This window comes from Temnothorax americanus, unplaced genomic scaffold (assembly GCF_048541705.1).
Source record: "Temnothorax americanus isolate GAGA-0224 unplaced genomic scaffold, ASM4854170v1 Scaffold30, whole genome shotgun sequence".
Lineage (NCBI taxonomy): Eukaryota > Metazoa > Arthropoda > Insecta > Hymenoptera > Formicidae > Temnothorax > Temnothorax americanus.
This window is the reverse complement of record NW_027509443.1, coordinates 2,347,713-2,474,371: the sequence shown is the minus strand read 5'-3', so window position 1 is coordinate 2,474,371 and position 126,659 is coordinate 2,347,713. Positions and strand designations below refer to the sequence as shown.

At 40.2% G+C, this 126,659-nt stretch overlaps 8 protein-coding genes and 1 long non-coding RNA gene across 21 annotated transcripts; 5 read left to right on the top strand and 4 right to left on the bottom strand.

Moving 5' to 3' along the window:
- The first annotated feature begins 11,089 nt into the window (after window positions 1–11,089).
- Window positions 11,090–13,914, top strand: LOC143900798 (uncharacterized). 2 transcript variants are annotated; one of them, XM_077412517.1, is made up of 2 exons: window positions 11,090–11,602; window positions 12,099–13,914. In XM_077412517.1, exons 1-2 carry the CDS (start codon window positions 11,321–11,323, stop codon window positions 13,116–13,118), a joined length of 1,302 nt encoding a protein of 433 aa, XP_077268643.1. In that variant the 5' UTR covers window positions 11,090–11,320; the 3' UTR covers window positions 13,119–13,914. The 2 variants fall into 2 exon arrangements, with proteins under 2 accessions (XP_077268643.1, XP_077268644.1); XM_077412518.1 differs by having other exon boundaries at window positions 11,092–11,536.
- A 336-nt stretch (window positions 13,915–14,250) lies between these two features.
- LOC143900799 (uncharacterized) lies at window positions 14,251–17,435 on the top strand. Its single transcript, XM_077412519.1, has 5 exons — window positions 14,251–14,952; window positions 15,354–15,502; window positions 15,764–15,950; window positions 16,242–16,391; window positions 16,585–17,435. The coding sequence occupies exons 2-5, from the start codon at window positions 15,358–15,360 to the stop codon at window positions 17,006–17,008; spliced, it is 906 nt and encodes a 301-aa protein (XP_077268645.1). The 5' UTR covers window positions 14,251–14,952; window positions 15,354–15,357; the 3' UTR covers window positions 17,009–17,435.
- Window positions 17,436–19,441: 2,006 nt separating this feature from the next.
- On the top strand, window positions 19,442–24,228 carry Pic (DNA damage-binding protein pic). The gene is made up of 5 exons (XM_077412516.1): window positions 19,442–19,617; window positions 19,695–19,843; window positions 20,262–22,987; window positions 23,260–23,656; window positions 23,951–24,228. Exons 1-5 carry the CDS (start codon window positions 19,548–19,550, stop codon window positions 24,032–24,034), a joined length of 3,426 nt encoding a protein of 1,141 aa, XP_077268642.1. The 5' UTR covers window positions 19,442–19,547; the 3' UTR covers window positions 24,035–24,228.
- A 236-nt stretch (window positions 24,229–24,464) lies between these two features.
- On the bottom strand, window positions 24,465–25,863 carry LOC143900800 (ADP-ribosylation factor-like protein 16). The gene is made up of 2 exons (XM_077412520.1): window positions 24,873–25,863; window positions 24,465–24,785 (listed from the first exon to the last, which is right to left on the bottom strand). Exons 1-2 carry the CDS (start codon window positions 25,077–25,079, stop codon window positions 24,465–24,467), a joined length of 528 nt encoding a protein of 175 aa, XP_077268646.1. The 5' UTR covers window positions 25,080–25,863.
- Window positions 25,864–26,243: 380 nt separating this feature from the next.
- On the bottom strand, window positions 26,244–41,721 carry LOC143900794 (uncharacterized). 2 transcript variants are annotated; one of them, XM_077412505.1, is made up of 9 exons: window positions 41,260–41,721; window positions 29,513–41,162; window positions 28,950–29,392; window positions 28,675–28,881; window positions 28,486–28,605; window positions 28,040–28,301; window positions 27,850–27,962; window positions 27,689–27,760; window positions 26,244–27,452 (listed from the first exon to the last, which is right to left on the bottom strand). In XM_077412505.1, the coding sequence occupies exons 2-9, from the start codon at window positions 40,782–40,784 to the stop codon at window positions 27,381–27,383; spliced, it is 12,561 nt and encodes a 4,186-aa protein (XP_077268631.1). In that variant the 5' UTR covers window positions 40,785–41,162; window positions 41,260–41,721; the 3' UTR covers window positions 26,244–27,380. The 2 variants fall into 2 exon arrangements, with proteins under 2 accessions (XP_077268631.1, XP_077268630.1); XM_077412504.1 differs by having other exon boundaries at window positions 28,950–41,162.
- Window positions 41,722–43,136: 1,415 nt separating this feature from the next.
- On the bottom strand, window positions 43,137–59,012 carry LOC143900795 (putative Rho GTPase-activating protein CG5521). 10 transcript variants are annotated; one of them, XR_013257878.1, is made up of 30 exons: window positions 58,716–59,011; window positions 57,054–57,164; window positions 56,806–56,823; window positions 56,422–56,593; window positions 55,992–56,349; window positions 55,612–55,889; window positions 55,248–55,542; window positions 54,792–55,159; window positions 54,486–54,708; window positions 54,203–54,410; window positions 53,994–54,125; window positions 53,370–53,606; window positions 52,651–52,841; window positions 52,434–52,532; window positions 52,086–52,370; window positions 51,882–52,007; window positions 51,638–51,805; window positions 51,227–51,283; window positions 50,792–50,902; window positions 50,557–50,715; window positions 50,297–50,476; window positions 49,855–50,218; window positions 49,595–49,743; window positions 49,320–49,495; window positions 48,757–49,216; window positions 48,404–48,690; window positions 48,195–48,331; window positions 46,837–47,015; window positions 46,461–46,481; window positions 46,034–46,137 (listed from the first exon to the last, which is right to left on the bottom strand). XR_013257878.1 is itself a non-coding variant. In XM_077412509.1 (29 exons), the coding sequence occupies exons 1-29, from the start codon at window positions 58,819–58,821 to the stop codon at window positions 45,977–45,979; spliced, it is 5,715 nt and encodes a 1,904-aa protein (XP_077268635.1). In that variant the 5' UTR covers window positions 58,822–59,011; the 3' UTR covers window positions 43,137–45,976. The 10 variants fall into 10 exon arrangements, 9 of the variants coding, with proteins under 9 accessions (XP_077268635.1, XP_077268634.1, XP_077268632.1 ...); XM_077412509.1 differs by lacking the exon at window positions 46,461–46,481 and having other exon boundaries at window positions 43,137–46,137; window positions 46,890–46,988; XM_077412508.1 differs by lacking the exon at window positions 46,461–46,481 and having other exon boundaries at window positions 43,137–46,137; window positions 46,890–47,015; window positions 53,370–53,588.
- LOC143900802 (uncharacterized) lies at window positions 47,022–48,860 on the top strand. Its single transcript, XR_013257879.1, has 2 exons — window positions 47,022–48,239; window positions 48,565–48,860. It is a non-coding gene; the product is annotated as an uncharacterized LOC143900802 (long non-coding RNA).
- A 176-nt stretch (window positions 59,013–59,188) lies between the features above and the next one.
- Window positions 59,189–62,536, top strand: LOC143900801 (uncharacterized). Its single transcript, XM_077412521.1, has 3 exons — window positions 59,189–60,542; window positions 61,324–61,504; window positions 61,571–62,536. The coding sequence occupies exons 1-3, from the start codon at window positions 60,410–60,412 to the stop codon at window positions 61,743–61,745; spliced, it is 489 nt and encodes a 162-aa protein (XP_077268647.1). The 5' UTR covers window positions 59,189–60,409; the 3' UTR covers window positions 61,746–62,536.
- Window positions 62,537–84,405: 21,869 nt separating this feature from the next.
- Window positions 84,406–119,202, bottom strand: So (SIX homeobox 1 protein sine oculis). 2 transcript variants are annotated; one of them, XM_077412496.1, is made up of 5 exons: window positions 118,779–119,202; window positions 112,341–112,623; window positions 110,800–111,034; window positions 89,361–89,817; window positions 84,406–88,998 (listed from the first exon to the last, which is right to left on the bottom strand). In XM_077412496.1, exons 1-5 carry the CDS (start codon window positions 119,100–119,102, stop codon window positions 88,714–88,716), a joined length of 1,584 nt encoding a protein of 527 aa, XP_077268622.1. In that variant the 5' UTR covers window positions 119,103–119,202; the 3' UTR covers window positions 84,406–88,713. The 2 variants fall into 2 exon arrangements, with proteins under 2 accessions (XP_077268622.1, XP_077268623.1); XM_077412497.1 differs by having other exon boundaries at window positions 112,341–112,602.
- Window positions 119,203–126,659: the final 7,457 nt, after the last annotated feature.

Sequence of the window (126,659 nt, the reverse complement as noted above, 5' to 3'; positions counted from 1 at the left end):
TTGCCTGTTGTCTGGCATTGTGCAAGGGGCTTAACCAATCTAAACATCCCATTACAAATAATGTAATAAAAATAAGATGTTTTGATTGGTCGCGTTAGGGCCCGGTCTACAATGGCTGTCGAAGTCGGAGTCGTAAGAAATTGACCAATCACAATCTATTATTCTCCTTGCGGCCGAAAAATAATGAATGGTCAATTGATTGGTCAATTCTTACGACTCCGACTTCCGACATCCATTGTAGAACCGGGCTTATCCGTCGCGACCAATCAAAACATCCCATTTTGATCCCGTCACAAGTAATGTAATAAAATGGGATGTGTTGATTGGTTAACTTGTGATGACGCGACGCGTGACGCGCTCAGTGATAACTCGGCCTTAGTGCCCATCTACAATGACTACAATAGGTGTTTTAAGCCCTAAGGGTGCCTCCCCATGCAAAACGGAATCTTGGAATCATTCTGATTGGTTAATCCCATAAGGCTATTGGTTAGCCTCCGTAAAAGCTCTAAACAGATACCATCACGCATGCGCATAGTTATGGTAGCATGCGCATGCGCTGCCGAGCCATAGTTACAATAGGCGGCCGATACTGAAATGTTTAATTTGTTATTTTTTCAATAAAATGCAATAAATCATTAAAATTATGATGGAGCAATAAGGAGCAATAAAGAAGCAATCATTCTATGCCCTATAAAGTTGCATAGAGTTATTATAAATATGTTTTTCAATAAAAATTAGAAATTTTTCGTTTTTATTAAATATCTCAAAAAATAATAATCTTAAAAGGGGAGCAATTGTCGATTCTGAGGGAGCAATTAGGGAGCAATCGTTTGAGCTATAGTAAATTAAAAAATATGAACTTGCAGCGCCAACTTATTTCCGGTAATATGCCGATCGACCGCTGATCTCGGCCCGTGGTTGATAACATTGATAACGGCCAATGCGGAAGGTTATTCTTGCTCTTTGTAGCCGAGCTTTCCGCATCTCTCGTCTTTCCTTTCTCCCCTTCTGTGCTCCCCCCCCTCCCACTATACATCTTATATCTAGGTCTACTTCATTTTAAGCGCGAGACTCGCGAGAGAAGTATAGCGTGGCACAGCCACGAGGAGCACGCGATTGTCCTAACTCAGCAAACACCGATATACATAATAATTATAAGTCGTAATTAATTTAACGAATTGTAACAAGCAATGTATTAGATGTTTAGTTTTAATTCCTTCGAATCCTTTTGCGAATTGCAACTATGGCCGAGTTTCGATATATTCACATATACATATATAGTATACGTGACGTAAACTATATAGATTTTCAGTACTGGTAGTGAGTATCGAAACGCAGCCAAAGTAACGGAAATGTAATATAACATTATATATGTATGTTATGCATCGATCAAAAAGGGTCTATAACTTCGACATTAATAAATAGATATATAACACCCGTTTAATTACGTGTTAAATCGATCGCACATACAGCTAGACAATAGAAACAGCTGGGAATAAAGACCAGGCAACAGAAATAACCGTACGTTTCAATAACTTACCAAAAACTGTGTATCAACGCAATATGGAATATAAAATAAAGCATAGGCAATAGAAATAGAATTTCCGACGCGTATGGATTTCTGTTTTCTATTGTGTCTGTAAGTACCTAACTCTAATCACAGTTCTTCAGTTTTTATTATAATAAGTTGAAATGGGGCTATTTCTGTTGCCTGTCTTATTGCTTTTTATTTGTTTCTATTGTCTGTATGCTTTGTATTGTGTTCAGACCTTTACCTATATATCATATATTACGCAGCAGTTATATTCTGCGCGTTTGCTGGGAATCATCCCCCGATCCCGGGCATCCCGAGTGTTCAAGGATACGCGGGGACGCGGCTGCGAGAGAGCCAGCGCGGTCGTTACGTCGCACGTATGCGCACGCGTAACAAAGCCGGCGTGCGTTACAAAACGCACGTACGCACGCACGCACGGCACGCCACGCCACGCCACGCCACGCGCCACGCATTTCTGTGCGCGCGTATAAATATCAACATATCGTCGCGACACGCCGAATCAGATCCATTCGAATGCCGGCGCGGTCGCGCGGTCGCACGGAGCCTCCTGCCAAGGTCGGTAGCGACGCGTCATTTACCGACCTTGCCTCCTGCCTGGCCTCCGCGCACCTCTATTAAGCTGGACCCCCCACGGCCCCCACCAGCGCAAATCAAGTTCGCACTAGGTCAAAAATTTAGTGCTATTTAGGTGCTAATTAAGTGCCCTAGTCCGAATTTTGGTGCTCGAACCGCGCGTACCTATAGCACCACGGGATTCCTGCTCCGGAACGCTGCGCGACGCGTGCATCCCGTGCACGTGCATCGATTCGCGTGCCCGGAGAATTCTACTTGATTCTACTCGAGGGCCTCTTGTCATGGCTGCGAGAGAGCCGGGATGAGGAGCGTTTGCGCCGAGACCGGGACGACGGGATGGATTGTCGATCCTCCCGCGATCCCGAGGGACTCTCGGCGATACGATCATCAATACCGAAATGTCGCTCGCGCTCTCGATTCGACTCGGCTTTCGACTCGACTCGTTCGCACACCAAAGCCCTATTCTGTAACTCTAACGACAGTGTCGGTATCGTTATATCGTCATTGCGCAGCTTTTTTTCCATATAGTGTACCTGCGCAACGACAACGTAACGATATCGACACTGTCGTTACGAGTTACAGAATAGCGTTGATCGACGCTAGTCCTGGTTAATTCAATCCCCCTACTTTCCCCTCCCACCCCTCCAGCTTCCCTGCCTTGTATATCGCGTGGCGCGGAGACCGATATAACTTCGGTAGAGTTATATCGGTAGTCGAGATATCTATGGGACAGGCATGAGTGCGAAAGTAAACTCTAAATACGTTTGTTTGCGACGATTTTGGGATATTTGGGACATTATTTATGAATAAACTTTATTGTCTTTTTTCATATAAATAAAGAGAAGTTTCATATTAATATTTACTTCTTTTAGAACCACTATTTCCAACGTCTGTTAACTTCTAGCGACCGTTGACTATTGAAATATCCAACTTCTATTGGCTAGTCTGAAAAATTGACGGTCGGTTAGGAGTTAACAAACGTTGGAAATAGTGGCCCTTTAAGGTAAAACGGCCCAGTTACAGGCACTGTCCTAGTTTCCGGCACCGACGGTACATTTATATTTGTAATAAATAAAGTTTTCGTCAAATATTAAAAAATTACAAGCAAATTAAAGAGCGTTTTTTACTATTGATTATTGCATAAACACTTTTTTTTTAAATGTTTCGTACTTAAATTACCGACAGTGAATGGGGCGACTCGCGCGTTTCAGTGGCTCCCGAAGGGCATTCCTAGGTGACACACCTTAGTGGTAGCGAACGTCAAACTGCTGATTTTTAGTATTATGTAAGTATTAAAACGTCATAATGGTTATATGAACATGTTCAGCACGAATCACATTATCGATTAGATAAGTAATAGTTTATCTGTATGTTAGTTTTTCCCTTAAATTCCCGATGCCAAGAAGTGCGTCACGTAATGAAGGTTATGTTTCACTTTTTGGCACAGAGTTTGTAATATGTTGCATCATCAATTTTGCTTTATTATTCTAGAAATTGAGGTAGATTTATTGATACTTGTAACTCGAAAATTTATGATAAAAAACATGTTTTATGAAAAAAATAATTCTAATGAATTTTTATGAAATTTGTTTGAAATTTATTAATTATTCAACACATTTTGACACTTCACGCTACAGATAAAGTTTGTTTTCTGTGTTTTATTTTCACCTGTCTTATTTTTTGTATTTTAATGTAATATATAAAAAATCTGTTGTAACAGAGTAAGCACAGATAGAGAAAAAAGTGATGGAGACTTTGGACTCTTCGAAGGTAGCTAATTTATCTCATATATCTTATATTATATGTAGTTTTTGCATAGAGGTTGACAAAATATAATACCTACAAGAGAGCTAATTAGTAATTAAACATTGATTATTACAGCTAAAATTATACGCAGGACAATTTAAGTAACTGTGACGTCTCGAAGTGCCGAAAATTGGGCCCGTTGGTGCCATTAAGTGCGGCAGAGCACTTCGATAGTGCCAAAAACGCCGGCAGTAACGAGCATTATAAAAATAATTATTTATTTATTAGAACTGAATGATTTAACTAAAAATATAGGTGAATCTTACTCAGAAAGCTTTAATGCACGTGTTAAAATAGTTTGTTTGGGGTTTAACAATATATCGCGTTCGTAAATAATAGAAAATCAGGGCCGCTGCTATAAAGGTGCCTATAACTGGGCCGTTTACCTTACTCATTTTATATATTGATTAGATGAAAAATGAACAAAAAAGAGCATATCGGGATAGATCCAATTCCACCTTTCTAGATACGTTCTGAAAAACAACCTTGCCTATTAGAGGGTTAATACATTGGCCTGATTGAAATCATATGTCGATATCAATCTCTCCCGGCTCGCAACGGCTGAAGCGGCTTTTGGCACGAGACAAAAGCGGACGATACATAAGTATCCGTCCGTTTCAGGAACAGGCGCGGAATCCACGCGTGAAATTTCAGATCTGCCTCTCTCGTGGAAGGAAGTGCTGCAACGGAATGGGTTCGATTCCTTCTATATGACTTTCGCGGAGATCCCTCTTCTCTCCAAATAAGACGCACAAATGTGAGCTGTAGTCCACACCGTGTCGTTCGTTCTGTTACACTCTCGCATGCGCGCCGTCGACGCGGTGCCTATACCCCATATGTAAGTGTATCGCATTTGCGCCGAGCGACAAGCAACCACAAGCATCATACATACATATTACACACATACATACGATACGCACGCATACCGAGAGAACGAAAAGTAGGTTCCGAGTGAAGATAGCGCATAGAACAGGCGCACACGGATGAACGGGCGTGAATGTGTGCGCGAATCACGATCGTGCGCGGCGAAGGATGACGACTTCAGGCCACACAGCACACGCGATTTGACATCGGCCATCAGGCATAGCGCACGTATACAACTATACACGGGCGGGGGGGGGGGTCGTAATGCCCTTACACGTGAATTTAGGCGTTTATCAAAGCGTACATACATACATACATACATACATACATACATACATACATACATACATACATGTGGCATGAGTGTATGTATGTACATGTGTACGTGCATAAATTCACGTGTTAAAACATTATATTACCTCGACCTCGCTACCTCGCATATAAAGAAAGAAGAAAAAGAAGAAGGGAGATACCTACGGGACACCTGAAATATATAATAACTCTAAAGATCAATCCAGACAAACTTGCATAGGTGCATAAGCATCCATATCTAAAAAAGGCATGTAAAGTCGATACTCGAATCTTATCGAAGTTTATTGTTGTCGCTTTTCCGCGATGCCGATTGGTTCTCTCGCTACGCTTACTTCATGAGCAGCTGTTATCGTATATTTTGACAGTTGTGTGTAATGTTAAAGCTTAATAACGCGCGCGAAGCGCGCGTCTGTGGTGTCTAGTATACATAAAAAAATGGATTGGTCCATATACATGTGCATAAGGAAATAGACCAATCCATTTCTTTATGTATATGCTTATGCACCTATGCAAGTTTGTCTGGATTGACCTTAAACGCCGTTTCTTAATTCCGTCCGGGACACACTCTATAGGGTCAGTTTCACCAAGGTCGGTTAACCTTCAGGGTCATGTTCCAAAACTCACTCTAGTTAACTAAAATTCTATAGTGTACGTGACGTAAACTATAGATTTTAGTTACCCAGAGTGAGTTTTGGAACATGACCCAGTTAAACTCACTCTTCGTCTCTTTCTAAGGAAGCAGTTAGAAAAGGAAGAAGAGTGAGTTTAACCGAGAGTTATAGTTAACCGACGTTGATGAAATTGGCCCTAACGCGCTTATTATATGCGTTTACGCGAATTACAGGGCCAATCCAGATAAATTTGTACAGCTGCATATAACCATATGCATAAAGAAAATGATCCAATCACATTTTACGCGCGTCCATACAATAGCAATGCGATTATTGCGATTGGATCATTTTCTTTATGCATATGGTTATGCAGCTATGCAAGTTCGTCCGGATAGGCCCTACACGCAATGCTCCTTGACACACGCGAGAACGTGAACGTGGTTACTTATTACATACATAGCGTTTTGCGCGCGCGGGTCAGTCTAAAGAATCGTCGATATAAATTAACTGTTTTCACACGCCGCTCTCTCTTTCTCTCTCTCTCTCTCTCTCTCTCTCTCTCTCTCTCTCTCTCTCTCTCTCTCTCTCTCTCTCTCTCTCTCTCTCGCGAGACTTTGTTGCATGTACATATACGCTACGATTATACCGTCGAATCTGTGTGTGTGACGGCCTTTAAGGCCACGCCGTAACGCATACGAGTAATAACCTGACACGAAGGAGAGAAAGAGAGAGGGGGGAGGGGAAGAGAGATCACACATACGCACGCAACGTACGAATAGTTTTAGGTTACAGCGAGATGTTCGGAGTTAGGACAAACGATTTTTTTTTCTCCTTTTTGGATATATAGCGCTCAGGCCGAACGTTTTATCGGTCGAGGCTCTATCACGCTCGAGGTGCTTATGTAAATTAATGCGCGGCGCGACGGGGTTTCTTTCTCTCTCTTTCTCTCGTAAGTACTCGTGGAGCGTTTCTCTGCACGTCGAGCATCTCTCGCTCTTTTTGTTTGCCCTTCCGCGGCGTCGGCGTCAGTGATAGCGCGCGGGCGCGCGCTTACGCGCGAGTGAGAGTGAAGTTGGTTAAATACCCCCTCGTGCCCTCGTGCCATGTCCTTCGACCCCCTTTTTCCCATTCGTCCGCCGTCCCCCTCCTAACCCCTTCGCCCTGGACTGCGTTCGGAAACGTCACCCGGGTACACACGGGTATACCCCCTTCTCCTTCTAACTCGCTAAAGATAGAAAGAGAAAGGAGTACACTTGTGTGCACTCGGGTGACGTTTCCGAACGCAGCCCTGAGCGTGGAATGGCATCCACGCGCGTTTAGGGACGAAAGAACGAAAAACAAAAGGAAACGAAAAAAAGAAGAGGAAACAAAGGAAAACCAGAGCCATAAGGACGGGACGTATGGACTCCCCCACGTGGCGAACTCCCCGTAGTCCCCGTATTTATAGTTCTCCGCGCGTTCACGTACATTGCACCCGTGGCGGAATTGCATATTGGCTATCGGCGATGCGTAAGGTGCGTGCGTGCGCGCGCGCGCGCGCACGTGTGTGTGTGTGTGCGCGCGTGCGCGCGCGCGCGCGCCTTGTAACGGGTGTACGTAATGCTCGATCGCACGCATCGTTACGCACGTACGCTAAAATAAACGAATATATGTACTAACTGCGAGGAGACGGAGAGAGGAAAAAAGAGAGGAAAGGGCGAGGTAGAAAGAAAGAGGTTTGCTACGTGCGATCGTCGCGGGGACCACATCGCTCTTACTCCTCTCCTACCTCCTACCACGCTTGACGAGGCTCTTGCGATTTGGCTTTCTTAATCTCTTCGGATCTTCGAGGATTACACTCGAGCTTCGGTTTCTTCTCTTCCTTCCCCTCGCCTTCTCCCAAGTATAGCACATACACGTTTCAGAAATATTTTATAAGCGTTTTTCCGAAACGTTTTATAACCGATTTCTAGAAACGTTGTTTCTCATGAGTAAAAATGTCCATTCGAAAAACGTTCGATGGAACGTTTCTTTTCCGATAAAATAACATTTAAAAAACTATTATAGAAACATTTTAATGATAAAGACATTTTAGATAAAGACATTTAAAATTTCTACTTTTCACGTCTTTTGAACGTGTTTATGACGTCTTTGAGACATGCGTGAAAATGTTCTAGAAGCTTTACGCACATACCATCTATGACGTTTATTCTTTTTCGAAGAAATTTCTGAACTGGTGCACATTCGTGCAATAAGTTAAAGTGAAACAAAAATGGGCTTACGCACAAAGATTGTCGTAAACGGTTACGACAATCTTTGTGCTCTGGCCCTATATACTTGTCTCACTCTAACTTAATTGCATTACTGATGTGTGCACCAGTTCAGGAAGTTCTTCAAAACGGAACACACGTATAAATGTTCTTTCAATGGCCACGTTCAGCAGAACGTTTATTTTGCAACTGTTGGAAGTTTTCTATGCTCAGATTTGTCCGATGACAAATAGATTAAGACTATAGGTAGAATAAAATTAATTTAAGTAAATAAGTGGATATATGTGCATGGTGCATGGGTAAAATAATTTATTTTGTGCAATAATTAGTGCAATATAAACTTAAATGTTTCAAAAAAGGCTATTAAAGCTATTAGATATATGTATAGATAAAACAAATTATAATTTAGAAAGGAAAAATTTAACAAATATAGGTATTTTTGTTAATTGTAGAAACGTAAAAAATACGTTTCTTAAGTCATTGTTTCAAAAACATTTTTGTTCAAACGTTTCCTTGGACTCTTCCCCCTCGCGATGGATGATCCTCCGGCGTTATCCCGGTGGCGCCTCGCGATATTTGTGTTTGTCTTTAAATTAAGCAACATCGTCGACGATAACAACAGACAAATCGATGTCGCGTCGCTCAATTGGAGAAAGTACATGGTACATCGTGTTCATTATGGTTGTTGCGAAAGAGAAAAAGCAAGGGGGGAGAGAGAGAGAGAGAGAGAGAGAGAGAGAGAGAGAGAGAGAGAGAGAGAGAGAGAGAGAGAGAGAGAGAGAGAGAGAATCCTCGCGCTGCAATTCGCAGCTGTCATTCTCGACAAGTAATTTTATTTTTTTTCCCTTTAGAGGCGCGGGTCTACGGAGGAGTGCAACGACCTACAGCGTGAAATTGTAATTTGTAATGAAGGATGTATATGTATGTATGTATTATACGCTCGCGCTGGCACATTGCGAAAGTTACGTGTTTTTTCCTCCCGAGGAGTCGATCGCGATCACAATGCGATTGGGTAGCGCGACAGATACATCGACATAAGCCGGCGTCGTTGCCACGGATGCAACGCGCGCTTCCGTTTAACGAACGATTCTGCTTGCTAACGAACGTTCTTTTACCCTCGCTGGCCAATTAGTGGCTCGCCGAGCCACCGCCGAGTATGATGGAAATTCAAGCGCGCGCGCGCGCGCGCGCGAGAGAGAGAGAGAGAGAGAGAGAGAGAGAGAGAGAGAGAGAGAGAGAGAGAGAGAGAGAGAGAGGAGAGGAGACAGAGAAAGAGATGAAAATGTCTCGAGCACGGATTATTGTTTGGCGGTCTTATGTAACGGCGGCACGTAATTTTGTAAACGGCACATTTCCGCGCTTACACAATTATGAAAGAATGTTCGCTATGAGTATTTGAATCTTGTATCCCTCCTCCCTCCCTCCCTCTCTCCCTCTCTATCTATCTATCTATTTATCTATAATTTGTCTATCTATTGATCTCCCTCCTCCTCCTTTTCTTTTTTTCAAAATCGAAGAATTTAATCATTCTATCATACATAAATATATTATATAATTATACATATACATCACATAATACATTATACATAAATTTATTATATAATTCTTAACTGTGAAATTTTACGTTAAGTAATAATTGTATTGTAATATTAAGTTACAAAGTTTTTATTTATTTAATTAACCGTAAATAATTAATATAAAATCTATTAAATAATCTTAGATTATATTTTCACTCTCTTGTTGATTTCTTCTATTATAGGAAACGATGGAATATTATCAAAAATGTAAAATATATAAGTGCAGACTGAAGGCAGACCAATTGTTTACGACGGCTTACGTCATACGCGAGGGAACTAATTTTCATGATCATGAATAACGATCGGAGATCATCGTCGAAAAAAGATACACGCTTTCCGCGTTTGTGCGCGCAAGGACGACGAGGCGATGCGCACTTTATACCTTTCGGTGTGCGCGGATGGTGCTGGGTACATACATAATAAGATTTCAGCAGGCTCGTGGAGATTGTGAAACCAAAACCAATTCGTCATGCCTACTGTTGTAAGGCATATTTTTATCTCTCTTTCAATTGAAACCGTTTTGCGGTTGTTCGTGGCGGACGGTTTTGTCGATTGGATCTCGACGCTGGCAGATGACCCGGAGAAACGATAGCCGGATCTGTCAAAAGCAGACCTTGCAAAATCTCTGCCACCGAATTTCGTCGCTATACGGAATTTTCATGCCAGCGTGAATGTAACGCAATTCGTTAACGGAATGCGGATATGGTGTAGCGTCTGCAGCTGTGCGGAAATCGTGTTAAATCTGCCGTGGCGTAACCGAAACGTTTAAATACAGTATGTGGCCGTTTAAATAAATGGCTATATTACGAGGATGACGGACTCCGGTTGGCTGAATCCGCTGTTAAATTAGAGACCGCGTCGGCAGGTTTTACTGGCGGAATACGCGACGAATGTGCGGACGCGGTTGATGCCGCAACATTTTATCCGAATCTACTAGTATACTGTTAACATTTTGCTCACTGGGGGGGGGGGGATCTCTACTTTCGAGTATCTCCCATAATGCGATTTCTACTTTCATAACGACGAAAATACGACCGGCAAGACGCATATCATCATCTTCTCGGGGGAGAAGCGTGATAAATAAATCGCGATAAATCGAGTGTGACCGACACCCGACACGGGGAACTAAAAAGGATTCAGTTTCGCAGGCCCAATTAGCGGAAAAATACAATAGAACAATGAAATGATTTATGACGCGGGGTCGCGAGGAGTCAGATCCTGCCGCGAGATCATCCGCCATCCGCCCTACGTTACCGTTTTCGGTTTCTATTTTCGTTCCTACGATCGTCAGTAACCGCGATCGTTTATAGTAATTACGGAAGTAATTCGCGTATGCGAATTATATTAATTACATTTATGCGCAACGTCGCGTCGATTGCGGACTGCGCTGCGCGCTGCGCTGCTGCGTAGCGCGCGCCGCGCGATCCAGCAGGAGACCTGCAGAGATCTGCAGAGATCGAAGCAACATGCGTGGCGCGAGAGAAGGCGCTGACGCGGATCGCGGATTCGGAGGAACGGAACGCGATGGCGCAAGAGTGGGCCGCGGTAGGTAGTCGGGGGTAGGGACCGTACGTCAGCGTGTCGCTGCCGCTGCCTCGCTATCGTACGTAAAATCACGGACGAATCAAACATGGCGAATCCGTCGCTGTTTACGGTACGAGCATACGGTTACTAGTGCCGCGACGGCTGGTGCCAGTACGCGAGAGTGACTCTACGGTGTAGGTGCGTGATCGTGCCATCGCGTATTAACGGATCCGGGTACGAATCGCGGATATGGAGCTGCACAGGGCGGTTACGGCGACGAAGAAAGCGTCGGGCGGTGGCGGCGGCGGCGGCGGCGATGGCGGTGCCGATGATGGAGTACGCGACGCGAAGGGCGTAGAGGATGGGCCAACGCCTGCGACGTCATCGCCTCCGGTCGCCAAGCGAGTGCCGCGATCTGTCGGCGAGAGCGCGGAGCGGGGCGACGATTGCCCTGACGGAGGCAATGTAAGCCCCAGTCGATCAATAAGTGACGATAATATTTTTAAAACCCCTGGTTTATTCGCCGACAAGGTACTGTTCAAAGATGGACAATTTTGTAGAAGTTTGTATGATTTGTTAAAATTTAAACGACTGGAAATTAGCTAGATTTCAATCGGATCAGTTAAATTTAAATATTTAGTTGTATATATATAATATATAATATTAATTATATATTAGAAGAGTTAGAAAAAATGTAGTCTATATGATGTTATTGCGTTATAAATATGCATGCATAATTATAAAAGATCATGAATTTAATGCTGCCTTGTCAGCTAATTATTTATAGATATTTCTGTCGGTGATAAATTTTAATTTAGACAGGTCGATAATGTTGATGCTCTTCAATTACCTTCGGGCCCCGGGGCCCATGATAGCTACAAAAATCTACCCATGTGGTTGACGATCCTCATTAATTTCAGTGGTTTTTCTACGCTTGTAAAATAGATTATAAACGTATATAAAATTGCAATTGTTATGCAAACGTATATCGAATTTACTTAACAGCATGTATTTTGTTATTTTGCAGGACCTAAGGAAGGCCTTTTTAAGCACCTTAGGAAGATTGGAAAGCGGTAGCGGCAGCGGCGATCAGGACGGCGGTCAGCATGAGGACGGAACGGACATCGCGGCGAAGAAGAGAAAAACTCGACGTGGTAAACCCAAGAAGAAATTGAAGCCGTACTCGAAGCAACTGTCTTATCCGCAGCAATTGCGGAGCAGGTGCATCGGCAGGATGATCGCCAAGACTAGCAGGCAACCACCGGCCTTATATAACACCACGCAATTTCTTATGGCCGATCACAGCGATCTGCCCGATCTCGAGCAGAAGTTATCGAAAGCCGCGTCACTGGAAGTACCTGCTATGTTTCAAAAGCCACCGGCGCCATCGCGCACTCGCGACTCCAGCTTCAGCGTAGATTCCGACGAGGATTATTTTTACTCGTCGCCGGAGGACGAGGAGGAATTTTTAACGAAGGAATTCTCAACCGCGTATGAAGCTGTTCACGAGGAGCGATTGAGCACGCTGACGAAGATGGAATTGATACAAGAATACAGGCACTTAGAGGCCAAGATGGATTCGTTGACGAAAAGATTACGTAACAAGGGCATTCATCAAATGGAGGAAAGGGATTCGGAGAATAAAAATGTGTCCACTACGGATTCCGAGATGGCGAAGAAATTGAAGCTGTGCCAACAGCGAATCGACGATCTGCTGCAGCAGAATGAGCAGCTGAGGCGGGAGAACGAGTTGTTGCGTACCGAGAAGAGATTACGAGCGAGCAGCTCCGAATCTAGTGTCGACAGTGAAAGCGACAGCGACAGTTCTAGCAATAGCAACCAAAGTGGATGTAGTTGCTCTCTCTCGAGTCCAGTAACATCTCCTAAGCATACTTATAAACCTAGATTAGATAATAATGTAAGAACAGATAACAAAAGCGATAGCTGCGATACTAGCCAAAGTGGAAGTCCCAGAACATCTATAACACCTACTAATTTCTCTAACGGTCACATAATTCTGAATGAAACCGGTAGTTTACCTACGTAAATTTCAAAATTGCTTCTCGGTACGTATCGGTATGATATTACGTTCGATATTATAAAAAGTTCTCACGGTAAGGCAGGCTGCATCCATTCGATATATCGATGCAACGTTTAAATAAAGCAGATTCTTCAGTCGATTTTGTTGGGATCGAACAACATTTGACCTTTCTTCTAATATCTGCTAAATCTTGTTAGACTATCGTTTAATATCCCGTTACTATTTGCTGGTCCATTCTTCTTTCCCTTAAGACTGTATATATCCATACAGTCACATGCGTGGATACATAATAAATGTATAACAATATAAATGTAGGATTAATGTTCCATAGGAGAACTGCTCGCATCTGTTTGTGCTATTTTGTTATCTGCTTGGCAAAATATTTACCATACCTATCATGTATTTGCTTCTATCTCCTGTTTACTCTTCTAGTACCGTATACAACGGAATTTGTTTTTCAGCCTGATTTATTTTTTTCTCCTTTCGCGTACTGCCAGTTATAAGAGTTTGTTTTTATGTTTGCAAATAAACGGTCTACAGACCATCAACTAACGCAGACCTATGTATATATATATACGCATGGGTGAAGTGCGATTCTTTTAGACCCATCAGAAGTATTATGTATAAAATGTAATATTATCAAATGTGATGACCTATATTGTAGAAGGTTGAAAATCTTTGTACAATTGTATAGTTTTAGTCAGTAAGACGAAATGTTAGTTTATGGTCTGAAAATGTAAGATACGCAAAAAGTGTGTTTTTCGCATTCCCAATTTTTAATAAATTTTATGTTTTGCTCCGACGTGTATGTTTCAATTATAAACAATGTGTTTAGGACTAGTTTTTTTTTCAATGATTTATATAAATGTCCATTTTTTCCCTGATTCCTAGAATATTTTTTCACGCGCGAGTGCGCGCGTACATAAGTTATTTTTACTTAAAACTTGAAATATTTTCTTAACGGAAACAGAATTGATTTTTTTTTTAATCTTCAGATTTAGAAACTATTCTGATATCATCGAAATTGAGGTTCTTTTATTTCTCTTTTTTCTTTTGTTAGATTTCCGTTTCTATGTAATCTAAAAAAAATCTACTTTACTTAAAATTAAAACAAATATAACTTAAATGGTTAAATACTATAGTTTAAAATCTTTGGTTTTGGAATCTTCATTCAATCTTGGCTTTCATCAAAAAAACAGGATCTATTAAAGATCGACAATCGTGTAGAAATTCGCGTGATGAAAAATTTTAGAAAAAAAAAAATTAGGAAAAGAATTTAGTGACTTTGTGGTAATATATAAATTGCGTCGTAGATATATGTATTCCTATTTACAGAGTATCAGTATGAATTATGAATTTAAAATAGCGTGAAGAAATATTCAGATATTTATACTGATAATCGATAATATTGAAATATTCTTCAATTATCTCTAGACCTCTAAAGGCCTGTGTCCACGATACTAGAACTTGGTCCAAGTTCTCGGACCGAGGAAAAGTTACTGAAACTTGGATCGTGGTCATCGTCATCGTGGATACACCCTCATGATGTAAATATAAAGGTGTACCAGTCCCGTGGATGCGCAGTCGTCCTAAATAATGGCCAATCAGAAATGCCCAGAAATGTTCAAATCCAATATGGCTGCTGTCATAAAGAAGACAAGTAATAAACACGCGTAAGGAAGAGCCAAACATTAAACGTTTGGAAATAATCGTATTTATAAATCGCGGAATTAACGAGTAAATTATATTAGCGTCGGCGGAAAGAGCGAAAGCAAGAATATATTCTAATCCCGCACGGTTTAACCGTCTCTTGTGTTTAGCTATTCATTTAAAACATAGTGTAAGTATAATTTTTATAAAGACAACACAATAACGGCCACCGCACAATCAAAAACATAAGCAATAGGGAATAGATATTAGAGATAAAGAATAAGGATTTTATTTTTTGACTTTTGAAAGTAATTTTTTTTCCAATTTTCCAGGTTAGATTATACGTAGTGTGTATGTACAAGCTGTGAAACCCATTGTTTATATATTTTATTTTGCGTTGATCTGTCCCTTATGACTCATTCCTTCTTCCTAATTACTAATATCTGTTCCCTGTTTCTTATATTTTCGATTTTGCGGCGGCCTTAAGTATCAAAAGCTTCTCTGTCAGACGATGCTGCTTATATTGTCTGTCAGTATAAGCTCTAGTCTCATTCTCTGTCTTTATAATTATATATATTTTCTTTTTGTTAGCACAATGCCAAGTTGTTACATTCAAAATTGCACCAATCGTACGGTGACAAAAAATATAAAATTTTTTCAATTTCCAAAAGAACCAGTTGTTCTCCAGCAATGGCTAAAAGCTTGTAAAAAAAATGAGGGAAAAATAAAAACTAATTCTGGTAAATTAATATAATTTATATTTATATTTATATTTTATAATAACATAAAATATAACATAAATTCCAAAGAGTTCATTATAGTTGACAACTTATTAATTAAGAGTTACTATAACATAATAACATTAATAACTAAACTTAACTTTATAACATTATATATATTATTTTACATTATTTTTCTTATTTTATATATTTTTTTAATTTTTTATTATTATTTTTTAATTTATTTCTTATTTTATATTATTATATAAAATATAATTTTAGCAACGGTATGTAGTGTTCATTTTGATGAGAGATGTTTTGAAATGGTTTGGACAAAGCCGCGACAAAAAAATATACCTGCTAAGCAGATATTACGATTAAAGAAAGGTTCCATCCCTGCAAAATTTTTGAACTTGGAAAAGAAGCCAAAAAGAACATGTGAAAATAATGATAAAAGAATAAAAACTTTGTAAGTGTTTTCTTTATAGGAAGACATTCACAGGGTATCTGAATAACCATATTACCTCGTGTATAGGTAGAGCAAGTGAAAAGTCCTTTATCATTTTGCGATTTTTGTAATAATTATTGAGAGAAATTAATTTAAAAAGATCGGCCAATTCTCTTCGGTTTCACTTGCTGTACCTGCATAAGAGAGGTGATACGATTATTGTTGGACACTCTGTAGAAAGAAAAAAAAATATACAATATATATAAATAAATAAATAAAAAAGAAGATAAAGAAAGTACTTTTGTTTTTTAGAGTACGTACAGGTATACCAACCTATGGCGAACTTGTGCAATATGTGCAAGAAAAGCAGCATATATGTCCAGAGCAAATAATTCATGTAAATAAAAATATTCGTGAAGATGAACATATTTTGCTTTCGGATGTTGTATCAAAAGAAACCAAGTATGCAGTACAATTTAATTTACATTTGTCTCTTATCGTTCATTACTATCTATATTATATTAATATATTTGTCTTTTATAATCAATTTTAAAGTAATTTACACATTTTTTAATTATATTTTAAATATATAAATATAATTAGTATTAAATGTGTTATTAGTATTATTATTAAGATATAATTGTATTTTTTACAGAAATGAAGAAATTGGTCATAAGCAAAATGTTTCAGTACAAATGTTATTGGAACAGCTGAAAAAATCTGAAGAGGAAAAGAAAAAGTTATTAACAGAAAACGCTCAGTTAGTAGAACAAAACAAGAAATTAAATATACATTTTGAATCATTAGAAAAGAATATGCAACAAGAATCTAATATTGCACAAATGGAAATAAATAAGCTAAAAGAATCTCTAAAAACAACTACAGATGCTTTACATAAATTTTTTACTTCTGGGCAAATCAAAATTTTAATTTCACCGAATGCGAATTCTCGAATAAGATGGTCATCTGAAGATATTACTTCTGCAATTGCATTACGATCATTAAGTCCCAAAGCTTACCGATTTTTAAGAAATGTTAAGAGATTACCATTACCATCTATATCAACCTTGCAGAATTAGTGTGCAACATTTAATGTGCAGCCCGGTATTTTAAAAGATGTATTTAAAATCATGGAGGATAAAGGACATAACCTTAGTATAACAGAAAAATTAACAGTATTATCATTCGACGAGTTATATATTTCTAATAAAGTGGATTTGGAAAGAAAGGAACAACAGATTTACGGACCTTATAAAACCTGCCAATTCATTATGGCTAGAGGTTTATTTAATAAATGGAAACAACCCATTTTTATTTCAATTTCGATCAAGCAATGACTCCGAACATTTTACTTACAGTGCTACAGATGTTGCATCAAATTGAGTACATTGTTGTAGCTGTCACGTGTGACATGGGTTCCATTAATGTAAGATTATGGAATGAATTAAATGTTGGAATAAACGTTCCTAATAATTCTAAAAAGAAAAAGATTGAGGACATCAACAAGGAGTGTTTTATTACTCATCCTGCGGACAATTCATTAAAAGTCTTTTTTTGCGGATGTCCCGCATTTAATAAAATTAGCACGAAACAATTTCTTTGACTCTGGATTTCATGTAGAGGGACATATTCTTAATAAGGATTGCTTAGAAGAATTATTAATGCTCAACTCAAAAGAATTGAAATTAGCACATAAAATAAGTAGAGCGCATCTAGATGTTAAGGGAACACAAAGACAAAATGTTAGAATGGCGTCTCAAGTTTTTTCTAATTTGAATGCAATGGCCATACAGTGGTATGGAGAAAACGGATTATTAAAGTCTAAACAATGGAAAGAGACAGCTGATATACTAAAATTATTTAACAATTGGTTCGATATTTTTAATAGTCAAAATAAATATGGACACCATAATGGTTTAAATGCGTATGGAATAAATTTAGATCAACTAAATAAAACAATCAATAGTATGACAGAGTTTATTAAAGAAATGAGAGTGGGACAAAGATCTGCATTACTACAATTCCAAAAAGGCATTTTATTATCCAATAAATCTTTAATAGAGATGTTCTTATATATCCAAAAGCTATATTCATCCGAGACGCTTCCAATAGAATATATAATTACACGCAGACTGAATCAGGACGTATTAGAAAATTTATTTGCGTATTTAAGAATGATGGGCGGAGGACATGACCATCCAACACCAGTGGAATTGCAAAACCGGCTCAAGTGGTATATCCTAGGAAAACATTCTGCATCCGCAATTACCCGAAAAGAAAATACTGAAGGAGATAGCAGTTGTACACATTTAATAGATGTTGAGGATACACGCTGTAATAATTTGAACACTCCAAAATGCTCACAGTTTCTAATAGATGAAAATGAAGTTATGATAAAGGAGAGGAAGAAGAAAAAGAAGAAATATTTATGGACACTTCAAAAGTAGCTAAGATTTTTACACATGAAATAGAAGAATCAGTTAATAATACTAAAGAAATAGTTGATAGCGAAGGTATGAATTAATATCTTTTTGTCTGTGAAATTATTGTATATTATAATTATCATTTTTTTATTATTTTTTTCCATCGTTTGCAGTGAATTAATGAATTAGGTGACCTATGCAACAAATACAGATTTCAAATATATAGATTAATTATATTTAAAACCTGTATTGTATACGCGGTAATATTAACCCCATAGATAATTATGGTTAAATAGATAAAAATTGATCGTCTTATATATAAATTTATTTAATATTTATGTTTACAGCATTATAAATGTAAGCAGTTATATAATCCTATCTACAAGAATTAAGATTACTGGAAACTTTTGAAAATATTACAGCTCGTGAAAATATAGAAAAAAATGCACTTTTATATATATCTGGATACGTTGCACATAGATTTAGAAATACCTATCCTGAATTGGGTGTTCCTACAAAAAGCATTCCTCAACTCTCCAATGATTGGCTATCTTTTTTCTCCAGAGGCAATTGTATTTATCCAAGTATCAGTTTTCTAGAAGCTGCTCAAATAATGAATCATGAATTTGAAAAATTTCATGGCAATTTCTTCAATCTGGAATCTAAAATATTTTGTAAATTAACAGACATTGTTTGTAAACAAATTAATTATAAGTTTCCCCAAAAAGTTATTGCGTGCTTGGTTCGAACTAGGACATATATCAGATTGCGAAACATAAATAATGAAATTGTGTTAAATAATCAGAAAAAAAATAAATAAAAAAATGTATAAAATGAGTAATAAGAAGCAAAAACTATAAATAAACATTATTAAATCATCTTTCCTCTTTTTCTCTCTAACGTGAAGAAAAAAAAGATAAAAAGTGGACGGTGCAACAAGTTCAGCTAAAAAGAACAGACCTAATGTTTAACGACGCGCGTAGAAGAACAACGCGTGCAATGAGTGTCGGGTTTAACGGCGCCCCGGGCGCCCTGTGCGTTGTAAAGGGACCTAAACAATGTCTGAAGTGTGACCAACTTCATGGCGCGATAAATTGAAAAGCACGGGTAAGCTGAGCACTCCGGCCGAGAGCCTGAGAGGATCCGTGGTTGTGGTTGTGTTGGAAAGTGTTTATCAGCTGCCAGGCAATATATTATGAAAGCAATGTCCCATCATTACGTGGTGACGGCACATAAACCAACGGCTGTCACTGCCTGCGTGACCGGTAAGTGATTAAATTCGCGAGATCGCACGGCGGAGCTGCGCCGCGGTATAATCGCTTTGTTGTTGCGCTTTTCCAAGGTAATTTCACCTCACCGACGGACTTGAATCTGATCCTGGCCAAGAATGTACGTTTGGAGATATACCTCGTGACGCCGGAGGGCCTGCGGCCCCTGAAGGAGGTCGGGATCTACGGCAAGATAGCCGTCATCAAATTCTTCAGACCGCCGGTAAGGTTATTTCCATACTAAGGTCTGTTTCTTCAAAGAGTCGTGTTTACACTCTCGTCATGGCAGTCACTGACTGGCGGTTACGTTTACGTTTCGCCAATTAATTCTCAAAAAAAAAAAACTCTACAGTGCTCTAGTGACTTGCGTGAATTAAACTTTTGATACAAATATATATTTTTAGAACATTAGTATAATATACATGTAAGGCAGACATTGTAAATAAATATTTTTTTAAGAGAAGCTGTGCTAAAGTATCATTAGTAAAGATGCATAAAATCTATATGAAATATGTAAAATCTGTGAGAACGTATGTAAATATTGCAGGGCTGAGGCATTATATTAAGACGTTATGTCAAATATTGATTTAACTGAGATTAAGTTGCGCAGTAATATTTACAAAATTTTTATTTTCCAACAGCATGAGAAGAAGGATCTACTGTTTCTATTAACCACGCGTTATAATGCGATGATCTTGGAATGTATCGGCGAGGGAGAGGATATAGAGATTATAACAAAAGCTCACGGGAATGTGGCGGATCGTATTGGGAAGGCTTCGGAGACTGGGATTAAAGCTGTCATTGACCCAAAAGCACGAGTAATCGGTCTCAGATTGTACGATGGCCTCTTCAAAATTATACCCTTAGACAAGGATAATCCAGAGTTAAAAGCGTCTTCAATCCGTATGGACGAGCAGCAAGTGCAAGATGTCAATTTTCTCCACGGATGTGCTAATCCTACCTTAATTCTCATTCATCAGGATATCAATGGTAGACACGTAAAAACGCACGAGATTAACTTGAGAGATAAAGAATTTGCCAAGATACCATGGAGGCAGGATAATGTGGAGCGAGAGGCTATGATGGTCATTCCCGTACCTTCTCCCATTTGTGGCGCAATCATAATAGGACAGGAGAGTATTTTGTATCACGATGGTACTACATACGTCGCGGTGGTACCGCCAATTATAAAGCAGAGCACCATTACTTGCTACGCCAAGGTAGATAATCAAGGACTGAGGTATCTATTAGGAGATATGGCTGGTCATTTATTTATGTTATTTTTGGAGCAAGAAAAGAAACCTGATGGAACGATGGTAGTGAAGGACTTGAAAGTCGAATTGTTGGGTGAAATCAGTATACCAGAATGTATAACTTATTTGGACAATGGCGTAATATATGTCGGTAGTCGCCTGGGTGATTCTCAATTGATCAAATTAATTACAAAGGCAGATGAGAATGGATCCTATTGCGTACCTATGGAGACATTCACGAATCTGGCGCCTATCGTCGACATGGCTGTGGTAGACTTGGAAAGACAGGGCCAAGGGCAGATGGTCACGTGCTCGGGTGCCTTCAAGGAAGGCTCTCTCAGAATTATCAGAAATGGTATAGGCATACAGGAACACGCGAGTATCGATCTACCAGGGATTAAAGGCATGTGGGCACTAAAGGTTGGCGGTTCACAATATGACAACACACTGGTACTGTCGTTCGTCGGACAGACTAGGATTTTAACTTTAAATGGCGAGGAAGTCGAGGAGACGGATATCCCGGGTTTCGTCTCGGATGAGCAAACGTTTCATACGGGTAACGTTACTGACGATTTGTTCATCCAAATAACTCCGATCTCTGTTAGATTGATCTCGTACGAGAGTAAATTAGTCGTCTCCGAGTGGGAGCCGCAAAACAAAAGGACCATCAGTGTGGTAGCTTGCAATGGCACGCAAGTCCTTTGCGCAACGGGAAATGATCTGTTCTACATAGAGATATCATGTAATCAGATTGTATCCAAGGGATTCGTCACCCTGCAATACGAGGTGGCGTGCCTGGACATTTCCCCTCTGGACGGCGTCAACGAGGCCAAGATTGCAGCTGTTGGACTCTGGACGGACATATCTGTTCGGATCTTGACTCTGCCCAATCTAGAGCAGATCAATAAAGAGCTTCTCGGGGGCGAGATTATACCTAGGTCCATCTTAATGACCTGTTTCGAGGGTAACACATATTTACTTTGCGCACTAGGCGACGGCAGCATGTACTATTTTATCCTACAGCGACAAAGCGGGGTGCTCTCGGACAAAAAAAAGGTCACCTTAGGCACACAACCTACTGTTCTCAGGACCTTCCGATCTCTCTCCACGACGAATGTGTTCGCGTGCTCGGACAGGCCCACTGTTATTTATTCCTCGAATCACAAGCTTGTTTTCAGCAATGTCAATCTCAAAGAGGTGAACCACATGTGCTCCTTGAACGCGGAATCTTATAGCGACAGTTTGGCACTGGCGACCGACAGTACCGTTACCATCGGTACAATTGACGAGATCCAAAAGCTGCACATAAGAACGGTTCCGCTTGGGGAGTCTCCAAGGAGAATCGCTTATCAGGAAAGTTCACAGACCTTCGGCGTGATCACAATGCGGGTTGACGTACAGGAGAGCAGCGGAGTGAGCATCGTCAGGCATTCCGCGTCTACCCAGGCGGCGTCCACCTCCAGTAGCAGCCACGTCGCCTCGCATAACAAACCCAGCGGACACACGGCCAATGAGATTGGCCAGGAGATCGAGGTGCACAATCTTCTTATCATCGATCAGCATACTTTCGAAGTTTTGCACGCGCATACCCTGATGGCCACCGAGTACGCGTTATCATTGATCTCGACAAGACTGGGCGAGGATCCGACCTCTTACTTCGTGGTTGGGACCGCGTTTATAAATCCCGACGAGACTGAGCCCAAGATGGGCAGGATACTGCTGTATCACTGGAGCGATGGCAAGTTCACTCAGGTCGCGGAAAAGGAGATCAAGGGCTCGTGTTATTCCTTGGTCGAATTTAATGGAAAGCTCCTGGCGAGCATCAACAGTACCGTGCGACTGTTCGAGTGGACCGCGGAGAAGGAGCTCAGATTGGAGTGCAGCCACTTTAACAATATTATAGCGCTATATTTGAAAACTAAAGGCGACTTTGTTTTAGTGGGGGATCTAATGAGATCCCTCACTTTACTTCAATATAAGACTATGGAAGGCAGCTTTGAGGAAATAGCCAGAGACTACAATCCTAATTGGATGACTGCCATCGAGATATTAGACGATGATACTTTTTTGGGCGCCGAAAATTGCTTCAATCTCTTCGTATGTCAAAAGGACAGGTATGCTTTGCCGGTAGATTTATACAGATTTATACGTTTTTTATTGAAATATGGTTTCCCCGAACAAACTACCATTGTCACTTATTCTTTCGCATTCGCAACCATTAATTTTTTAATCAACCTCTTGTAAACCGAGGCATATATGGGATGAGAGTCAGGATCGAACTTGGGACCCGTCGACTGCGAGTCGACCGCTTTCACGCGGAACTACGCGTCATTCCTATTTGTATGTTATTAATAATGCAATTTTAAATAACAATGGTTCTTTCCAGCGCCGCGACGTCGGAAGATGAGAGGCAGCAAATGCAAGAAGTAGGCCAGTTTCATCTAGGCGACATGGTCAACGTTTTCCGGCACGGCTCGTTGGTGATGCAGAATTTGGGAGAATCAAGCACGCCGACCCAGGGTTGCGTATTATTCGGCACTGTGAGCGGCGCGATCGGACTGGTGACGCAAATACCATTTACGTTTTACGAATTTCTGCGCAACATGGAGGACAAGCTGAACACCGTGATAAAGAGCGTGGGCAAAATAGAGCACAATTTTTGGAGAAGTTTTAATACAGAATTGAAGATTGAGCAGTGCGAGGGATTCGTAGACGGCGATCTGATAGAAAGTTTCCTCGATCTGAACAGCGAAAAGATGGCAGAAGTTGCAACGGGTCTTATGGTAATTCGATCGCGTATCCTCTTAATTTATATACAGGGTGAGATGTGTCTAAATTGAGAAATTTTTATATCTTGACAAGAAAGCATTTAAAAAATGTTCCAGACGAAAATTATATCGTCTGAAAGGGGGTAACTAATGGTAAAATCAATTTTTTCAAAAATAATTTTCGTCTGAAACATTTTTTTAATGCTTTCTTGTCAAGATATTAAAATGTCCCAATTTAGACACCTCGCCCTGTATATAAGCATGAATTAATTTTTCCTAAATCTCTTAATGCGCTATATTTTTCCACAGATCGATGATGGCAGCGGCATGAAAAAGGAAGCGACGGTAGACGATCTTGTAAAAACAGTGGAGGATCTTACAAGGATACATTAAATGTTGTATAAGTAAACGATATTTTAAATTCATGGAATGTATCTATAAAAATATTAGAAGGTATATATAGAAGATTCAAGCGGTGATTTAAGCGGGAGCGCGAATGTTTATACAGTTACTTTATACAGTTACGTAAATTTTTTCTTATCTTTCGGCTTCATTCTATAAAATTGTTTTCTCTGCTTTTTTTTTTTTTAACATATCTGAGAATTGTGTGAGAGTTTATTTCGTTAGCATCCGTTGCAGTATTTTTTAGAATCCACTGTATGACGTAGAAGTAATGTTACAACAACATTCGTTAATGATTGTTTTTCAAGGGATGCTCCAAGATTTGTAGAGTAATATCTTTATATCTTTGTAAGATCGAGTGTAAATAAAAAGGATGATGCATTTTGAGGTAACGTTCTCTACGTGCGACGTCAATCGTCGCCTATTTATTAGCCTTTAGCGTGGCACGCAGCGTTTCCGGATCGAACAGCCAGCTGCGTAAGCTCTCTATCCCCTGGCCCGTCATACCACTGGTTTCCAACACGGTGATCTTCTGCGTCACCTCCTTTTGTAAACGCGCGTATTGCAGCATCAGCAGAGCTTCGTTTCTCATCTGACGATATGAAACATCCATTTTGTTCAAGATGAGCGCGACCTTCGCGTTCCGTAATCGCGGCTCCACGAGGAAAGAATAAAGCAGCACGCCCGCGGCACTTATTTGGCAAAGATTACTGGTATCCACCACGTAGATTATTTTATGGATCTAACAACGAATGAACGAAAGAAATGCAATATATGCTTTTAATTGTATCGTGCGTTTATTAAGTTGAGATTTTGTTTTACACAGTACCTTATCAAAATAATGCTTCCATATCGGTGCCATATTACCGCCTATCTCTTTAATCACCATATCGAATTCGCCAGTATCATTTTTTACAGTATATATATTTATTCCATTGGTAGGCACAGTATGAGTCGCATCGTCGATTTCGTCTCCTTGGAGACTTTTCATTAGGAGAGTTTTGCCCGATTTGAATGGTCCAAGGCAGAGACACATTTTTTTCTGTACTCAAAATTCTATTAACTGTTGTTAACTTTATATTAATTTTAAGACGCGTCTATGAATCGCTCAATTAATAGACGCGCGCGTCTGCAGTTCTCGGAGACTTATAGGGGACAACAACAGATGAATATTGATTTAACAGATTCGACGCCAGAACATACCTCTACGAACGATTGAAATAAAACGCGTAATTAAAGCATATAGTTGTAAAACTTGTTTATAGTTGCAAACTTCAATAATAAAAAGAAATCGTTTAATCACGATATTCTATTAAAACTTTCTATTTAAATAGCACTGGTCGAAAGTCAACTATAGTATCTTAAAATCTAATAATCTATATATTACTTATATCAACTTCAAAGTTCAGTTATTTCTTTCTTATTTTACGAGTATAATCAATAACGCAATCAAACATCTTAATTGAAAACACAATTATCATAGCCTATGACTTCAGGAAAATATCGCGATATAAAAAAATTCCTATATGTGTGTACGTATGTATGAGTGAATGAGTATGGATGTGTAAATTTATTGTAAATTAATTATTTTTACATTTACACAATATGTGGATATATATATCATATACACTTTTCTAAATATGAAAAATATATTGCGATTGCTTTTAGGATTTTGTTTTTATTGCAAGTTTTAACAAAATTAAAAATTTCTCTATTTACCCTAAGAAGAAAAGAAAACTCAAATTTCTTTACACTGTCCTATTCGAGAACTTTGCAAAATCACTATTTAAGAGTATTGGCAGTATTCCTATAACAATGTACATTCATTAATTTTTGCAGACAAATAACACATCTACGATTTTTATAACTACATATAGTAATTGTTGCATACATAAATTTACATACAATTGTTACATATATAATAATAAATATAATAATTGTATGTGTTTATAATAATAGTGAATTGTAAATGTATCAGCTTATTATAAGTTTAGAATTTATTAAATGTAACGTTTTCTTACTTGTACCTTTTTTACATAACATAAAACATACATATTTTTTTACATCATAAAACATACACATTGTCCATTCTTTGATTAATTTTATATTAATCTTCTGATAAGATTATATATGGCTTGTTATACATTTTGGTATAGATCATTATTTACATTTGCTAATGTCTATTGCAATAAAATAGAAATTAAAGGATGATAGAGTATATTTGTTTCCATTGAAAACACACGACAAAGCAAATATATAATAAAGCATGATATTGGCATCAATATAAACACGATCTTTTTAAGGACATATAGCTTCCTTGGAACAGACGACAAATCTTCGCTAAATACCAACAAGGAACAAGAGCATTGTTTAACAAAGAGTTCATATAAATCATTGAATGCCATGTATTTTGCGTGATTCTCAACCATGTGTATACCAGTCTCAATTTTTAAATAGCTCAAAACGTTGACATGCGCTGACATAAAATTTGCATTTATGCCTACATACATATATTAAATGTCCCAACATTTTCGGATGATTACAAAGTTATGAAAACTTTTCTAATCTGTTTGTGTGTGCAAAGCATAAAATAACTTTCATTGTTGCATTAATTCAGTCTAAATTCTTTACAACTGTACACTTTACATATTACAGATATGTAAGCATATAATGATAACAAATAATTTTGGCGCCAGTACTTCCTCACTAAAAACGGTTCTTACCATCGTATAGTACGTAATTATAAATATATTGTCCTTCTTATAGCAAAACCATGAATGTGCAAATTTTTACTTTTTAACTAAAGAAGTGGGATAAATGTCTCTTATTATTCCTAACTGTATGCCAAAACCTTGGAATAATGATAAATGTATACATAAATTTCAATTTTAATTTAAAAAATCTCGAGTTACAATTATCGAGTCAAAATAATAGATATTACATTTTACATTCAATTATAAATTTCCAAAATTTATCGAATCGCTCATGATATTAGCATAAGAGGAACGATATATCACATAGTACTGTAATTATAAATATCTTATTTAGCATCTTGTGCTTTCCAGCATTTACTTATCAAACATATGATATAAATAAAAGCGATTTGCGAAGAATAAGAATGTAGTATTATAACGCTATTTATAGTGAGAAAATTCGAAAATGTTCGACATTTTAGTACAATTCTGATATATGTTATTAAGTTATTACTTCGGTGTCGTGTTAACTGCTTTACACATTTATATATCATAATATTATTCGATCGCTGAGTTGTTAGCTGATCGTTTCTCCAATTAATTATTTTTAAAGTAGAGAATTCTTGAACGTGCAACAACATTGTTTAAAGTAAGGCACGCACTTGAGTCGGCATTTCCCACGAATGCAAACGCTTGTCTTTACTTCCCGCTATAATCTGAAAGATAATAAAATTTAAAAGTCCGATCAGTATTTATTAGTATCAATATGTTATTTTATTTCACATTTTTAACTAAATACTCAAAAATAAATTAATTAAGAAAATATTTATTGACATTTCATGAAAAAATATACTTTAAAGGAAAAAAAATACACAATATACAAATTTAAAGAAAGCTATTAGGGAAAAATTGTTAGGGGGAAAAAATAGAAATTTGCATATTGAATACGTACCTTATTATTTACAACCTCTATACTTAATAACATATTCCCTGGGCCATGTATGCTACATACTAATTTGTGATTCTGTAAAGAAATTTAATTGAATACGAATAATGCAAATATATTGTAATAAACTGATTATATGACTTCAGATACGAGCATGTAACACTCACGTTTATATTAAAAACATAAATATTGCCGTCGTAACAGCCTGCGAAGAGTAGATGCTTATAAAGACGCATACACACAATACCAACACCAGCATCATATTGAATTGCTTGTTCACCTGTCTGCAATTATATTTTAAGAATTATTATACAATTCAATTTCTATTTCGAAACAGTTTAGAAAAGCTATCGTTACTTGCCGTGAAATCGAAAACGTTTATGGATCTGCTGCTTGTACCACAATAGATCAAATTATTATGACGCAATAAACTGTAAACCGTGTGATTCTTCTGGCCGCTAATCGTACGGAGAAACAAGCCATTCAGTGCATCGCGTATAGCTATCGGTTGGTTTCGAGATGCTACAATAAGGATTTTTCGCGGGCCTTCATTTGTCGCTTTAAGCGCAAGTACAGACTTATCCGAAAATGAGATAGTACTTCCTTTAGTGACACTAGTCTGCAAATAAATTTGTACTTATGTGTATGTGTATATATATATAAAAACAAATTATATAAATATTAGTTAAAAAATTTTTTATATATGGATAAAACTCAATCTTTTTTTCTCTCTCTTAATATAAATTACTATATCCATATTGAGAATATGTACATCAATGTAGTTTAAATAAAAAAAAACTTACCTTGATTTGAAAACGCGAGACATGTCCAGATTTAGTTCCAATAAAGATTATTCCCCATGCTTGATCCATACACTGGATCGGACTGTTTATTTGCGCCGGATTCTTTATCAATTCGCCACTCTGCAAAGAGGCAGTTTTTTAAATTAGTTTTTCAATAAAATTGCGCGTCTAAACCGCTAAAAATCTTACCGTTATATCGTAACAACGCAAGGTGCCATCCAAGGAACCAGAATACATAAGCTCTTTGTTAACTCCTGTGATATCTGACTTACAGATATACAGACATGTAACCGCGGATTTGTGACCTTTATAGATATTCAGTATCGAATTAGACGTCTGACTGTATCTGTATATTTTACTGTCTTCGCTTGCTGCTAGGAAAGAATTCTCAAAAACCTAAAAACAATATATAAATTATATTTAGCTCGTTTTATACAGAGTATAATCGTCTATCGAATTGCTACCTTGATGTCTAAAATAGGCCCTTTGTGGACCGTGTACTGCATTTTCGCTGATTCCTCGCCGTCGATCTCTGGTGCTTGTGAAACAGATTCTTGAGTGAGATCTTTGTCGCTACTCTCCTTGATCGGCTTCGCTTCTAAGATTTCGACCTCGGGTGTTGCTTTGTCGCAGGACTTTTCCGGGAAAAAGAAACTTTTGCTAGAAGCTGCAATGGAAATTACTGTATTTTGATTGCTCGTGGTATGCTGCGTAGACGATGAGTCACTCGGTGCACAAGGATTGACGGCAATTATTCCAAGTCTGTCCAGAACCTCGGGTTTGACATATTTAAGGAGAGCGGGCTTACAGTCGACCAATCTCACTTTGCAGTTTTTTATTTGCTCCTCCGTGTGCTGTTTCCTCTTCTTCGCGTTTGCCACGGTGCTGTTATTCGAAGCTGTGGATTCTGTAATCATGTCGGAGTGTTTAGCCAGACTTACGATCTTCTTTTTAGACTTAGCTTTTCGGCTAATAACTTTTCGCCTAATAACATTTTGCACTTTCCGTGCCATGCGATTCTTCCTACCATTGCTCGTGACTTTTTCATCGGGCATTGCCCACGTAGGAGATTTGCTTCTGCTTCGCGTTGTGAAATTTCTCTCGTGAAGAACGCTCGAATCTCGTTCGCTGCCGTTCGAATCAGCATCGACTTCCTTTACCCTGCTAGACCTGACAGTCTCACTGGAGTTTCTGACACTCCTCCGAACCGGCGCTGAGTTGTCGTGCTTGCGACGAAGCTTCTTACTCGGTTCTCCGCTCTTCGCGGTTGCTTTATCGAACAAGATGGTAGAAGTCGACGTGTGTTCCAGACTGGACTGTTCGATGGACGTTTCGTTGAATTCTTCCGATCTTTCGCTCGTTAGATCAATTAAAACGTAACTGCCATTGCTTTGATCGTGATCCAGGATTTTCTCAAATGCTGACTTGTTCTCGGGATTACTTTTCTCCTCTTCTTCGGCGGCTGCATTCTCCATGCTTTGACAATCTTGTTTCAAAGCAATCGCGTCGTTCGAGAGCTGCTCGGATTCGGCATCCGATTTTTTCTGCTTTGTATCTGTTTTTTCTCCGGTAGACTCTGAGACACTCGAGTCATGAGTATCTCTTGTTGCTATCTTATCGTTCCGGTTAGATGCGACGCTGCCGCCTGATTCCTCGTTCTCACTAATATCGGAGTATCCGGACTTCGCATTGTTCAATTGCGGTACAGATTGTGGTGCATTACTTACGCTGTCGACCGTCTCTTCTCTTTCATCAGCGTCCACTGCGGATTCATCCTTCGTTTCGCCTTTCTCATCCTTCTTGTTTTCCTCCACGATCAAATTAACGGCTTGCGAGCTATCTCGTAAACTCTTATCCTTCTCCTCCGATCTCTCAGGGTTGGCCGAAAGTATATTTGTTGTAGAATCAACCAGACCAGTGCCCACGACAGCGCCCTCCGTGTCATTAAATTTCTGCGACAGTTCCAGGCTGAAATCATCTTTTATTAAAATTTTAGGCACGGATACTTTAATGTCAAAGCTGCGCGACGTGATATTATTGGAATCTTTCGAACGGTCACGCTCGCAGTCTAAAGAATGGTTCTCTATTAGAGTTTCTTCAGGGGTGATGCTACTGTCCGGTTCCATCCTGTTACGTTCGTCGTGGAAAGGAATCTTGTCCTGGCTCACGGCTTTAAAAACGTGATTCGATCCGTCCGCACCAGGCACGTCGTTACTGTCCTGCCGCAACGCGACCTCCTCTACGTTTTCCTTCTCTCGACAGGGCCAATCCGAATTGGCGTTCGCTTCAGCATCGACGTAAAATTGATTATCAGACTGCAATACAGGGGTGACGTTGGACGTCGCTGGAATGTCCTCAGAAGCAGGCGCCTCCAATTGAGGCTCATAAAGACTTTCCTTGTTTTCCACCACAGCGTTTATCATCTCATCCACGCTCTTCAGTATGTTCGGATCGACGACGAGATCCGTGTCTTCCTTCCTCTGGCTGAGCGAGTCGATCAAATCTCGCTTTTGTCGCAGCTTCCTGATGTACAACTTGGACAGAGGCAGCTCCTCCTCCTCCATCGTCAGGTTGTTAACCGTCCTCAGGAAGTTATCCAGCTGCTGCTTCTTCTTCTTACGCACTTCCGCTTTAATCTTCCGCACTTCCGCTTTCATCTTCCGCGACCTGGCCAGTTCCTTCTTGAGCGTCTCGTCCAGCAAAACGAGACCCGTCGCCTTCCTGTTCTCGTGTATCTCCGACGCGGTGTTCTGCACCAGAGAATTCCACGTGCTGTCGTCAGAATATATAGACAAACGCTCCGGCGTGCTGTGCACCTGCTTGCTCGACGGTTGAGAATTCGCCTTCGCTGCTTCCGCCTTCGCCGCTTCGTCTGGTGGTGAAATAACGTTTCGTTTATCGATATCAAAATATTTTGCGCGTTCGGTCTCGCCTTTAGCAAGATCCTGCAAATCTGAACGATCGTCCGCATTTTTATCCGCTGTGCTTTTATCTGAACAGATCGCACGCTTCAAATCGATATCACAAGCAGATTCCTCCTTGTCGGATTTCCCAGTGATTTTCTCCTCTCGCGCCTCATGATCTACCGCAGCGTTCGATTCGGGTTTCTGAATGACATCTTCAGATAGTACGGCGTCAACCGTACTATCCTCCACTTTTCTACTCACGGAAGTTGAAGTCTGCTGTTCTGTCATCTCGTCAAGGTCTTCCTCCTCCTCCTTCGCCTCGTCTTCCCTCCCCTCTTCCTCCCGTCGGATTGTCTGCTCCAGTCGCGGCTTTTTCTTCCACCGAATCACAGGCATTTTCGTCTTCTGGTGCACTGGCGTGTAACTGAAAAGCTCATCATCCTCCAAATTACGAGATGAGATTCTCTTTCTCTCCTTAAGCGACGGTCTCGACGAAGGCGCGTTTTTGGTTTGTTTGGTACGACTTATTTCACTGTTCTGCGATATTAACGTTGACGGTAATTGAGGTTGGCCGGCAACAGTATCGTCTTCCCTCGTCCTCAGTATTACGCTGCTGTTCGTCACAGAATCTTCAGTCGGCGAGATATCATTCCGTAATATCTCGTGCAACTTTAGCTTCTCGTTCGCTAGCTTACGCATCTCGAGATCGATTTCCAGCATTCTAGCCAGAATAGCTTCCCTCGTGGTACCGGCGAGCCTTCCGGATTGCCTCATTTTCTTGAGTCTCTTCACCAAGCTGGTTTTGCTCGACGTTTCTTTAGATCGACACTTCATCTGTCGTTTGTCTTTCAACTTGTGCAAAATTGTACCATTGTGTTTCCTCTGACTTTCGTAGGCTCTCTCGTTTATTTTCTCAGAATTTTGCTGTCGTCTCTTTTCCAACAGTTTATCTAACTCCTTCATCTTTCTCAATTCCACAACCGGATTGCGCAGCATACCGCTGTGAAGACGTTTCTCGATGTTACCGGAAGGCGATGTTACGGACTTACCGTCGTGGTTAACGTCGATGTCTTTGTAAACTGGCCGGTCACACGAGCCGTTTTGCGTCGACGATATTGCGTTTACGTTTACAAAATTCTGCGCGGTCGTGTCATTGGGAGTCTCTGGCGCATGCGTATTTACATTGTTTTGTCCGTCTATGTTCCAAGCCGATGTTCGGTAATTCAGACGCGCCTCGCTCATCCGTTGCGTCTTATCTATCTCAATTGTCACTTTTTTAGTTTCCGTCGGTACATCGTTCGGAGATTTGAAAAAAACATTCGTCGCTTCCTTCAAGGCGGCTTTCGTCCGGATATTCAGTGGTCTCGATACTCTCGACGTGCCGGTCGGCGATTGTTCCGCCGACGCCTCCGCGAGCGAATCATTGTCCGACGACGATATGTGCTTCAAGTCGAGTTTACAATCCTCCGGTTTCGATAAATCGGCGCGGGGCGTAATCTGCGTAATCATCGTCGTTTCCGGAATGACCGCAGGCGTGACGTTGTACGGCGGGCTTTCTTCCCGAACGGGAAAGTGCACGCACTCGTCGTCCTTGTTGTCGAACGTTGCGGTGCCTTGTAAACGATCGTCCAAGTCCAGGAACATGTCGTTATCTAGATGCTCGTCGGAATCGAAGCCCGGCAATTTGTCGCAAGGCGCCTTTTCCGCGGATATATTTGCCTCTAGATATATGTGATTGTCGAGATGATCGACGCCATGGCTGTCCGGCAGTCTCAACGCGTCGTCCGATATCGTCGTCTCTAACGCGTCGGATAAACTAGGATCGGTTGTCGTTTTGAGCTTGCTTGCCAAATCTTTCGTTCGAGCTTCGCCCGGACTAATTTCTTCCTCGTTAATAAACATGGATTCTTTAATCACTAATCCCGCGCACGATGCGTATCCCTCTTTGGTCATTAACGGTCTGTCCGTCTCGCCGCCTTCATCGATATCATCGTTGTCCTCGTCGCGTAACGCGGCCGTGACTATCTCGCTCGAGGATTTTCTTACGCGTCCTTCTCCACTTTCATCCGTCGCCGCCAAGTCGGATTTATCTCTCTTCTCGCTCGTCGTGCATTCCTTATCCGCAGCAAGTAAAACGTTATCGAAAGTGATACCAAAATTCTCACTGGCACCGACATTCGCGTCGTTAGCGTAATCAGTACCGGTTTCCAGCGTTTCGTAATCCCGTCGCCCTTCGATCTTCACGCCGCCCTTGCAACCGGCGATACGCGTCGCGTAATTTACGTTACAATCATCGAGTAATATCCTGTCCTTATTGGCGTTGACCTCGTCAAATTGGTTGAATATGTTAGGCTGCTCAAAATCTATCATGGTTTCCTGAAGAAAGCCTTTGAACGGACTACCTACGCTGTCGAGAGAGGTAGTACCTTGCTGTTCCTCAAAGTTTTTATTTGAAGCTGATGGTCCAAGGATTTTCTTAACCCGAGATTTGTCCTCCGTCGCACTCGCAGATTTGTACGTATCTGGTACATTAAATTCCATATTATCCTCTTTACTATCGTTAGTTTTAATATTTATTAACAGCTGATCTTCCTTACTTCGTCTATCTTCCTTGTCGATGCTATCCGATCGAGACATCGCTTCCAGTTTGGAAATGCCGCTTGTATCACGATTAATTGTGCTCTCCGCTAGATCTCGATTTTCATTCGATTTTTTCATCTGACTTTGGTCCGCATAATTCAACGAAAGCTCCGTATCTTTCGCTGCATCGGCTTCTTGAATCTTAGACGTAGAGGAATCCTTCTTGTTTATCTTTACAATTGAAGTTTTATTTTCGGCAACTTCCAGGGCAATTTTCGAAGCTGTCGACGCATCGAGTTCGGGAACGGCATTACAAATTTTTCTTGCGCTTCGATCTTTTTTATTTGCAATCTCAGTACTTGCTATGTTCTTCGTACGTTTTACATATCGAGTTTCTTTATCTCGCGTTGTCTTAGAAGAATGTTTACGCGTATCAACGTCAATATTACTTACAGTTTTTTCAGCGTTTTCTCGTTTAACAACATTGAAGTTCGAGGAACGTTCTTTCGGTTTAATATCACGCGGTAATTCATCAGCATTGTTGTCAGTGTTCCCCGAGGAAATTGTTGACGGTTCCGTTTTTGTGTTGCTATCATTTACCTTACTTTCGCGAGAATCTATCGATTGTATTCGTTCAGTTTTTATTTTGTTTATATTATTACCGGTATTATCGATATTCTTTTCTTGAGCCACCTCTTCTGCCCTCGTCGTCGTGTTTTCCAAAGGAAAATGTACTTTCGTCGAAACTAGACCAACAGACTTCGACGCTGCCGCAGACTTCTTTTTCGCCTTTTGTTCCATCGCCAATTCCTTTTTCAGCTTCAGCTCCTTGCTGCCTTCCGATCGAATATTCTTAAATCGTTTAGAATCAGACGAAACTTTGCTTTGTGATTTATTATCTGCTACGCTCTCTTTAATCTCTGCGAGTTTCCTGGATCTTGGTGTTATTATTTTAGATGTTACCACAACGTTGGATATTACTTTGATATTGCTAGCAGCCGGCGATGCTTTAGCTTTTGATTTATTCTGATTAATTTTTTTAACACCGCTATCGCCGTCGACGATATGATTTGAATTTTTTTCTTCAGGACGTCTCGGTGCTAATTCTGCAATCGTAGATTCCTTCGTCATTGGTTTCTCTCTTTGCCCAATATTTTTTCCCGACGTTGATTGCGCCGTGTCGTCTTTATTATTCGTTGCGCACGGAACAGCTAATCTTGAAACTAATCGCGGATCTAGAATGGGGCCGCTGTATGTTGATATGAACGTAGATTTGTTTATTGCAACTTCCGGCTCTGTGGCTTTCGGTGTAAGCGTATTTTTCCGCGTCGATATCGCGGGATTTTCTGCGGGCCTCTTCGGTTCAGATTTTTCATTCATGCGACGTTCTTTAGCGCGCTCGTAATATGTCTTTATGTCGATCTTTTTGCTGGCACCTTGCTTCGGAGTCACAGTACTCACAGGCGAGACACCCGATACCGACGACGCTGATGTAGCGACCGTTGACACTCCTGATACATCGTTATCACTAGCTGAGATTTCATTAGCGTCTTTTATTTTGGTAGCTAATTCGGCCAAGGTGCGTGGCGTCTCATTCAGTTGTAATCTTGCACTTTTACTAGCTCCTTCGCATGATACGTGCACGGTATTATTGTTTTGACTTGTAAAACTGTCAGCGGCCGATGAAACAACTTTATCCTGATTACAATCGACGTCAGCTGTTCGACAGGCTCTATTCAAATCCTCCGTGCATTCCGAGAAATTCGCCAGAGCAAGCGTGCTCCAATCTTCCGGTATGCAAGTGAATACATTCAGGGGAACCTTGTTGTCATTCATATCGGATGTTTCTGGCATTTGCTTCAATTGCGCCTTGGTCTTCGGTTGTGTCGGGGAGGCTGTCGGCAGTCTGTCTTCCGCGTATAGTTGCGTGGGATTGACAATCGCCAGCGGAATTTCATGTGCCAAGGGAGATTCCAACTTGTTCTGCGACGCAGAGAGTAAATACGCCGCTTTATTTTCCATGACGAGACTCGAGGCACTTGCAAATTCAGCGTTCTCGATGATCGCTTCTTGGCCGATGTCCAGTTCCTCTTTAACAATTACTTCTTGCGTGATCTGATTTTCTACGATCTCCTTCTTAATTTCGCTCTCCGTCAGCAATTTATCGGCATCGGCCTCTTCCTCATCATCTTTTTCCGAGGAGGAATCGGAGGAGCTCGTCATTTTCTTGTTTTGCCTCTTCCTTCTCATACGTGCTTTCCTCCGCTTTCGGCTTTTACGATTCTTCCGCGACTTTCGCGACTTCCGCTCCCGCTCAATCTCGGCATTCACCTCGTCTCTTATCGCTTCGTTCAACGACATTTTCTTGGCTACCTTCTCATTCTCTTTTATCACCCTCAATAGTTTTGCAACATTTGCGTTATCGGTGCTGCTACTGCTGTTGCTACTAGTGCTGCTACTGCTACTGCTGTTGCTGCTGTTACTGTTACTGTTGGTATCGATAATATGTTCTAAATATCCTGTACTATGTCCTCTATCGTCGCTATGTCGTCTAGATTTTTTATGCTTATCCTTCTCCAAAGATCTGTGTCTTGTGTTTGACGGGTGCTTTGAAGATTCGGACGAATAACGACGTCGCGGGTAAAATTTCCTACCGCGTAAATTTCCTCTACTTGATAATTTTTTGTTATTAACAGCGATCCTTTTTGTGCAAAAAGAAGGTGTCGGGTTCATCTGCGTTTCGAGAAGCGTATCTCGCGTTTCGAGAAGCGTATCTCGCATTTCGAGAAGCGTATCTCGCGTTTCGAGAAGCATCGTTCCGCTTTCCGTTGTTCCGTATCTCGCTTCCCATTCTTCTTTGGTAAGATTTCTGTACGCGTGCGGGTCTTCCTGTTCCTTCCTCTTCCACCTATCGCACTTCTCGTCCCAGCGCGGGCAATTCTCCAGTCTGTATGCTGTATCATCTTCCAAGAGCGCTTCTCTCTCCACGCTCCTCTCCATCGCGCCGACATCGAATTTCTTTGCGTTTTGTTGCGCCATACTGAAACGCTTGCGTTCTTTTACTGCCGCAGGGATTTGATTTTTCTTCGTTACTTCTGAAAATATATCATCTAAATCATGTTGCAAAGTTAACAAGTTACTACTAATAGGATCATTATCTACGATAGTGTTACAAGTGTCATCTTTCAATTTAAGATCGTTACTCTTAACATTATGCACTTGTACACACGCGGTCATTAATGCCTTCTCATCCGATCGCGTGTGTACGTCCTTGTTATATGACATTTTTGTTGTATGGCCTTTGTTTCTTACACATTCCTGACCAACATCATTCGACGTTGTTGTTTTATTTGCGCACTCTGTAGCATGGGTAACAGAACTCAACACATAATTCGTATTTTCCGAGTGACATTGGCTACTCGAAGCTGTTGCGGACTCAGCGTGATTGTCTGGTTGCACATCCAATTGCAGCACTTCATTTAAATGATGAATAAACTCTGTAGGCAGATCCGTAACGGACACAATAGCGTCGGTATCCAACATCGCGTTCAACTGCTTCATAAATTCCTGCTGATCGTACATTTTCATCTTTTCATCCTCTGCTTGTCTCATCTCTAAGGATAACGTAGACTTTTTTTCCTTGACTAGACGCTTCATTATAATATTAAACTTTCGAAGACTAGTGTTATTCACCATGTTGTAGATATCGTTCGTACTCATCTTTAAAAATCGGCTGATGATCTTGTTCTTCCACGAAGTTTCCATATTAGAATTCTCGTTCTTTTCTATACAACTTCTTGATTTTTGCGCGTTGACCTTCGAATAAAGTGAAACGTTAGAAGATTGAGATATTTCCGTGTGAATATCCTTTTGTGGCTTTTTATGAGGCAATGTAGCAGCCTGGTTTCCAATTGATTCGAATAATATTGTGCTTTTAAAATTATTTTCATTTCTCTTCAAATTCTTCTCCCCTTCTTTACTCTCTTTACTCTCTCTACGCCTTAATGTATTCTTCTTCGTTACCGAAGGTACTGCACGAGTTTTTTCTGATTCCACAGAATGCGTCATCCCGTTTCTCTTCTCGATATTTTCTTGGCGCGCTGTCTTAGTATTTATCATTTTCGTTTTATTATTCAAGTTAAATACTACTTTAGGACGATCTTGCTCCATCATTAGTTCGACGTCCTTAGATTTCGCATTTGCATCTTGTATCGTTTCTTCTGATGATAGATGGTCTGCTGTACTTTGCTCTTCAGGTACTATTTTCTTCTTGCTACATGTGTTATCTTCTTTTATCTTTTTCTTACTAGTTTTGGCTCTTGGCTTACCTGGAGGCAGGGCTATAGACTCTACATCGCTAACAGGATTAACTGAGACACTGCTTTTGGAACTTGATTTGGAACTTGATTTGGAACTTTCATCTGTCTTTCCTGTTATATTTGTCATTTCTTTCGCAAATTTCATAGCTTTCTGCATGTCATCCAAAACATCGTCTTTGTTCACGCTGTAAGATAAATCAGGGGAGGAAGAGAGTTCTGGTAGGGAAGATGGAGATACATAAGTAGGAGGCGTCGCATGCATTTGAGGTAATATTGGCAGAACATGCGTATTGATGCCAGATTGACTGTTCAACGGCATAGGAAATATTGGAGAAAAATTTACCGAGTCAATGTGAGGCGGCAGAAAGACATTATTTTGGTTGGACATTTCTAACGGTAACTGTTGAAGCATAAATCCACCATGTGTATTTAAGCCCGTATGAACATCTATATTTGTATAAACGGCAGGCATTGGATTTTGAGCGTTACTCCATGCAGGATTTGCGTCTTCATGAGGTATTGTTGATCCGAGTAAACATTTTATATTTGGCGGTGGGGCTGTAGGATCGAATAATGGTGGTAAATCGGGTGGTATTGAATATGGAGGCAAGATACGTGGTGGTTGGTCTTGTTTCAATAATATCGGTGGTGGAGTAGTAGGATCAAAATCAACGGGTAACACCTGCTCAGTATGCGGAGACAGGTTTGGTGGACTATGGAAAGAATTTTCCTGCACTTTTGACAATTGGTTATCTAATGCGACATTATTTGCTGACACATCAGCTAACGCTGGTTGTATCAACGCACTGTTACTACCGTTTGAATTTTCTGCATGAACGTGAAAATTTAAGACATTTTCTTGAACTTCTAAATTCGTGAAAAACTCTTCGTTTTGCGGTCTCTCTTCGTTTTCCTTCAGCAAAATATTCTGATCTACTGAATCAATTGGAAATGACATAGTCGGTAAATTCAATGTTTCAGACTCTTCTTGTCCCTTCGTAGCATCTGTGGGATCTCCGATTTCTGTAGCATCCATGGGATATTCTCTGATTTCTGTAGCATCCGTGAGATATTCTCCGATTTCTGTAGCATCCGTGGGATATTCTCCGACTTTTGTAGCATCCGTGGGATATTCTCTGATTTCTGTACCATCCGTGGGATATTCTCCGATTTCTGTAGCATCCGTGGGATATTCTCTGATTTCTGTACCATCTGTGGGATATTCTCCGATTTCTGTAGCATCCGTGGGATATTCTACGATTTCTGTAGCATCCGTGGGATATTCTACGATTTCTGTAGCATCCGTGGGATATTCTCTGATTTCTGTAGCATCCGTGGGATATTTTCCGATTTCTGCAGCATCCGTGGGATATTCTCTGATTTCTGTAGCATCCGTGGGATATTCTCCGATTTCTGCAGCATCCGTGGGATATTCTCCGATTTCTGTAGCATCCGTGGGATATTCTCCGATTTCTGTAGCATCCGTGGGATATTCTCCGATTTCTGTAGCATTCGTGGGATATTCTCCGATTTCTTGCAAAGTATCCTGTTGCTGGTCGTCTTGATCTTGTAAAATAATAGCCGGAGATACACCATATTGATACTGAATGTCCGATTGCAATAATTTAATATTGTTATCTCCATGTAAATTCGATTGTTCCAAAATATTGGAATTATCAATTTGCTCTTGGAGCTCCCAATTATCAGTTTCCATACACGCATTATCATCTGGTACATTTTCCAGATTTGTCATTTGATCGCTAGGTATCACTAGATGAGATCCATTTTCATTTTCTTCTAATATTACATCATTATTTGTATTATTCGTAATATTAAATACATCCGTAGCATGCTGCGCGTCATCAAGATTAGCGTTATCAGGATTTATTTTTCCAATATCCTTTAGATCATTGTACGTCAGTTTGAGCTCAGATGATTTGTACCCGACTACGACAGGGATACGATTTTCTATACAATCATCTTCGACGGGATCAATCGGCACGTCTTCGCTCCAAACATCCGTCGTCTTGCTGCTAAAAGAAAAAAGTTTCTGCTTCAAACGATCCGCCGTTTCGGTTATCTTCTGCTGCCGCTCCTCCTCGGAACCGAGCAGAGGCAGCTGTGGTGCAGTTCCATCTTGATCGGTCTGCAGACTACACGACGCCAGGTCGATGTCCTCGTCATAATCCAGATGTACGGGCAGTATATTGGGAGTGGGGAATCGAACGTCGAAGGTGAACCTTCTCCTACCGTCCGATCCCGATCTAAACGGCGGAGCGCCCCGCAACGGGTGGGACTGGAAAAACATGTTGTTCGGCTGCCAGGGCACGCCGAACTGCGCGGGATGTCCCGGTCTCGGTGGGCCCGCATGACGGAAGGGCGGCCGTGGGAATCGGGGCCTGCCAAAGCGACGCGCGCCCCGGGCGCCCCGCGCACCCCGCGCAACGCGCGGTGGCCTGAAGCCCCTTCCGTGGCCGAAGTTGCTGTAACTCATTATCCGCACTCTTTATCCTAACACCTCGGTATCGTCTCGACAAATCGCTCGCGCGAATACAGGCTAGCACCGTGCAATCTTTGGTAACTTAACATGCCGCAGCACCGTGCATCTCTCCGCCTCAGGAGCATGCACACTTATTGCACCGCTCCGCTCCGTCTCTCCAGATTCACGAAATCACGACTCGTCTCTCACGTGGACTCGCGCGCACCCGGGATGCCAAGGATCATCGTGTTTTCCCGTCAGCTAGCGCTCCAGCGGTTCCAGCTCGCTCCAGTTGACGAGACGCCGCGCGACCGACATCCCGACCTAACCTCTCTCACGCCGCCAAGGGTCCGGCTGACGTTCGCCGGCGGGGCCGCGTTCGACCGCGAGGCACTGCAAAGAAACACGTGCGATTAGACAGCGGTGGGGAACGCCGCGAGGGCCGCGACAGCTTAGACGCGTGTCACTGTCGCGCGACGACGAGACAAACCTCAGCGGCGGGGACTCCACGCGACGCGTCCGTGTCAAACGATCAGATGTTTCGCGCTCCTCGCGCTCCGGTGTGCGTCTCGATCCTTCTCTCGTTCTCACCTCTCCCTTTCCCACTCCCTCGAAGCGCCACGAGCTCTCTCTCTCTCTCTCTTCCGACTCCCCGGCGATGCTGTTATTTCCGTCGCGCGGTGGATCCCGCGCGCTCGGGACTCGGACGTCGTTCCCCTCGGCGTCGCAGTCCCCAGTCCCTCCTCCGGACGATCGCGGGTCTCGGCTTACCCCTCGCCGTTTTACGTTGCACGCACACGGAACACGAGCACCTGCGAAATGTCGTCGTCACACCCGACACCCGACGGAGATCGCACCGTCCAACACCGTCGTTGTTGACCGTCGTCGTCGTCGCCGACGTCGCCGTACACTGCGCGTACACAAAGTACACATGCGCGCCGCTATCGCGGTCGACTCGCCGATAGGCTCGCTACGCAATTTGATTACGCATTCGTGTACAGGGGCGGCGGGGCAGAAGGGGGAAAGTAGAGAAAAAAGAGAAAATTAAACAGTCACCTTAGCTGTCTTCCGATAATGTCCGATATTCACTGTCAGTACTAAAATCTATGGTATACGTGACGTAAATTATAGATTTTCAACGCGGCGGTGAATATCGTGGAGCTCAGCCTTTGATGCGCGATTCGCCTTGCCGCGCTCGCGTATAACGCTGCGCGTGATTATGCAAAACGGCCGGGACGGTGGTTTTTCGACGTTGCCCGAAATGCCCTGAGGTTGTCCGATCGAGCGCGAATAAGCCTCGTATATTTGCGCTTCCACGAGTAGGACGGCTTATCTATGAAAAACAATAAGATAGGAGCTCTTTTTCGCGTGTCTTCTGCTTAGCTTGCGCGTGCTCTTCCTGTTTTTCCATGTTTGTGGGCAAACCCCTTTATGAATATGAATGCGCGCATATACGCGATCAATTTCCTTCGACACATTTCGAGTCAGCTGTTTTTCCTCGAATTAACAATCCCTCCCTCCTCCCCGGTCCCCGCTCGACACTTGCGATTGTCCCGTGACACGTGACCGCGAGGAGGAGCGATGAGAGAGTGGGACGATCGGCGGGGGGAGATCGCGACGCGAAGCCTTTTAAATTTGCAAATCATGAATAGTGAGCGCGGCCAGGAGGGGCATCAGGGTCGAGGGGGAAACCCTAAAATGAAGGAAAAGCTCGCGGGGTCTTGGCGGCTTTAAAATAGAGGATAATCGCGTCCGGGACTGTCGCTACGAGATAGATAATATGAGCGCGATTAGCGTCGGGATTATTTGGCTGATCCGTCCGTGATAAGCGTGTCGCAATAATCTGACCTTAATCCAATCCTTTCTTCTGCTGGTATTTCAGCGATTAAAAAATTACAGACGATGTGTGTGTGCGTGTGTGCGCATTTATTCGTGCTCAAATGTTTGCGGTGTGTACCGACTTTATCAATTTGTTAGTTCGGCCCTGATGGAAAAATGTCTCAGAATTTTTTATACGAATTGGAACATTGTTCAGAAAAACTCAGATAAAATAATAATGAACTATCTCAGATTTTTCCCGTCAATACATATCTTTGTAGAAATCTGAATAAATGTGAGAAAATCCGCGCGACTTATTCAGAAATTTTCATATGTACAAATACCAAAATCTTCATCCAGTTATTTCTGAACGTAAGTATCTGAGAGAGAAGCTTGACATATTTTTTTCAGAATTTTTCATAAATCTGAAATATGAGAAATTCTTAGAAAATTTCAGAGAAATGTTTTTACCAGGGGGTATTAAATTTTTCACTATTCCGATATTAGAAACAACGTAGGCAAGAATGGAAAAATGAAGATTACTCCCGCTGCAATTCATCACAATTTTATTGTGCAGTAAAATGTACATTCCATTGCGGAGATGTGTACAATTAATATAATAGCAGAGATGTCTTTGGACAAGAAATTTTTGTGTGGCAGAAGAATAACATCTCTTGAACACCTTTTTGAACGCTGTACAGATATCGAAACAATGACTGCGCCGATTGCTGTACCGCATAAAATTGTTAAAGTTTGAAGAGTCGATGGGAGAATGGCGGAACTTGTGAAAATCATTGACATTTTGTGTTGAAAATTCCGTAATACTAACGCCGTACATAACTGAACGTACATAATTAAAATTTCGCGGATTTCACATCTTTCATATTGATCTTTCATATACGAGAGAAGTACCGAAATATACAATAATCAATATAAAATACATAATTTCTCTTTAACAAACCAAGTTGGAGTTATTATACAATAAGGGGTTAATTACATAGAAAGATAATCAGATAAATATACATTTTAGCTTTGCAGCTTTCTGTAGAAAACAATAAATATATATTAGTATGTATATATATATATATATATATATATATATATATATATATATATATATATCGATTCTCTTTTTCTCTCTTTAGTTTTATATTAATATAGAATCGCGCTGCGTTGTAAGATATTATATATATATATATGATTATTTCCAAGAGTTAGGAGAAAAAAAAAAATATATATATTTTATTTTCTCTTAACTCCTGGAAATAATTGATTCCTTTGTAAATCTGAAGAAATGCTATAAGACCCACTATACGTTATTCCGCGTAAGTTTACATATTAATATATGCAAACATATGCACAAAGATAGATATACGTACGACTTTATCCTTGTACAAAAACAGCTCAATGTGATTAAGGGGTTCAGGTATTCTGATTTTTTTTTAGGCTTATCTTATCCTATCGAATACTTCCCCTTTAAAATAAAAAAAGAAAAACTTATTTCACATCTCATTCTTTCCTTGGCAAAGAAGTTGTTTCAACATTTTCTTATTATCCTTACGCATTCGTTAATCTGTCGCTCTGCCAATTAAACGCAACATAAGATGTTTTAGTGGAATTTTGATATTAAGAAAGATTTTTCTTTCAAAAAATTAAATAACAGCATGATAGTGGTAGCGATATTAATGAAAATGTTTAAGTACATTTAAATACAATCAGTAAAAGCATTTTGCGTATAGGTAATAATATAATAAATGAACTTTATATATATATACTATGTGTGTGTGTGTGTGTGTGTGTGTGTGTGTGTGTGTGTGTGTGTGTATATATAGTGTATATATTCAATTAGTATATCATATGAATAACGTAGCGATGTAACGTGATATATATTCAGAATAATCTTAAATGATTTCGGAACCATTTTATATATGCTTAACAATTTATATACAATACATACACGGAGCTTCCCTGGTCTATCTTATTATAAATTAGTGGAAAAATAATGCTGCTTTGGCCATGATCTGCGCATCGGTAATTATGAACTACGTCTTCGTTGCTAATACCTACACTTTTGAATGTGTGTTTCATGGTAGTCTTCAAAATAGTCAAAAAATTCTAATTATACACAGAGTTTATCATCGCAAAGTGTATACCTCTAGAAAAATCTCATCTCGAATGATGCATCAATCGTTATACCATAATATAATCCTTTATTATAGTCTGCCATTCGTTAATAGTAATAGATAACATTAATACTTTGATTATTATCACTGTATGAGGATGATTCGTATAAAGCAAGCCATTGCTTTTTTTTCGATAAAAAATGGAATCAATTACTTTCAGAGGGATATGTTATAAAGCATATAAAAAGTAGATGTGTCGGTCGAATTATGAATATAACGTTCGAATGGAATGGCTCGGTAATTCATATGCATGTATATTATGCACATATATGAACTGTAATATATAAATGTAAATTAAAAATATGCATATTATATGAATTATATTATGTGTAAATGTAAATGAAGAACAAGATGATACACGCGCCTGGAATGTGTAACTTAAGTGGTTTTTTTTCCTCCGAAAATAGCTATTTATCACTTCGTTTAAATCGTAATAAACGTAGTTTTGCTTCAAATCAAGCTAACGCGATCATTAAATATACATCAGCTTTATATCTGGAATATGATTTCAATGTACAAGCTGACAAGCGTTATCGGGAACATTTACTCATAAATCCTCACGCATTTACATCTTGCCAATTAATAATAAAATAGTTATATCTATTATTCTATATATGTCGTGTGACAAATAAGATAATTACAAGGCCATATAGCAGTACCGCAGAGCATTCTGACAATGTTAGTATTTCTATGCTACTTTTTAATATGTTTTAAAGATAGAAATTTTAGTCCAGAATTATTATTCTAGCTATCGAAGTACTAGGATAAATTAATCTTAAGAAAATGCTGTACAATGTAAATAGCTGTCTCTCGGCATCGGTAAGTCTATGTGAAGTATACCTAATTGTATACTTCGATAATTTAATAAATTTATCATATATTTACTTTCCAATAAATTAATATTCACGTTGCAACAAATAAACAACGATCTGTACATTCAATATAAAAATTAAACCTAAGGACGGAAAACAGAAAACGCTAATCAGATATTCAATCCCCACTGTGAATGACGTGTGTCGGTTGGCAAAAATATCAATTATTTTTAATTCACGCTATGCGCGAAATACTAACAGTGGAATACTCTATCGTATATAAATTACTCGTTACTCTAACTTTTACCCGAACAGTTCCTTTAAAGTACAATTCGGTGAGCCCAATCGAGGGTTGTGCAGAACATTTTACTGAATACAAGTAAAACAAAACCTTTCATTTGTATCTCGGGCTGTCTGGCGGGGTCGGTTGCGTGTTAGCCCTCTGCTTTGGTCCAGTTTTAAAGGACATCTTTTTTACGGGTCTTGGTGAAATTCCGTGAAGCGCAGTACTCTCGGGGATATCATTGCTAAACCATACTCTGCTTCCGTCAGAAACTGGAAACAAATGCCGGAACGCCTCGTTTTTAAATTAAATTGTAACTTTACAGATTATTAATCAAGAAGCAACATAAAATTTTAGCCAGGAAATAAATGCTCATGTGAGAAAAGCGGAGATATTGTTACAAAAAGTAAGCGTGCAGTTCGAACAAGAAGAGAGCGTCGGCGTAAAACAAATCAATATTTTCACATCAATATTTTATGTATTGCATATATTATGTTCTCCTGCAAAGCAATATTTAACAAATATATGAGATACATATAAACGTAAAAAAAGTGTTCAAACATGCTATCTTTTGCTCATAGATTCGAAAGATTACCTCTGAATATATTTTGCAAGACTGCCAAACAAAAAGTTAATTAAAAGACATAGAAATGTGTTAAAGAAAGAATTGGTATTTTTGACTTTATCACAATAATCGGCAGATTTAATCTTGCAATTATATTGTTATTAGATACACAACAGGTATATAACATTAGAGTTGGGAAATATTTACTTTTGTACATCAATCTGCAATACGTTGCAAATGTTCCACGAACATTACTGTCCATGAAATTCTGACTAGACAATTATAATACTGTATACTTAACAGTAATTATATATACTTAACAGATACAGATAGAGACATAGGATACATGTCAGATAAAACGCTCGAAGAGAACAGCACGGAAATAATAAATAACTAATAATACTACCTTGTCCGGTGGTGTTACAAGGTGGGTGGGGGTTAGTGGACTGAATTAGTCACCTCTATTCGCACGGTTGTCACTGCTCGCTGTCGAACTGCTACGCAAACCGGAGCGTCCTTGGTGCGAATCTATAAGCGCTGCCGCGAGGTTTGACGACGCTGTGGATTGCACGCTTGTTGTAGATCCTGACAGTGCGATATTTGTAATCATAATAATAATAAACTTCTACAAACGATCGCGTATCGTAGTGAATAGTCATGTGCGAAGTTCTAAAGAGACATGTGTGTGTTTGTTTTTGTATAATTTTATTTACATCTTTACACACACTATATATATATATATATATATATATATATATATATACAGGTATAAAGATATAAATAAAATAAAATATTATATTACAAAATATGTAGGAGAGACCGGGGCGAAGTCGTCACTATTTTTTCGGTGCCGATTTTTAACGACAAAACAAGTAATTTTAGTAAAATGTGGTATACCATTGTAAAAAGAGTGAAGCCCTGGCTATAAAATTTATAATGACATTTTTTGTCTACGTTGCTTTGTTCAACTGGTATAGAGTAAAAACGACAAAAAGTGCAAAAATTGGAATGTCAAAATTGCCGGGGCGGAGTCGTCACTCCATTCTCGAACTGAATTTTAAATAAAAATTCATAATTCCAATCATGAAAAATGATAGGATTATTAATTATGTTTTAATAGAAAAATGGAAACATTAATTAAAAACACGATGGCGGAAAATAATTACAAGTGCACACACTTATGTGCCCTATGCTCGCACGAAATGCACTGTTTCTCGTCAGCTCTATTCTGTCATTTCTGAGCACACGCAGCACATATTATTCAAGTCCTCGCCGGAATCCGACCACTGCTGCTTCTTTGACATTGATTTTCGCCCGAAGCCTCCATGATATGGCTTGATGATAACTTCGCCCCGGACATAGATTTTAAGTTTGATCGCTTATAAAATATTAGAAATCAACGAAAATAAATGAATTTCACGAGATTCGTGTTCAGCATGCATACTCTTCAAAATCACTTATCTCGAGATTCGGTGAGAAAATAATATTTAAAATATTTAAAATTTTTGATGCGCAAAAAATTCTACTTTTGACCTCCGAAAACGTTTGCCTTAATGAAAATCACATATCTCACTAAAAACTCCGTTGATCACAGGGCACCATAAGTAGTGTTTACAATATTAATGGCGAGTTCACACAACATACAGATTTTGAGATAATTATAGTGACGACTCTGCCCCGGTCTCCCCTACGCTACTATGAATACTTTAATTGAAATTCACGTACGACACTACAAATGCTTTTACTTAATTGAAATTCACGTACCAGAGACAGACGAAGCTGCGCTAAACGGGCTTGGCGGTTGCACAGGTGAGTAAACATTGGCCGTAAACTCCTCGAATGTTGTAGCTTCCTTGTGATTTCTCATAACGGTGTCGATGGATCGCGCTCTCTCCTCATAACTGAAATTTTTATTTTAATGACATTTGATTCGACGATCTCGTAATATTGCACCTAATAAACAGACTACTTACTAATGTTGATATAACGTAAGCGTAGACCTTTTCGCTCTACTCGCGGCTAACGCGGTCGTCCTTACTAAACCTGGCAATACTTTATCCTCCACGATACACTCGTCATATAATGGACCGAAAAATGGAATCTCCGATTTACGCGAGATCTGTATTCGATACAGGTTGTTTTTCAGCGGATAAATGACTATGAGAACGTCGCAGAACTCCGTGGGTATGATGTCTCTGCGATAATCCCGCCAGTGCTCCGACCAGACTATGTGGATTTCATCGTTGCCAAGATGACGTGTCTGAAATCAGATATCACGTAAATATCTCGAGAGGGAAACATGTCGCAGAAGGCTATACCAAAATACCTTCTGCAGTAAACTCTCGGGGCTGTCCGACGGCATCCTTGTAGCAACGTGGAAGAGAACTTCGGTGAAAGACGTAGCATAGTACGGCGCGGTGACACCAGACGCCTTTCCAGGTACCAAACCTCCGAGAAAACCAGTGTGCGATTCCAACTCGACTTCCCAAGCGAGTCTCGCGATAAAGCTCTCGTACTCCTTACTGGCAGTGACGTTGCTTAGTATGGAGTTCTTGTCTTCCTGGCCCTGGCTGACGTAAATCACTGCTATTTTGTGTGTTTCCCGTGACCGCTGGCCATCGAGATTACGGAGTTCGCGTAAAAGCTTCTCATTTTTCGCCAGTAAATGCAGTTTCTTACGCAGCTCCCAGCCAGACAAACCGAGATGCGAAAACAGAAGGCGGCAGTGATGAAATGGCGCCGGAGGTGGGCGACATGACGGTGGACTGATTGCCGTTGCGTTCATACTAAAATTAAGATGTGTCAAATACAACGTAAAATCGTAACAGGGTTCCATTATGATCGACTGCAAATCAATAAAATACATTTAGATAGTGAGAGACACACAACCTGATGTGTTGATTCCAATTGTTCATGTGTTCTTGCTCTGCGTTTCTCTGATTCAAAATCGTCGCAATAGTTTCGCTTTCGAGATAATGTCCCTGAGGTGGATTAGCGGGTGCATTGAGAGCGACTTCTGGGTTGGTCAAAACCTCCGAGCTGGTATGTCCTATATATTGAAGAAGCTGAAAAAACAATTACAATACAACTCTTTAGCAATTCACTATTTCATAAATTATCAAAAGTTACAATATCCCAATATAACTTTAACTTCGTTAACTCACATCGTCCAAGTTGTCCATGTCGCTTGCAGCATTCGCAAAAGTCGGCAATATGTGGGGCTCGCGATGCCGTATTGTATGTCTGGGTGTACAGTTGTGAGGTGTGATGACGCTGTTCAAATCGTCCGTATGTAATTTCACGCTCCAATCAACTGAAATAAATCACATAAATTTATAGCGTCACAATTCGTCTTTTTTTTTTTTTTAATTATAAAAGCTAGAATAGCGATGCGCGGAAAAAAACGCCACACATGATTTATTACCAGGCTTCGCAAATGGCAGCGGTAGATCATCATCAACGAAGGGTTGGCTGTACAAAATCGAACTGTCCCAAGAAGCTTTTCCAGCGAGATCGCGCAACAAAACTCTAACCAGAGAAGGAGCCGTCGTCAAACCAGCTGTGACTCCTCCGCCGGGTGCATCCAATGCCACTAATTCCACTAGTGACATTATGATCGAATTAGAGAGCATCAAGAGCTGTATGTTAGGCGCTTGAAAAACAGCGGAGGACAGCTCGTCCCCGTCGATTCCAGGAACATCGTCCAACTCAACGACCAGTGATGAGAGACGCGCGGCTCCGATACCCATCGGAAAATGTCCCAGATGATTGATTAAATGCATCAATACCTGTATTTGAGATCAAATATTTATGTAAATTATATATACTTATACGTATATATAAATACGCATAACAAATCAGCTTACCATTTTTGCTGCCAATTGTACAGACTGAATATTTCCTTTGCGAGGCGATTTTGCGGAGGACTCGTCAATTAAATTATCCAACGTAATATTAGGATCAAAATCGTCATCATCGTCCTGATTATTCTTAGCGGTTTTCGAAAATTCCTTTCCAACTTTATTTTGCACTATATTGTTTAACACCTACATAATAAAATTAAATGCTATAAAAACCGACAAGAAAAAAATTACGTCATATATAAAATATAAAAAAATGTACTAACTGTAAATAAGGTCATCAGGAGAGGTTTTCCTTGGAACACCTGTAGTAATACTGTTGGTCCTAAGTACATGGCCCATTCGCCCAAGCAAAATAGCATCGACACTGTTAAAGGTCCGCGCCTTTCACGCGTCGTCATCCGCCCAAGTGTATCCGACAAGATCTGAATATCGTAAGATAAAAATTATTATTATTATACTTTTCCTTACAATCCTTAAATCAAATCTCATACCGCGTACCTGTATTATCTTAGATGGCACATTAGGATACAACTCTAGCAACACATCAGCCTTATCGCAGAGAAGTAACAGAGAATCACACGCGACCTGTGCAACTGTAGCGTGCGAAGACTGAAAACAAAAAATTGATATCATTAAACATTGATTAACTTCCGACAAGTAAAGATTAATTTCTTTATATTTAAATAATTATCAACATTGAGAGAATTAGTAACATATACAAAATTCGCTCATTAGCAAGTATATAGAATATCAGATAAAAGGAGATCATCGCAGACTGAAACAATATATTATTTCGGACGCACATACAGTAGGCCATGCAAAGTCAACGATATCGTAGACTCGTAAGACACGCAGGTATCAGTCCAAAACTGTGAACGTCACACTGATAACGGCCGACACAGCATCATTAAGGCAGAAAAAAAGAAGGACTACCTGATCCATTAGGGGAAAACAGAAACCAGCTCTGCGACGCTCTGCTCCTTGCATCCGCTGTCAATGATACTCAATGAAAGAAATATTCGCCTTCATCTTACTACTATTGCAACACACCTGTTTTACTTAGTTTACATGTTGTTAAACGGACTCTCTTTCTTAGAAACTATACATTCACGGAGCAGCAGTGCATCTCACGCGATATGTATTATTTAACTTAAGGCAATATTCCAAATGCAAACTATCAAGCAACTACAAATCGTAGAGAATAATTTTCTCATGCATTCTATGTTCAAAAGCTCTACGGGCTTCTGTTAAGATCAGTGCATGTAGCCGTTCTAGTGATTTTGTATAATTGTCTTTCAAAGACATCTAAGAGATTTACAACTTAACATAAAACTTTCAACTTACTCTAAGTGCAAGAAGAAGAACTGTGACAGCTTCCGGAATTCTCGGATGTTGTGTTTTGTAGGATAGTTCTTTATATGCAAACATTGCGATACTTGACAGGGCCAGGCATCTCGCGATACCCGTGGGTTCTCGTCGACAGCTCCGTAGAAGTATTGTTACAATATGCTCCTAAAAATGTAAAATTCAAAATAAACATAAAATTACAAGGAACAATTTGAGGTTACCAATTGTCTTATTAAATTACTTTTGCTTCTGGACACGTCATAGTTACAATATCAGGCCCGTTCGGTTGTAACACCGGTAGCCTAGTTACTGCAACAGGTAAGGATAACAACGAGCCGATAATAGAAACCGCTTCCATTCTTGGTGCCTGAGAAAAAAATAATACAAGTGCTATATACATTCAGATGAATGTAACATTATTTAATTTACAGAGACAAATAGATACCTCAACATCTTGACTGCTAAGTATCACATTAGCAGCGTGTATGTAGTCCAAAATCAAAAGACTCGATCCAGGTAGATTCAGACTAAATAATCTGGGTCCTGTGTATTTCACAAGTACATGCAGTACTTTACTGTCATTACTAGCAATTCCATTGTGAACGGCGCGATAGAAGAGCGTGAGATGCTGTTTCGGTAGACTGATGTCCAATGGTTGCACCGTTAAGAGACATATAAGACGATACGCGGCTAATTTACCAATCTCGTATTGATCAGGAAGCTGGATCGCCTGCAAGGAATACAGTGGGTAAGCACTTAAACGATACAATTTTCGCATTATATGTATATATACCTTGAAACACCAAGGTGCAATGACTGTCAGAGGTGGAATTAGCTCTGGTGCTGGAGGTGTTGCTTGATTATCCCCGGACACTCCTTGGTTCAAACGTATCTACATAAAACGTGCAGAACAACATAAGAGTCAAGTAGACACATGCATATAAGTGCACATATATGTTCCATTTTTAATTTAATTTAATTTATTTAAGTTTGAAGTTAATAATTCTTACCTTAATTAATGTCTGTGTGAGTTGCACGAGGTAATCCATGACTTGACCGTGCAAAACAGGTTCTTGAATATTATTAACGTCCCCTAATGCCGACAGCATACGTCGCCATAAAACGACAGCCACATCTGGCAACCATCCACGGACTCCTCCACCCGCCATAACTGATCTTCTCTCAGATGCGTCATTTGTATCTATAGAACAACAACAATCCCTAAATATATGCTAGTCTATTAATTTCAGAGATAAAATCCAAGTTTAAAATCAAATATATATTATTGAACAACATAGTTCATTGCGTTATTTATGGATTATATAAAATTCCCATATATAGTTAAGCTTTGTATCTTGTAATATTATGCGGTAAGAAAAAATGTTACAAGCCTAACACATGACTAATTCAGTAATAAATGTATAAAACTCCAAAGAAAGCAGAAGACCATCCGATAAGCATAGATTAAAGAGATACTTTGATTCAATATTTTTCGGATTTTTCTTTGTTGCCTTAAATGCTCGAACAATTATCAAAGCATGATGTATTGTTAATAGAAGAACATTATTCGACTAATATGAGATGTTGTAAAGTGGTTATTAATGCGAGACAGATATAATAATTTTTCGGAAATATCGAAATGTTCACACACCGTAATAACAAACTTTCGTACATTGAAATATACATTGTTATAGATATTGCGTATTACACAATGATAGGCCATACATACCGATACTGCTACCGTCAATATTTTCTATCTGTATGGGGCTATCTTTGTTGCTGTCCACACCACTGCTGGGTGTCGGCGACGGGCAGCGTGGCGACGGTGGTTCGCTATCAACTATGACAATGCTATCCAAAGATTTGGCACGTCTGCTGAACAGCATCTTTCGACCGGTCGTCGACGACGAAGTCGAGCCGCTTGACAGTAACCGCGCCATATCTTGTTCTATCGATAGGGGTAGTACTGCACGTGTGGAAATTGTTTACACTTAATCAAGAAGTAGGACAAACACTGCGGAGATGTGTTCAATGACAAATTGTTTAGTTAAAATCGATCTTGTGAACGACATGCCGATTAAAAATTAGGATAAGCAACGATCAGCGCTGCGTTATAAATATGACAAATCTACGGCAGGGAGTGACACTACTACTGTCCGTCTGTACGGTATGGGAGAGAAGTTATTTTTAAACCGGTGTCGGCGCCAAAGCAAAAAAGAAAAAGAAGTAAGAGACAGTTATAAATAAATTGCGCACACAGCAACACAAAGGCACTACCAAAAATCTCGCCATAGTTCCAAGTGAAAACAAAATAAAAAAAGAACTATATGGCCAATTGCGCTTGTTCACTTACCGGGAATACCGCTGTGTATCGTGTGTGTCCTCTGTCTGTGCAACTTTGCACGAGCCTTGACGTTGTATATAGTGTTGTCGCTCGCACTACGGGGCAATGGTCGCACCTTCCTCATATCGCGCAGCGGGTGATCTGATGAAAGTTGAGAAGTTCCTTCGTCAAACCAGTATCGCGACAAGAGAAAATAGCGATCTGTAGGTTTTACATACCTACGACGCTTTCTTTCGGCGCGGTATTGTTCTCTTGATCAACGCTACCTTTCCGAGGCGGCTGTACGCTTCCGGTCGACGCAGCACGACTCCCGACCCCACGGCGCTTTTTTGATTTCTGTTCGCTGAGTCTGTCCAAAGGTAGATCATTCAAATCCAAGTTATACACGTGTCTCGCCAGTACTCTCGTTAGCGTGTCCAGAGTTTTCTATATAAGCATATGTAAAAAAAATTGTATTCCATTGATGAGTCAGAACTAGCAAGACACTCGTCACACACTCACCGCCCACTCTCGAATTAATTCTTCCCATTGTGTTAACGACGTTAACACCTCTAGAAACTGGTCCCATAATTGGGTAGAAATAACCACGTTTAAGTTAGCCTTAATCCATGTAACAATTAAAGTCTGGAATATGGCAGGCGCAAGTTTTCCGCCGATACTTTCCTGATGCTTGCGGCGAGAGGCTTTCTCGCTTAGTACGAGCGATGTGATTTGCAGTAACACTCTGACGGATTCAAGAAGAAGTTTAAATTAACCATTGTAAATGTTAATCGTATAGGAAAAAGATGGCAAACCATGAATAAATACCTAAGTAACTGTTCCCAAGTTGCTGGTTCCAGTCTGGAGTGCATAACAACATATCGATACACATTTAGGACTCTCTTACAACTGTCCGTTTGTTCCTCGAGTAACGTCAGAGACGCATTCGGTCCCGAATTCTCTAAGAAAAATACGTTTGACGCTTGCGTAATAAAAATTTGCAGAACATTTTGCAGGCCTGCCCTAATAAACAAATTTTCCCGGTGTATAGCGCCAAGATAAGAGTCGTTCCTTAATCTTGTCTGCCGATAACTATCAGATGGACTCTTTTCCATTTCACTCTCCTTTCTCTGGCTCTCTTCTAAATCCCGATCTTTATGGCCATCCAGTGGTTCCAACATAAACGACGGAATTTCCTGTAAAATATACGTATAACAGTTTACATAAATGCTTTTGTACATATAATATACAATAGCATATAATTTTCTAGTATTTAAGACTCACATTCATTTGAATCCAATCTTTATAAACAGCAATAGCCTTTCTTATGGCTCCCGCATGGTTGAAATCCAGAAGAAATGCCTGTCTGTACAATTCGTGTACAAAGTTTACATTATCCCTGTTTCCGTAGAAAACCTCTCTAACTAACATGGCCGAAACAGTACTATCTTCCTGATTTTGACTGTCCTGCTGGGACATGGCTAATTCGGGTGATAGTAAATTCGAATCCGCAGAATTTTGAGTATACACCGACACCCGGCGTAATTCTGATTCGGCATTTTCCTCATTTGGTGTTGTGCTGTAGCGTTCAATGATGCATCATAATTTAAATTACGACAGAAGCAAACAGATATCGTAAATAAATTACCTTTGCGAAAAATGTGCGAAAGGTCCATCTTTTCTAGCCACATGCGTGAAGCTTGCAACCCATTTGATTAAAGCGACTTTACAAAGTACATAGTTATTCTGATTTTGATTCGTCGGTTTACGCATTGTGGGTAATTCCAAATTAGGTTTGTAAAGCGAAAAGTTTTCATTGAATTCCGGACAGATGTGACGAAGGTACGCTATCTTAAAACGCTCTAATAAAAATTGGAAAGTTTTATGCTGCCGCGTAGATTTATCTCGCCATTCTACTTTTACCACCTAGATAACACAAACAAAAATGATTATAAATCATTTTTATCATGTTTCTAAAGTCAGATAAATATCTATAAATATGCCTGTAGAGAAGTAAATTATATATACCTGAGTAACCATAAATTCAAGCAGTGCTTCCAAAAACCTAACAGTTTCATTGTCGAGCGGCTTTTCTCCACTTTGCGGTGGTAAGATAGGCCCGTTGTCAACTTGACTGATAGGACATTGATTTGATCCATTGTCATGAAAAGTACTCTGCCCGAGTTGCGTGTCAAAAAATTCTCTCTTATCCTTCTCCTCAGAATTAGCTGCTTTCGCCAATTTTTCTTTCTTGCCCTCTGTCTTACGATCACATTTATAAGGCGACGCTTGATGCGGTGGAAATCCTGGCACCAAGCTGGCGAACATCTGGTGTATGTGCTCGGGAGCATTTTCGCCAAGAGCTTGATACCATAAAATAAAATACCTAAAACATCAGTGATGTTATACATTGCATCGAATAACTACAACACGTATATTCTGAGCTGTTGCTACATACCTTATAGCTTGTCTACGAAGTTTCCAACTATTACCAGGATGCAAGAGCTTCTGCAAAATCCGTGCTAAACTATGACACTGCCATCGTCTGTTAAGCAGCTCAGGAAGAAGAGTTAAAACTTTCTCCAGAAGCTGCAATACTTGTTCTAACTCCTCCCTGTGTGCTTTGTGTACTATAAAAAAAAAACGTACAGATTAGTTTTTTCTCTATCATCATATTATACATAAGGAATATTTGTGGCAAATACTGTGATTGAACTTAACATGAAAGTAGTATTTACATAAATATTCATATAACTGTAGTCCGGTCACAAAACGTTTAGTAATGGAAAAGATAATCGAAGCAATATAATATTAAGCTAGAGTAATATGATATGTGACTCACCAATATGGAAGGAAAGCTCTGGCAGCAGAATGGGAAGAAATGAAAGAGATGATAAAATAATAACGAGTGAATATATTATGGTTAATATAAAATTTATTACAATGTTGAAAGCAATGATATATTATTGTCAAGTTATATATCATATAATTATGCATTAAAGCATAGAAATCTTCAAAGTTATGCAGCATTAGGACAGTTAGCTTTATTTAGTACGTTACGCTTTAATATTAGTGTAGTTTGCAACTTACCGCGCTGCCGAAGATTCGCTTCGGCGGACACGAAACAATCGTACAGGATGAAGTACACATGGCTGAAGTTACCCTCAAAAAAGCCCTTCGCCTCGTCAGTGTCCACGTTTTCTTCAATATAAAAATATGCATGAATTAACACGTGTATTTCTTATAAAAGAAAAACCATATGCTATTCAAAGACATAATCAATTGACTAAATAGGGAAGAAATATTTCTCTCGCAACACATATGCCTTACAGAGAGGAGTGATAGAAATTCTATTACATCATGACCGGTTCAGGATGTCTGTGCTTATATAGCAGAATTCCTTTTCTTTTTCCTTATATGTACATTACAATAAACAGAAAAGGAAGGAGGGAAGAGAAAATAAATGTGTAACATAATTACATGTTATAATGTAAAATTACTTATTGTTAGCCTAGCAGGAGTAAAGCAGACAAATGGAACAGTAATATTTTCTATGTGCGTACAAAGTATTTAAAGCTATAGATATTTATTGGTGGTGCGTGTGCAAAGACACATGGAACAACAATGTAACTTTAGCTGGTGACGGAGGCCAGGCCACAAGTTGGTCAATGTGGTCAGGCGGTTTGGTGATTAGATATTGACCACCTCTCTCTTATGACACTGTGAAACCACAATCTCATTTGGATTTAAATCCTTTTCCTTTTTAACTAGGATATGCAAACAGGTAAAAGACGTAACAGATATTTTTTCGTATTAAACAAACAAGGAACAAACTAACGTGAATAATACTTTCTGAAAACTTTTAATTTTTCAACAAAACCTATCTAAATAAAAAAAAAATTTATTAGCTTCGGTTTTTCAAGTGGTCTTAAGATCCATTGAGTATTATATAAAATGTATTTTGTATTCACATAGAGGTGCACATGAAAATCGTGCCTTCCAAAATCTAAGTATAACAGGTTTTAATTATTGCAATGGTATTTTTGTGTATTCTCGTTAAAAATATGCCATTAATATTACTTCAATCAAATTCCGACTGATTTAATTGACGATTAACTCGTCGAGCAATATCCATGTCGTTTTGTTAACATAAATAGAATAAGTAATCATTTTTGCTAATGCATAAAAAATAGATCAGATTAGGGACAACGAGTTACACGAATTGTACAGTTAGAAATTTTACAGCGAGCAATTCCGCCAGTTGAATTTGTCAGAATTTGGTCTGAATTCGCTCAACAGTAGTTATTTCAAGAGTTCTATTATTTAATGGTATCAACGCTCCTCTCAGTGTCGTCTTCTATTTTTAAGGATGGCCAAACCACTCGCACAGAGTGAACTATTCTCCAACGGGGCAATGCAGAAAATAAATGTATCTTCTCTGGATATTCAGACGAGGAGCAAAAGCTGAAGTGGAACAACTCGTTGTAAAGAGCCACGATACCGAAGCACGAAAACCGCGGCGTTTAAACGAACGAACGCTAGAATTTCCTCGCGCTGGAAACGTCGTCGCTCCAATTTGAGGCATCTTGGCCAGCGCGCGTGGGAGCGAGAGCGAATACCTAGCTAAACAGCGGTGACCGCCTCGGCGATTCTCGCGATCGCCCTTCCACGAAATACTGTGACTCAGCCCGCCGTCGCGTCGGCCCGGATCCAACGTCGTCGTCGTCGTCGTCGTCGATTATTTATCCTCACCTAGCACGATCTTGAGATGCTTGAACCGCGTCGCGCTGTCCTTCTTGACATCCTGGATCTTGAGCGTCGACTTCTTGACGTCTACATGGAGCTTCTTGCTGAACATGATTCGTGCCGCCGGCGGCCGCGGGGACAGGAATCAACCATCGGCGGCGACGCCCAGGACGGTCCGCGTCGTTGGCCGGGCCCCGGTTACCTCCGCGCGATCACCATGCCAGCGCCGCGGGGTGCATGGCCTACCCACGACACCCACGTCACGTCGGAACGGCGTTGAATTTTGCACACACACCTCCGATCAGATGTACGGGACGGCCATCTTGAGCGCCTCCTCCTCCTCCTCCTCACTGGCCACTGGGCCGCGCGCGCGCGCGCATCCAGCGCCAGCGCCGCTCCGGCGCTCCGGCGCGGCGGCCCTTCGGGGCAATGACATCCATCCGTCAACCAATTTCCAGAGAAACGTCTGGTTATGACCAAGAAAACGTCTTAAAGTTTCCAATGCGTCTCGCGGAATCGGAAAAATATCTTTGTGGTGTCTTTAGAATGCTTTACGTCTCGATTTACGACGTTTTTGAGACGAGACATTTTTCAATGTCTTTAAAATGTCTTATTTAGCATCGCTTTTGGACACGTCGTCGGTAATAAGGGGATCCTAAAGTGAAGGCTGAACTTCCTCGACGTCGGTAATGTCAACATTTCTAATCCTGTTTTCTATGTCATATATCTATATCTGTTCTTGTCTAACGAGAGGCATCTGTCCTTGTTTTGATTGCTGCGCCATCTCTCGCTACACGCAATGTCAACCTAAATGTGCTTTTGCACATATAAAAGTTTATTTGAACTAATCTTTTTTTCTAGGCTTTCAATCTTAGATCTACGTGCACGATATTGTTCTTAAATGTTGTCCCTAGGTCATGCCGGTCTAATTTTGTGGATATTTATTGTGGAATTTTTGTACAAAGCAAATATTGTCGTCACGTATACCAAAAATTAACAAAAATATTAATTTTTTCTTGTTTTTGATATAACGTCGACCACCATGACCTAGATTTTGATGCGTACTTTAATTCTAGACAAGAATTTTGCATTTCTATAAAGCCAATTAAAAAATTAGTGCTAAGAAAAAAAGCCGGTATTACAGACGGCTTTAGGATCCCCTTAAATAGGAGCGATTTAAATTAGAAAGAAGAAAAAAGAGCTAAGAAATTGCTTGATAAATCAGAGTGTCAATAATTTAATATACACATCGTTTTGGTAATGTCAATTTAATATTCTATTTGTGGAAAATTTTATATAAGAGATCTAGCTGTGTGTATATTTTGCATGTATTATACATTTTTGGCAGTCTTTTATGCATTTCTACTAATTTCTACCAATGTAGATTAACTTTAGCCTCTTGAATTCACTTATTTTGTTTTTATCATTTTATATAGTTGTAAGAATGAGAAAAAAATAAAAAGTAAGTTAAACTGAAATTAAAATTAATCTCTTGGTAGAAACGGACATTAGATCATGTTTTAATAAACACGTGCGCGTTTTTTAGTTAGAGCATTTTAGAGCAACGAAACCATTTTTATCAACCGAGTAGCGATTGTAACTAGACTCGATAATCGATTTTACTAGACGCGCGTGTCGGATTCAAAAGCGGAAGTGATGTCGGGGACTGGTTACACGCGCTTGCCGCGCGCGGTTTCAAAATGAGTTCGGAAGATGAGGATGAGATTCACATAGAGCTTGCGTTCGTCAGAGATAATAGTATAAGTCAGCAAGAGAAGGTGAAGGCGTTTTGGAAGTTTTTGGACGCTCAGAATTGCTTGCGGCCGCACGAAGGTATATCGCGTGACGAAAATATAAGAGTATATAATTAGGTTATCATACCACTGTTAAATATTAAAGGATAAAATTTAAACCATGAATACCTTGAATTAAATAACATTTTGTCATGGTTTAACCACGCATGTGTCGGGATTTATTATTTTAACACAAAACAGTATTATTTTTAACTCCATTGATTTAGTTAAATTAACATTGTTTTGGTTAAATTAATAAAATATTGAGTAGGAGCAGTGGCGACCTATATTAGGAATGGTTAAAAACGATTCAAATTGAATATAATTTGACACTACGAATTTAACAATGTACTCGCTAAAAATATTTTTTCGGTTACTTTAATTATTGCGAAATCTTGCGTGTGTCTTATAAGACGCGTGTTTATTAAATTAATTAAATTATATGCTGTATTGTGTGTGTGTGTGTGTAACACAATGTGAGGGAAGTTTATTTTGCAATTAATTATATTAATGTATTAAGCGCGTACGTAATATTGTAACGCAATGAAGGAAAATTAATTATTATATTTTGCAATTAATTGTGTTAATAAAAAATATCACACATCGCGTGTCGAGTCGCTCGATGTCCGTCACGTGTACGTGTAAAAGATGATCTACCCTTATTTTATTTTCATTATACGTGAAATATTATATATTTTATTTTCATTACGTGGAATATTATACGTGGAATTATATATAAAAGATATAAAAGTGGTGTTGAGAGAAAAAGAGCGAGATTCCAAATTGATTGAGATACCTACATATAATATTTCGATGCAAAGGGATATCGGAGCGCGAGTCGCCGCCGGAAACGGAAGCGTCGGTATCGAGCGTGGAGGAGATTAAAAAGGAGAAGGATGTTTGGCGCAAGGGACTGAGAATCTTCCGGCGACTCGGGCTGGACAAGACCGCTCTCGCAGCCGATGACAGATGCAAGCTCTGCCTCGCGCACAAAACGCCTCAGTACGATTAGCGAAACGATTATCGGTAAAGCATATTAGGATAAATCACTTTTTCCGATAATCGCAGATGCGAGGATCTGGCCGACACGGTGACGCAGCCGTACGAGGAATTGAACGCCGACATGGAGGCCTTCGAGGAACGTCAGAAGAGCCGCGACCATTCGAGCCAGCGCGAAGCGCCTCCTCACGCTGCCGATGAATCGAATCGGTGCAACTCCAATCGTGTAAAAACGAATAAATAATCGTCACTCGTATGATCGACCGCGCCTCAGAGTGGTCTTTCTTCGACTCGCGTTTTGAGGAACGACGTTTCCGTCGAAATTCCAATTTTTCACTCAATTTCTTATAATTTAAATAGCGCTTCAACAATGTACCTGCTTATGAAAGTTAAAGATAAATTTTTTTAGTATCTTCGTGCTGGAAAAATCCTGTTATATATAAAAAAAAATCAAAAAGAAGTCTCAGAAGAGCGCTATAAGAAACTTAAATTAACCTTAAGTTACAATCCTTATTTTTTTTGCTACATTGTTACTTCCTCTTTTTTTTCAAGTTTTATCGTTTTACCTCTTTTTTTTTTTAATTGAAACATCAAAGCCTGCTCAAGTAAACTATCATAAATTTTATTTTGGGACTTATAGGATTATAGGAAGAAAGTTAGAAAGGCTTAAAGCAAAGGAGAATTTTTATATAGCCAAAAAAAATAATGTTTTTGTTTGGATCTCAGACCTAATAGTTAATAACCTAGGGTCTAAGGGTTAACAAAACGCGTCGATGATATAACCAGTGAACTATATATACTAAAGCAACTCACCTTTTTCTTCTTGGTGATCGGGCGCTATCATGAGAGTTCAGATGAGAGTTGACATTTGGTAGTTCACTGGATATAACGGATGTGTAATGTCTGTATTGCATTGTTAAATTGAGTCATTTTTAATCATTTCTATAGGTCGCCACTGCTCCTACTCGATATGTCGTTAATTTCACTACAACAATGTTAATTTAACTAAACTAATATTGTTTTGTGCAAAAATAAATTTCGACACACATGGTGTAGTTAAAAATAACAAAATATAATATTATAAACGTTTTGGTTTATATCTTTTAATTATTAACCTAGCTAGTGCAGACTATACGTGTGTTGAAGATCGAGGATTGCGAATTGAGAATTATTAGAATTTAATCAGTCAGAATAAAATGGATTAAAATTAAATTAATCCAACTATTATAGTCAAATTCTAATCTTCGATTTGCAATCCTCAATCTTCCATGCGTAGTTCGATGTCCGATATAAGATACGAGCTCGAGGAATGCCCTCGGTGACACACAGCGACCGCCGCGCGCTCTCAAACTGTCGTTGAAGACAACGTCGGCAGCGATAGCAATCGACGTAATCGATGGCAGGAGAATTACAGCGTTTACAATGCCAACGCACGCCGCGCCGGGGCCGGCTCTCGGCGGAGAGGTTGCCGGGTCGTTTAATGGAATTGGAACGGGCCGGAATATGGATGAGTAGGGTAGCGCACATCCCGCGAGGTACCGCGCGGCGGTGTATCGGATTTCCTTAGTCCAGGAGGTCGACGGTTGTTTCGAGCAAGGTGCGCCGCCACGCCGGGAGCTAACCCATGAATGGACCGGCTCGGCGCGACGGATCCTGAATCCTTACGCGACATCTGGCCTCCTGGGCCGACGCGACATCGTCTTCTTATTGTCAGCCGTCCCGTGTGCAAGCCGGGATACTTTGCGCCAATCGAGAACGTCGCTCGAAATTTCTCCATGTATTCGAGAGCACGATTGAGGAGGCAGGACGCGGCGATCCGCCTTCCGCAGGATTTTAAGGACATCGATTTAAATCGAATTTGCTCGATGAGCTCTCGAAGAAGTTGATCGGGTCACTGTGTTGCGCGCTAGATCCTTTCACCGTCGCATCTCAGCGCTGTTTTTTAAAGTGCAGAAAAATCTAACGTGCGTATTGATATTTTAAAATTATTTAACAAAATACAATACCTTTTCTGATGTTCTTGAAAAGTTGAGTCGCCGTTGAAAAACTCCGATAACGATGACCAGGTTGCAACTGTATATTAAAAGCGTGATATTCTGCTCTATTTTACTTTATTTTTCGTTATATAACTCGCACGCGTGCGTATACAATTATAATTGGCATCGTGGATAGACAAAAATTTCATGTATACGTTTTGTAAAAAAAGGAAGAAACAATATGTTATCATTTTGACATACTGTATATTTGGAAATTCGATCGGAGTCACGTTGTAGCTTGGAGCAAAACGCAACCGGAAGTCGAGCTCGGACAAGCGCAGTTATCGGCTCCGTCAGCATTATCTTCCATGGACAATAATCACGAGCGATCGTTTGTGCGTCGCGGGGGAGCACTTCCGCTTCGCTTGCGGTCTTACGTTCTCCTTTTTTTTTCTTCCTGCTCGTGTGCCATTACGCGCGGACCATTTATCTCCCGTGGACGAACGGTCCATTGTCTCGGTAAGTTTCTCGATCGGGGACCACGCCGGAAATCGGCCATCGAAACCGCGCCCGTACGCCCTGCACGCACATATATGTATGTATGTACATTGCGCGCACACATCGCGCGACGTGTATCTGCAAAGGCGATCCGATAACTATTTCGGTCGGGCGATACCCCGAAATAGTCCTTATCACCAGAGTTCGTGTGTAAATAATACCCTTATAGGACATGATAGGATATAAATTATGAGGGAAAATTGGCACATCGTCGGTATCTGGATTAATTATTTACGAGAGCTACTATATAGGACATGTGCTTAGCCAAGTTACATACTAAACGGGCGAATCTAATTCTCGATCATTCCTATACGAGAGGTATCCAAATATAACGTCGAGAATCTTGCGGTAATTTAAGTTTGAAGTTATTGGAACGCTACGCGTCAAAATTGCATGACTCGCAGACGATCTAGCTACATATTATATTATTTCATTTTTGAAGGGAAATGGGAAAACAAGAAACATGATATAGGATATAAATAAAATAAGAAACATGATAGCATAAAATTAAATTACGCCAAACTGTGAAAAATAAATTATAATTAAAGGTAACATAAAAGATGACAGGAATATGAAAAGAAGGGTATAAACGTGAAAATAGAATGTATCTCTCAAATGAAGAACTTCTCTTGAGAAAGGTCTCCTTGTATCGATATAAAATTAATACAAAAGAGCTTCAAGGTTTGTCATTTGCATGTTTGTTAGGAATACATTCATAACAACCGTTTTATGTGTAATAATTGATAAAGCGCGAGTGACGACGTCTATCGAGTTCTGTATTCAATTGATTAGATCGTACCAGCTTCATAAGTACACACTGAACATTTTTTTTTTAAGCACTCTGTTTTGAATATTTAAAAAATCGCATGAATTCTTTTGTCTATCTGATGTTGCTCTTGCACGGCAAAATATTAAAGGATGAAATTTAATAACATTTTGTTATTTTTAACTATTATGTGTGTCGAAATTTATTATTTTAACACAAAACAGTATTATTTGAATCCATTGGTTTAGTTAAATTAACATTGTTTCAGTTAAACGACATATCGAATAAGAGCAGTGACGACCTAAATAAATGATTCAAAATGACTCAAATTGAGTACAATGACACTACGAGTTTAACAGTGTACATCTCTGTATATACTTTCGCGTGTTCATCATACAGCTTAATCGCATAAATAGTATATCTCTACGTTCATATATCTCTGATCCACATAGTCCTGACGTATCACACGAGAGAGTCGTCGCTCGTTCTGGTTCCTCTCCCGCGAATGGAACCGCACCTGGAGCATAATGGACGCGCTGATGGAAGAACAGGTATAGGGCACGAAGGGGGCGAACGTACAGAGACAAAAGCACGAGAGGTAAGAGAGCGATCGAGAGGTAGTACAAAAGAAGCAGGAGAAACCAGGGCGAAAAGAGAGAGAGAGAGAGAGAGAGAGAGAGAGAGAGAGAGAGAGAGAGAGAGAGAGAGAGAGAGAGAGAGAGAGAGAGAGAGAGAGAGAGAGAGAGAGAAAGAGAGGGGGGTGGGAGGAGAAGGTAGAAGGAGAAGATGGGTGAAGAGAAGGGAAAGGAGGAAAGCGAAGAGTCCCGTTGACGGAGATTCGACGAAGCAGCGATGTTTAATCGGTGTTGGCCCGCATCAGGTTGATCGGGGACCCCCCAATCGGTTGTTCGAGGACGACGACGTGGACCCGTGACGACGACATAGGGAGGTCCGGAGCAGCGCAAGCGGAACCGGGGAGAGGCTGCGCCGTGCCGATCAGGCGAACAATGGAGGCGGGATGCTCATTTGTCTGCGGGCATTGTTGTTCGCCCGGCCGGAAACACGAGCCTCGTACTCTCCTTTTCCCCTCTCTATCTACGCTACCTCTGTCTCCGTCTATCTACGTATCTCCCTCGTCCTCGCTCTTTTCCTCCCTCTTTCTCTGTCTCTCTTTCTCTCCCTCTCTCCCTCTCCTTCTCTCCCCCTCGCATTCGCCATCCGTGTATCCTCCTCGTCGACGTCCTCTCTCTCCCGCCGTGTAGCTTTTTCCAGTACGAAAGTACCGCGATGATTCCGCCAATCGTGTCGCTCGACGTTCGCAGGTCGATGGTGCAAAAATTCGGGATAACCGTTTCCACCATGTTCAACCGCGAGTCGACGCACAATGTTGAATGTGTCGGTCTCGTCCGCTGACTTATCGATCGGCGGAAGCTCGCATCGCGGGTCCCGCGATGCGTGATTTACGGAGAGATTTCTATATAAGAAGTGGAAAATCTTCCCGGCTGGAAGGAACAAAAGACGGGGCCGAAACCGATTGTCGAGCATCTAATTTGCGTTGTTAGCACCTAATTTTTCCTCTAACTTGACAGGTAGATCTGTCTAGATCAACGGTTCGCCGAGGGTCGCCGAGGGTCGTTTATTACTTTTATTAGTGACCGGCTATTATGTGCTACCTAAGGACGCAGAATCTGCAAACGCACAACGAGTTCATTAATTTATAAGCACGGGACGCCACTTTTTGCCGTCGCTAAAAAGAACGATGATAAAATATATTGAAAGATTTGACTTAAAATTTAAATCTTAAAGGTATCCAATGGATACTCGTACACGCGACACACAATGGAGCATCGATTCGGCGATAATACTTGCCAATTGATAATGCTTGCGGTATCGATGGGCAAAAGGCTGAATTTTACAAGAAGGTCGGTCAGCCGGTAAAAATACGCGGAAACAAAAAGGCGAACGGGAGCGGTTGCGGGAGGATACGGCATAGAGAGGCAATTTCGCAGACTATATTCACCAGCGGTCATCGGAAGGGCCCTCGTTTTACGGCCGTTTCGGATCCCTTCGACCAGTTCGACCGACAGGAGCCGGCGCGAAGAGGAGCAGTCGAAGGATCGCCGGCGAGAGAAGAAAAAAAAGAGGAGAGAGAGAGAGAGAGAGAGAGAGAGAGAGAGAGAGAGAGAGAGAGAGAGAGAGAGAGAGAGAGAGAGAGAGAGAGAGAGAGAGAGAGAGAGAGAGAGAGACAGGAGGCCTGGCAGCACCGGCGATTGAATGGCTCTGCCAAATTAACAATGATTTATGCCATTTATGGGGTCGGTGTACCCAATACACCATTCTATTAACATCGCATTATTCGATCGACAAATTACACACCGACGATCGCGCTTACGGGCTGGATTCGACACTTTTTATTTTACCGGTATAACAAATGACCCCGCGCGCAATTACCCGGACGCGTGCATGACAAGCAGGGATCCGCTGTTGCTATCTTAAACAAGATCATCCTGCAAATAAAAAAAATATTGTTGTCCAGTAAATATAAATTCCTTTAAATGTAAATTGAATGTGCAATTTCGAAAAGAGCACATCCCTGAAAATTAAAAATTTTTAGGCATAAAAAAAAACTGATTTAATTTTAAACTATTGTACCCGCAGTGATACAAAACTTTGCAATTTGAATTTTAGGGTCAAATCGCAATAGAAGGGTGCCCTTTTCGCACAAAAAGATGTGTAATTACAGTACATATTGGTGAAAAAGCCTATAAGCTAAAAAATGCGCCCTTATCGAAATTGTACGTTCAATTCATGTTATACGATCATATATCTCTTCATATGGGTAGTATATATAAAATACATGCACGTTTAAAAAACAAACAATAATGGCTCGAGAAGCGGCGGAAAACATATCGAATAATAAATTTTCTTCGTTTAGAAAACGATATTTTGTTGTGTATTTTTGTTGAAAAGCATGTTGTTGCCCGCTCCCTTAATTGGCCGCATCCGCAGAGTTTTCATATTGCGTGTAAAAATTAATCCGCACGTACGTTTTATTAATGTTTTCTTCGTCGGTTATTATTAACGTGGCGCGGCCTCCGCATATACATTTTCCGATAAGTACGGATAGCTCGCGCGCGCGGGTCGGGTACCATATCCCACCGTTATATATTTGCCATGTAAATTTTCAACGATAAACATCGCATCGGTTTATATGGAAAACTGATTTAATACAAATTACATCATTAATATTTATATTAGTATTGCGGCAACGTGCAGTTTATGCGTTTGTTCGATTCTCATTAATTGCAAAGCTTCTATAATTACATATAAATATATATCATAAGTACGTGTCTGTCTACTGCTCGTTTCAAAAGATCCCACACGCGATCGACATGGCGAGAGACGCGCAATTTTTCCGTATTTCCCCTCAATTTCGCGGCGCGCGTAATCGCGATCGGGGTCCCCACGCTGACCACCGATGCGGACGGTAGCCATTTTGATGCAAGGAGTCCAGTTTCGCGGCTTCTTCACCGTGACGTGGAACGACGTGGCGAACGGGCCCCAGCGGGGTCCCCGGGTGTGGAAGGGAACGTCTTACGGCTCATTGGGCAGGCGAACAAATTCGTCGCGACGTACTCGTGGATTACGTGAGGGAGGCCCTCGCGCGCGTTGGTCCCCAAATTTCGGCTCCACGAGAGCGCGCGGGCGGAGGAGAGGACCCCGTCGTCGTACCCCGCCTTATCTTCGACATCGGGGCCCCTCGAGCTTCCTTCTTAACGGGTGATCGAACACGAGCTACGCGTACACGCGATGTGTCCTGTACGACGACTTTGTGTGCACCGGGGGCTTTGTGCACGGCGTTTCATCCTCCTCTCTCTCTCTCTCTCTCTCTCTCTCTCTCTCTCTCTCTCTCTCTCTCTCTCTCTCTCTCTCTCTCTCTCTCTTTCTCTCTCTCTCGCGGCCAACACTTTTTGTTTGCGGCGTGCGACGACAATCGGTAACCGAGCGATTTTTTCACTCGGCCGCGGTAATCTACGATGTGCTTCGTAAATTACGCGTATACCTGCAACTTAAGGACGTTCTCTCGTCCTTATATACTAGAGAAAATCGATTTTCTTAGGATTTTCTTGAAACTGTGAATATACGTTAATTTAGGTGTGCTTTATGCGTGGTATAAATTTCAGTACCTCTTCCGGTATCAAAAATCAAGATACTGAGCCTCAAAGTTTCAACTTTTACTAATGAAAAGATTTTCCAGGCCAAACGGTAAGAGATACGAAGTTGGCCAAGAAGACCAAAGTTGCTCCTCTCGTCGAGTTCTAAAAGGAAAAAATGCCAAAACTAAAAAAAAATTAAATTTTAAAATCTTTTTTGAAATTTTTTGAGGCTCAGTATCTTTATTTTTTATATAACCGGAAGAGGTACTGAAATTTATACCACGCATAAAGCACACCTATATAAATTGACGTATATTCACAGTTTCAAGAAAATCCTAAGAAAATCGATTTTCTCTAAGGACGAGAGAACGTCCTTAAACGTTCTAGCGGCGGCGAGGCTCTTAAAATTAACCAAGATTTATTTTATTTTCCATTCCAATTTCGCTCCTCTTTGGTTTGCATCATTATATTTCAGATTATTTCACGTAAAGAAGAAGCAGGGCTTGGTAGAAACAATTCTGCGCAGAATTCTCTGAATCAAGTATACATTTGCAGAAATAGAAAGTATACTTTATTCGTTATATCGATCGTTAACTACGACATAAAAATTGAAGTAACAACATCCATGCGATTTTCTGCGTTTCTCTTTAGTGATCGCCAATTTTGTGAGAGAATATTACCAGAGAATGCTTCGTATATACTACGAGGACGATCGAGAAGTTCCAGGAAAATTCAGGCCGAGCTCATAGACCTCATCCTCTCTCTCTCTCTCTCTCTCTCTCTCTCTCTCTCTCTCTCTCTCTCTCTCTCTTAATTTCTAATTTCATTACGGATTCTCGGACGGCCGCATAATGGTCTCGGCTCGTCCCATAGGCCATCTGGCACGATCTCCGGTAGGATCTATATCTGTATGCGTATATCGAAAGATCGATCAAAATCGATCAGGATGGAACGGACGTCTAGCTTCGGCGACCGACGGCGGCGGAGTCCGGTTATAGTTTGCTAAGGCGTGTAATCATGTTACGATCGAATTTACATGGCAAATTGCGCTAACGTAGAAAGAACAATTTCCTTCTGGCGCGGATAGCGGGTGGAAATTTTTCTGTCGGGACGACAGTGTCCGTTCTCCCCGGATCCACGCGATAGCTGCTTCCCTCGAAAATTCATATTTTGTTGACCGGGATGCACCTGCGGTACTCTCGCGATGTAATCGTTTCGGTATATTATTGTCTATATCTGTAAATTCATTTGACGTCGCATTATTATAAATACATTAATAATAATAAAGTATTATATACGTATCGTTACGTTATTATATTACGAGCGATGGGATGCGCTAATACATAATCGCGGATTATTTATTGAATAATATATGTATATAAATTATTAAAATAAGATTAAAAGTCGAGAAATATGCGAAACAAATTAGTCTACTGATCAAAGTCAAAGTTTTGAGACAACTGGGGCTTTTTATATGCATTTTTTTTATCGATATCTGTTAATTTTTTTATATGTTGTAAATTTAATTATTGTTTTATTCTAATTATCACAAACTAATTCTACAGTGAACTGTACCAGAAACTCATAGAATGTAGAATAATATCTTTTTGTATTTGGCGAAATTTATACAATTTCCCGAAAAATTTTATAACGCAAAGTATCTTTTTCTCGGATAGTGAAACAAGTTACTTATTGACATTATGGATTATTCTCAGATAAAAGAATTACGTTTACCGTGGAAGGGAGCTGGAATTAACAGACGACGACGGCGATCTTACGCGATGCAATATAGTGACGCAGCCAGACGGAACGAATTATTCTAATTCACTCTGTATTCGGACTGGCGCGTCTCTAGGAAACAGCCATTATGCTTTTAGACGTGCCTAATCAGACCTAGACAATGGTTCTATTAGCGAGGTAGACTTATAACAAGAATAATTATTTAAACACTACCGCTTTGCGTTAAATCTCGAAATTTTCCGCGTGGCTGCTTTAAGCGGTTCTCGCGTCCCTCCTCCTTTTATCATGCAATACATTTTTTACTGACATCTTTTGTGTGGCTTAATTGTGGCTTTTGCAATAATTTTTGGCAATTCTTTACGGATATTGTTTATTTGTTACAGAATTTATTGCCAAATTAAAGATCTGATATAAAGATTTTCTAAAGAAGCACATCATTCTGAAGAATATAATAATTAAAACTATGGATCGAGAATTGACGTGCAGTACGTTTCAATTATTGCTGTTCATTTATATTTATAGTATTTTTTATCTGTAGCAACGATTAACTATACGGTATACCTACGACATCACGATATTTTTAGCATTCGCCTTTACGAAGTCTCCATTCATATTTCTAAAGTAGGGCATTCGCTGAAAAAGGTTCGCGACGTTCGGCCAATTGGCGAATGCAGGGCAACATTGTCCACGTCAGTTACATAATGGGCCGCCTCTGACGCGTCTGTAATAGCGGGTAGCCCGGGTATTTAGATGAGTTGACTCCAATTGGCGTATACGTACCGTGAGAATCCAGTATCTGGTGCGCGGACAGGCTGAAGCGGGAGAAAAAATGGGTGAACTAATCATGCAAATTGCTCGTCGAGTTGCATAACTCCTTCCCATCTTCGTACACTTCGCTATATTACTATATCTTCGTTATTTATCAGTTGTATATTTATAATTATAATCGTGAATTATAATCGTAATAAAAACACGCGATGTCATTCGAGCTGTCACATTAATTATTGCGATCGTTGGCCACAAAGAAACCACGAGTCAATTTAACGAAAAATACAAAAAATACAATATAATATATTACATATATATAAATTTTCAGTCGGATTGTATTTTTAATTAATTTGTATAAGTTGATTCATGATCTCTTCTTCTGGTCAACAATCGCGATTAATGATACTACGGGCGACATCGCGTGCTTTTATTATTATTATTATTATTATTATTATTATTAACTGATTTTGTTTCGTGCAGACTACGCATTATTGGCGAATACGATCGCAGTTATTAATCGATACTTTACACCCATAATTATCTAGTTATACGTCACGTAAGCCGGATAATGTTCATCATTGCTTTTTATTCATTATCGTCGCAATAAGTTAACACGTACGCGCGAAAACATGTGATAATATGACAAATAATGGATTCTGTTCTCATTTTGACAAAATTGGAGAGGATTGGATTCGACTCGAACGTATAGAATTTCGATGGAAGGCGAGTGTATATCGAGTTTGGCAGAAAACAGATCCATGCAAATCTACCTAAAAAAAAACAAAGATTTCGAAAATGTTTGAAAGCTGACCCAAAATATCGTTTCGTATTGTTTGCAAATTAGTAACTTATACGCGTGCGTGCGTGTGTATCGGGAGAAATTCGAAGAGAAATTACGAGACGATTAATTTTAGTGAATTATAGGGATTAACATGGTGTTTCCGATGTCGGCCACGTGCCAGATGCGGATCTGGAAGTTCCGTCGACAGATTTCTATGGGCGACGGAAGAAGCCGCCGTGGACGATTATGCAGCTGCGACGTGGAGGAGGCACGCGGCACGCTGCGAGCAATGTGCGAGGCTTCGCGCGGCCGTCAATTACGATTAATTAGAGCGGAGACTGACAGCGGACGCAGCGACGGGCTACTTAATACTTTAACTTGTCGCCAACCCTCCGCGCGACTTCACTTCCTCCATCCGTCACCGTTTGCGCGTCGTTCGTGTCGTTTGCGACGTGACCGAACTTCGTTGCCCGTCGTGCACGCGCACGCCGTCGCAATCGCGTCACGAAATTATCGCCACTCGCATGTTCGCGCTAAAATTTGCCAGTTAATCTTGAACATTTCCTCCACAGCGATGATTCCCGATCCCGAACTCGCAAATCCAGAAAAATAGTTTTTGGATAACAATCTTTATGTCCATTTGTATAACCGATGTGGATTAACTTTATCTCGGTTTAACTTACTTTTACCTTTTTCTAGTTCTAGGAATTAGAAAAAGAAAATATATAAGTTAAACCGAGATTAAAGTTAATCTGCATTGATGGAAATGGACATTAGCCATCAATTTTGGAAGAAGTTATGTTGATTAACATACTTTCTTGCGAATAATTTATACGTGTTTCTATTTTAGAGTCTTCTTCCATACCGTGAATGTAATAAGGAGCATTATAATATTCATGTCATGCGTTTAGGGAGATTAAAATTCTTGTATAAAAATATTTTTATGGCGTGTGTATATAAGAGGCGCCGAAGGAGCCCTCGGGCGGCATAATCTTTTGAATCAATAATTATTTTTTAAAGGATATTCAAGAGATAGAATACTTTATCATTCAATTATCAATTGATTATCTTAAGTTGGGTCAGTATTAATCGCGTTTGACCCCCCCCCCCTCCACAAAGTGTAGCGGCTAATGGAACCTCGCATTATCGACCCCGCAAATGAAAAGGATTTAACGAAAGCCGATCGGCCCATCCTCTTCAAAATGAATGTAAAACGATAGCTCCCTACACCCTACGAAAACAATTTGCGAATTGAAACGCTCGAATCGCACGCCGAAACGACACGCGGTTCTTGACAATGCAACGCCCGGCGCGGCGCGCGTCTCGCGCGCGCGACGCGAAACGGAGCTTCTACGTAATGATATGGTTTTCGGTTTCTGTATTGAAACACGATTCTCACTGGGGTAGGTCACGCCGCGTGAGTGTCGTGTGTGCGTGTGCAACACGCGTGTAATTCATCCTTGTAGGAGTACAACGTTCCTTGACTTCTGAATGAACCGTATACGTCACAACTGTTGGCTTCGATCTCTGCGACGAAGCGACTATCGAGATTGGAAAAAAAATTCTCCGTTCTTCAAGTCCTTCGATCTAAAGTCCTCGCGAAGAATTCGATTCGGCAGGATTTGATAATTACAGAAATAGATAATTCCTCACGTTTTAATGTTGGAAAACAAAAGCTTGTCCCTAAATATTTCACATTGTTTCGTTATTACAAAAAAATTAATTAACATTTAGAAAAAAAATTTCACGTTTTTAAGAGGAAAAGAAGAAAAAATATCTTTTAATGTTTCTTTACATCAACATAATAAAGATCAAATGCAATATTAAAGACATTATTATAATAGTAATTAAATATTACTATAATAGTAATTATCACATAATTGTTACATTTATTACATTTGTGCATCGAATAAAATTTAAGACATTTTCAAAATAAAAATTGATTATCCATCGCTTTGTTCTTCTGAAGTAACGATTCAATCCTTCACGCGATACTATCAATCCGTATCGGTGCATTCGTTTCTGCGAGAGCATCACGGAGAGATATAATAGCGACTGGTTCGCCAACGAAAGAGGTAGATCCGGAGAGCGGGAGAGATGCAGATGGGCCGTCAGCCTCTTTTCCGCAGAGGCCCGCAATAAATTCAACGTGGGGGGAAGCAGGGCCGATTCGATAAGCATCGAAGCATCGAGCGTCGTGGAAGTGCTAAGTAACTACCGATCGTATCGGAGATACGGGAACCGCTCCGCTGCGCGGGCCCTTTCGCGCATTATACCGCGCCGTACCGTGGAGATGGATGTATTTATTGTGTCCCCCGGGGGTGCGGAACGATCGACAGGTCGAGTCCCGAAATCGAGAGGCGACAATGGAGGTGCGAACAGGCGTAAACAGTCGTGCTTGACGTTTATGAATCGAATTCCGACATCCCGTATGCGGCATTGTATAACAGATCGCAGATAAGGACGAAAGAGTACCCCATATCGCCATAAGGCCAATTCACTTAGCAACCCCTAGAAAAAATGGGAGCATCGATGAGCATCGAAATATACTCCCCGATACACTTCTCATTACTTTATCGGCTTCAATGTCAGATATTGGATTTTTCGGAATAATGTCTATTATACGGAGCATCGAAAGCTTTCCGTTTGTTTTTGAACATAGGAATGTATCTGGCGCTCGTTATTTCACTCATTATTGTTTTAACTCGACCAACGTTTTGAAGTGATTATTTATTATACGCAATGTGCGCATTGATGTGTGAATTGCTCTTAGTTTTTAAAAATAATTCCAAATTCAGAGTACAATAGAGATGACGGTGCTGCGTGATGACATAACATCCGTAGGAAAAAAAGGGGGGGGACGGAAAGAAGAATCTTGTTTAAATATTCTGTTTAATATTATTGCATGTAAATTAATTTCGCTCAAATTGAATTAACAGGGGTAAAAAGATTTAGACAGTTTTCTAAGATTATATTGTATTAATTACCCAAATTATTCAATTTGAACTGCCCCATTGATCTTATTGACAATCAAAGAGTTTCGGGATCTCTGTCTTCCCCATGTTTGTGCGGGGTGTCGATTTTCGCGCACTCTGTAAGATCTTATTAGCCCATCCGACGTTGCAACTGGTTTCGGCGTTTATCCTACAGCAGGATCGCAATTTGTCGTAATGACGTTACGTTTGCGTCACCGCGTTGCCTAATCCCTAAGTCCTACCCCATAGATATAGCTGTCAATCCCTGAGAGCTGTCTGCGGGTGAACTCGATTGGACGAATCGTCTGGCCAATCCCCGGGCACAGAAATCCGGGGTGTCATTGTACGGAGGGAGAGCCCCCTCCTGAGATGTTCGACATATGTTTGGTGGGCTGGCATTCATCTCGCTGCAAGAGAATAAGAGGGTGGAAACTGGTTCTCGAATCGGCTGTCGATTGAGGATTGCGAAACCGGTATGTACAACTTCCTTTTAAATAATTTTAAATTCTTTCTAAAAAAAGGCATGTTAAATCGATCGCATCTCTCGAAGTCTTCTCGAAAGTCTCGACGTGCTTTGTTGGCTCTTTTCCGCGATGCTGATTGATTCTGTTGCTGCGCTAACTTCGTGAGCGGCTGTCATGGCATATTTTGACAGTTGTGTGTAATATTAAAGCTAAATAGCGCGCGCGAAGCGCGCGTCTGTGCATGATGTCTAGTAATATAAAAAAGACGGACTTTTTATATAGACTATATTTATTATCGCATTTTCTTACAATGAGATCAAACAACGGAGATCAGTTTAACAATTTCCGTTGCATTCGATACCTCCATTTTCACACACAGCCGCTACATTTAGAATATATAAAGTGTTCGATATTTAGCAATAGCAAAGTAATCAAAAATTCATATCAGAAGTTAGCCTATGACGGACAAATTCATGCGCTAGAAATCATACGGTAGACGCACCAGACTGGCAAATACATCACGTATAAGTGGAGGTATTTACACACTTAATGACTTACATTAATATTTATAAAATTTAAATATAACAAACTCGTAATGTGTAAAAATTTACCAATAATAGAACAATATTTAACTATAAAGGCATATTAATAAAGTAAATATTTAAGGAAGGCGGAACTTGACCTGCCAATGTTAGGTAGCACCTTTGTCTTGTTTATAGTTGAAGTACGATGGGGACCATAGAATGGAGTAGAATGATCATTAGGCACTAGTGGTTGATGAACTTTTGCTGTAACTTTTTTTGATCTCATCATTTGCTCCTGTAAAATAAATGAATGCACGCACAAATAATATATATTTCGTTCTACGGATATTTTATTTTAGTTATATTTCTAAATTATACACTTCTAAATTTCTTTCTCAGCATCGCTATGATGTCCCTAGTGGACTTTCGTAATTTGCTCACTACTGTTTGAAAATTATCACTTGATAAAAAAATCATCCATTTCAATATAATTTGTAAAATCTTCGAAAACATTTTCCATCAGGTCTTCGGCGTTGACTTGTTGGCTTTCTTCGCGAACAAAAGTATCAGATCTACTAATGTTGCTAATGCAGATCGCAGGATTCGACTGTGAAATAATAAACTATAGATAAATAATAAATTGAAATTAGTAACAACCAAATAATCAGAATTAATTTGCCAGCTATGTACATGAAAGTCGAATTACTCATCAATTAATAGCAATGGATAACAGTTTAAAAAAAAATAACGAAATTTACCTTTTTACCGTTTTGCAGTGTACTGACAGAATTCTCTTGTTCCTCTTTACAAGCTTTTGCGATGTCAGAAGAAACAGAAGCATCTTGAGATCTAAACATAACACTGTCGTTATAAGAAATATATATTTATAAATAACCGTTAGACTATAAACTAAAGTTTCAAAATAACAAGGAACAAGAGAATTCTGTCAGTACACTGCAAAACGGTGAAAAGGTAAATTTCGTTATTTTTTTTTTTAAACTGTTATCCATTGCTATTAATTGATGAGTAATTCGACTTTCATGTACATAGCTGGCAAATTAATTCTGATCATTTGGTTGTCTAGCATGTTACTAATTTCAATTTAGTATTTATCTATAGTTTATTATTTCACAGTCGAATCCTGCGATCTGCATTAGCAACATTAGTAGATCTGATACTTTTGTTCGCGAAGAAAGCCAACAAGTCAACGCCGAAGACCTGATGGAAAATGTTTTCGAAGATTTTACAAATTATATTGAAATGGATGATTTTTTTATCAAGTGATAATTTTCAAACAGTAGTGAGCAAATTACGAAAGTCCACTAGGGACATCATAGCGATGCTGAGAAAGAAATTTAGAAGTGTATAATTTAGAAATATAACTAAAATAAAATATCCGTAGAACGAAATATATATTATTTGTGCGTGCATTCATTTATTTTACAGGAGCAAATGATGAGATCAAAAAAAGTTACAGCAAAAGTTCATCAACCACTAGTGCCTAGTGGTCATTCTACTCCATTCTATGGTCCCCATCGTACTTCAACTATAAACAAGACAAAGGTGCTACCTAACATTGGCAGGTCAAGTTCCGCCTTCCTTAAATATTTACTTTATTAATATGCCTTTATAGTTAAATATTGTTCTGTTATTGGTAAATTTGTACACATTACGAGTTTGTTATATTTAAATTTTATAAATATTAATGTAAGTCATTAAGTGTGTAAATACCTCCACTTATACGTGATGTATTTGCCAGTCTGGTGCGTCTACCGTATGATTTCTAGCGCATGAATTTGTCTGTCATAGGCTAACTTCTGATATAAATTTTTGATTACTTTGCTATTGCTAAATATCGCGAACACTTTATATATTCTAAATGTAGCGGCTGTGTGAAAATGGAGGTATCGAGTGCAACGGAAATTGTTAAACTGATCTCCGTTCTTTGATCTCACAATTAGATAGGAAAAAAAAAGATTTCTATTGATAGCATCCAAATCTAAGTTTAAAGAAACTATATCGTATTTGAAATTCTGGGTTTACGTGGCGTTTGACACTTAAGGGTTTCCTCTAGATCGATAGTAAAGTTATATATTTATTTATCGTCGACCTTCGCGATTGGGAGGAGGTCCAATTATTCGCGAGATTCGGTTACGGGGAGCAGTGCCAGGGCGCCAAGTCAGGACCCGATGCGAGGGCGGGAAAGGGTGTAAGGTGACACCCCTCCGGGACAGGTCTGGCTTCCCGTCATGAGCACGTCCGAGATAATCATATTCATAATTCGCGAGTTCGCAGAACCTGCGCCCGAATTGCACGAGAGACAGAGAAAAAAGATTCGACCGCTTCAAGATGGCGGATTACCTCTTTTGTGATACAAAAACCTGAGATATTCGGACGATTGTTAGCGCTTCAACGGGGGAACAGAGTTCCGGTTAAGCGTGCAATAGATTATTCAGAACATATCGATATTAAAGATAATTCATCTTTAGAGACTGGAGAATAGAACGTTTGCTTCATTTTGTTATTATCTTGTTATTTCGATTTCCACCTATAACTTACATGAAATAAATTTGAAAAGTTTTGAAAAAAATACTTTATATATGTGTAATAATTTGTATTATATAATCAATATCTTTAATTTTTCACATAATGTGCTGATATATATTTTACTTTTTTATTCTTTTATCGCAAGTCTATAAGAAAATTATCGATTAATATAATAAAATTACAGTTGATACTGTATTACTAATAGTAATTTTATCGCGAAATGAATCATAGTCAAAGAGTAAGAATAACTAAATACAATTTATATATATATATATATATATATATCTCGCGGACATAAAATATTAAATAATTAGATAATGATAATTTTCTCTGACAACTTTAACTCTCTTTCTACATCTTAATATAACTCGCAAATTTATGACTAAATCTTGTCGACACAATTGCAATTAGCGCACTCGAGATCTACATTTTAAATAAGAGAGCATCCGGCACGAGGAAAAGTGCGAGAGAACAAGGAAAAGAGGAAGAAAGTGGAGAAAGTAGGGTCAATCTTTACGGAGAGAAAAAAAAAGCAAAGCGCGTACACGCACATGTATGCTTAAAGGGCCCGACACCGCGTGTGAGTCCTTACGCGGACGTGTGGATGTTCCAGACGGGGCCCGGACCCCGGCGTAATCTGACACCAATGGCCCTCCCCCTCCCGTCTACCCTAGTCAGGCCCGTTCGTTCATTTGTTCGTTCGCATCCTCACGTCCCAAACTAAATCATAACCGTATTATGCGGCCCGACAATAGAGCCTGCTCTCGCTGTATAGCGAGAGAAGCTGCCTCTAATCCGCCACCGCTTAGACATCTTCCTCATTATCTTCCTATCTTCGTCTCCCTCTCTCTTCGTCTTCGTATCGCTCGGTTTCTCTCGTGCGCGCCTCTGTGTTCTCAGCGAAAAACATTGTTTTATCAAGAATGCAGAAATATCTGCTATATTTTGTAAGAATTCTAGAAAAAATAAACTCTCTGTTTATACGAATAAATTTCTTCACTTTTGTAAAGTTTATAATAAAAATTGTATACTTTAATCAACGAATGGCCATTATTGGCAAAATAAAAAGGTACGACTATTTGAAGAATTATATAGACATGTTTTTTTCTCCATTTTCGTATCGCTCGTTTTCTCTCTCGTTGCACTTTAAACCTCTGTTTTCGGAGAAAAACCGTATTTCTCTCCCCGAAATGCCTTTATCAACCGGATCCTAATCTCGTCGGGAATTATTTTTGCGATATACACGTGCATCCACACATCTACGCCACCCGTGAAACGTCGCGACGCGAACCACCTATCCACCTACGATTTTCCAGAAAGATCAGCCATGGACCGTCGGTCCCGGTGAAGGAGGAGGAGGAGGAGGGGGGGGGGGCAGCCGCGATTTATCTCGCCCTCTTCCTTATCTCTCCCCCGCCTTCCGCGGCACCAGCTCGCTTCGCCTCGCGGCAAAACGTCGGGGACGGAATTTAAATTTCACAAATTAGTCCGTCCATTACACCCTCGGCGTAATCGGGGTCGGCTGATCTCTCTCTCTCCTACTCTCTCTCCCGGGAACCTTTAACGTTCTCCCTTCCTCGCCGCGGACGCCACGCGGCGGACGGTTCCTGGAAAGCGTGGGTGCCCTCTCTGCTCCGCCAGCCAACCAGCCAGCCGGACAGGATCCACGATCTGGACGCCCACAAATCATAACGCGGGTGCACCGCAGATCTCGCCGCGAGATCCTCGCCCCCGGGCCTCTTCCACGAGACAATCCCTCTTGTTTCAGCCGCGCTATACGCGGATCCTTCCTGGATCTCTCTCGCCCCGGTGATGGAAACGCGGCCGCGCGCCGTCGTGAGGATGCACACCACGTCGCGATGTCTCGCCACATAATACATATATATACCGAGAAACTTGATTTTGAAAAATCCCTGAAAGCCAACGTATCCGAAAATCGTGGATCTAAACATATCTACTCATAGTAGAAAATACAAGAATATAAATCTTAACGGCAAGGATATAAATACAGTTCCCTTCATCTCCAAGTTGTCCGTTACAAGACGATATAAAAAGACTATAAAAAATAACGAAGTCTCCGTATAGATCGTACCGATAACGATAATTATGATAAAGGTATGGACAATAAAATAAAAGTTAAGACGGACGGCGGACATATCGAGATAATGCAAATGCTTTCTGTTATCAACCCAAAGATTGCAATCTATCGCGGAACGACATTAAGACGAAGATCTCTCACTTCCCTGTTCAGGTGGGGCTCTTCGTTTTCCGAGGCATCGGCCCGGCCGATCTCTCGGTGGAGTCGTGCTCGCGAAACACAACGGGGCTCGATCGGGCAACAGCTCGGAAGAAAGCTCGAAGAGGGATCGACGCGCGGCGCGGCGCGGTGGCCCCTTCGCGCCCGTTTCTAATGGCCCGGGATTTTCTTGCACACAAAAGCCCGCGAGGAGAGTGAGTGATCGTCGCGAGTCCCGCGAATAAATTACGTGGCAGCCTATGCGGCTGCATAAATTAATTTCAGCCGGTCTGCCTATAAATATCCCCCTTCCCCACCTCGAAATCGCTTCTCCGCGCTAGTCTAAGCTCGCCTAAGCCTTATACCAACGTCGTAATTTACATCGATCGCCCGTAAGTGCCGCGTTAATGGATTTATATACGCGTTTTATATCGATCTATCCGTGAATTCGCCGCGATCTCGATCGCGCTCGATCAAGATGCACCGCGTGAAAGAACGTCGTTGAGAAATCTTTATCTTTTACATAAGAGACTTTGCCTAGAACAGGATTCATCTCCCTCAAGCAAGATTCGTGTTGTACTTAAATATATCTTTGTAAACAGTAGATCGTTTTAATTTTAATGTATATGTAGAAATTGATTTTGAGTTCCTTCCAAGCGTTCATCTCCCACATAAACAATTTCATTGTTTTATTAAAACATGTGTTATATAATCTGCAATATTATTTTACAATAGTACTTGACTGTACAATTAAGTATTAGTCTATCATATTATATTTTATTCTCTATGAGCGAATAAAAATATTCCTATTGTGTAACGATGAAATTAAAAAAAAAAAAATATATATATAGGTTGTGTTGCAAAAATATCTTTTTTTCGCGATTCAAACGTCGGTTCTCGGGAGCGTTATTGCGTACCCCGAGACTCCGTGGGGTGGTGCATCGCGCGTCCATTGTTGTAGGACCGGGCAGATGCGAGGGAAGGCCGGTGGTGCGTTGCAGTTCGCCTCGTGCCTGAATGCACCGTCATTACCGGCGTGTAATGATCGCATTGTAACGGTATCAAACTTATTATTCGCCACGTAACGGGGATGCGCCCCGGAAGGTGAAGAGAGGCTTGGATCGTAAGTTTCTCGCCCGAGCACTCGACGAGTTATATAACGCGCAGCTTTAAAAGCAGACGAGCCAAGCAGTTTGAAATATACTTTTCACGGCTTCGAATTATCCCTCGAAAGTGGTTTGATTTTTTTTCTCATCGAGAAAAAGGATAAATCAAGCGCCGATGTGTCCGACACGACAATCTCTATCTTTTTACAACGGCATTTCGCGAGAAAAAAGGCGGCGAGGAGAGCGTAGTCCTTTGATCCGATTTATCCGGATGAACCTGGAAAGATCGGCGCTGGATATAAACTGGTAATTATTTCAAAACGACCGTCCTTCGGCACGCTATTAGGCCTATCATCGACGATCACGATGACGGATAAGATCTTCGACCTCCCGTTTGTTGCCGATATTTACCAGCGCAGTTCGAATAATATCCTCTACGATCCTGAAAAAGAGCATCTGGCTTCTCCACGTGACCGGAGGCTCCTTTGTACTCAATTCTATTCTTATCAACGTGATGATCGCAAACTAAATTCGATCGAACGTAACAGAGCGTGCGGCTGCGTTGGCGCTCCGTTTAAACTTTTTTACGAATTTAATTGTAGATTTAGTTAATATTCTTAACTTTCGAATCGTAATAACGTTTTTTTATTGACAAAAGCAATAATCATCAGGATGCAAATATATTTACAAAATATATTATAAAATTCTCTAAAAAATTATTTTTTTTTTTTTAAATAAACACAATACATACCGAAGAAAATAGTAATGTAAAAGAAAGCATAGAAAAAATTTACCGTTTTATCTCAAAGTTCCAGAATCTCAAAGCGAGAGAAAAGTTATAAGTAGATATATATAAATTATGTTAATTCCTTAACAACCTAAGTTATCGCCTAGGAAGCTCGTAAATAAGACATCCATCAGAATGAGATTTTTCACGGTTTCCTTGCGTTGATTCCCGATCCTCTTTCCCTCGTGGTTTTTCTGAATCCGTCAGCGAGGCGGAATAAGAGCAGTCGACGCATGCTCATCGGCCTGTTATAATTTCGGTTCTATTAGTCGCGCGCGACGGGGCCCTGAGGGATTTTCGGAGATCGTAAAGTTAAGCACGGACCCCACAGAGGTGCGTGCGTGCGTGAGCGCGCGCGCGCGCGCGCGCGTGTGTACGTACGGCATACGCCCGGTTGCGCGGCGTGGTGGAACGGGGGCGAGTGGGCCCTGAAGAGGGTCCGTCGAGAGAGTATACTGTCAAGTAGCATCTTGACACGGGGCTCACAATGGCTACTTGTTAGCGCGTCGCGCCAACAGCGAGGGGAAAAACGATCCAGACACTTGCCTTTTTCACATCGCGCTCTTCTGCGTATCGTTACGGCCGCCTAACTGCTTCGTCGATTTTGAAAAATAATCTCGAAAAAGATGTTCCGCTTAGCGTCAGCGCCGCACGCGCGCGCGATATTTTTGCACGGCTCTTCTTGTTGGGGACCGAAATCGTTAAATCCACTACAGTACGCGATTTCGTACTCAATAAAAAAAAAAAAACATCTATTGCCATTTCTGAAAAAGATAATGAAATTTATCTCTATAGTCTTTTATTTATTAAGATAAAACTTATCGTTTTGCAGTCAGTTATTTCTTCAAAGATATCGATGCGCGCTACTTACCAGCTTCGGTACTCAGCAGCATCTAAGCGTGAAGACAAAAGACGCATGGGATGCTGTAAAGTAAAAGGACGTGTGCGCGTGAAACGCAGATAACACTGGCATCTTGTTACTTTAAATAACATCAACTTTACTCGATTACAATTCGATCGTACATTATGATCTCTTACTTATATCTACTTGCGCATCATCGTCTCCCTTTCTATCCTCTTTCACGTGCACACATACACACAGACATACACACACATACGTACATATACGCATACGCCCACATATACAGCTCGCTCGTTAATACACACATTCATGAATAATCGCACTCACGATCACTCTCGGCAATTCGTCTCAGTTAGTTGTGCAACGTTAGATTTGTCCGCTAAAATACACGAATGAGAACTGGAGAGGACCAAAGACGATGGTCATTAATTTTATCGTCTTTGCGGCGCGCGCTCGGCTCTCCTTTCATTCATTCGCTCCTTCGATTGCCCTTCTGCCCTCCTTTCTCGTATGCGCGAGTTGCGTGCGAGTGCGTAATTTGTGCAAGAGTCGATTACGATTAACATCCTATTCGCAAAAATTAATTCTTTAGCTTTGGTCGAATCGCAGCGTTCGTTTCGTAGAAAATTTCTCGAGTTGTCGATCACGATTTAAGTGACACAAGTTTGAAAAGGATATCTGGGGAACGTACAATGACGGAATATATAAAAGAAGCAACTTCCGGAAAAAAAAAAAAACAGAAAATGACAGAAGATCGTGCGATTGTTCGGAAGCTGATGCGTTTGTGCAACACAACTTGCGTCATGTAGACGCTCTTAAACAGCGCTTCAAATGCGAGACAGTAAAATAATAGTTATTCCTGTTAGTAATTAATAGTTCCAGTTGTAGCGTTTATTAGCCGAAGCATTTTAAAACAGTTTACATAATTTTGCAAATAAAAGAGTCTAATAAAAAAAATTATGTTTATTACCTGCAAAAATTAATGTAAAACGCGGTAATAACTGTTGTAGGGGAGACCGGGGCTAACTCGACACAATTTTTTCAAAGGCAATTTTCAACAATTAATTAAAATTTTTAAGCAAATTTAATGGTACACATTTAAAGAACGTTCCTTCAGGTACAAAATTGCTTAAGGAAATTTTGTTGTACGTCGCTTAGTTTTGTCCCCAGGAAAAGAAAAAGTGACGCGAGGACAAATTTTCAAATTGAAAAATACCGGGATAAACTCGACACATTTTTTTCAAAGGCAATTTTCAACAATTAATTACAATTTTCAAGCAACGTTAATGGTACACATTCAAAGAGCGTTCCTTCAGGTACAAAATTGCTTCAGAAAATTTTGCTGTACGTCGCTTAGTTTTGCCCGAAAGCTCGATGAAAGAGTAGACCATTTTCGAGAGATCCAGAAAAATTACTTTTCACTATATCAAAAACGCTTGTGTCGCGTTAAAAATTACACTATAACTCAGACTGTTACCAAATTCCGTTGATAATACTGGCACATAAAGACGTATTTACAGTAGGAAAGGCAAGTTTCTACGATATATTTAAATTGGCAAAAAGCCTAGTGTCAAGTTCGCCCCGGTGTCGAGTTAGCCCCGGTCTCCCCTATAGTATTCTGTGAACAAGACTGTAAAAGTATTTATGGCTCATTAATTTATCAACAAAGATTCGATCGATGCTTAATATTTATAACAATTTAATAAAACGTACGACCTAACACGAAATTGGCTTTAACCTTGAGCTTCCAAAGGCTGATTGGCGATACTGTTTTCATAAAAAAAAAGAAAAACAAATTATTTTATTACAAAAGTTTCGAAATAATTAAAAAAAAAATTGTAAAATGTAAAATTATCGCACTTAACTTTGTTGGATAGTAGAAAAAAGATATTGCGTCACGAAAATAGTATTTATGTAACACGTGCATGGAAAGTGGCCCATTGCGCACGCTACGCGTGCGTGATAGACCACTTTCCACGCACTTGCAACATAAAATAGGGTGTGCAAGCCGTGCGTAATGATGAAAAATTCCCGGGTGCGGTGACCGCACTCGCCTTCGGCTCGTGCGTCAACTCCGCACCCTTGAATTTTCATCTTTCAGCACTTGTTGCACAAATAACTATATCGTTATGTATATTCATCAGTTGTACCTTCGTTAATTGAGAAATACGTTATGTTCTATTGTACAGTCGATTTCTTTAATCTTCTTTAATCAGCCGTTAATACTATTGTAACACGTAATGTGGCACTTATGAATTGTCGAATAAATATTTCAAGTAGTTTCGATTTATTTCCGCATGGATTAACAAATACACAGAATACGACGAATGCGTGAAAGATATACAAAATGAAAATAACGCCGATCGGCTTCTGCCGTATAGATCGAAGATATTATTATTTTCCACGTCGCCTCTCTCTTTCTCTCCACCTCGATCCTATTCTCTACCCTGTTTCGTCCCGAGGACTCTTTCATAAGGGAAATCCTTTCTCTCCTCGACATCCTAGATAAGAATCTACAAGGCAATGTCGTAGCTAACGGAATATTTAGGACATCTGCGCGCGAGATGGCTCACGAATGGAAAGTCGACATTGGAGATGAATGTAAGTAAGTGCCCCTGAATCACGTGAAAAGCGACTTTATAAGCCTCGGTAAATAATCTTCCTTTCGCGCGTTTTTCGCGATAAAATTGGAAAAAAAAAACAAAGTATTTTAAACACATCACAGAATTTTCAATTCTACCTTTTCGTCACAAAAAAAAAAAAACTATCGTTTAAAAAATAAGAAAAATTATCGCGAGTAAACGAGATAATTTTGAGCTGTTCTTTTTGGCAAGAAAACGGTTTAAATATATATACTTATATCTTGAATAACAAATCAAGAATTCATCTCGATATCTCGACTTTTCCGTCTTCCGTCACACTCTTGCGTATAACTCCTTTCTTCCTCTTCCTTCGCATTCCCTTTTTTCGCGCACATAACATAGGGGAGACCGGGGGAAACTTGACACTAAACTTCTTTACAGTTATTTAGATGCATATAGCATCAAAAATTAATTCAAATCGATTCAATTAGGTGTAGAGGAGGATTTTACTACTCCAACCGGAGCTGTGTTTCAAGTCTGACAAATCTAGTCGGCACGCATTAAATTTTAATTAATTGTTGAAAATTGCCTTTGAAAAAATCGTGTCGAGTTTGCCCCGGTCTCCCCTACTTTGTTTTCCCGTTCTCTTTCTCACTGTCTTTAGATATACTTATGTACAGAGTGCGAACTGCGAATAAATGATAATTTACTCACTATCTTATCCTGCGATAACATTCACTGTCTACTGGGGGTACCCCTATAAAGCCTCGCTTCCATCCAGCTGTTTTTAATCAATTAAATCATCACACGGTATCACATTTCTTAAATAATAATTGATGTGACATTTTTGTGATAACGGTTTTTCTTTAATGATAACTGCTTTTTGACACGCATAAATAATTTGTGGAATGTAAATTAATAATAAAGTATCTCATAAAATTTGGCCTGTTTCGGATATGTCCTGTCTCTTATGTGATCTATTATGTCCTGTCTCTTCCGGGAATTTTATTACATCCTTTAAGGATATAATAAAGCTAAGAAAAACTAAAACGTGAAAAATATGTTTAATTATCCTTTAATCGCTAAGACATCAAAGCTTAAAATTTCAAATCATTGGCTGATCATGGAACCCAAATCGGTGATACGGGAACACCCGGTAGGCAGCGAACAAGAACGAGATTAACTTAATAATATGCCGAATGCCGTGTGTATTATACATATGTACATACAGGACAAACACATAAGCGTATGGTGTGAAAGGAGCGTATAGTTGATTACAGTAAATTAATTATCTGATCGAATCTATACAAAGTGAGGGAGGGGGGTGGAGTAAAAGGGTAAGTTGCATTCGCTCGTATTTCGCGTGCACCTCGCGTAAAACAGACAAACAAAAAAAAAGAAACGTTGCTTCATCGTGCAATTTATTCCGCTCGGGCAAAAACCAGAAAAGTATGGCGCCAAGTACGATGATGGGACAGAAAAGCTGACGGGATTTTTCGTCCGTTGTTTACTTATGGAAATAGTGGTAAACACAAGCCGGTCTAGCCGGCTTGCCGTGAGAGTATACATGGGAAAGTAAAATGCTAATATGTCTTTTGCTATTTCGTTCGGAAACGTCATCGTCGCTTCGGCATCCTTTGATTTTTCACGGATATTCCTGGAGTAATATCCTGGACTATTTTTCTGAGAAAATATTTGAAGAATTTTCACGGGTTAGACAAACAAGCCCTCTTGGCTAGAAATTAATTGAATAACTTTACTTGTAAACGTATTTATCTCTTTTTCAAGTTTAGATGAGCATTATTCAATTGGAAAAATAACAAATTAATATTGAAGAACATAAAGTTATTTATGCAATCCGTATACTTCAAGTTGCTTTCTTGCATACTAATTAATTGTATATATATTCTTATCCTGGTAAAGTTTCATTAAAGAATTAGAAAACTGTTCTGAGTGCCGGAGCGGACAGGACGATTTGACAGACTAATTGACGCTCTTCATACGCTCTAAACATACACTGAGAAAAGCTCAAGGAGGATGCAACGATATATCCGCAGAAGGCTTTTCTCTCCTTACTTATCTGGACATTATTGGATCGTCAAGAAATTATCGTCGCGATGAAAAAAATATTTCCGACGCAAATAAAATTCACGTTATTCATTAACTAAAAGTTACCGATAAATTTATATATCGCTCTGAGTTAACGATAACTTTTATTAATCAACGACGTCCCGTTAAATAAATTTCAGCGGTAATAATTCATTGGCGATTCAAATTTCGGCAAGCCACTCGAGTACCTTGATCGATCGGGAGTCTCGCGCCCCGCCGATGTGCATTAAGTCTTCTCTTGGCTCCTCTTGCTCTGAGTGCTTGGGGCCCAAGGTCACAACGAATGGTACTCGCCCAGCACGAGGCCGCTGTGGTAACTCGCGTGCGACGTGGACATCCCCATGGAGCCCATGCCTTGATAAGCGCCCATGCCCATGCCGTTCATCGACATGGTGTTCATGGTGTTGACACTCTGCATGGTGTTGGACAGCATCGTCGACGGGCCCATCGGGCTCAGCCCGCCCATGGAAGGGGCGATCGCCCCCATCTGCATCGACGTCGCCGTGTGCGGCAAGGACTTCTGCAGATCCGCGGAGGTCGGCGTGCCGATTAAATAGTCCTGCCACAGACAACGACAATTCTCATATTTTTCCGATCCATTTCCACATTATTACTAACGCTCTGATGTTGTTATATACATAGATGCTCTCATTTTCATGAGTTTTGAAGAAGAGTCTGGAATTATTTCAATCTTTAACTTTTTATATATTACTAGAATAATAATTTTCCATTTCTGTTGTTGCATGTTAAACAATGTCACATAATATTTTCCTCGTTCTCAAGAAAAAAAAAAGACGCAAAAGATATTAAAGAAATAAAAAGAGTACATTTTTCCATCCTTCGTGGTTTCGCTTTACAAAAGGTTGAAGTAATGCATGCGAAATATAAAAATAAACATTCTAGATTATTTCGTAGTCCTACCTGCGGATAGTATTGCATATAATCCAGCTGACTCTTCTGTTGAGCGCAGCTAGGCGGTGGCGGTGGCAAAGTGGCGGTGGGATGGACCAAATGGGCGCCGTGAGTGCCGACCTGGAGATGATGCTGCAACTGATGATGGAGGTTCCTCTTGTCGTCGCCGCTCTCGCTGCTCGTGTCGTGGTGCTGCATGTGCGGATGGCTCAAGGACGTGCCGTGGCCTTGGTGATACGAGTGCGGGCTGGAAACCGAGACGGAAGCTGGCGGCGGAAGCTGGTACATGCCGGAGGTTTGCTGATGGTCCACCATTTGTTGCTGTTGCTGCTGTTGCTGCTGAACCGCGCAGGAGGACGGCTGTTGCTGCTGTTGCTGCTGGCCGGACTGCCGCTTCGTCTCGTCGCCGCTCTCGCTGCTGGAGTCCCCGAGACCCCCGCCGTGGGTCTTATCCTCCCTCTGGCCACTGAAACCGCAAAGTGGCGTTTGCCTTTCAAAAAGAGACAGCCGGGTCTTTCTTCGCGAAGATATACGTTTCGCGTAACGCATAAAAAAAAATTGCAAGTGAAAGACGGCGAATTGGATGCAACTCTGTTCAAACAAATTGTTTTGTTAATTATATCGTTATTATACCCCATGTTTAAGAGTTGTTACACTAATTACACTATTATCAAATGTAATCTTTAATAATATGCATCTCTCTCTCTCTCATCATTCATTTCCTTTTTCTTTTATTCACATCCGTCTACATTTGAAAAATTATTAATCCTTTTTATTATAGGAACTAAAATGCCAATAAAATTAAGAGTGATATTATTAACTCTGTCCAGAAATTTGTAATTACTTTAAAAGACATAAGTTTATGTATATCAATACTATAATTGTAAGTCGCGTCGTTAAAAATGATGTAGATTGCATCATAGTATTAATACACGCGTTTGTCACCGAACCCCATTAGAAACACGTTCTTCATCATTCCATTATAAAGACATCCCCAGGGGTCCGATTTAATTGCATTCGCAGGCGCGAGTGCCGCGTTTAATGCAATTCCTCGCGGATAAACCGGCGATGCCGATTCGGCGAGGCTGGGGAATCGAAATAATATCGCTTAAGATAACACCGGTGCCGGTGCGTAAAGTACCTAGAAGAGGGTATATCCTGCCTCTTTCGAGTCTTTCGTACTTGTGAATTAAGGGCGGGCACTAAGCGCGTAGGGAGGCAGGATACGGTCTTAAAGAGGTACACAGCGGAAAGGGAGGAGAGATCGAAGGGAAAAAAGGGTATGAGAGAAGAGAAGGCGAGAGAAACGCTCTCGGCGTCTCGTAAACTCAATTTAGCGGTTTGGACCTCCTCGAAGCACGTGGGACCTACGGGCCCGAGCGAACCCCCTTTCGCCTACCTTTCCTTCTGTCCCCCCTCTCTCTCTCTCTCTCTCTCTTTGTCTATCTCCACCAGGTACCAGCAATCGTTAAGCGCTTGTTTTACAAGTCGTTTAGACGCGAGACCGGTGATACCGCGCCGTTCAAGGCAAGTGCTGCGACACTTGTCTACGGGGTGTTTCCGAGAACCGGTCTTTGGTACGAGAGAGAAACTACCGAAGTGATAAGAGAGCACGGAAGGATACCTGAGCTCTCGACATCGTATAGCCTCGAAGAGCGACGCTGATAAAAGATCCGTTTAGTTTGCGGTATATCGCCGTAAAATTTCTAGTGTACTTTAATTGAGTAAAATTAAGATAAAGTAAACAAATTCAGATGTTATATAATACCTTTGAATATACGTATTTTGTTCTTAAATACAATATTTATTCTAATTTAATGCTAGAAACGCAATTGTCAAGATATAAAGCGGAAGAGTTTAATCTGAGAAGTCCAAATATTTCGGTATGTGGATAAGAATCATCTCTGTGTCTGCACTAAAGACAAGATAATTTGGTGTAAAGTTCATACAGCGTGGAAAACACACAGGAAGATTATATTAGAATCAATCTCTAATACATAAAGACATAATTCCTAACTAAAATGAAGTTTTTTAGTCATATATATACGATATAAGAGCAAGATTTTACATAAATTGAGGCAATATATAACATATAGAATGGCGTTCATTATATCTATTTTTTTCATATTATCAATTAGTATAATCGTAACTAAATCAATTTCTTAGTCTCTCCGCGAGAGATATGATTTACAGTTAGACGGGTACGTTATTTCTGTATCGTCGCGGAAAAGAGAGGGTTAAGAGATCTCGTAAAGACGAGATCTGGACGTATCGAGACAATGTGAGGGCCGAGTCTATCGTAAAGATCTTTTTCGTACCACCCGTTACATGGTGGAACCTAGAACCGAGGACGGAGGTGTCCCCAGGTATGCCTTATCCGTCCGTAGATCGCGCAGTAAATTTATCCTCGTTGCACCGCGCGGCCACGAAAGAACGGAATCTTTCGGGTATTATTATTTTCATTAGAATTTGTGACTCATCGCGGGTAGGAGACATTTATTTCGGAGCCCCGTCGCCATGACACTTACTCCGCGTCTCCGGGATCGACGCTTCTCTCTTCTTTTCTTTTCTTTCTTCGACGACCACGTGGAATCGAGGAGAGGAAGAGAAAGAGAGAGAGAGAGAGAGAGAGAGAGAGAGAGAGAGAGAGAGAGAGAGATTTCTTAAATGTTGGAAGCTTCAACGGTTTAACCCCCCGATGGGAATAATTAATAATTATCTCCGTACAATTTGTCATCTTACTATCTTCGCGATAATCTCTTAAGTCACTTCTCACTTCTGTTACTTCTTTCAGTTTTTTATGACGGCAAATGATAATATGCTAAATTCAATCAGGCATCTTTTTACCGTAAAAAGTAACAGAGATTGCAAAAGCATGGGTGAAATATCAGATAAAGAATGAACATTGAGACCAGTTTCAATGATGCTCAGTTGAAAACATTGCATTTATATTACCTATAATAAAATAATTAATGGAAATAATGTTATATGTATGTACAGTATTGTGTATATGCAATATGTATAATAAATATATTTTATAAAAACATTTCACAGCCGCAATTCTCGCTCTTTAAAACATACCTAACGACCATAAAAACAATAGACCGGATTTTTTTTTATTTTGGCCATTCTGTTCGTGCTCGTGTCGTCCGTGTCGAGATCAACGTCAAGGATTATAAAAAATGCCAGGAATGCGAGGAGATTCTATCTACGAATGGTCCTACGTGAGTCGCCGTTGTCTCACACGAAAAATGGAGACGAATCGATCTCGGCAACCGCGCCACGGAATTTCGAAGTAAATCTTATTTACGGACCGGTCGATTAATAAAACTATAGCCGCGCCTTCGCCGTTATCTTCCTCGCGCCGACCGGTACGTGCCATAAAATTGAGATCAACGACTTCAGTTATACTTCATTCAAAATACAAGCAATCGTTTTTTTAAAGCAAATTTGAATTATCTAAATTAGATGACATTTATCACTGTTATTTTGTTATTTAAATTTTTCGTAGACGCAAACCATCATATAATTTATTATAACCAAGTTATTTTAATGTTGAGTTCAAGTTAAAAGAAAAAAGAAATCGTTTTTAAATCTATTTTTCGCATAAATTCTGGGAGCGGAATTCAAGGATCAAGCATAACGTCGATCCGGCAAATTACGTTGCACGCCGTACGATAGCAGTCTTATAGGCCCAGTTCAACACTGGCCAGTTAGCTTAACTAGTAGTTAACTTTCACTCTCTGTCTTTTTTTAACTCAAAGGTTAGATAGAGACGGAGAGTGAGAGTTAACTACTAGTTAAGCTAACTGGCCACTGTTGAACTGGGCCTTACAAAAGATGCCTTTTAATTGGATGGCGCAAATAACGCATAAATAACCGGGGAAACGTGACGCCCGCCGTCGCCGCCGCGCGGCTCATTCATGGCGGTCGGACTTCGGTGAGGTATCCCCGTCTATATAGGGCGATGGGCGGTATTAGCATATAATTCCTAATTTAATTTCTCGATAAATTCCCGATCGCACGCTCGCCTTGAAATGAGATGCTATCGCGGCACCACTAATTCGCGTCTAAGTTTATATCGCCTGGGACCTCGGCGCGCGGGGCCCGATAGCATCTTTCCCTCCCTCTTGTCTCCCTCTGTCTCACTCTTTCTTTCTCCGTGCCGGGGCCGCCTCGTAAAATCGGATTATATCGGCTCTGTCGCCCCTGCGATGTCGCGCACTTTATTCCGGTCTGCGTGCGATATCGTCTTCGGAAAACGAGTTTGCGGGGTCAGAGTGCGAAGACTCTTAACGAATTCTCCTTTTTCTTGCGTTTTCTTCCCTCCCTGCGCTTTTCCGCGCCGTTAAAAAATTCTGGCGAATACAGAAACATTTTAAGAGCTATAACATGTAAGTGGGGAAACTCGCGATATATGGCGAATATCGCGAGTAGAGAAATTTTTGAAGGCTATAGAAACACAGCTCCTCTATGTAACTGTTGAATTTATTTTTCGCATTCCAAAAATCCCACGCAACCGTCTCGCTCTCGAAAAGACCGCCACTTATTTTGCCTCCGGGATTACTTAACTCACTGAAGAAGGCAGAAAGGCAAACTCGGGGCCCGCAGAGCAAATTGAAAATCGGCCGACTCGTTTGTCGGCCCCGGGGGCCCCGAGAGGGAAAAAAAACGGCGGATTTTCCTGAATCTCCGAGGCCTGTCCACTGCTCCCGGCAGGTGAGCCCGTCGAGGAAGTTACTGGCAGCTGATTCCATAAACAGATAGGAAAGGAGAGTTTCCACCGCCTAAAATAATGGGGGGCAGCGTACCGTGTACACATAGTACGAGTCTCTGTTTGTAAACTACGGCTCTCCTCCGCCTTCTTTACTACCTGCAGGATATTCTCGGGGCCCTGTGAAACGTCCGGGCGAATTTCTCGCGCGCCCGTGCAACGGATACGGGATTATCCGGCGGAAAATTCACCAGCGCGAGAGAATCCGTCAATTGTACAGCCGATACATTTTTTGGCTGTTGCTCTCGCGCGGTTTTCGGTGCTATAAACGCGTAAACGTGTTTTAAACTATATTAAATGAGTCTCTATTGCGATTGTGTATACAAAAGTCAAGATCCTTTCTAAATAAAAACTGATGACTTTAGATTTGATAAAAAATAATCAAGATGTGTCGGTCTAAAATTTAGTTACGCTGACAGTAAAAAAACTCAACGTTCTTTTCGCGACAAATTGTTACGTCGGAAGATTACTGAATTACGCAAGACCTACAAAGAGTATCACCGATTCATAACAATTAATAATTATTTATAACTGCAATATAAACAAATAAAGATTCTTGACTCGTGCCTTTTGTAGTTTGTAATCATAAAGAGTGTCAAAATGATTATCCTCAAAGTGGAGATTCTCAAGTAAAAAGTATAAATAGAGTATAACACGGAATTAAGATAGTACTCACATCACTGACGCGCCGCGGTAATCATTTCGATAATGAATGGCGCGTCACGCCATTTTATTTGTCGCGATTTGACACAATTCGACAAATGCATTCGGTGGAATGCATATCAACGACGTGCCAGAGAATCTGCGATTTCATGCCAATTGTCGTACGCGGAGTCCTAAATCCGATTCAAGAAACACGCGTATCGAGAAACTGTGCCAGTTTTACATGTAAAACTCATGCATGAGAGCAGCAACACGACATGTTTATCTTCTAGTAATAGATAACTCATAAATTCTAGTAAATGACGGCAATAAGCGCTTGATTCTGGCATCGACACCTGCTTGGTGAGCGAGGAATAATAACGCTTATGTGTCCATAATTTATTTGCTTACTGTTTTGATCGAAATAGAGAGACGTTTCTTTTCTTATATTGTATAGTAATTTATATCTATATGTGACAGAGAAAGAGCGCATTCGTTTAAATTGAATGGATATTAAGTAACAAAACATTAATAGCACAGGCCGACGAATTTCGACTTTTTTTTATCCTCAAATCTCAATAGTCGTTTCCGAAGGATTTTGGCGTGCTGAAACTAAATCCGCTGCCCAAATTGCTCTATCGCGTCAGGTTCCGGAAATATTTGTACCTAAAAGTGCCAAAAAGGCCATTTTTCAGCTTTTTAAGGTTGAAATAATTATAAAACGATATACGTGTTTATAGGCCCATTTTTTCGTCGAATTCGAGTTCTGCAGGGAAAAAAAATAGAAACCATACGTTATACCTTTAAGATTGATAAAAAAATACTGTCTACCTCTATGACGCTTCTTATACCTGTATAGCGGGACAGTAACTCGCGCGCGAATTAAAGCGTAGAGAATATATAGATATAGTATTTTTTAAACAATCAATAATGTATGGTTTCTATAGATATTTTTTCCTGCAGAATTCGAATTCGTCGAAAAAATGGGCCTGACACGTATTGTTTTATTACTTCAACCTGAAATGGTCTTTTTAGTACTTTTAGGTATATATATCTCCGAAACCTGACGTGATAGAGCAATTCGAGCAACGGATTCGATTTCTGTACGCCATAAATACTTCGGAAACGATTGAAATCTGAGGATCGAAATTGATGTCGGTCTGTGTAATTCATTAACGCTTGAAATCGATTTTTCTTTAACGAAAATATCAAGAGAATCAATCATTTTTTCACAAGTGTTCTTAACTTTTTACATCAAATATTTCTCCAACTAACTAAATCTTTAATAGAAAGTCTGCGAGGGTCTCACATAAGGAATAAAGTTCCATCGTCAATTTAATCTAACATTAACCAGTATATAAACAAAATATTCTGTATATGTATTTGTATGCTGTATTTATATTGCATACATTTCTTCAATTATAATATTAAATATGTGTAAAAATAACACGGTCACGCTCGCGCGTTACATGTAAAATATAAGAAAGTTAAAAGTTAAAATACGAGTAATAACAGATATTACACTGCATCCAAGAGTGTTATTTTAGTTGAAACTCTTGATGCTCTTCTTACACATTTCTTCGTTTCAAATCACGTCATTTAACACGATTGAACGTATTAACTTTTAATTTAATACGATTAAACGTGTTAAATGACGTAATTTATATATGTATGTATATGAAGAAAACATGTAAAAAGAGCTTCAGAGTCAAAGGTGTCACTTTTAGACGTTTCTCGCTGTGAATAAAGTGTAAAAATAACACACTTGGACTTGCGGTGTACCGTTAAATTAATCTACATTGTGTAGAAGAAACACAATGTTTGTTCTACCATTGAACAATAAACTATATCTAAATTAATTTAACGATAACATCCTTTATTGCTCATATTTTAGCCTTCAACTTTCCTATATTGCATTAGAATATATATGTATATTATAAATTCACACATAACTCACAAATTACCATACAAATTCACGTGTTCGCGTTCGTGTTAGAAAGAACAATCTTCGCACGGTGTGAAGACCTCGATAAAAAATGAAAGCCCCGTGCAACCTGTTTCTTTTTCCCTATTTGGATACGCCACCGAGAAGCGATCGTGCATGGTGGTCGTCTCGGTGGCCGGTCGAGCTCGCTGTTTTCCATAGATCTATCAGAGGAGCGTCGTTATTTACGGCGGATCGGCGAGATCCCCGCAGGTAGGAGAGGCGTCCTCGCGCTCGGCGGTCGCGCGCCGCGGCGTTAAAACGCTTTCGATGTTTTGGGGATTCTTTAATCCGGATTACGCCGAGCCTGCCGGTAGTTTTTGGCATACCGCGGCCGTGTCACACGACCGAACGGATCCTGTCTGTCAGCGTTTCGTCAGTATGTCGCGCGCCGCGCGCGTCCCATTACCGGGACGAAAGGCGTGAAACGGATTTAATCCCGGAAGGAGTGCCAGAGGGACACCCAGCGTGAGTCCTTGATCTTCAAAGTATCCCCGTGAGGTTTGTAATCGTGGAAGAAAAGGGTTTCTTGCCGCGATGCCTGTTACGGGATACAATCAGCAATGCTGAAGATTTTCGTAATGTGTGCTATATACTATAAAATGTAATAAGAGACGTAGAAATAAGATGAATAAATTTTTCCTTCGCTCAGAATTAATTGCATGATAAATAGCAGTTTGGAATCGTCAATTATTAAAACGTTCTGTCAAATTAAAACTGAAACATCAATCCATAACGCATATATATAGGTATCTTTCAGTTCTTAAGTGATTCACATATGATATGGACATTTTAGAGAAATTCTTAGACCAAAGAAGAAGGAAGAACAAAGCTTAGAATTATCTAAATCCTTGATTTTTGTACATGTACTTAAAATTGAATATGTATCTCAAATTAGCCGATTATATGGTCGGTATATGTTCTTTTTACAGACGAAAAGACGCTCGCGCGTCGATCGAAGAGGATCAACGCCCAACCGCAAGTCGCCACAAAGGACTCGTCTGAGATTGAAAGGCGCCACTAAATGCGCAATGCTCTTTCGCCGCGATAAAAAAAAAAAAAAAAAAGAAGAAGGGGGAAAACACGCGAGAGTGGGAAAGAAAGAGACGGAGGAAAGGCGGGCACGGCCATGTTGGATGTTCTCAGCCATTTTTGGGGACGAAAAAAAGGCGGGATAGAGGGGCCCGCTTCGTGAAAACCGCTTTGAAGAAGACCACGTCAAATCTGACAGCTCGCGGGAAGGGTCCACATATGGGCACGCAAGGGCCGAAAGGGCCCGCCTCGTTCCCCGCTGCCGTTGAAAAAGAACGAGCTGCTCAACTCCCCTCTCCGTACCACCCCCCGCGATCCCCCGTCTTTTTCCTCTTCTTGTTCGGAATCGTGGGGGACAGAGGGGCATTCATTCATGCATACGCATTCCCAGAATGCAACGCGCGCGCGAGTGTGTCCAGTACACGCACGGGGCCCCTGGAAGGGACTTGCGCGAAGGGACATGGCGAGATAAAGCGAGTACCATCACGTGAATATCTTCGGGACCGGAAAAATGTCTAATTAAAAAATACGCGGAGTGTAACAATATATTAAAAATATATTAAAAATATATTACAGATGTAGCAGGAAATTTGTAAAAAATACCAGTTATATTATCATAAGATTTGTTCTTATATAACAAACTTCTTTGTTTTTTATTCTGAAACTGAAGGAATTTTTGAAATAAAAAAAAGAAGAATGTTGCAAGAGACTATTGGAATGTGTTTTTAAAAATAAATAAATAAAACAATTTTATAGTTGTAGTTGAAAATAGTAGGTAATATATGAGCTATACATATACAATCAAAGTATTTCTCCAGAACTTTTCTTTGTGAAGAAATATATAGATAGCAAACTTGCCAAAAATTTTGTCACTAAAATTGAGAGATAAAGATAGTATAAGATAAAGATAAGATAAAGTACATCAAGAAAGTTCTTATTACAACTCGAAGAAAGTGAAAACAGACGAAAATAAAGAATTAATGTATAGAAATAAGAAATAAAAAAACGTCAATCAGTTAGAGACTAAATTTAAAAATTTATATAGCGAATGTATATATATTTTTCTTTAGAATAGTGTTGACACACCTTCAGAAAAATTAATATGCTTTCGTGAAAATTGCATAAGAGTCGCTTCGGCCTTGACGAGGTTGAGCCGCGCCCAATTCCTGATGCATGCGAGTGTGACACGGAAGTGACGCACCGTCACGGAAAATCGCTCGTCGAACGTCTGAGCGATTTCCTTGAGCCTGTCTGTCCCCCCCTCTCTCTCTCTCTCTCTCTCTCGTGGTTTTTCGAGACGTTGTCTGGTTGCACGCAACGAGGCCGAACGCGCACACGATGCAGAAATATAAACGAATGCAGGACTGCACATAGCAGTGGCGAATTTAGGCCGAGTAGCATCGACCAATAATTGCGACTAGAAAATCTCAACGAAAGTATATGCAGAGATTTCGAGAATATCATCGAATATTGTCTTTAAAACGACGCCAATATAATTAATAAAATAATTTTTTCCACTATAAAAAATCTAGCAATTTTAAGCAAAATTTAAAAAATAAAAATCGAAAGTCTTTTTTTTTCTCTGCGCTGCAGAATCCCAGGTGCGATTTACGGTAGTCCATCGCCTAATTCATCCGTCTAATTGCGACACGACACGCGGTGTTTAGTGTGCGTAAGTACATTGGATTAATTAATGTGAAAGATTTGACATTTAGCGTCCAGAACATGGAAGCGGATACGCGGCGGTAGCGGGTACATAACACGTACGCGGCGTTGAAGCGAGTTCTCTGGTTACAGACACGGGCAGCGCGCTGCCCAGACACCGTGCCCGCTGTAACCGTAAACCCAGGGAATGGTACCAGTATTCGCGGCTATTTCGGGGCCACGTCGGCGCTTACGATTTGAACGCGAGTGTCTCCTCCTTCCGCTTGACCCGAAAGCATCTTTATTCGCACGCGGAAATTCGCGCGACGGCTCGCGCCGTTCGCGAGAAAGTTAAATACGCGGAGAACGCATCTTCGGACACACGCATAGGTGTATCGCGCCATCAATCCGCCATCGGGATTTTCGCGAATAATTAATTCATAACTTCGGGATTTAATAATAAAAATTACTTTCATCGAAATCGGTACGTGTTTGCCAACGATACACGAACGAAAAAATGTTATCGAATGTAAATAAATTAAAAAGAAAAACGAACGAATTTTAATGCAAATGGATATTAATGTAAAATATATTTAACGCAGGTTAAATGTTTGAAATCCTACATTGCCTTAACGTGGCACAATTAACGCGAAATAAAAAGGGTATTCACATTAATATAATAAATCATGTATACTCTATTCAATATTACGTGATATGCCTTATAAAATCTAATGAAGGATCGATTGTCTAAATTATATAACTCATGAATTTCAGAATAAGAACAAAAGCTTTTAATTTAATTACGCATTGTCTATTAATGCGGCGGAAAGCTGCAGTTACTTAACATAATCCGAGTTTGTTTTACTTTTCTTGAAGAAATATATAATGTACCGTTTGCTTGTCATGTTATATATACATTGATTTAGCCGATCTAAAACGAGAAATCTTTTGAAAGTATCTCGAGTGATTAACGGCGGCAGACAATCGTCGAAGTCAGCCAGTCGGACGCCATGTCGAAAGTACCTACGTAGGGCGTACCGGGTGTACGAAGGGCGAGGTAAAGTAGCGCCACCCTCCTTGTGTCACTGACGAGTCTCTGCTTTTTAGAAGGAGTCAATATTGGCGCAGCCACCCCTGTTTCTAACCCTTACCCGACCACCCCCGCGCGGCCGTTACCGCCCTCTCGACGCTGACTCCCCCATCTGTCTCATTCCACATCCGGCGAAAGTACACTGTCCCTTCCAGAAAACCCGCCACTTCGATTATTTTCAACCCCCCCTGTGTCCGCGAATCGATACTCGCGATTAATCAACTGCCGAATAATCGATTAAGCGAAATTATCCCGCTAAAATATAAAATATTATATGAAAATGTAAGCGCAAACTTACTTTTCGTCTTAAGGTAGTCGTCTCGTCAGGACATGTATTATAGATAAAGTTTTCGATTTTGGATTTTATATCAAATTATATGATCAGCTTTGCAGTCGATTTTTTCTGTGGCTCCTTACCGACTATTTACTCTAGAAAATCGATCTCGAAAATCACAAATTTTGCATTACTTCATACAGACGGCACGAAAAAGAAGGCTCTATCACGGTTTCAATCACATATTTTCGCATTTTTCGATTAGATAAAGTGAGAAAAAACATTGTTTTTGTACATTAGATTTCGAAGAATCCAACGCAACCATAAAATATATAGTTTACCGGAGATTTCGCTGCTAATTTTTTAGTTTATTTTAGTGAAAATGCGGTAATCGAGCAGACATTTTTTGGTCGAGGTAAAGTTGGGAAGACTTGGCAACGCCGCTGGGCTAATCACTGTAGTTGCAGGTTATGAGGCTCGTCTTTCTTAGCCGAATTGGATAGTGATTGACACCCCTGTCATGCGTTTTGAAACCCTTTCTCCAGTAATTGTCAAAATTCAATCGAAAAGGAGATGTAACCTCACTTGTAACCTTTCTCGACGACTCGCATGATCAGCTGATCAAAACGGAGTCAAATGAGAAAAATCACATAATTTGGCAAAAGTAACATACTTTGTCACGTATGAAATTTTACACCATAATTCATAAAATTATTTTTCCCTTAGCAAAAAATGCCTGAAATATATTTCTGAACGTGAAAACCTACAAACAGTCACATGACTAGCACGTAGCGAGACGCCTACCTTAAAGATCGAGAACGCAGATTGTACGTTATAAATATCGCATATTTAGCCAGAATACCTATATATGCGATCACGAATAATGCTCGAAAGCCATTTTAAAGTATTAATAGATATTATCAAAGTGCGAGTAAGATGGATCAATCGAGATTAATAAATACAATTTTTTTTTATTAATTCTGCGCAATGTTGCACGAGTAATAAAATAATAATTAAAAATTTAATATTTAATATTCATAAAAGGTTTTTAATAAAAGGTACACGTATTGTTCAATCAGGTGAAAAATATGTTAGCAATATTAAACATAAAATCGTAATTGCATATCACGTTCCGTTTTTATTCCATATTACTGCGTAGCTTCGCAAAAAGTTCGACGTTATAGATATGTATTTTTACACCATTACGCAGTAAATGCATCGGAGTTATTGAAACTTAATCTTTTTCCCCCCAATTTTATGATTATTATCATTATAGTAACATAAAATGTTTTTAAAAGTTTTTAAATTTTTAATTTAATTTTTTATTCGTCTAACTTTTTACTGTGATAAAGTCGGTCTATTTAGTCTATTATATAGAATTTATCAAGATAATTGTAATCATAAATAAAATTTCAATATTTTTCGAAACTATAATCGTTAGTCATTACTTATTAGCCCTTCTCTGTTCTATATCCAAATAAATTCGATATTGAGAAAAAATATATTTGTATTTTTATATACATATTTGTTTTATAATATACCAGAATATTTATATTTCGATAGAAATATGATCGAAGATTTCTGCATCAGAAGTGCTTCTGCAAAGAAGAGTGCTTAAAAAATAATGACTATTATTATATCTTCGTACACCCACACTCATACAATTTCATTTAGGAAAAAGAAACAATTGCAAAACCTGACATTTTATATGCATTTATATAAGGGAGAGTCAATTTTCATAAAAACATCCGAAAAAAGGTATAATGAAATTTCGTGTAATTAGATTTATTTCGAGTAATTAGATTTACTCAATCCTATTTCATTGGTCAGCGTCACATTTAGTATTCGCAATTATCCCGATTGGTCCTTTGTACAGCTTTTGTGAACGGCTTCGCAATAATTGTCATAAAAATATACGCAGCTTGATTCAAAATGTGCCGCTCTTCTTTGTTCACGCGTAGAATTTTACGACGGTGATACCGGCGGATCATCGAGTCCGGTTCGTAGAAAACGTCAGAAGAACCGCACACGTCGCCCGATAAAAACGTCGCCGCAAACAAACGCGCGGTGAGCAGCCGTGCGCGCGTGTGTTTCGCTTATGCGGCGCGAATAAAACGTCCGTCCCTAATCTAATCTAATCTAATCTAATCTAAAGTGGACAATCTCTGACGGCCGACAAATGAGAGAGACGTTAATCCCGCTGCCAGTAGTTTCCGAGCGACGATCATGGAGCACGGAGCGTGTTTACAATTTAGTCATTAATGCGGAATAAATGTAAAGTCCGTGTATCTTTTCATGTAAACCATCTCCTAAGAATCTCCTGGCCAGACATATCGTTGTGTAAAGTAAAATGCTCGAGGAATAGTTTAAAATTTAATAAATAGATATCTTCTAATACGCGTAATAAAAAATACAAGTTATCGAGCAATGCCGGAATGAGAATACCTGCTCTGTATAGCGGAGAAGTTATATTAATATGTACGAACAATTGTACGAAATTAATTGCGACAATGTTAATTCCTCCGAGCAACGCACACGTAGGAACGTATGTCTAAAATTTCACGAAATTTCTATATTTTATAACGCGATCGACCGATCGAATCGAGGTCAACGCCGACGAGAGCCATCGATTAGATCGGTCTGGGAGAGACTTCTTAAATTTTAACAACAAATCGATCGCACGGGATAAGATTGTCGGCCGGCTGGAAATAACGTTCCTTCCATGTCCTCCTCCCACCATTTTTCTCTCCGCGCTGTCGGATGAAAGGGGCGAGCGAGGACGAAGGCGAGGGCGAGGGTTCGAGGGTTGGTACATTAGCAATGTTTTGTTGACACTGGAGAACAACGACGAAGCCATTACTGGCTTCTGCCACAGCGTGATATGGCCCTTCGATCCATCGTGAAAGCCGGCGGAACGGCAAACTCGCGCTGTAGAAGCGGCTCTGCGTATTGGTCTCTTTCTATCATAAAGACGTCGCTTGACATTGTTATCTCTGCATTCTTAATTTTCACATTTAGAGAGATATATTTCTCTCTAATATATCACATATTTCAAAACCCATGAAAAATCGCGGCATTGCACGGATCACGATAAAATATAAAATGGCTCCAACAATTTATAATTCTCATTTCATAGAAATCAGAAATAAACGGAAATTAAGTTACTCTCATAAATCCCGATTTCTCCCCCTCGATCGTTTCAATACCGATAAGATCCTCGGCTTAAAAATCATTCGGCCGAAGAATAATAAATTCGGAGTACGATAAGTCGGTTGGAGAGCGATTATGGGATGCCCGTACTTATTCGGTCTTGTATTTATTTCCGGCGCCACGATGTTGCTCAGAAAAAGTGAGAGCAAAACAAAAAAATATACAGCGCGACCAGCGCGTGCGGTCGGGAGTTTATTTTTGACTGCGAAGAATGAATTAGGCACAATGCACTCGCGGATGCACCGGCGTCCATATCCCCGTTTCTTTTCCTCCTGCCCTCTCTGACTGTATTGTTTGCCATTCTGACCATGATCGAAATCCACGTGTTTTAAGTGTCATACATGTATGTACAACGGTACGTAGGACGAAAAAGGATCGCAGCGCGAAACATGCAGTATTTATTTTTCAAGCCGAACGATAGAATCGATACTCGAAAAAAAGGGCCGACTGACCGATGTTTTTCAAATCTTCGAAAGAAACACGGCGCGCTGCCGAAAACGTTGCAACTACGGCGCGTTTTTTTTTATGCTTGTCGTTACCGCTGCTGGTCAATCCAGGCTCTCGTCGCTCGAGAGAGACTCGTGGAGTAATTTTTACCCTGCCGTCAATATAAAAAATAATATAATAGGTTATAACCTGTATGTATAAAGACTCACGTAAACGTAGTATATAAACAGTAAATAAAATAAGTATAACAGTAATATATAGAATAAGATAATTATAAAATAATTACATAAAACAATTACCTTGTTGAATTAATCGTCGCTTAACTGATGATGAACTGACTGACAGCAGTGACAGCTGACAGCGCGCTAAACGAACGCACTGACTGCACTGCACTGCGATACTAACGCCGCTAGCCGCCAGTGTCGAAAAAGTGAAAGTAACGTTTCTGATTATGACGTCTTCATATAAGACGTCGGCGTTAGGAAGAGGAGGAAGTAGGGCACGTAGCGGAATATTATAAGAGAAACCCCCCCCCCCCCAATTGGACCCCAAGCTATCGATCAAGCCTACTTAGAACTTGATCCGTTCACTCGTTATCGAGATCTCAACATCTCGGGTACTCGCAACCCGTCGCGTCGCGTAAAAGAGTCACGGTCGGTCTCGCTCCGCGTGTACTTGGCGCGAGACACTACCGTGTCTCTTGATTAAAGGAAGCGCGTGATATCGTTAATATTTCCCTGCCAGAACGCCGACGTCTATAGATGTCGAATTGACATCTTATAGATGTCGATTCGACATCAGCACTCCGGCTGGGTTATAAACCTGTCGACTATTTACACGTTAGAGCGCACAATAGAGAGCACATATTATATAAGAGAATAAGAATAAATATTAAATATTATAAGATCTATAAATATAAAAAAATTTCTGTAATAAATATTAAATATTATAAGATATGTAAATATAGAAATGTTCCTATATTATATCTTATATTTTATTCTTTTTCATTACGTTGCGTTACGTCTAATTATTATTTCTGATTTCTAATATTTATTATTTATTTTTATTCTTAATGTGTGCTCTATTGTACGGGTCTTGTCCATACCGTTTCTTAAATTATACAGATCACAACCCGCGACTTTTCTACTCGCGCGCCACACAACGCTCTCGCTGCCATATCGCTCTCCATTGTCAGATATTATTTATATTATTTTTAGCTTTAACGGCCGAAGCGATCCCATCCAGCGGACTAAAGTAGCGCCGCGGACTCTTCTCTCCCTCACGCTGCAACGCGACACCGCATACGGTCCGCACGCACCGTCGGAAAATTTCGAGAAGCGGCCTGCGCGGCGCGGCGGGGACGCGCGCGTCGCGTGGAGCGGATTATCCGGCGCGGCGCCGTCGCCGATCATCTTAATCAGCATCACCGCGCGTTATCTCGCGTTTGGGCGATACACGCACGATCCGTCGTCACCGGACACCGGGTACCGAGAACAGCGGTTCCGTTATCGTCGGCAACGATGCAACTGCAACGACGGGTCGCCGTTGACGCACCGCGTCATCGTTGTCGTCGTCGTCGTCGTGTCTCGTGCGTTTCTCAAAGTGCAGCGGATGCACTTCGGCGCGGTTGGATGCTGACGACTTTGTATTCTCCGTGCTCGCCGCGCATCAGCCGACACAAATAATCTAGCGCGCTGATTACAGCCGGAGAAGTCTTCCTTCTCCCTTTGCCACCATCTCTCTTATCGGGGTCGGCCCCGATTTTTTCGGTATGCAAAACAGCCGTGGCATACCGCGCGGGGTTTTATCTCGATCGACGTCTCATTGTTTAAAGTTTGTTACGGCAGGGAGAGAGAGAGAGAGAGAGAGAGAGAGAGAGAGAGAGAGAGAGAGAGAGAGAGAGAGAGAGAGAGAGAGAGAGAGAGAGAGAGAGTGAGAGGTCCCGCTCTTGCGGGTTGAGCGTGTACGGGTATTATGGGTGTTTCGAGAATCCATCGTGTTTAGATCGGCCTTATCTTTCGCGCGATTTGGAGCATATATACTTCCGCTCGGATACGCGCTCTGTGTCGATAATTACGGTCGACCGATATCAATTATTCAAGAGCTCGTTGTGATCACGCTTGTGAAAAAAAGCGCGTCAGAGAAAACTGGATTATGATCTAATAGTTTAATTCATAATTGTTATTATTATAATTATCATCAGACATCGTATATCATTACTGTTATATACAAATTATTTGTTTTTTTTAATTCCTATTACGTGGTAGAATTCTCATCTAACGTTAATCATTTTCTATCAGCTATCATCTGATAGTAAATAAGTTAAACACTACGTAAATAATCTTTTAAAATTCACTTAGCCTTTTTTTGGAGCGGTTTGCGTTTTATTGAGCGTGCGCGTTATATCGTATCGAAATGAGGTAGTTAAATCGCTCGATAACAGCTCCCGGGAGAGGACTATGGACCCCGGCGTATTTGACGTTTTTTGTCTGTTGCAGACGCCCACGAGACGCCCCTGTCCCGAGGGGCTCGTCAGAACGCCGCCCCTGCATACGCGAGATATTCATTTAATTTCCGACTATGTATACGTTAAGCACTTAAATAATTATGGTCTTAATACTCGTTTATTATTTTTTCGTTATTATAAACATTATTGTAAATAGAATTAAGTTCTTTTTATAATCTATTTACTGGAGTCAAGTCCATATGCATTTAATCCAGTGTTACTCAGAAAATATGTAGCACGATTACTATAAAGTGAGACTTAAACCCCAATCTAAGAGTTAAGTCGCATTAAGATAAGTTTTTTTTAAATATTTTAAATTATTACTCGGTCCTTGGACTTAAATTATACCAATAAAATTGGTATGATTCAAAATTATTACAAAATTGTTTATTATGACAAACAGTGTATTAATTGTGAAAAAATAACATACATATAATAGTACATACCTGAAGTTTATCGTACTTCATCTTATTGTTATATAGTAACGTCGGATTAAAGTGTAAAGATTTGAAATGTTAATAATTTCAAGAGACTGGCTTTTTATTCCCTGTTATATAATCTTATTTACCTAATTATATTAATTGAAAAAATAAATAAATTGGTAAAATCTGTCTTCTACTAAATCTATTTATAAATACATTTTTAATCGCGTTGATATTTAACATAGTAAACAATTTATATATTGATTCCGGTGAAAGAGCCATATGTGCGAGACATTAAATGAGATACGGTGCGCGAAGAACAGCGTGCGTGCGCGTTAATCCGGAACAAAATTTACTCTTCTATGTTTTCAACAGATAAAAAGGTCTGTCCGTTATTAAAGAGCTTCTCGATCTTATATTCTATCATCCAGAATAATTTTTAGCCGAGTAAAAACATTTTATTACGTTGAAAATCTATTGTTAAACGCGCGTTTTTCTTGAAACGATATTTTTCTGTATAATAGGTTTACCATTATTATTTCTCTAGAAGGATAGGATAAATATTAGGATGTTTCTTCCCAAACCCAAATTATAGAAAAAATTGTTAATTTCCTTAAACAATTGTAAAAAAAGCAGAGTAAAAAAATTTTTGTTTAATCGATAAAAATTTTACCGAGAAAAAAATTCTACTTTTGTCATGCACGTTTCGATATTTTGTCAAACTGTGATAAAACAAGAAAAGTCTCTTTTTATCATACTGTATTTTTATATAAATAAACGCTCTTGCAATAATCGACATCACATTTTCTTCCTAAATGTATAAAAAAGCAATTATAAAAATAATTTCGATTATATTTATTGTATAATTTGCAAGCAATTTACCGCACCATAATTTTTTTGTGCTTACAGGTCTCAGATCTCCTTAATGTTTCAAAAACTGTCGTTATCACTGTTCCCGGCTAACATGGAAATAAAATCCATCCGTAAACAAAATATATTTTCTGCTGACTGCACATTAGCAGAAGTGTCAGCGAGGAGTGCCTTCATCGAAGGATATATGGATCCGGCCGATCCATGCGAATCGTGGTTACGGTGTTTTCTCGCGAGGGAGGAAGTGGGAAGCACCACCGTGGCAGGACCAGTACACACGTCGTGCCACGGGGAACGTATCGAATTTCTTATGGCTTCTGTGTATTCCCATGGACAGCGGCAGGGGGTCAGAGATGCGTGCACGTTCTACGAAGTGTTCGCGAATTAACGTACCCGTCCCAAAGCGTTCAAAGATCATGACAGAATGATGAACCATCGGTACATATAACGTTCGTCGAGTTCAATTTTAATTTTTAACGTTACAAGAAAATGTAAAATTCATCTTCGCATCTAATGTATATCACCAAAACTTGAATTAAATGAAGATTCTATATTAGTTCCAAACTCGAGTTCACACAAGAGACGTATTTTATTAAATCATTTTTGTTGAACGCGAATATATAATTCGCGAAAATATATAATCTATAAGAGAAACGTGTAACTCGCGAAAGTTTGCGCAGATTGAATTGATCGTTCGAGACTGATTATTTTCAGAGTAAAGTAAAGTTCGTATCCAAGAATTTATGGTCACCCTAGGCGCACTCATGACGTTGGGTCTTACAGACCTATATCTGATGGCTTTCCGGATACGCGCGTATGGCATCATATTTGCCGCATATTAATTACAGGAAATCCCGCCAAAGCACCTATGCTCCTGAATCACCCTAATATCGCACAAATATCCGTTCAATTATTCCCATCCGCGTGTGATTTCGCGAACATTTACTCGTTCGAATTACTTTAAAAATCCATGTACTTCAAAAATCCATCTTTAGCTCAAAAGAATTTTTGGCAACTAATAATTGTTTTAATATCATACTTCAACTTAATTCATATTACAATAATTATAATTTGTTTAATTACAATTTAATTTTAATTAGAACGGGAAGCGAACGCTATAATAAACAAAGAAATTTTACATTTTGAGACAAGATTGAATGTATACATTGCACAGAGATAGTTTTTCGTTACTTATATTTTACCGTTTAAATTCACTACAAACTTGGGACAACTTGGCAATAACCAAGGAATTTTTAAAATATACAAAAGACATTTTACAAACAACGTAATAAAAATTACTAAGGAGATTGGTAATTTTTAAAAAATTATTAAAATTTTACTATATATTTTAGTAAAATTAATCAAACATTTCTTATTTTATTGTAATAGATACATTTTTTATTATGGCAAATATTAATCAGAATAGCTCGCATAAAATTCTTCGTAAATATATACATATTGTCCCACAACTACCATTACATGATTTTCGAGGTAAATTCTACGAGAAAAGTGTCTCTGTGTAGTTCGACATACAATATTCAAGAGTTTCTCTTGCAATGAACTTATATATTCGGTCTAAAACCGCTAATTAACCGATTGACAAGCATGCGGCATATACTTTCGATTATCGATGACTAGCCGTCAAAGTGCTAAATTTTGCGGAAGAATTCGCAGGAGATTGGCTCTGTCAGTGGCCCAGATGATGGCCCAGCTGCTGGTACTTATTTATTTATTATTCGCTCGCTCGCTCTCGCTCGCTCGGCGAAGAAAAGGACGGCCGCGCGCACGAGCATGCACGCATGCATGCCATGCGACACGATGCTCTCGCGGTGGAAGGCATCGCGTTACGCGTACATAGTTATGGGGCCTCCGCTCGTTTCTAAAATCGGATGTAGAGCAACGACCTTCCAAACAACACGGGACTCCTACGGGCCGCGCGCTTCTATCCGCGAGAGACGAAAATTCCATGGCACGCTAACGCGTCCGTCAATTGTACATCTGCGTACCGTCGGGCGCGTAAAAATATATATTGCCGGATATCATTTACTTGACAAAGTATTTAATAAAACGATGGTTTGTTAAGCGATCTTCCAATTCGTCGTATTTATTAATATTTTACTAATTGCGTTATCTTCGTGTCGCTACTCCTTGAGTCATTCCTGTTAATTTCTCCTATTATGGAGCTTAACATATTTCTATTTAGTATGTTTAATAAGATACTTCAACAGTAACAGTTTAATATTTTTTTAGTTTAAATTAGAAAGAGAACTCTGGGTTCTCTCCCATTGACCCAATTTGACAGCCGCAATATTTCCTCTTAGAGTATTCGTTTTCTAGCGCATTACAATCCTTACTTTTCTTTATTTATATTTCTAGATAATTATATAGATTGTTGCATACTTGTGTCTATTCCAGAGAACTTTTGTTTTAGAATAAAATGCATTCCTTTCCATCTTTCGGTTCTAGCGAGGCGCATGTCTGATGTCCCAATGACAATTCAATTTACGTTAATTATCTAAGCGAAAAGCGACGCCTCCGGCGTCAAAAACTCACCTATGCTCGGCGGCACGGTCTCTCTGTCTCCTGTTTTTGAACCAATTACTGACTTGCGTGGTGGTAAGGCCGGTGCTCTCCGCCAATTCTCGCTTCTCGCGCGGCGACGGATACGGATTGGTGGCGTACCAATCCCTCAGGACGCTCCTGGACTTTTCCTTGAAGCAGTAAGACGTCTCCTCGCCGTCCCAGATCGTGCGCGGTAAGGGAAACTTACGGCGCACCCGGTACTTTCCTGCAAAGTGAAAGATGAATCCTTCTGTAAGTCAGGACTACTATATATTCTCTCTCTTTCAGAGAAAACATTGAATAGAAGTGCATATTTAAAAGCGTCGCTGGTACGCTAGTCTTAAGATATTGCAGTGCCGTCAGAATACCGTCGCGCGAGTCTATACCTGGTATCTTTAAATATACACATTTTGAGGCCTCCAAGATAAATATTCTTGGGTGAAGCCTGGCGAGTGAAATTCTCATCGCGAACGCGGATTCGCAACGCCGCGCCGGCCGCGCCGAGAAAAACGGAAGAGGAAGCGCCGGAGTGCGTTATATGCACTCCGATTCTCTCAGCGTGCTCACAGAGGCACGCTTTGTTTCTAGCTTCTCTTTTTCGGGGGACGGATTTGGTTTCTGGGCCGAGTGCAACGACGTCGTCAGCTTCACGCGCGCGAGACGCGCGACGTTTGCGAATAGGATCGAGCGGGTAAAATAGGGCCAAGTCTATACCGCTCATTAGAGCTCGTACTTGGTGCGTACGATAATAACTTTGTTCGTTTTGTTCGTCCGTTTGGCTGTTAATTGGTCCGATGATGAAATCGTGCGGCGTACATTCCGGCACGCAATGTCCTTTAGGCGCAAAAATTAATGCGACGCGCACGCAACGTGTTATCCACGGAATATTTTATGTCGAGAGGTTGGATAAACTGCTTATAAATTATCACACACAGCGTATTATTAAAAATTACAGACATTTCTTTATGGGATATACCGATAATAAAATGTTAGCAGTATTAATACATTATATTAATTAATAGTATAACATATTTCGAGAAATAATAAAAATAATTAAAAATCATTAATTTATATAATGAGAAATGTGACGTATTATACATAGGTATTTTCGAATCTTTATATAACAGAAAAACTTACATTAATCGGCGTTACTAACATTTTTAATGATTTTTTACTCTGTGAATATTATATGATTTATTTATTTATTTTCAGAAAATAACCATCGTGCTATTAAACATTATGTTCTACATTTTTCTCTGTGACTCTTCTCATCGATCAACGTTGATTAGTTTTCAAGTGAAGATTGGGCCACTAAAGTTATATTTTTTCAAGATCTACAAAGATATTTCGCTTTAACCCAAATAATCGTTGATAAAAATGGGAAATACTTATTTAATCAAACGATCAAGATGAAAAATTAGCAATTAACAATTACTAGGAAAAATGTTACATTGTCAAATTTGCTCGGAATAATTTTTACCGATCTTACTACCTAACGCAAAAAAAAAAATCGTTGAAAAATTCTTACTAACCAACTGCGCCGAGGGGCCGTCCGCGCAGCCTCTCGGCTTCGATGTAGTGGGCCTTGAGCCAGAGAGCCTGCAGCTTCGGATGATTGTTCGGGCTGAAGGTGTGGCTCTCCAGGATCCTGTAAAGCTCCTTGAATTGGCCCCGATGGAAGGCGACGATCGCCTTGGCCTTGAGTACGCTCTCGTGCCGGTGCAACCTGGTGCACGCCGGCAGAGACCATAGGAATCGGCTGAGCCTCTCCACGGAGCCCGCCTGCTGAAGAACCTGGACATTCGACACCATCGCCTTGAAGACGATAGACAGGGGGGGCACACTGTTAGTCGGCAAAACTCATCCCGGGTCTCCTCTTATTCTAGTGTATCTTGTATATGTCTCATATTCATCTCTTTCAACTGATCATTTCGTTCAAGGAAGATGAGTCGGACAACTACCGGTGACTAACAGGTCAGTCGGGACAATTTCGTGTAAAGAGGAACGGTGAGAACTAGGATGAGAATGGAAGATTCAGCAATTGGCAATTGAAACGTTTATACATCTATGTATTTTCAATCCCAGGAAAAATTAACCTTTAAACGAGAGAATTAAACTCAGATCAATCCTCTTATAATACATATAATAGAATTTTCAAGCCGAAAAAATTAATTTAAATTTAATTTATTTAGTTTTTAACAAAGTAGAGTGTATACGAGTCATTGTTAGATATATTTAATTTAATTATTCATTGTAATTACACATTACAAGTTAAAAAATTATAAAAACTGAGGCATAAATCGGAATACTATAATGTAAAATTACACAAAGATTCTAAAGCCTTTATAAATTTAAATAATAATTCGAATTAATCCTGATTAAATACAATTTGTAAACTGAAGTAAACGTCAACTTTAACAAAAACCAGTTTGAACGAGTACAAGAATATCTTGGTTAATTATTTTATTAAAACGCCTCTTTCTTTAAAAAGAAAAGGCTAACATAGCTTCAGATGGAACTGGATTGTATATTTGAAATTTTTAATCTTTTCCTTGAAACAAAGATATTATAACGACTATTCAAATTATCTTAGGTATAACTTTATGTATTGATATAGCACTTTTGACACAAAAAAAACTAGTTAGATCTGGAGATCTGGAATAGATTTGTTACATGCCCGATTATTTTTTTTCTCTCGACAAAACTAGTGTATGTTTAAAATCATCGCATCAATAAAGAGGCTGAAAAATTAGTCTGGACAGCATTTTCTTAAAGTAGTTATTTAAGTTATTAAATCTTCCTCAAAAAGATATCAATTTAGAAGAATTTTGGGATTATAAAATAAATTTTGTAAAAAATTGAATAAAATTCAATATAATATCGGGATAAGGTGTCAGAAGTTCGAGGAGAATTGAATCAGGATGTCCTACCTTCTATGCCGATATATTAACGGTTGATTTTTTCGATTAATAAAATTTTTGCGAGCAAGCAGAAATGAGTCCTCGTGTTTCGGAGCGATTAAAATAGTCTTAGATATTTTCGGAATATATGAAATATTTTCGGATAGTCGGTGGTTCCTTATGTCAAGATGTTAGAATTCATAATCATAAGCAAAAATTCTGTATTTTTAGTTCGTATATATTTCCATTAGAAATATAAATATATATCACGCAATAATGCAAAGCTATGAAATGACGGGAACTTTAATAATAAAATTATGAAGCACGGAAAGCCATCTCTCTCATACACAACTATAGTTTGAATAAAATAATATAATTTGACGGAGAGAAAATCTAATTATGTGTAAAATTACACCCGACATACATCTTTGACGTTTAACATCAGTATAATTTCTCGAAACGACTATTAATGAACTTAAACGATCGCGTAACACGATCCTAAGTGGAACTATACATCAATTTTATTTCGTCGTATACTTCAGTTCGTTTTATCGGTACGAATCATGTTATCCCTGCTTGCGCGTTCTCCCGTTGACATAATTAACCACCGAGGATTCCGTTTGAGAAATGAGCTATCTATTTGCCAATGCTTTGCGTCAATGACGTTTATTCGATATCACGCGCGCACCATATATTACCAGTCTCGATATCACCGTTATTACGTATCTTTAATTTATACAACTTTGTTAAAAGCCCGATATTATCATAAAATCGATACGTTACTGGTACGTGTAAACTTTATTGCAATACAAAATCTATGCACGCGTGTATAAATAGTCGTTCGACTCTATAATTGCCTTTTTCAGTGACACGAACACAAAAATTTCACGTTGTATCCATTTATATTTTTTTCCCTACATTTTCGAATAATCATATATATTAACATCAAGTTTAATTTCATATATTAAATCAAATTAATAAATTTCTCACGCTTGAAGAAAATTGATATCGCGAGAATCTCGAGATTTCCTTCCAGCGCACGAAATTAATTAATTGCTGAGAATCCGTCACGAAATTATGTTATCGATCCTATGCTGACGAGTGTCTGATGATCGCTCAATTAGCAATATAAACTCTATGTTATACACCTGTCATCTTTGTCTGCTCGCTGTCGTCGCCGGATGTCGCCGCATTTTCCACGATACGGCCGATTAATCTCGCACCGCGTGGCGCATAATGAGGAATGAGTATCACGTCACCCGAACGAAGAGAAATGTACGACATAGATCTTAAGATTGGCTTAACTGTCAACGATGCTGATGCTGATTAGAGGGACCGCTGTTACGCGAGTTTATTACCCCCCTCTCTCTTTTAGAACTGGACAACGCAAACAATTGTGTAACGCATAACAATTTTTTATGTATTATAGACATCACAGACGCGCGCGCGCTATTTAGCTTTAACCCTTCGTAGTCACACTTGGGTCAATATGACCCACACTCATTTGAATCTAAATATCAGCTAAATGCCTAGCTTAAAATCGGGCTTGGTCCACCATCTACAAGAGTTTGAAGTATCCTCTATAGGTAGAGACCGTTAATCATGTAGGTACTCGTTCACGATTTTTTTTTCAACATGTTGCCAGTTGATTTTTCACAAAACTGCAGTTGTTTTATATTCTAGAATGTTTAAGGTATGTTCCAGAATTATTTAAACCCGATCGGACCGATACCATTAAAATAGCAACCATTAAAAATCGAATGGGTCAATACGACCCAGTGTGACTACCGCGAAATTCTAGAGAAGTGTCTACGAAGGATTAACATTATACTATTATTGTTACACTATTGACCCTTGATACATAAAACTGTCAAAATATGCGATGACAGATGCTCACGAAGTTAGCGCAACGAAAGAACCAATCAGCATCGTGGAAAAATGTAAATTTCTTACACCGCTTTTTTATATGAGCGGAATAATACATTAAAAATTGAATGTATAAAAAAAGGGATAATCTCCGAAATAAAGAATCTTTCCGTTTTATTCATTTAATTGATGGACAAACATTTAAATCTTCTCGCTGAATTTTGGATATGATTGTATGCAATATATACAAATAATTACACTATGTAATTTTTATTCGATAATACTTGCTGCTATAATACAGACATTAAAACTATTGGGATAAAAAAAGATGGAATCTGAATTAGATATGATAATAATTCAATATATCGGACTAAGGCTGCTAAATTGGGATTGAAAGTCGATGTTCTTAGAATAATTTATCCTCCAGATTCAGGAGGGAATCATTCAGTCCTATCATTTCTCTTTTTCTCGTGTGCAAGATCGATTCCGTTGATATTCGACAAGAATTGGATCGGCCGACACCCGGTGAAACGTTTCGATTTCATTTATGCTTTGAAAAGGGAACCATATCGAATGGGCACCTCGAATGATACAAGACAACTAGCGCCCACGTGTCACAGCGTATGGCAACAATCGCAATATTTTTTGAACGAATCGATACGCGATATAACGACCCCAATATCGCGGGTCAGGATTCATGCACGGGGGGCCCCCCTCACGAAGGGCCCTCGCATTTCTCAAAAGTTCCAATCGCAGAATTTGAGCGCCATAATTATCTGTGCGACGTGGGCAAGGAGTTAAAGTCTAGCCGCATAATTATACAGCGCTAGTACAGGGGATATGCACGTGCAAGAACGCGTCGTGCAGCGATGCAATTTGCAGCCGATCACTTCCGCGTTTGGCAAATCCCATATCTCTTCGCACGCTCGTTATCTCACGCGTGTGCTACGATCGCCGCGCGCACGTTTCAATCGCTCGTGAATATATTTTCATCTTCTACAGTGTACGAAGAATAGAAATTAACTCTTAATATTCACGTGGCGAGTATACGCCTACGCGGCATTAGGTATTAAAAAATCGAAAATTAAATAAGCGACGCAACAACACAAAAATCTAAAAGGCATCCCAAGGGATATTCGAAAGATTAAGATACATTTGAAACACATGTGAGCGTTTATATCGCTTGGATTAAAAAGCATATCGCGCAATAAAGCTTTTGTTGCAATGTCACATTTTCATAATTATTTTATCTATTTTTCTTTCATCTACCAATCCAAACTTATATTTCTTGATTTGAAAAATTCAAATATTTAAGAGTTAATTTACTAGATTTATATTTTAGTAAAGATTTTTATGTGTATTTAAATTTTTAATTTTATTGATAAACATGATGATAAATCAAATAAATCGTTCGTTGTTTGCATCCCGATGTAGCTTCTCGAGTGTGCCAGTAAAGAATCGGTGAAAAATTTTGCCAAGCGTGAAAGAAATCGCCTTTCTCTCTCTCTTTCTCTCTTTCCCCTCTATATTTCTTTCGAACAGGACGAGTTAACATGTGGGACGTTCGATATGAGAGACGCGTAAACGTCGCGCGCAAAACAATTTACGGTTACAGTAAAATCGTGCAGATTCCATTAAGCGTGTGACATGCAAGCGAATCTTGGCGCATAACGCTGCACATTGTCGGCGACGTAACGACCGCACCATCGCGGCGGCAATTTCATCATCGGGACGTAGATCCACGCCGTTTCCACACTTCAAAGCGGCAATCAACACGACGGACGGCGGGATTTGCGGGTGCACTTAACATATATCGAGGAGAAGCAATTCATTCCAATTTGCAACATTAAAAAAAAAACAACTTGCATATACGCGAAATGGAGATTTTCATGACGTTTATCGCGATTAATGATGGAATTTAATGATGTCGCGTTTCAATAAAGCGAAAGGCTGGCAAATCGACCGGTATTATTCGTCGAGGAAAGTGCAGCGCGAATGCTAGCCAAACTCGCCATCAGCGCCGCGGCTCATTGTCATCATCAGCTGTGCGTCGCGAGTAAGTATCGCGCGCAGATTTCTGGCAGTCCTTGTACGTTGTTTTTGTTCGCACACACAATAACGTTAAGCAATAGTTGTTTTCTCTTTCTTGGAACTCTATAAATTGTCGAGTCGCATAAAGCCGGTTCTACAATACGTCGCAAACGATGGCAACTCTGCTATTATAGTTGAAAAGTGTTATTTACTCATTGCCGATTGCCGGTTACTGTCGCCAAAAAAGTTAAAAGTTCGCCAACTCCCTTTTGACAAGCGCAACATATGGAAATAACACTTTTCAACTAGCAGTCGCCATCGTTTGCGACGTATTGTAGAACCGGCTTAAGGATCAATTGTACCACATAACTATCTAGATGTAACATCAGCGTTCACCTCGCAACGTTATTGTGAAGGACGTTTATATCTATACTTTTAATTGGAATGTGAATAGACCGCTTTCTATAAACGCGACGCACAGCATCGAGCAGCAGCAGGCGCGGGTTATGCAGCTAAAGATCCTCTAATAAGAGTCACGAAAGAACGTCAAATTTAGATTGTAAGTATATCAAACAAGACGAATGACATTTGAATGATGCTTAGAAATCATCCTGATTTATCAGATGTTCTTTGATTCTTTGAATGGTTTTTTTTTTGAAGACCGATTCCTTCGCCATGTAAATTAATTTGAATCTTAATGTGATCTAATTGTTACATAGGAAAAATAATTAAATACAATTAAATCATTAAAGCACTTCTGTCACCGAAATTTTTTTGCACAGCCTCAACTATATATAAATGCACTATATTTACAATGTATTTATATTTTAGATTGTTATATAGAATATTGGCTGTGGGTACTGTTGACAATTTAAGAATTAACTACCTGAGCATTTGAGCAAAATTACGAGCATAAAAGATAGCGCGCTCACTCACAAATCTCAGAACCTAAAGGGTTATCAATGTCGAAGGAATCGGCCCTTTTCCGCTTCCTCCTCACCACTTTTTCTCCTTTCAACTGTCCTCTCTTCCGTGTACTCATTTACTTAATTACCTTTCTCGTGGCAATCTTCTAGCAGACCCGGACTTTCCGGACTTGCTCGGTGTTACTCGGTACATTTTCGTGTCTCTTGTCGGAGGAGCGCCACGAAAACGGGCAATCACACGACTTACCTCGCAGACACACGCGACTTGCTCCTGCGTGAAGCCGAAACTCGGCAGCTGGCCGTTACCGCTGCCCCCGGCGGAACTCGCCGGGCTGTCCTGCGGGCTGTAGCTGGCCGCCCCGGTCGCGCCGGGCGTGTAAGCGTTCTCCACCGTGCTGCCCGTCGTCGAGTGCCCGGTCAAGGGAGTGGGCGTGCTCTGAGGGCTGTAGTCGCCGGCGGCGGTACCCAGGACATCCGCGCCGCTGCCACCGCCGCTGCCACCGCCGCCGCCGCCGCCGGCTGACGGGCCCATCGCGCCCCCGTTACCAGCGGTGCCCCCGTAGGCCATCATGGCTGCGTCATCTCCGGGGTCCACGACGACCCCTCGCACGGCACCGCCGCCCTCCACCGTTGTGGACGCGATCGTCCTCCCCGCTTCGCGTTCGCGACCGCGACGGGTTCGCCGCTCACGGGTTCCCCGATCCGACGCTACGCGAAAGGGAGCCCCCCTCCCCTTCACTCGCCGCTCATCTTTCGCGGGGTGAAACCCTTCGCGCGGGGATCACTGCGGGTCCTTGGGACGTCCGAACGGGGGCATCGCGCGACGAGCCGATCGACGATCCAAGATTTTTGACGGGAAACGTCTTGACTCCGATGTGGGTTATCGCAAACTTAAAACGGTCTATAGCTTACTATGTTTAAAAAGACGCGGCGAGTCGTCGTCGCAACTCAGTCTGGACCAGTTCAGGTTAGTCCTATTATAATAGCGATTTTTGTATAACGCGTTGAAAGATGACGAGCAACGAAATCTGACAAATAATTATTATAGAGCCGCTAATTGATCTAACACGTGATAGCGCGAATAGCGATGGCACACTTGCGCGCTGCTTGTCAAAACTGATCACCCAGTTACCGCCTCAAATGTATCTTTTCTCTTTTACGTACACTCGACGTTCCTCAAACACTTGCGCAACGTTACTTGTCATAATCATTGGTTAAACCATAATCAACCAATTTGAACAATTGAACGTGTGAATTCATAGATGTTGCACTATGCTATATGAAGCTTCGAAGCAAGCACCGTGAAGTTCTTTTACATTCCGTTTGGCGAACGGTCGATGATCGTGTCGGGATGATCGTACGTCTCTCCAAGGCATCGGTATTCATCGGTCCACCAACCGGTTGCGCGCTCGAAATGTTCGCGCGACAGATCGATCTCGTTCGATCGAGGATTGTGCGAAAATTCGGACGATCGGCGAGCGATATTTTTGGATTGCCAGGCTGACCGAAATTCTACGAAATAATGAGATCCTCTCCAGAATCAGTCTTGTGAGCAGCTTCGAGCCGACGGTTAGCGGATTCACGGATTCCTATACTTCTTTTTGGATCACGCTCGCTGATCTCTGCAGTTTGGTGTATTCACGCTTCAAAAATCGGCCAAAAAAAAATTGCGATTCCAACGTTGCTGGATGTCTTTCTCGATCGGGGGTTTTCACTAATAGGATGTTGCTTGGGCAAGTAAAAATGTAATTTCAAGCGGAAAGTCAAATCAACACACCGGGCGATAATCCTCAATTCGCTTCCGTCGAGTCTCGCCTATATACCGTCTTGGCTCGCGTCCATTCCTGGAAATACCTACTCGTGGAACTCGCACAGTCGTTAGATCATCATTCCCGTCGAGAACACTTCTGCCAAATTGATCCGCGATCAAGAGAGAGGATCCGTCCATCCATCCGCGCCGAGCAGTCGTTCCCCGCGCACCCCGTTTCTTCCGACTCGCGCCGCTCTTTCTTCCCGTCTCGTTCTCACTGCCGGCACACACAGGTTGCACCGTGAAATCCACGGGCTCGTATTTCCACGGGGCGAGCGATCGTATTTATAGACCGCTTGGTACACTCGCGAGCGCGCCGCTATTATTAGAGGCGCCTTAACGAGCGTCTCCCTCGCTCTCCTTGAACCCCATCGATGCCTCCTCTCGTCGCGGATGCTCTCTCTTCGCGAAAATGTCACCAAACCGCTTCCACCTTCGAATTCCCCACCGTCTCGAACGCCACTTGACAATTTTAACGACGCCTATCTGTATACGGATAATAAACGCGACGCCTCTCTTCGCTCTTCCTAACGAAGTAATAGGGCAATAGAGATAATCCTCTTTGGTCGTTGCATTTTCACATTCTCATTCCAAACACCGTGCGTCCGAGAGAGATGACGATCGGCACTGATTCACTTAAATGATCGCTGGTGCGATGCGAGCTTAGAATCTGATCCTCGAGGAACGTTCGACGATCGTAGTCTTTCGGTGTCACGTCGGTTCGCGTAGAACGGGTGTGCTCGGAAAATTCCACCCGGCTGATCTTTTTGGTCAATTCACTGATGTGTTAACGCGTCGTCGTTCCGAGAGGCATATACGCCGTCCCCGATACTCGCATCACCGAAGAAACAACACCGACTCGGGATCGGGAGAGCCAGGGGCACCGTGACTCTCCTCTCCGGCGCGGCGAGAACTCGGAAACGAACGCGAACGCGATCGCACTCGCACGCGTTCCGCGGATCCGGAGTCTCCCAGAGCGATTCCGATTCGGCGATCGTGATCTAGATCCACGGCTGGACGAGCGCGGGCCTCGCGAGGCGACGGATCAATGGGCCGTTCTGTCTCTCTCGCTGCCGCGCGAGAGAGATACACTCTCCTCACGCGCGCACCAGAAAAGACTGGCGACGCGGCGCGTCGCGTGTCGGCGTCGGCGAGCCGAGTGCGTCATGCGCGACGCGGTGCGGATTGGCGAGGGGCGTGGCCAAGCTGACAGCTGCGTGACGCGCGGCGCTATTGGCCGCTGGGCATGACCGCAGCCACCATACCGCCGCGCCATTGGTCGCGTGCGCGCCACCAAATGAGCCTCGTTACGAACGTCCGGCACGAGCGGAGAGAAACAGAAAGAGAGAAGGAGAGAGAGAGAGAGAGAGAGAGAGAGAGAGAAAAAAAGAGAGATAGAGATGAGACACGCGAGCGAATTGCATCCAGACCGCGGATCCTTCCGAGGAGCTCGTTAAATTCCGGCCTTTTCTGGATGTCTGTTCTCTTAATGACGCGCACGCACAGCGGGGCGACGCGCTTTTTACGTCGATGCATGGAACGTTTATCTGATGATGTACATAAATCTCGAAATCACGCATTTATATAGAACAGTCCTTCGTCAATTATTTGCTTTTTTGTCAGACGGTTCTCGGACGGACTATAAAAAGGACGCTAAAAATTATACCGATTGAAGGACGAAAGAAGGATGAGAAGACACATATTGCTGTTATCGCTGCAGGTTGACGATTCTTCGCGTCGGGGTTGGAGACTATTATTACAGATTTTTCATAGAGTTGAGATTAAACGCGGTAACATTTCGTAGACCAGCGATTTATTATTCTTTAGAGGAAGGCAGAGCGAGAGTCCATCACGTTCAAAATTCAGATTCGCCGTTTGGCGAATTTACGCGATATCCGCTCGTGAGGTTAACAGCGTCGGGGCGCGATAACGCTTGTATGAGATTAGCGTGCGCAACGCTATCGCGCTACCAGAAGCGCTCATAGAATCGAACGAGCCACGAGCCACTGTGGCATTATTATTCATTGTGCGAGGGTGAGTTACGAGGAAAAGCGACGCGTAAGAAAATAAATGAAGGAAGCACTAAAGATCTCGTTATTAGCGTCGACTTATTAGCGGTGCGCTCGCGCGGGGTCGACAAAGGTGGGCGAAAAGAGGTGCGGGAGGGAGGGACGTGCGCGCGGAACGACGGCTTATTGTTCTTCCCCGGGGAAAAATCGATTTATAGTACTCGCGGAGTTTTATGAACGCCCCCGCGGAAGAAAGGTAACGTCGCTCAGAAGCTACTTACGACAGAAGTTGGATAAAGTTTCACGGATAGAGCGTTCGCCCGCGTTTTTTTGCGTTATACTTAAGGCACTGCGCGCGTCGCGCGCTCGGGCTACCTATACTTATATATATAGAATAACATACGTCGCGCACGGTCTGCCGTTATATAGCGAAATCCCCGACAGACCGTCCGATTTAACAGCGAAAGAAAGCAGCGATGGCGAAGTCGGCGGCGCGGTGAGTTGCTATATATGTTGAGAGTTCGCGATATCGCGGATTCTTTTGAGAAGGAGCCAAAGAAAATGCGGAACGCGAGATAGGCCACACTATATATGATAATTCCCGAAATTTCTGAAAAATAAACTGATTTGCCGAAATGAACTACGAGAGTTTCTCTCGATTAAGGTATTATTCTTCATTTTCTGCATTATTATTCTAACTTCAAAAAATACGTGTTTTATATTCCCTTGACACTATTTTTATTATTTCCTTTGTAAGAGAGAAAGAAAGAGATTGTGTGATATATGAGTTACGAAAATAAGCTTGAAAATAAGAAAATAGAAATAAATAAAAATAATTAGAGAAACGTTAAGATAAATATTTTCTGTAGAGTGGGATTATAACGAAATTTTCTGAAAGATCACGGATTATTGGTCTATAGTAATCATGAATATAAAACTGCAAAGCTTGCAGCTTTTCTATTGAAAATAGAAAATTTCTGGGCAAATTATATGACACGAAGCACAAGTTCATATGCGCAAGTAGGAAAACATCGCAATTAATTGTTTTTGTAAATATTATTTTTAGTGTGGGCGCTTTAATTGTAAAAATGTGTCTAAAATAATACATGTACATGCACCGCGGCATAAATGGTATCCCACGACGGCTAGGTATGTTTGTGTTTACATACACAACCTTGCCGCCAAGGGACACCATTTCTGCCGGTGTATACATAATGCATCCCAATGGAGCATATGATAGAAAGATCTCGTTATTCACATAGAGTTGCTTGCGAATCTTGGCTCTAGTAATCGTGAAATAAGTATATCTAAAACTGCACAGGATAATAAGTGAAGTAACCTGGATTTTGGCCGAGGCGATGAAATCTTTCTCATTAATGTTTTCTTATATATTTTTTGATGTGCTGTCAATCATTCATTGTCAAATATTTATTTCAAGCTGATCTAATGGGAAAATAGCAAAAATCGCATTCAAAGTAGTATAGAAATAATCAGAACAAAAACTAATAAAATCTGAACAAAAACTTATAATAAGAATATATTTTCTTAACCTTTCTTTCTCTTCTTCCTACCTCTTACCTCACCCCCTCTACTCTTACACTTAGGGTATGATCCACTAGACGCTTCAAAACATCATTTTGTCCTTGTTTAACATTTGATAAACAACAAGGATGAAATGTTTCCAAGAGCGTTTGGAGCGCCAAGTGAAACGCACCCTTAATCTAAGATTATCCATTCTATATAAGAAAAAAAAAAACAACCCAACCTAACCTAACTCAACACCACCAAACCTACTCAAAACCCATCAAAACGGCCCCAAACTAATCTGCTCTCCTCCCCCCCTCTTACTTACTTTTCCCTTTCCCCTCTCCTTTCCATCCTTTCTTTTTCCCTCTCTCTATTCAGATTTCTACAAATCTGCATGCTACTTTGATTGCGATTTTTGCTATTTTCCCATCAGATCAGCTTGAAATAAATGTTTGATAATAATTCACATAAAAAAATATAAGAAAACATGCATAAGAAAGGTTCCATCGGTTTGATCAAAATTAGGTTACTTTATCCATCGTTTTTTATCTATTGAAACTGTGAACCTGTGCACGGAAAAAAAGGATTAGAAGACTAGATTAGCTACTATGGCTATTACGGTCAACGTGATGCTACAAATGCTTTGGAGCGTTCTTCTTCTCCTTCTTTCTTCATTGAAAGAAAAGATGAGAAGAGAAATATTTCGAAGCATTTGTAGCGTCACGTTGACCGTAGCCTATACATATATAGAAAATCGTAAAATATGGATAACTAACATTTTTGCAGCAAGAGTTATAATTTAGCAATAATAGCAAATCCTTTTGTTAAAGTTTTTGCTACTATTATTGTTAAATTATAGCTCTCGCTGCAAAAAATGTTAGTTATCCATATTCTACGACTTAGATTTGCTATAGTATAGCTAATCCTTTTTTCCCGTGTGTAAATTACCAATTGAGACATAATGCGCAAGCATGCGTGCACAAGCAGGAAAACGTTGCAACACGTTGTTTTTTCAAATGTTTCTCTCAATACGGGTTCTGAACAAATATTGCCTAAAATAATGCGTCTTATATCCCAACAGAGTACGTGAGAGAAAGATTCCGTGTGGCTTGCATTGATCTGCCTGCAAGGGCATCTGACTGACGTGGGACTGACGTTCTTCAACTGTTCGGCAACTGCGTATGGAACCCTTCTGCCCTTTACACGGCTCCTGCTCTACCGAACGATATTGGAGAACTTGAGAAAAGGACGAAGGATTCTACGTTTTGAATTGTGTCCACCAATTCTGACATTTCCCGTTGCGTATATGAAATCATGCGTTGCGTTTCGAAGACACGCATTGATCTATCTCTCTCGCATTCGTCTCTATCGAGTTACCTTATGTGACGACGCATTGGACGATGCGCGGCTAATAGTAAAACTTGGAGTTATTGAAGGAGACCTGCGCAGGGTCGAATGAGCCGTATGATGTTCAGAATTTCGCATCCGTCGGGATGTACCGACGGCAATGCGCCGCCGACGGATGCAATATCAAATGGGCGAGTATAATCTTCATAATTACGTCATCCTTTTGCGTATGTATTACACATCTGTGTATATTAATATACTATTAATATAAAAGTATATAAAAGATTTTAAATAAATCTATTACTTAGAGAATTAGTAAAAAATATATATTATTTAGACATACGGAGAGATTTTTTTGTTATATTTTACCCTAAAATTCACTACAAACTTGGGACAACTTTGCAACCAAAGAATTTTTAAAATATACAAAAGACATTTTACAAACAACGTGATAAAAATTACCAAGCATTGATTGCCGCACCAACCAAAATTATTGAAATTTCCTAGATATATTTTAGTAAAATTAATCAGACATATTTTATATTTTAATGTAATAGATATTAATATTTTTTATTATGGTAGATATTAATCAGAATAGCTCGCATGAAATTCTTGGTGGTACATGTTGTCCCACAACTACCATGATTTCAAGGGTAAATTTTGAGAGAAAATTCTCTCCGTGCAGCGTTTATATAATAAAACTCGCGCGCGTTATGCAATACACATCAGTATTTGTTAACTCTCTCTCTGTTCCGTCGAGTGACTTGTATAATTCAATAATATCGCGCAATAATAGATGTTGTCCGTTGTGCGGAACTTCCTTCCTTTCGCGGTGCGCACAATCGATCCTCGGGGAAAGGAACCCCGGCGTTACGAAGACGGAATTGACACATTTTATTCGAGTTGTATGCGCCTCCCTGCCACCCGTGGCGTCGCCATTCATCCTCGGTGTACGCGCCGGATGCCAGCGGTTTGTGGTCCACGATGAAGTCGTTGACACCATAATATGACGTTCAAAAAACCCTCCCAGGTTCATCCTAAAGAGCCGCGAAATCGACCGCTCGATCTTGCTGATGGGACAAGTCGCGCCGATCCGCATTCGTCGCGATGCCCTTATCGTCACTTTACTTCGCGTGTCTTTGATCGAGTACGATGTAAACAGTTTCGCTAAAATGAATGAAATTGAGATTGAAATGAAGATTGAAGAGTAAAGGTAACTTTAGATTTTTTAAATGAGTTTAATGGTATTTATTAGTGCTGCTATAACTTATAGGAGATCGGAAGAAGGCTAACACACAACATATGATAATATTTATTAAAACATAAAAGCATCATGTAACTCTGATTTGTATGCACATTTTTCTTCACTTATTATTTTAAGTATATCTTGTGATAAAAGCAGTAGATTAGTACAGTCTTCATTAATAAAATAATC

Excerpts from the sequence above, each read along its gene's own strand:
- LOC143900798 (XM_077412517.1), top strand. The coding sequence starts at position 11,321 with ATGGAGCTGCACAGGGCGGTTACGGCGACGAAGAAAGCGTCGGGCGGT. Across the intron at positions 11,603-12,098 it reads CTGGTTTATTCGCCGACAAG|GACCTAAGGAAGGCCTTTTT; the intron begins GTACTGTTCAAA and ends GTTATTTTGCAG.
- LOC143900799 (XM_077412519.1), top strand. The coding sequence starts at position 15,358 with ATGCCAAGTTGTTACATTCAAAATTGCACCAATCGTACGGTGACAAAA. Across the intron at positions 15,503-15,763 it reads AAAAATAAAAACTAATTCTG|CAACGGTATGTAGTGTTCAT; the intron begins GTAAATTAATAT and ends ATATAATTTTAG. Across the intron at positions 16,392-16,584 it reads GTTGTATCAAAAGAAACCAA|AAATGAAGAAATTGGTCATA; the intron begins GTATGCAGTACA and ends TATTTTTTACAG.
- LOC143900795 (XM_077412506.1), bottom strand. The coding sequence starts at position 58,821 with ATGTTCAGCAAGAAGCTCCATGTAGACGTCAAGAAGTCGACGCTCAAG. Across the intron at positions 55,890-55,991 it reads TTGAATTTATGGTTACTCAG|GTGGTAAAAGTAGAATGGCG; the intron begins GTATATATAATT and ends TGTGTTATCTAG. Across the intron at positions 52,533-52,650 it reads TCACACAGACATTAATTAAG|ATACGTTTGAACCAAGGAGT; the intron begins GTAAGAATTATT and ends CGTTTTATGTAG.
- So (XM_077412496.1), bottom strand. The coding sequence starts at position 119,102 with ATGATGGCCTACGGGGGCACCGCTGGTAACGGGGGCGCGATGGGCCCG. Across the intron at positions 112,624-118,778 it reads AAGTCGCGTGTGTCTGCGAG|GCGATGGTGTCGAATGTCCA; the intron begins GTAAGTCGTGTG and ends ATCGTCTTCAAG. Across the intron at positions 88,999-89,360 it reads ATATGCAATACTATCCGCAG|GACTATTTAATCGGCACGCC; the intron begins GTAGGACTACGA and ends TGTCTGTGGCAG.
- LOC143900800 (XM_077412520.1), bottom strand. The coding sequence starts at position 25,079 with ATGTGTCTCTGCCTTGGACCATTCAAATCGGGCAAAACTCTCCTAATG. Across the intron at positions 24,786-24,872 it reads GGAAGCATTATTTTGATAAG|ATCCATAAAATAATCTACGT; the intron begins GTACTGTGTAAA and ends ATTCGTTGTTAG.
- Pic (XM_077412516.1), top strand. The coding sequence starts at position 19,548 with ATGAAAGCAATGTCCCATCATTACGTGGTGACGGCACATAAACCAACG. Across the intron at positions 22,988-23,259 it reads TTCGTATGTCAAAAGGACAG|CGCCGCGACGTCGGAAGATG; the intron begins GTATGCTTTGCC and ends GGTTCTTTCCAG. Across the intron at positions 23,657-23,950 it reads AAGTTGCAACGGGTCTTATG|ATCGATGATGGCAGCGGCAT; the intron begins GTAATTCGATCG and ends ATTTTTCCACAG.
- LOC143900794 (XM_077412504.1), bottom strand. The coding sequence starts at position 40,784 with ATGAGTTACAGCAACTTCGGCCACGGAAGGGGCTTCAGGCCACCGCGC. Across the intron at positions 27,963-28,039 it reads CGTTTTCGATTTCACGGCAA|GTGAACAAGCAATTCAATAT; the intron begins GTAACGATAGCT and ends AATTGCAGACAG. Across the intron at positions 27,761-27,849 it reads TTTATGTTTTTAATATAAAC|AATCACAAATTAGTATGTAG; the intron begins GTGAGTGTTACA and ends ATTTCTTTACAG.
- LOC143900801 (XM_077412521.1), top strand. The coding sequence starts at position 60,410 with ATGAGTTCGGAAGATGAGGATGAGATTCACATAGAGCTTGCGTTCGTC. Across the intron at positions 60,543-61,323 it reads TTGCTTGCGGCCGCACGAAG|GGATATCGGAGCGCGAGTCG; the intron begins GTATATCGCGTG and ends TTCGATGCAAAG. Across the intron at positions 61,505-61,570 it reads CTCGCGCACAAAACGCCTCA|ATGCGAGGATCTGGCCGACA; the intron begins GTACGATTAGCG and ends CGATAATCGCAG.